The 143,576-nt window shown below is 35.6% G+C and overlaps 14 protein-coding genes, 1 long non-coding RNA gene and 1 pseudogene across 16 annotated transcripts; 6 read left to right on the top strand and 10 right to left on the bottom strand.

Annotated features, from left to right (window-relative positions):
• The first annotated feature begins 6,437 nt into the window (after positions 1–6,437).
• On the top strand, positions 6,438–28,308 carry LOC136800172 (interaptin-like). The gene is made up of 12 exons (XM_067056786.1): positions 6,438–6,699; positions 6,893–7,108; positions 9,021–9,233; positions 9,580–9,825; positions 10,150–10,398; positions 11,604–11,738; positions 12,322–12,726; positions 25,037–25,207; positions 25,797–26,143; positions 26,604–26,784; positions 27,088–27,303; positions 27,621–28,308. The coding sequence occupies exons 1-12, from the start codon at positions 6,463–6,465 to the stop codon at positions 28,101–28,103; spliced, it is 3,099 nt and encodes a 1,032-aa protein (XP_066912887.1). The 5' UTR covers positions 6,438–6,462; the 3' UTR covers positions 28,104–28,308.
• A 2,109-nt stretch (positions 28,309–30,417) lies between these two features.
• On the top strand, positions 30,418–43,946 carry LOC136800170 (serine/arginine-rich splicing factor 10-like). Its single transcript, XM_067056785.1, has 5 exons — positions 30,418–30,620; positions 38,632–38,736; positions 40,787–40,890; positions 41,156–41,207; positions 43,529–43,946. The coding sequence occupies exons 1-5, from the start codon at positions 30,559–30,561 to the stop codon at positions 43,806–43,808; spliced, it is 603 nt and encodes a 200-aa protein (XP_066912886.1). The 5' UTR covers positions 30,418–30,558; the 3' UTR covers positions 43,809–43,946.
• Positions 43,947–58,502: 14,556 nt separating this feature from the next.
• Positions 58,503–59,222, bottom strand: LOC136800095 (uncharacterized). Its single transcript, XM_067056706.1, has one exon. The coding sequence runs from the start codon at positions 59,220–59,222 to the stop codon at positions 58,503–58,505; it is 720 nt and encodes a 239-aa protein (XP_066912807.1).
• A 1,727-nt stretch (positions 59,223–60,949) lies between these two features.
• On the bottom strand, positions 60,950–62,366 carry LOC136800168 (uncharacterized). Its single transcript, XM_067056783.1, has 2 exons — positions 62,295–62,366; positions 60,950–62,144 (listed from the first exon to the last, which is right to left on the bottom strand). Exon 2 carries the CDS (start codon positions 62,125–62,127, stop codon positions 61,192–61,194), a length of 936 nt encoding a protein of 311 aa, XP_066912884.1. The 5' UTR covers positions 62,128–62,144; positions 62,295–62,366; the 3' UTR covers positions 60,950–61,191.
• Positions 62,367–68,238: 5,872 nt separating this feature from the next.
• Positions 68,239–70,323, top strand: LOC136800169 (uncharacterized MFS-type transporter C09D4.1-like). The gene has a single exon (XM_067056784.1). The coding sequence runs from the start codon at positions 68,670–68,672 to the stop codon at positions 70,206–70,208; it is 1,539 nt and encodes a 512-aa protein (XP_066912885.1). The 5' UTR covers positions 68,239–68,669; the 3' UTR covers positions 70,209–70,323.
• A 1,171-nt stretch (positions 70,324–71,494) lies between these two features.
• LOC136800171 (uncharacterized) lies at positions 71,495–74,849 on the top strand. Its single transcript, XR_010845678.1, has 2 exons — positions 71,495–72,551; positions 72,930–74,849. It is a non-coding gene; the product is annotated as an uncharacterized lncRNA (long non-coding RNA).
• Positions 74,850–77,749: 2,900 nt separating this feature from the next.
• On the bottom strand, positions 77,750–84,374 carry LOC136800167 (heme transporter FLVCR2-like). Of its 2 annotated transcripts, XM_067056780.1 has the most exons (3): positions 84,300–84,374; positions 82,446–82,505; positions 77,750–80,478 (listed from the first exon to the last, which is right to left on the bottom strand). In XM_067056780.1, the coding sequence occupies exon 3, from the start codon at positions 80,466–80,468 to the stop codon at positions 79,062–79,064; it is 1,407 nt and encodes a 468-aa protein (XP_066912881.1). In that variant the 5' UTR covers positions 80,469–80,478; positions 82,446–82,505; positions 84,300–84,374; the 3' UTR covers positions 77,750–79,061. The 2 variants fall into 2 exon arrangements, with proteins under 2 accessions (XP_066912881.1, XP_066912883.1); XM_067056782.1 differs by lacking the exons at positions 82,446–82,505; positions 84,300–84,374 and adding an exon at positions 81,205–81,237.
• A 543-nt stretch (positions 84,375–84,917) lies between these two features.
• Positions 84,918–86,772, bottom strand: LOC136800166 (heme transporter FLVCR2-like). The gene has a single exon (XM_067056779.1). The coding sequence runs from the start codon at positions 86,734–86,736 to the stop codon at positions 85,309–85,311; it is 1,428 nt and encodes a 475-aa protein (XP_066912880.1). The 5' UTR covers positions 86,737–86,772; the 3' UTR covers positions 84,918–85,308.
• A 579-nt stretch (positions 86,773–87,351) lies between these two features.
• Positions 87,352–89,124, bottom strand: LOC136800163 (heme transporter FLVCR2-like). The gene has a single exon (XM_067056777.1). The coding sequence runs from the start codon at positions 89,122–89,124 to the stop codon at positions 87,658–87,660; it is 1,467 nt and encodes a 488-aa protein (XP_066912878.1). The 3' UTR covers positions 87,352–87,657.
• Positions 89,125–89,474: 350 nt separating this feature from the next.
• Positions 89,475–91,265, bottom strand: LOC136800165 (uncharacterized MFS-type transporter C09D4.1-like). Its single transcript, XM_067056778.1, has one exon. The coding sequence runs from the start codon at positions 91,226–91,228 to the stop codon at positions 89,852–89,854; it is 1,377 nt and encodes a 458-aa protein (XP_066912879.1). The 5' UTR covers positions 91,229–91,265; the 3' UTR covers positions 89,475–89,851.
• Positions 91,266–92,352: 1,087 nt separating this feature from the next.
• Positions 92,353–94,184, bottom strand: LOC136800162 (heme transporter FLVCR2-like; annotated as a pseudogene).
• Positions 94,185–98,377: 4,193 nt separating this feature from the next.
• Positions 98,378–101,927, bottom strand: LOC136800160 (heme transporter FLVCR2-like). The gene has a single exon (XM_067056775.1). It carries the CDS (start codon positions 99,955–99,957, stop codon positions 98,584–98,586), a length of 1,374 nt encoding a protein of 457 aa, XP_066912876.1. The 5' UTR covers positions 99,958–101,927; the 3' UTR covers positions 98,378–98,583.
• LOC136800161 (heme transporter FLVCR2-like) lies at positions 98,378–102,112 on the bottom strand. Its single transcript, XM_067056776.1, has one exon. The coding sequence runs from the start codon at positions 101,992–101,994 to the stop codon at positions 100,639–100,641; it is 1,356 nt and encodes a 451-aa protein (XP_066912877.1). The 5' UTR covers positions 101,995–102,112; the 3' UTR covers positions 98,378–100,638.
• An 8,187-nt stretch (positions 102,113–110,299) lies between these two features.
• LOC136800094 (uncharacterized) lies at positions 110,300–123,242 on the top strand. The gene is made up of 22 exons (XM_067056705.1): positions 110,300–110,437; positions 112,881–113,115; positions 114,804–116,144; positions 116,443–116,501; positions 116,697–116,755; positions 117,020–117,477; positions 117,785–117,853; positions 118,112–118,159; positions 118,262–118,320; positions 118,628–118,700; positions 118,875–118,903; positions 119,018–119,052; positions 119,271–119,353; positions 119,653–119,810; positions 120,016–120,102; positions 120,365–120,427; positions 120,690–120,778; positions 121,210–121,321; positions 121,592–121,697; positions 121,862–121,962; positions 122,182–122,283; positions 122,796–123,242. Exons 1-22 carry the CDS (start codon positions 110,300–110,302, stop codon positions 123,141–123,143), a joined length of 3,852 nt encoding a protein of 1,283 aa, XP_066912806.1. The 3' UTR covers positions 123,144–123,242.
• A 4,507-nt stretch (positions 123,243–127,749) lies between these two features.
• Positions 127,750–135,493, top strand: LOC136800159 (putative neutral sphingomyelinase). The gene is made up of 7 exons (XM_067056774.1): positions 127,750–127,882; positions 131,944–132,040; positions 132,173–132,252; positions 132,385–132,568; positions 133,009–133,227; positions 133,435–133,633; positions 133,779–135,493. Exons 1-7 carry the CDS (start codon positions 127,848–127,850, stop codon positions 134,159–134,161), a joined length of 1,197 nt encoding a protein of 398 aa, XP_066912875.1. The 5' UTR covers positions 127,750–127,847; the 3' UTR covers positions 134,162–135,493.
• Positions 135,437–137,865, bottom strand: LOC136800158 (cyclic nucleotide-binding domain-containing protein 2-like). The gene is made up of 2 exons (XM_067056773.1): positions 136,926–137,865; positions 135,437–136,521 (listed from the first exon to the last, which is right to left on the bottom strand). Exons 1-2 carry the CDS (start codon positions 137,652–137,654, stop codon positions 135,709–135,711), a joined length of 1,542 nt encoding a protein of 513 aa, XP_066912874.1. The 5' UTR covers positions 137,655–137,865; the 3' UTR covers positions 135,437–135,708.
• Between the last annotated feature and the right edge of the window lie 5,711 nt (positions 137,866–143,576).

The raw sequence follows: 143,576 nt of genomic DNA, 5'->3' as shown, positions 1-143,576 counted from the left end.
TTTGATCCTGCGAAAAATTTTGAGAGTTGAAAACCGCGAAAATTAATTCCCGCGAAATACAATTTTTTCCAATTTTATCGAAAAATTTGAAAAATCCCTAGGAAAATGAAAGAAATTTGTCCAAAAAAGGACAAAACCGCGAAAATTAAAACCCGCGAAAATTCCAGAATGGAAAAAACCGCGAAAATTAAAACCCGCCAAATGCAATTTTTCGGATATTTTTTTTCGACCGCGAAAATTAGTTCCCGCGAAAATTAGTTCCAATAAGGTACGCACTGTTTTTGTTGTTAGGGGATTTTCCGTTGGCTCAGAAATTCCCATAAGACAGTTTAGCCTGGACATGAGGCTACGATTAAGTCTTAGGCTAAAAGGGTATTCCCAGAAATACAACCCGCAAAATTTTCTCAAAGAATGTGAAATGTTCAGTCGGGTTTATTTGAGAAACTAAAAGAATAGTTTAAAAATCGTATTATGCCATAATGTAATATTGAAAGAAAATTCTGTCCTTTTCTTTACTCGGATTCTATGGTATACTATGGTATGATATAATTTAGTAGTATAAGAGTATATCTCAAGGTGTATTTCAGCTCAACAGAAACCGACTGAATAACTAAAATTAAGGTGATCGAAGCGAAAGTTTCAGTTTCAGTAAGTTTTTTTTGGTTAATATTGTTTGATCACAGTATTTATTTTTATATCTTTTTCTGTCAACAGATCTACCAGGATCACTTGATGCTCTTTTTATCTTTCTTGATTATAAAATATTATCTAGTAGGTAAATAGTTATATTTAAAAATTTGGATGTGAGTGAAAGTAAAAGTGAGTGAAATTTTTCAATCTGCAGACCTAGAAGGGGGTTCAGTTATTATCAGTTAGGGTTAGGGTTGGAGGTTGAGAGTCGCAATATAAAGCAGAAGGCTTTCTTAGGGTAATTCGTACTTACTCCCAGACAATCTCAATCGAACGGAATCGACGATAGACCTTTTTTCAAAGAGGACGTCCTGTTGAATAATTATGTAGTCCAGCCATATAAACAATGATAAAGCCATGCATAATTACTGTATCATGCATATTGTAATAATTATGCATGGTTTTAGCATTGTTTTTCTGCTGGACTACATAATTATTCAACAGGGTGGCCTCTTTGAAAAAAGGTCTATATTGAACCAGTCGAACGCAATCGACCGATTGAAATTCGATTGTCGAACGCAATCGAATCTCAATCAAATAGTACCGCAATTTTCAGATTCGATTGATATTCGATTGCGTTCAATTGCGTTTGATTGATGTTCGATTGCGTTTGATTGCGTTCGATCATCGATTCATTGACCCCCGGCTTGTTCATCGCATAATTTCTACGGGGAATCGAAAGTAATTTCATTTGGCTTGTGACAGTTACATCAATATGCCTTCTTACCTGTCTTTAAAAATATAAATAAAAGTAATCACGGAAAAGGACGCGAAAAAAAAAGACATAAGTGTGAGAACAGAGTAATCAAACTCGTTAGAAAAAGTACCATTAGAAGTCATAAAAAATCAACCTGAATAAATGCAATCGAAATTCCAGAGAACTTCATAATTCCCCAAACAACATTACATTACTATGTCAAACCCCCATCACATAAATTTTACAATTACGTCAGAGTAGACTACGCTCGCCACCGAAGAGGTTTATTTGGAAAGGGTAATTATATTTTATTGTTGGCTTCTTTTTTAAAGATTTGCCGGGTTGGAAAAGTATGAATTTCTTTGTACATATTTTACCTACCCCAAATATTTAGGAGGCTGAGTTTTAAACGAATCGTCAAGTTGAAACGAACGATAAATGTATCAAGGTCTGTTTTATTTACCCCCTGGTGACTTAACAAAAGAGACTTAACTCGATGTCACAATCCAATTATTGAAAGTTTGTCTCAGCCTTTTTATAATGAGCGAGACATACGTTCTCTGATTACGCAATTTTCATATTGACATTTTTGAGGCATTTTGATGTAACTGTGTGATGTTTGAGAGTTTGGATATTGGGAAGCTGCAAGAATAAAGCCAGACGATCTCAATTGAACGGAATCGATGATCGAAGCAGTCGAACAACAATTGAACCAATCGAATATTACCCAGAATTTTGACGTTCGATTGAGATTCGATTGCGTTCGACAATCGAATGTCAATCGATCGATTGCGTTCGACTGGTTCGATCGTCGATTCCGTTCGATTGAGATCGTCTGGTTACTCTGAGACTCAACTTAGTTAGGGGGGTTTCAGGGGGTACCCGATTCCGCAATTCCGCCAATTTTTTCTCCAATTTCCGTCAAACCATCTTAAATTGAACCAAGATTCTGTCACCGAAAATTCCTTTGAAATTCAAAATTCCCCAAATTTTGAATATCTTTTACCAATTCCGAAATTCCGCAAATTTTTTTGCTAAATTGTCTAATTTTCCGTCTCCGTCAGAGAACCCAATTTCCGTAATTCCGTCTAAATTTTCGCCAAATTCCGCCACTCCGTCCGAAAAAGGGCCGATTCCGCTCCTCCGCCAACCATGAACCCCCCCCCAGTTAGGGTGGGATCCTTTGTAAGGGAACCTGTGTTGGGAGCTTTGTTAATTTTAAGGTCTGTAAATTACATGCTATAAGTATTTGTGAAAGACAGTATTCTGCCATGTCTCGTTGACGCAATCGGTTAGGCATTCATTGGATTTGTAATCCAAGGTTGGCTTGCAGAATAAAACAGCAAGTATTGCTCTTTTCGGCAATTAAATCCAGAAGTTACTAATCAAACGTTCGATTGTGATCAAAGTAAGGTGGTCATCGAAAAATTGTTCTATTCGCGTCACCCGCCCGCATCATATTTTGATGCGGAGATCCGGAAACAAATCCGGGAAAAGCAAATTTGTTCTTTCAAAGTATAGCTTTTTTCTCAATTGCTCTGACGGCCATCAAAAATTGTTTTGCTCGTGTCACCACCCGCCCCTGAATTACTGACGTGATTAAAAAAAAACTGGGAATTTTTTTGACCGCCCGTCCGCCCGCATGCATTTTTAACACCAGTTGCGACGCGAACAGAGCCTTTTTTACAATGACTGCCTAATCAATACCATAAGTTGGTCTAATATCAACATCCCTCGTCTAATTCCGACACCCTTTTTTAGAGACAGGAATAATATGAAAGTTTGAATCACTGATTGAAAAAGGATTATTCCTCTGTGACCACTAAGCTAAGAAAAAAGTTTCAACCTGTTCTTTCAATTTCAGCTGATAAAAAGGGTGTCGGAATTAGAGGAGGGATGTCGACATTAGACCAAGTTACGGTAATGATCGATAATAATCAAAGGTGGTCAGTGCTTTGGTTTTAGGTCAGTTTTTTTGGTTTTTCTTAAAGATATATCATAGTAATTGGTTATCAAAGTAATCAATTGGTTATCAAAGTTATTGAAAGTAATCAATAACAATCAAAGTATATACTTGAACGGTTATCAAGTCTTTGAAGGGTTGTTAAGAAAGTGATCAAATATTCCCAATTTTTTCGAAATTTTAGTACTCACCATTAGATTGTTAATCGATAAGTGGTTGTTCGATTACTTTGATTATTATCAATTACTTCAATAATGGAATTTATCGATTAGTACCGTCTGGTTAAATGCCAGGCAACAGCATAATGTCAAGGTCAGCATAATGAAATACAGTTGGGGAAGCATTCTATCAGCATGAAGAAGAAGAAGAAAGAGAAAACATGCACTGATTAATTTTGTTAAAGGGGAAGTTGGAAGGGGAAGTGATTTCTATGGTATGTATGTATTTTTCACCACACGCGTGTCTGATTTGAAAAAGCATGTGTCAATGTTTGATCAAAGAAATAAGTTTTCACCAATGCCTAAACTTTTGACTATTATCAAAAGGATTAGTAACCTTTTTAAGATCTGTAAAAAGCTCTTTACTCTCAAATAGTTTTAGAATAAACCCTGAATGATTGATAAAATATCCAATCTTTTTAATAAAGAAACCTTAAGCAAAGAAATTGCCTTATATATAGCTCATTTTTCCATGAAAAATAGAAAAACTTTCAAATATTTGAGTGTTCCCCAAACATTGTAGAATCTCTTAGAACAACATGGTAAAAGAAAAAGAAATAATTAAAAAACCTCCAAATCAACTGAATTCTTTCCATAACCCATATACATCGGAAAAAAACGTCTAATTGATTCGACTGAAAATGGCTGAAATTGGACCTTTAATTAAATATAATTTTTTTGGTAAAAGCTATATTGTAATTTTGTTTGGCTATATGAAAAGCTTATCTATTCCTTGTCAAGATACATTTTATTTGAGGTAGATTGCTTTACCAAATAAAAAGATATTAAAAAGTCTTGACATGCCATTTTGTCATTTTTGTGCCATTCTGGTCAGCTGAACGGATAGCCTGGAAGTTTTCCCTCAGCCAGACAAAGTTCTAAAATTATAGAGCTTTGTTCACCTAGAAATCAGGTGAACCCCTATTGACAGTTTTTCCTGCATGAATCACATGGCTGCAAATAAATGTATGCATAATTTCAAGATGGTACCAACAGTGACAGATCAATTTTAAATGACAGCCTTGACCATAAAATATAGACAGTGTGGTGGAAAGTCTGTTAGACAGAAATTGTGCAAAGTGAATTTTGGAAATAATTATAATTATTATAAATCCAAGGTTTTTAAAACAAAACTTCCAACCCAAAATAGCAATACAAAATTGGCAAACAGAAAAGAAGAATTGAAGTAAAATAAAGATATACATTTAGTTATTTACATGGTGCAACCATGCCATTAAAGAAAATTAAAACAAGATATCTAAGCAATTAATTGAAAAGAAAACAACCGGAACATCTAAAAATTCCCATGTTTTGATCTTCCCACTTCTTCCCTACCATTATTGTTTGGATGTGTGATCAAACACCCAAGGGAGGTAATTAGGGATTCTATTGTTATCAGCTTTGAAGAAGAAAAACCAGGGAGATTTGCAAAGTAGCGTACGCGCCTTGCTGATTGCCCGTGCGATCCATCCAAATACTTAGGTGAACACTTCAATGTTTTGACATAGTTTCTACCCCCCCTACATTTAGGGGGGGTCTTCAGTTTTGATGAACTAAAAGCAAGGGGGTGTTAAAAGTTTGACTTTCCTAAGGGGGGGTTGCCAGTTAATGGGGGGTCTTCTTAGATTAGGGGGATCTTCCTTGAATTATGACTCTTGTACAATCGTTTCATTTATACTGATTTTCTAAGGAGGGGTGTGAAATTTTAAATCAATTTCCTAAAGGGGGTTAGCACTTAAGGGGGGGTCCTCTTACCTAAGGGGGGGTCTTGACCCCTCTAGAAACTTTGTTTGATAGTAGGCCGTGGTTTCACTCATTCGCAAATGTAGGAACTAAATTTCTGGGATTTATCTGTAGTGCGCCTATCCACGTACAACTCGCATAATTTCTTGCTCCACCATTCAGATTTCTGATTTGCTTGAACCAATCAGAATATCAGCATAATCATCCTCAGATCAGAATGCAGACGATCTAGGTAAACCAGACCGTAAACATAAGAAATATCCAAATCAAAAAAAAAGTTTACGGGCTGGATATCCAGGCTATTGAACGGATTGACGCATTTCCATTGTTTTGCTTTTTGGAACACGCGTGACCAAATATCAAAGCTTATAAGTTTCAAAAAAGGGGGGAACGCCACTTAAGTTGTGTAGATCATTTTTCAAAAATGTCTATACATGAAAACCCGTGTTTAAAAGACCCCCTTTTATCTTCAAAACTCAAAAATTCAACTTTTTGTGTGATGTCATGTGCTCCAAAAGAAGAAGCTTTGTTAGATGAAAGTAGAGGGAAAAGGTTATATTAAAAGTTTTTTTATAAAACATGGTTGGTGGCTTGTGGAGCTCATGGAATCATCTGTGTTAATAGAACGGAAACACATCCACGTTTAAAATATCATCTGCTACCTTCAGAATCTAAGAAGGAATTGCGAGCAGGAAATGAAACTTAAACCAGATTTAATTCCAACAATTTTTTTCATATACGAAAACCGCTAAACCCGGATAACACTAAAAATTATCCTGATTTCGAACCAGAAAAGATTGAACAACAAGAGGACTTACCGAAATTTATTGTTTTTTGGACGTCTCTTGCAAGCCATCAATTTATGGTTCACAGAATTGGCTTACTTTTATGATTCGCTTTAGTGGATTATTAGTAGTCTTTTTTTTTAACTGCATATGGCAATAACCCGAAATTATTCACTTCTTTTAAATATTTTTTGAATATTAAATTTAGAAATTCAAAATTTTGACTTTTAAAGTTTGTCTCTCTAAGATTTTTCTCTAATATCATACCTAATATATTGTATATTATGCCCAATATCATACCATTTGAGAGATTTTAATTTTTTTTGTCTGATTTTTTAAAGAATAGTATCACAATGAAATAACAATATGAGTGCTAATTCAAAGCCACCAGAATCTTTCGACATGCTACCAGATCTGGAATCTATGAGAAAAGGTCCAAGCTCCACATTGCATAGTGATATCCATGAGCAACCTCACAGTACAATGGTGGGTGATAAAGTTTTAACTGCCAAAGAAAATATGGTTTACCGAACTGTGATGGAAGTTGTCAACCAGAAAGAAGCGCTCCGAAAATCTCTTCAAGAAAATTACGAGCAACTTTTGGTATGAGAATATAAAACATTCTTCATTAATACAAGATGAAAATTTTTCCAAACTTCCAAAATATTGAGCATAAAGTCAAAGTGTTCCTCTCGAAAAAGTGTTTTTTAAATATGTATTATAGATAGTGAAATACCAATATTCAATAGTGACAGTGATAGTCATTTTATTTTATAATGATTACTTTCTATCTTAGGTACGTGTCGAACAGGTCAAGAAGTTTAAAGAAATGAAAGAGGAAACAGAGAAACATTTGAGAGATGAATTGAAGAAGGAAAAGGAGAAAAATAACATTCTCGTGTCCAAACATAAGAAATCCCAAGAAACCAAATCCCTCGAATCGCTCAAACTGAAGAATCTAAAGCATGAAGTTATTGATAAGCTAGATTCACTCTCTGGCAAACTGAAAAGTGTAAGTGTCCACTTAATTGTATCCATGTTCTGATATGTTGGGACCCCAATGCCTGCCATTTACTTTGATTCACTCTCTTAGCTTTGCAAGGGGTATCAGGTATTATCACTCCTACCACAGATGCTAGACATGTCACAATGCTGATGCACTTACAAGGTTATACGTCTATGAGCTTTTACATCGATCTGAATGGCAGTTTTCGTGCGTAGTTCAAGTTTTATGGTGAACGGAGTCTGCTAAATGACGTACCCTACGTGCCCATGTGCCCTCATTTTTTGACGTGCCTTCGTGCCTTACGTGCCTTCGTGCTCGCGTGCCTTACGTGCCCAACGTGCCTACGTGCTCGCGTACCTTGACGCGTTCGCGTGCTTACGTGCCTACGTGCCCTCTGAAATTTTACGTGCCCGACGTGCCTGCGTGCTTGCGTGCCCAAAGTTTTGACGTGCCCTCGAATTTTGACGTGCCCTCAAATTTTGACGTGCCCTCAAGTTTTGACGTGCCCTCAAATTTTGACGTGTCCTCGAATTTTGACGTGCCCTCGAATTTTGATGCGCCCTCGAATTTTGACGCGCCCTCGAATTTCGACGTGCCCTCGAATTTTGACGTGCCCTACCTTGATGATTCACTATCAGAAGACATTTCGTTGATTTACTATTTTCTTTTTAATTAAAAGTGCAGACAATTTGTATAAGAAAATTTTTATCCCCTAACTTTAAATAAAAAGAGAGCCAGCTGATAAAAAGTAAATAGCATGCGTCTCACATGTTTTCTCTTTTTTTCAACCAATCAGAAAACTTTTCTTTTTGGTTAGCGGATTTAAGATTTTCAGCGTCACTGACTTTATGATGTTTTACTTAAAATGTTCTCCTTAAAGTGGAGACAATATACGATCTTGCCAAAATGGAAACACCATTTTTTAATACAAATTTCCAAAAAAATTGGCATTGAATTAAAAAAGTTTTTATATAGGGAAACAAAAAACTATGAGACTGTCTTTGTGCAAAATTTCAAGTTGTATTTCAATGTGATGCTTAAGATTTGAAGGGATTTCTAATGCCATACCTCTATTGAAATCTTAAAAAATTCCTTCCTATTTCAGAAAGTTCTTATAATTAACACTATATCCCCTTACTTTAAATAAAAAGAGAGCCAGCTGATAAAAAGTAAATAGCATGCGTCTCACATGTTTTCTCTTTTTTTTCAACCAATCAGAAAAGTTCTTTATTTAGTTTTGGTTGATTCGAAGTATTGCTTAACCATCTCCTTCAGTGTTTCTTGCTAATTTTTTTATAAGCAGACAAAACATCTTCTTCATATTTTTTTCTTCCAACTTTAAAACCTCAATCAAGTGTGTAGTGTATAATTTATCATAGTGAAAATACTGTTGTTAATTTTGACAATACGTCAAAATTTGATAGGGCACGTCGAAATTTGGGGGCACGCCGAAATTCGAGGGCACGTCAAAATTCGAGGGCACGTCAAAACTTGAGGGCACGTCATAATTCGAGGGCACGTCAAAATTTGAGGGCACGTCAAAACTTGAGGGCACGTCAAAACTTTGGGCACGCAAGCACGTAGGCACTTCGGGCACGTAAAATTTCGGAGGGCATGTAGGCACGTAAGCACGCGAGCACATAAAGGCACGCGAGCACGTAGGCACGTTGGGCACGTGAGTACGAAGGCACGTAGGGCACGAAGGCACGTCAAAAAATGAGGGCACGTGGGCACGTAGGGCACGTCATTTAGCGGACTCGTGGTGAACGCCAACTACCGTAATGTCTAGAAGCGCAGCGATTTTACACAACAATGAGTACCATTAGGAAAACTCTCTGGGGAAGTGTTTTCCGATTTTTCAACTTCAAAATGTTTGAAATAATTCCTTTATCAATTATCTTTTCCCTTCTTTCTTTAGATACCTCCGCACAGCTTGGAGGACGAAGACGGCAAGAAGTTGTGTGAAGTGATGAACGACCTGACAATAAAAGATGGAAACAGTGAATACGTCATTGCAACCGGCTTCAATGAAAGCCCTGACGATGGGGATATATTGGTGGGTTTTGATCAATCCAAACTCAAACGACAAATGTCGGAACTCAAATCATTGAAAAACAATGAATGTCCAGAGGTAATGATTGTTTTTGTTTCATTGTTGGCTACTCAGAGCAAGGTTTGAACATTCAGTGACCCTTGTCCATTGGAACTGGGTTTTATTGTAGTGGAAAATTCGAAGCAAATTCGATGAATGGCCTATCACAATTTAAATTTAGACCTTTTTGTATTCATAGAACGTGAGAAACTTCAGTCCAAATAAGTATGCACAACACTTTCATGTAAAACTTATCAAAATATCGTTGCATGAAAAAATGGCCTCTGAAACTAGTCTTTGTAGTATTAAAATCAAGTGATTAAAACCAGTCTTTTGGAAAATTTGAGAATCTAATGACAATTTTTTGTAACTCTTTATTGAACAGGTTGGCGATGTGGCATCAACGATGAGCGGAGTCATTGATATCTGTTTCAGTGTGGAAGAACAAATGAAAAGCCGAAACGAACGAGAAAAAGACGCTCCTCAGAATGTCATTGATTTGGAAGAGTTCGTGAATTTGAAGACTAGCTATGAGAATGTGGTGCGGGAAAATAATGACCTGTTGAGGATGAAGAATGATTATGAAAATGTCAAATATGAGAAAGACAAACTCCAGCATGAATACAAAGAGGTAAAAATACATTGAATTTTTTTTCTTCATTTCTTCCCTTCCTCTCCACATATTCACTACACGTTTTGCTTATTAGAACAAGGTAAATAATTGCTTTTAATTTGATGCACTGAAAGAAAAAAATAGCTCAATTCTTTAGCTAAGGCTAAAATCCGGTATGACTTTTGCACCTGAAAAGCCCTGGACTTGGATTTGATATGCTTCCTTCTTTTTCCAATAACACTCAAGCCTTTTGTAGAATAGCCTTACTCCCCCCAAAGCAAAACAGATATCGTACGCAGTATTTGGTGAAGTAGATCTTATCAACGTTACTTCGATTCAAAGGTTCAGAAAAAGTTGGACGAAACTCAAGGTCGATTGCGCTCCTTCGAAAATAAATCGTTCGAGATTCCGGTGAATACAAAGTTCGATCAAGAAAAAGAAGATTTGAAGAGCGAAGTAAAGAAATTGAAACAAGAATGCGAACGCCTGAATAAACGGATCAAGCAAGTGGAAAACGATCTGACAGATAGCGAACAATCTTTTGAGAAAGCTGACGAAAGAAATTGTGAACTCGAAGATCAGATTATGCAAGTAAGACTTTCCTGGATTCCTTTTACATATCTTTGTGTTTTCGGAATACAGGGTGCAGCAGGGGGGGGCACGCAGTTACTACAAGACATGATGTGTAGTAAGTGCTTTTTCAACACTTTTTTTCAGGACCACCACCCTTTGCAGTTCCTACACCTTGGTAGTAACTGTTTTCAGAAAAGATTTCCAGGTACCACTCCTGTTTTTGAGTGATATCATCAAAAACATGCTCGAAATTACCCTAAATTGCGATTATTTTTCAACCTAAAGCCATTTTTGTGCTAGATTTTCTTTTAATTTACTTGGTTAACAGCTGTTGAGAACATTTTAATGATAATTAGGGATTAAGCATAATTTCAAAGTTGGGTATGAGAAAAAAAATTTTTCAAATTTTTTTTCGTCCATTTATAACAAAAATATTTTTTTTACAAAGAATTTTTTCACAAAAAAATTCATTTTTTGTGAAAAATTTTGAAAGTTCTTTAAAAATAATTAAAATATAAGCACTTACTACACCAAAAGTGCTAGTTTTAGTGTTTGGCACCACCCCCAAACAGCAGTTACTACACTGTGTAGTAACTGTTTTCATAACTTCTGAATACAGTACCACCACGGTAGTAAGTGTCATACTGTCTTGTAGTAACTGCGTGCCCCCCCCTGGGTCCAGTAAAATTCTCTCCAAGACTTGTTGCTCAACTCTCGAAAAATAATGATATTTTCTCAGTGCATAGATAAAAATTTGTCGTAAAATTCCAGTCGATGAATTGACCTCTGGAGGATATAGTTTCTTTCTGGAAGAGCCTTAATTTAACAAAAAAATCTTGTAAATCTGGAAACCTTGGACGTTTAAAGGTTTGTGGCTTAGCTTCTCGTCGCATAGGCTGCGTAATATCTTCCTCGTTTCCAGCGTAGAACTCCTACTCTTCGAGTAAGGCCTCAATGTCTGGATCTGTCTATTACGTAGACCCGCTGGTGCATTGCCTACTTTTTATGATATATTTCCATTGATTGTAACTCTAATCTCTATTACGAGTCTTTAAAAGAATTCTCAGAAAAATGAAATCAAAACAAAAAGATAACACATAAAATTTTTGATGATCTCGACATTTTTTATGATCTCTCTTTTTAATGTTGACTTTAAAAATTGTTTAAGTAAGTTTTTTATGAATCGACCAAGAGAACTTTCATTTTGTTATGCACATGTTTAGATGACCGAAAATCTGAAACGTTTCCAAATGGAAAATCAGAGGCTGCATGAATTGAATAACCGAAATCAACAAAACACACCGATGATTGACTCGCTGACGTCACAACTCAAACTTAAAGATGACGAAATTCAAAAGGTAAACTAAAAGGTTTCAAATATTTTATCTGCAGACGCAACGGTGTCCTGAGCAAAAAAAGTCCAAATCTTTTTGCCTCATTCCGTTTAAATATGACAGTTTTAAATTTCTAAAAATCGGTTCTTATATGGCTTTTACGTCGAAATTCCAATGTATTCTTGCTCATAGTAAAAAACTTGTAACCTTAAAAAAATATCTTAATTTTGGATGAGAGTTAGCCCAAAAGATTTGGAAATTTTACTTAGGACAATGGAAGGAATCTGCAGGCTAACATGTTCAAACCATCTAATAACCCCTTCATCTTCTTTCGTCGTTCAAATTTTTATCAGTAACTTAACAGAAAAATGGATTTATGACCATTCGAGTCATAGCATATCAATTAAGTTGTACATGTGTTATTTTCCCCATAAAAGACAATTTGAAAAATGCATTCTCCATTAAGGATATATATGCCTCTTTTTATTAATTTAATTTTTTTTTGATTTTAGACTTAGATTAAGACTTAATAGCTTTAAAAAATACCTCATAAGATATGTAAGATTGGTCGTCTTTTACCCAACAGTGGAACTTCTTCTTTGTTTAGATGAGTGCTGCATTGGAAAGTATGAAGTTGGAAACACAGACTCCGTCCATTTCATCTGAAGAACTGACTGATTTGAGGTCGAAGCACGAGATAGTAAGCAAAGAAAAAGAAACACTGCAGGAGAAAAATGATAAGTTAGAGCATGACATCCGAGAAATTCAACGCAATTTGAATGAGGCGCAGGACCAACTAAAATCTTACGAAAATAAAACGTTCGAGGAGTCAGCCGTCATTGTGGTCAAAGACGACGAACAACCTTCCAAAGAGAACAAAGAAGAAGAGGAAAGCAAAACAAAAGATTTGCTGGCGAAAATTGAAACACTGGAAAGTGAAATTGAACAAGGAAAGACTTTAGAGGAAGATCTCAAGGAAAAGAATAAAGTTTTGGAAGACAAAATCAAATCGGTGAGTGTCGGCTTATAGTTCTTCAGTTAATTCTCCGTTACTGGACTGATGTGAATAGGCGGCTTTGTCGACCTTAAGGCAGAGTTTGCTGCAATTTTTTTCTTTTTCCGGGAAATTTTCAGATCAATGCTACAGGCATAAAGTTCTACAATAATAAAGCTGAACAAAATGCTGAAGCAGGCTGAAAGATAAAAGCTAGCAAGAATAAGTAAAATATAGAAACTCCTCTACATTTCAGTGCTTAGTCCTAACATATTCGCCTGAGATGAACTGAAAACAGAGAAATCATTTGGTGAAGTATTGTTTCTGGCTAGTAAATAACATGTCATTCAAAGCGCATATTAAACCAGGGGAAGTCCGTATTACACTTAAAATTTCCCTTTTGACAATAAGGGAAATCCCCGTTCTCGTAATTTTTGCTTATAATGATAAAGGCCCCATTACACCTAAGAATATAGGGGAAGAATAATGTGAAATTTATTGCACACCCGACACTTTTATTAAAATCTCCTATGTATTAGTGGCATACCGGATAAGTGGGATGGGGGAACCCGGGAACCTAAAGTGGGAACCTAAATGAACACCTGAAAAGTGGGATGGGGGAACCTAAAGTGGGAACCTAAATGAACACCTGAAAAGTTGGATGGGGGAACCTAAAGTGGGAACCTAAATGAACACCTGAAAAGTGGGATGGGGGAACCTAAGTGGGAACCTAAATGAAAACCTGAAAAGTGGGATGGGGGAACCCGGGAACCTAAAGTGGGAACCTAAATTTTTATTTTTATTATTATTTTTTTTTTTATTATTTTTTTTTTTTTTTTATAGCAATATATTTCGCAGGTCTATTGACCTCTATGAAACAGAACTTTTGATTTTACATTTTATAAAGTTTTTTCTCCCTTTCTTTTATCAAACGCTCTTTGAAGACTTGTAAGGATGGTGCTTCAACAATATCTTCTTCTAGATCATTCCAAGGTTTCACACTTCTGTGAAAAAGAGAGAGGCTACCTCTCATACCGTCATTAGCAAAGTTCCTTTGAAGCTCGTAATCATGCTGACGTCGTGGTCGTGTTCGAGGAGTAAATTTCTCTGATCTTATAGACTCGTCATAAATGTGGAGGTTCTTGAAAACTTCCACCATATCACCAACTTGCCGCCTGGTCTTTAGGCTAGGTAGATTGATGAGTCGTAGCCGATCTTCGTATGAGTAGTTTCTATAGCAACTAACTAGCCTTGTAGCTCTTCGTTGGACGCCCTCAATTGCTTTGATATGTTTGATTAGCCTTGGAGACCATACTACATGTGCATATTCCAAATGGGGTCTGACAAATGCAATGAAAAGCGTTCGAAACATATCTGGTGAGAGAAATTCGAAGCTCCTGCTAATCAAGCCAACGATAGAGTTAGCTTTCTTGAATTTACTGAATATATGGGCTTCAAAGGTCAGGTCACTATCGATTATCACTCCTAGATCTTTTTCTTGGTCAACATGTTCTAGAACAGATCCTGCTATGGTATAGGGATGGACATATTTGATGTTCCAAAATTTACCCAGTTTTAAAACATGACACTTGTTCGGATGAAATTCTAAAAGCCAGTCCTTTGACCAAATTTTAAACCCTTAGAGTGAACTTATTCTCATTTTTGCTCATTTCCACCCTTACAGTGTACTTTGGGAAGCTTGGAAAAAAGGGCCGCACGTACGGTAAGTCGTTTACCTTGAGTGCCCCCCCTCCCCCGTGGATCTATGCCTATGTGTATTGAAACATGGCAAGCCGTGCAATATGTTCTATTTTACTATCAAACATTTTTAATTAATGAAGTGTATTCACACGCTGTACTGGTACAGAAAAAAAAACGAGCTAGAATCCGTTAAATGCTAAGCGACCCCAGCCCTGACCCGAAAATTGGAGCTGCTAATAAAAAACAATGTGTATTGCATCAAGAGTGAACAAAAACTAGATCGTAAATAATGTTTTACTAGATTCTGTATTCAAGCAAATTAGATCCGTGCAAAAGAAAGAAGAGGCTCTAAGTTATCCATCGAGCTATGAACGAACTTCTAATTCCTTCTAAATTTGAAGATATGACGGTTTAAAGTTTAAAGTCAATTAAGTCAATTAAGTCAATTTACTAAAAAGAACCTTTCAAAAAGATGCACTATAAAACTGCTGATAAATAAACATGCTTTTTTGAGCTAATTGAATAAATAAATTCCCTTTGTTTTATTTTCAACATTATTGTTTGCGAACCGTAATGTAAAAAGTAAATAAACCAGCCGAGGCTGGAAGGTCAGCCAATAGAGCTTAGCTAGATAGCTTTAATAAGTGGGTTAACAGATGTAAGAGATGTACTGAAACAGAGTAGACTAAAAATGTTGAATACACGCTTTTTCTTTTATAAGAATAACTTCTATAAGAATATCAGGGTGAGATTTCGGGTTTAAAACAATAGGCCTATTGTTTAGAACAATAGAAAAATAAGAATAATGCTTACCCTCAACCAAAGTACACTATTCTTATAAAAAAAAGCGTGTAATGTATAAAATGTGAAACATTTGATAACAAGCCTGAGAGCTCCTTCACACCTCCCCCCCCCCACGAGAAACTCAAAGTATACTTCTCTTTAGCATTGTAGCACTGTTTTTATGACATCAAACAATTAAGCTATAGTTCATTACTATAAAATAAAAGAGAAACATAGTGTAATTAAACTTTTTGTTAATTTCATTCCAGTCAGTTATGATACATTTTTTCTGTTCGATGTAGACAATATCCATATCTGACCAAAGTGTTATACTAGAAATAAATAAGAAAATTGCCAAAACATCAGAAACTGTACTTTTTGTTTTACTTGATAAAACTCCAATCAAGATGTAGCTGCTTCTAAAAAGAAAAATATTTTCAACCGAATGACCGAACGACCCCCACTTTTTAAAGTAGAAATGACGGGAACCAAACAATTTTTTGCGATTCGCCTTTTAGTCCAAAAAAGCATAATTGCATCCAGTCTTTATCAAATTTAGACAGTAGCTGTACTTTTGTAAACTTTATCAAATTCCAATAACATTATAACACCATCAATCCCACCTAGAGGCAAACAAGAAAAATATGTTTTTATTGCAAAAACGGCAATAAAAAGTATCAGAAAATTCAACATAAAAAAAAACTTGAGCAAACGGCTTTAAAGCTTCAAAAGATATAGAAAAAGAGTCCCCTTGATGAAAATCATGTGTTTGATTTGCCGAGTTAAAAAATAAATGACAGAAATTGAAGCTTGCAACAGATTTATACTGGAAATACTTTGGTACAACACTGACTTTTATCACATCTGACTATCGCTTGAGCCGCCATCTTGAAACACCACATTATGATCTGTTAAAACAACGTACGCTAAAAGTACCCAAAAAGTTAACCCGATCGGAAGAAAGTTGAGAAATCAAAGTGAGCACATTATGATCTGTAAAAACAACGTACGCTAAAAGTACCCAAAAAGTTAACCCGATCGGAAGAAAGTTTAGAAATCAAAGTGAGATCGGAAAATCGGATTTTTTTTTTGCCGTCTTATGATGATGATGATGGAAGAAGAAATGAATTTTACGGATTTGAATGCTCAGCTTAGGCTGACCAATAACTGGTGTTCTTATTATGATAAAAGGTTTTTTCTTTCATTGCATATAATATCTTTCTTATCTTTATGTATTTGTTTTTAAAGAAAAATATTTCAATTCTATTAATTAAACAACTTAGGTTCCCACTTAGGTTCCCCCATCCCACTTTTCCGGTAGTCGTTTAGGTTCCCACTTAGGTTCCCCCATCCCACTTTTCAGGTGTTCATTTAGGTTCCCACTTTAGGTTCCCCCATCCCACTTTTCAGGTGTTCATTTAGGTTCCCACTTAGGTTCCCCCATCCCACTTTTCAGGTGTTCATTTAGGTTCCCACTTAGGTTCCCCCATCCAACTTTTCAGGTGTTCATTTAGGTTCCCACTTTAGGTTCCCCCATCCCACTTATCCGGTATGCCTGTATTAGTTTGAAGAATAACAGATAGAATTCTCGGATCAGGTCCGGTTAGCGTGGTACACGGGTACAAACTATACTTGTGAAAGCTACAACTATACTTTGTACCAGAAACTATTTTACTGACCAGATCGAATTCACTAGTATACTTTGTACCCATTACAAGTATACTTTACACCCGCGATCAACTATACTTTGTACCCTGATCAAATATACTTTACACCCGCGATCAAATATACTTTACACCCGCGATCAAGTATACTTTGCACCCGCGAGCAAATATTCTTTGTACCCTGATCAAATATACTTTGTACCCATGATCAACTATACTTTGCACCCATGATCAAATATACTTTACACCCGCGATCAAATATACTTTACACCCGCGATCAAGTATACTCTGCACCCGCGAGCAAGTATACTTTGTACCCTGATCAAATATACTTTGTACCCATGATCAACTATACTTTGTACCCTGATCAAATATACTTTACACCCGCGAGCAAGTATACTTTGTACCCATGATCAACTATACTTTACACCCATCACTAATATACTTTGTACCCCGATCAAGTATACTTTGTACCCCGATCAAGTATACTTTGTACCCTGATCAAGTACACTTTGTATCCACAGAATCCGCAATAAATCAGTTATGGTCAATAAAACTCGAGTGCACCACTTGACAATCGAATTTTTTCTCAAACCAGTCGAATCGGTTAAACTGATAGAGCGAAATGATGTTACAAGGTATGTGGCTTGAACCGCATATGCTATTAGCCAGACTTAAGGACGAAACATTGTTTAAGATTTCATTTCATGTCTCTGGTCTTTAATTACGAGTTTTTAAACTTTCATTAAAATGTTTATGAAAATATAAAATTCGAAGAGATAAGTTTTTAACCAATTTTGCTTGTAATTTTTGGTGTACTATTAGCCGACCGCTATGCTTTTGAATATCCTAATCGAACCTTTTTGCGCACGCCCTTCTCTTTTGGTGCAATAAGGATCGGCTTAAAAAAGGTAAAACTTAACGTCAATTTTTTAATTCCTGAACACACGTCCATTAGGTATACCCTACAAGTCCACTTGGTGCCCCCTACAAGTTCACATGGTACTCCCTACAAGTCTGCTTGAGACCCAAACACAAATAACTCGTTACCTGGACACAAGTCCACTTGGTATCCCCTAGATTTCCACTTGTAAATGCGTATGACTCGGACAATACAAGCGACTGTCCCCCCGCTTCGTGCCGAAATCAATTTTACGGACCGAAATATTCCCCTGAACTTTCAAATGTCCCGTTTCTAAATTAACAAACATCAAAAAATAAAGAAAATCATAAAGCAAAACAATGAATTACTTGGCATGTTTTCTTTGTTCTGTGAAAAAGATGTTCAAAAAATTCAAAAAGAATCCTTTAGTTACAACGTTGTCTCAACTCTATCATCATTGGGGATAGTCAATATTCATGCGATTGATGATGGGGTCAAATGGAGTATCCAATTCATATCAATCTCTTAAAACAACAAGAATACGTTTAAAATTAGTTTGAACAATTTTCTAGACAACTACTGAAGCGTCAACTCTCCTCTTTACCCCAAGGGTAAGATCTAACAAGATTGCTGTTTTTGAAATGATTCGAAACATTTTGACTTTATTTGATGAAATCTTAACAAAACTGCTTGATAGTTTAATGACTTTATGGTGAAACACAACGTAAAACCCAGCGAAAACCCGTTCAAGTTTTGCATAGAGAAGGATGTAACAAAAACGCATAAAACCTCGATTGTTAAATGCTAACAATTGTTTAATATTAAAATATGAGTTCCGAAAAAAGCTATGTCCAATAAATTCCTCCATGTAGCTAGTTAGGAATTGGAGCTGGATTCCCTTCATTGCCTTAAGCTTCAATTTAAATCTGTTCACAAAATGGTAGGTGTGGTTGACAATGTCGTGTTGTACACAATTTGGAACAAACTGTCGCAACCGATGGTAAGCCGGCAACCGGTCGCTGTTGACTACAGTGTTGTGGTTAAGAACATTATTTATAACATTCACTAAAGTGGGACGGTTTCGACGGTTGACAATCTCCATATAATCTCTGGCTGGGGTGAAACGCGTATCCACCAACCCAAATACCCAAACAGGTTGTCTTCTTCTTCCGACTCCTCCCTAGAAATTATGATTGGAAATCAAATCTAGCTAGAATTCAACAAATTCGGATTTCAGAGTATTATTTCCTCTCTCGGGTGGACTTTTTCATCAAATAATCGCTTGAAATTTCTACCTAGGAATAGCCCTCCCCTCAATAAAACATGCTTTGGGTTATACGTTTTGCAACCTGTCATATTTGTGTATTTTACAGATTAGTATATTGCTGTACTGGCGGTTATGGGTGAAATGTTTTGATAAATATGAAGCCGAGCCCTCAACTTCAAATTAGCTAGTACAATAGCCATTGGTCAATAAATTTTGTCAGGCCTTAGTAGTGGTCCAACCTCGCAAAAATGACTTCATATACATTCAACTATATCCAAAAGAAATTCACGAGGTTTCGTCTTAGAATAGATGTCACAGATCCTAAGGGTTTGGGACCCTTTACTAAATTTCATATAAAAAAGAATCTACAGCTGAAAGAAAATTTGTTTAGCCAAAGTTTTTCAACTGAATTGTTGAAAACAACAGAACAAAAACAAATTATTGAATTGATGGAGTGATCTTAAAATTGTCTACGTGTACAGATTATTCCCAAAATCATGTACTGAGAACACGAATTCTATGAAATAGGCTGATTAGGAACAGTTGAATTTCTGATTAAGCTGAACTGTGGGGTTCAAACTAGAGATTCCAAAATTAATCCCCCGAAAGAAAGCTTACCATTGAGCACCATTACTATTCAATACCAATATAACTAACATACCCTTTGAACGTATTGGAATTGACTTTCGTCAATTTGCACAACGAAGTTTGGCCCACCAACACGCACAGTTATCGGGTCGGCTTGCAGATTATTCGTACAGACCTGCCACAACAACTGGAACATTTTGATCGTGTGTTCCTTTCTGATGCCGACGATGTTGGTTGTTTTGGTCATTGAAACTTTGTTGGTCTGACCCTCGCAAAGATTGTGCCTTCTCTCAGCCTCATTGAATCTCTACAAGGACGGCTATTGCATCTCCTGCAAGAGAAATTTGTAATGTGAGGACCATGACTCATTCTAGAAGACCAGATACGCCAGGTCTCTTTTTGTAGAAAACTTTTATGATCTAATCTTTCTATATTTTAAGCTTCAATGTAAATCAAACAACAACCTTTTAGTAAAATTGCAAAGAAGGTACTAATTTTCACGCAATTTCGAAAATAGGCCCGAAAATACGTGAACTTTAATACCGAAATTATGTGCAGTTTACTAATTAATAATTAATAAATTAACTCAAAACCGTGAAAAATTGTACGTAAAAGTGTAATTTTTTGGGAAATAAATGCCTTGCACGCTAAATTGAATCCACGCGAAATTTTTCAAACTGCTGACTCGCGAAATTAAATCTAAAAAATTTCACGAATTTTTTTGGCTTGCTAAATTTAAGGGCTCTGACCATAGTCAGAAAATTGATTTTAGTATCTGAAACATAAAAGTTATGTTTTAGATTCTTTAACACTTTTAACAAAGAATTGCCTTTATAAATTGCTTTTTAATCAAATCCCTTAAGAGTAATTAAGAACTTGATTGCAAAAATGACGTTATGAACTTTAAAAAGACGTTAATAATATGTTGCATCACCTTCTTTTATAAAAAGTGCTAAGTTTTAATGGGTAATTAACCTTTTTGTTTCGAACTTTTTTCAAACTGTCCGCAAAGAATTGAACTATTTTAAATTTTGCGGAAAATTTTTCTAAAAAGATGTGTCAAAAGTTATGACTGTTTTTTTAAGCAAAATCCAGATGAAAAATTGATGAAAAACCACTATTTTGAAGATTTCGAGACAAAGAAGCATTTACAAAAATTTTCCGCAAAAATTGTTATTGTTCGGTAAAAGATACACCATTTACTGCGAAAAAATTTTCAAAATGTTTTTTCTTCGCCGAAACTAAGCTCTTTAAAGTTGAAATACTCTTCCTCGCAAAAGTCTTCATTTTCTTCTTCATCAAACTTTGTCAATGCAATTTTTGAATTTTCAGATTCAGGAATAGTTTGTCTAATAGAAAATGTATAACATGCCATAGTTTTGTTGGTTACATCAGTCAGAAAACACATTTTAAACACGGCAATTATGAAAAATTCACTATGGTCAGAGCCCTTAATCTTGCGAAATTTAATCCGATTAAAGTAGTACCACCACTGCAATGGAAAGCGACCATTCTTGATGGAAATGATGGTTAATATCTTTAGAAGTTTAGAAATCAAGCAGATGACTTCCCTCCTTCGTAGAGCTAAAAGTGAATTTTGAATATCAAACTGAATATCACACACACTAGATTATTTTTAATAACAAAAAAAGTGTAATATAAGTAGTATAACTCACCACCGATATCCATCACAACATTGGTCGTGTCGCTCCAAACGCATGTTAGAATTACATCCTGGACAGGCTTTCACGATACTCAGCAATCCTTGACCTTGCAAAAAGTGGACAATCGCGATTTTGTCATTTCCAAACAGTAGAGCTCCCCATCTTTGTAAAAATCTGCGTTGTACAGTAAAAAACTACCCCTAATTTCAGCTCCGTAAACCAATTATACCGTTCTCTACACTGCTCTAAAGTTTGCGAACAAACAAACAAACTCATAAACAAATATTCTGAGATTCTAGCTCAAACTGAACTAAAAAAGTTTGAAGTTAAAAACATATTCCAACGTCAGTACGATCAAGACAAGATTTGACGTCAAATCACAGTACTATAGAGCTGGCTGACAGGTCGCTGGTTTTAAAATGGCTGTATTTCTTTGTGTGGTTGAGTAAGAGATCAGTTGTAATACGTTTATTTGCTCAGAATTTCATGCTCTTCCAGAATATACCAATCAATTTCGTTTATTTTGACTTCTGAAACTCAGCTGTTTTCCTACCCCTCATTCATTTTCCCTTGCAGTTTTGCCTATTGCGTCACTATTTTGGTCATAAAAAGTTTTCCTGGGCCTTATCCGCATCCTCCCTCTCAAAAATATTTTACATAATACAATGTTCTTTGGGATAGACTAAAAATGGCTAGGTCCTAAAAATATGTCACGGAACTCCAAGCTTGCCCCCTACTATTATATGAAATTCCTTTTACTGCTCTATTTCTATTTCCTATGGGCGAACTGTATCCAATATCAGACACTATTTGTAGGCGATTGCTGCTCAAACCCTGCAAACAGAGTTGGTAACGGGTGATCATGTAAAGCATTTGAGAGAACAATGCCAAGCGTATTTGGTGAGACATCCTCCAATTATCAGAGGCCCTGGAATTCATGTAAAAGTTTCAACTCTAAAGAAATGCCAGAAGAATGAAAACCACGATATTTTGATACTAACGCAATCAAGCAAACGCACGGGATATCTTCTCCACAATAAAAATGACTGATACTCAAATGCTGATAAAGGGAGTATGGTAATTTTAATATTCAACCGAATATTGCGGTATCCAATACTGTTGATTTATACCAAGGCAACAGTCATCTAGCTGAACAGCATGCCAAAAGATGAATTTGTCAGAAAAAAGGAATCTGCTGCAATAAAGTGGGATGGTACTTGGCCGAGTACAATCTCCGTTTCTATGGGGAAATTGCAGAAGATTCTTTCGGGGACTGCTTTTTACAAGCTATGGTTGCAAATTATGCAAATGAACTATAAACACGCACATGTTTGATTATGTACAGAGGCGATTCTATAGCCTCTGTACTACGCCCAGAAACCACCTTCCACGCCCGTAACGCCCTCGTTACGGTTGAATGAACTTGAAAGTGTTTTACTCTGCTCAGATCGCCTGATCTGGGAGTCTAGTTTCGGATATGATCGGAGTAGGTGGTTTCTGGAAATGCGTCAGGTAAGATCTCTTTTAATTGTAAGATATAGCTAGCACAGAAATACGTACAGTTTCCCCTTCTCTGTTTGATGTCTGGACTAGTCCTCCACCCGTTAATAGTGAGGTGTCGACCTAGACGTGGGCCGGCATCACATTATTACAATTATATTGTTTTCTTGTAATATTCGAGAGCGTGCTTTCAGTGCAAGTTGTACTCGAATACTTCCTTGATCTTTCTTACATAAAGCCGATTCGCTTTAAATGTGCACTATTTTTATCACCATACTGAAACTACTCTCACAGGAATTATTCTAATTATTAGAGACTGACACATGATAGCAAAAAAGAGTGCACACATAAAGCAAAATGGAGTTCAGATTTTTCATAGGACTTCTTTGTAAAGTCTTTTTTTACTGGGACCAAGTACCATGCACATGTATATAGATCATTTCAAAAGAGTAGTGATATAAAGATTCAATTTTTAATTCGTATTATTCCTTAAATTGAACTGCAAATATTTTAGCCACTTGAATAAAATTAAACACGTTAAGCCTACTGGCATTTCGCATTCTCATAAAGGATTCGATTTTAATAGCTTTTCCATTGCATTTTCTGTCATGGTATTTCGAAAAATTAACATTTTAGAGTCATTGATTCCGTCAAGTTCAATTTTGACAGATTAAACAATAAATAGCCATGAAATCTCTCAAAAAGTGCACTCATTATGACTGAAACCTTTTTGCCGTAAGGCTAGGCTACGGCAAATCTTGCAAATTTTACAATATATAGAAAAGACTGAATAAAAAATGTGCACACATAAAAAATATTTTTTTCGTTGTTTTGGTTCTTTTGTTTGACTTGAAATGCCAAAAGGGAATTCCTTGGCTCAAAATGACATTTCAAATGGGAGCTAATGCCAGCACGATGGCATCATTAGGCGTTTGACAAAGTACACTTGATCATGGGTGCAAAGTATACTTGATCGCGGGTGTAAAGTAAACTTGATCAGAGTACAAAGTATACTTGATAGGGGTACAAAGTATACTAGTGATGGGTACAAAGTATACTAGTGATGGGTACAAAGTATATTTGATGATCTGGGTGCATTGACATTTTGCTACACCAAGGTAGGCTACGCTGGTTTGGCCATGTCCAACGTATGGATGAAGATTGTTGGCAAAAGAAAATCCTTTCCCATGTCGTGGAAGGTAAATATTTGGGCAGATCAAAAAAACGATGGATGGACAATATAAAAGACGACCTCAAATCTGCTAATGCAACTGTCGACATGACTAATGATCGTGCAGCCTGGCGTTCAATCATTAGAGGAAGGCGTCCAACCCCAGATGCTGGGAACCACGGACGTTAAATCGTGCAGTAAGTAAGTAAGTACAAAGTATACTTGATCATGGGTGTAAAGTATATTTGATCAGGGTACAAAGTATTCTTAATCGCGGGTGCAAAGTATATTTGATCGCGGGTGTAAAGTATATTAGATCAGGGTACAAGGTATACTTGCTCGCGGGTGCAAAGTATACTTGATCGCGGGTGTAAAGTATATTTGATCAGGGTACAAAGTATACTTGCTCGCGGGTGCAAAGTATAATTGATCGCGGGTGTAAAGTATATTTGATCAGGGTACAAAGTATAGTTGATCGCGGGTGTAAAGTATATTTGATCATGGGTACAAAGTATATTTGATCAGGGCACAAAGTATATTTGATCGCGGGTGTAAAGTATAGTTGATCATGGGTACAAAGTATATTTGATCAGGGTACAAAGTATACTTGATCAGGGTACAAAGTATAGTTGATCGCGGGTGTAAAGTATATTTGATCGCGGGTGTAAAGTATATTTGATCAGGGTACAAAGTATACTTGCAATGGGTACAAAGTATACTAGTGAATTCGATCTGGTCAGTAAAATAGTTTCGGGTACAAAGTATAGTTGTCGCTTTCACAAGTATAGTTTGTACCCGTGTACCACGCTAACCGGACCTGATCCGAATTCTCTAAGAATTTATCTCCCTAACCTCAGTTCTATTGTTTAAAATCAAACAATAGCAGCCTATTGAAAGTTGGTATTAGCGTGGAATGTGGCCGATGTGTAAATAAAATTTCAATAGAATGAAATACGCTTTCGCATATTTTTTCTCGAATATTTTTACGTGTATTTTCTATAAGAATATACAAGTAGTAACAGCTGCGAGGCTATATTCTTCCCCTATATTCTCAGGTGTAATGGGGCCTTAAAACTCTCTATTACTGACATTCTTTATGCTTTTCAGCTGAAAAATCAACACGAAGTTTTGCGTAAACGTGACGACAGAATTTCAAATAAGTACGAGGCTTTGAAAGATCAATTTGACTCTTTAAAAATGAAGCACGAAGAAATTACACAAAAGAAATACGAAGTCCCTCTACAAAAAAGTGTAGACTCACCTAAACCTCCATCCAGGGTAAGCGAATTATTTTCATGTTTTTTTATGTGCCAAAAATTAACGACCTGTCAAATCTTAACCTATTTAAAGAAAGAATCTGTCAGCTTTCATTTGTTGAAGTAAAAGGTCTTTTGATGTCTCAATCATAGTCAATCATAGAAACTGAGGACTCTTAATTTGCTTTTGGAGTAAGATACTTATGGTTAAATATAGCAGGACGCGACGGTTGAAGTAATGGTAGAATTGGTAGTTCTTGTGAATTTGTGGTGCTGAATGTGAACAATATTACATCGGTGGTTAACCAGTATCACAAATTCCTTATGAAAATTCACCAGAAAAACCAAGTCCCTGTTTTTGGGATATTCCTTGTGAACAAATTAAACTGAAATCATGTGTTTATGTCTTCTACGTTTACGGCGTTGGAGTAGATGGATAGTTTTTCCTGACTGATTGAGGACGGTGGTAAATCAATTTTGCAGGCTAAAATTGTAGGTTGTTCCGTCATTCCAATCAATCCTCTGGCCTAAAAATCGTAGATATATAAAATCGGAAATGGAGTTTATTATTTGAATTTTTAGTATTTAGTTTATTGTTCATTACTTTTTAGCCTGGATCCAGCTTCGGCAGTGAGTATGATATGTGTGAAACCATGACCAAAACAAAACCCATCCCGAAACCCAGAACTCTGAAACGTCTTTCCACCGGTGACCCCGGCAAATCCATTTCCGATGACGATAGGAATAGCAACAACAGCAGTATGTCAAATAGCCCTCAAAATTCTTTGAATACTGAGATCACGAATTTGAAGAACGAAATCGACCGTTTGGAGAAAAAAGTTAAAGAATTGACAGAAAAGAACGGAGAATTACAATCTGTGGTGGATTCTCTTCAACCAATGAAATCGAGGAATCAATCACTTGAACAAGAAATTGAAGAGCTGAATGGAAAATTGTCGTAAGTTAATTTAATTTTATTGGGCTCCTCCAGAAAATGTTCGTACATAGGGGGTGGAGGATACAGTGTCCGGGTGGTAGTGAAAAATCTACAAAATTTGCCTTGTCCGAGGGGTAAACTTGCTCTGTTTGGAGGTAATTTTGCTCTGTTTGAGGGCAATTTTGAATGTCCAGGGGGTCAACTGATGCTTGTCCGGGGGTTATACCTGCTGTCCGGGGGGGTCAAAAGTCGCAATGTCCGGGGGTAAATTTCCAAAAAATGTTATATCCTCCACCCCTTCAATTTTTTTTGGAAAAGCCCATTTAATGACGTAATTACAAGCATTAAGTGAATCTGATCTCCCTTCCATTGTGTTAGCTTATCTCTTGTTTCGGCTTCTGTATAAGCTAATCGTTTACTTATATCTCTGAATCTCAACCTACATTTTCCCAAAATATAACTCTAATTTATCATTTGACAGTGATAAAATGTTGGAAGTGGGTCAATTACGAAGCACGCTCCACCAGTCAGGCACAGAACTTCGAAGACACAAAGATCAAACATCAGAGATGGAGGGGCGACATGAAAAGCTACACAGAGAGAAAAATGAAAATTACAGCAAACTACAACAAATGACATTGAAATATAACAATAAAGAAAAGGTATCTTATGATAAGCACCAAACATTGTTTTTGGATTTTGATGAAGGATGGGGTGTAACTCTTCAAATGACAGATTGCTTGGAATCATTAAACCTTGAGTTTGTATTAAGTTGCGGGGACTGATTTTAACGTGAACTAATTTTTGCGGTGCAAGGTAATGAAATTGGTACACCAGAGCTTTGAATAGTTGCATTTCGCACTATGAAACATAAAGCTGATGAGATTCAAACTTTAAGCTGAGGAGATTCGAACTTTAAAGTTCCTTCTCAGTTGGAATTACCGTGCGTGTTTTTGGTTCCTTAGGAAAGCAATGATATGATAAACATGTTGAAAGCGGAGCGTGACAGTTATCACACGGAGCGCAATAATTATCGTGACGAGCACGGAAGGCTGAAGATGGCGTTGCAAAAAATTCAAGTAGAGTTTCAAGAGAATGAACGACAATTGAGATCGGAAAACAATCATCTTAAGATGGACGTGGATCGTCTGAAGGGCGATGTGGAAGCTCATAAAGTTCAGGTAGGATTCCTTCTAAGCCGGATTCTATCATTACTATACTCTCGGGTACCTAATAGCCGGGGGGTTGGAATAAGCGGGGGGATTGGAAAAAAATTCAAAACTTAATAAGCGGGGGGGGGGCTGGAATAAAAATGTCCTGGGTGGAAAATTTTTGAAAAATTAATTAGCGGGGGGGCGGCTATTAGGTACCCGAGAGTATGTGTTTAAAACTTTTCAGCTAATTTACGAATATGTACGTCTAGAATCAGGAATATTTGACTATAAAATTTTTTAACTCGTCTTCTTTTCGTTTACCTCATATTTTATTTTGATTTCAGATTCAAGTGTTCCAAACAGATTTTGAATATGAGCGCGAGACTAGAGAGAAAGAAGCTGTGAAGCATCAACAAATGCGTGAAGAGTACGAAAAAATGAAACAACAATACGAAGCCTACAAAAAACAAAATTTCGATCATATTAAAAATCGTCACCAACAAAACCCGACCGCATCTGGTTATAATCCAACGGGCTCGGCTTATGGAAATTATCAACAACACAACCCGCAATACGGCTCAGGTACGGGTGGTTACAACCAATACAACCCTTATAACCAATACGCCGGCGGCGGCGGTGGAGGTGGTGGTGGTAGACAACACCAACATAATCAATACCACGGCCAAGGTGGGGGTGCACAGCAGCAAGGTGGCGGCGGAAACAACCCACATTCTGAGCTAGCGCATCGCGTTTGTCCGAAATGTAATAAAAGATGTCCGGATATCGAAACATTGGAGATTCATTTGATGGATTGTCTCGACGATTGAAGTTCAATATTACAGTATTAACAACGTGGGAAAAACGCGCCACTTTCTTACATAAGCCTGCAAAATTCTTTGTCTTGTTTCTTATCACCGAAAAAAACATTAAAAAGGAAAATTGCAGTTTTGTTCTTTCGATGTAAATATGGAGAATTTTGGATCATATTATGCATTTTAAATGTGTTTAGGTAGCCATGAATTTTTAATGTCGGTCAAAATGTGGCAGCATCTCCGTTTGCAGAATTAAATCTGTTCAGTTGGGGATAGAATGTCATATTTGTCTTGTCATTAAGGACAGTGTTGGGTTATGCGACGGGTGCTCAAACTTTCATTTCTCCAATTAATCGGTCCCAAAAATTAGTTTGTGGGTAAAAGTTTATAAGAAGGGGATAATAAAACATGAGCAAAGGTTTCATTCATTAACTTTTAAGCGTCATTTACACCGCTGGGCGATGATCGTTTCCGCCACTGGTGGAAATTGAACGTGATAGAATATCAAATTTGATGAAAAAATCGCACGGTTGGAAATTTTCTCGACCAATTTGCGTTTCTTCAGGACCATCTGTCTATTACACGGTAAAAGTATAACTAACAATTTATGATGTATTGCTTTTAATTTGTCAACAGCATTTTAGATTTATGTTTAAAAGAAGATTTGCGGAATATTTTTATGATTCACCAACCAGCACTTGCCAATGTCAATGTTAGGTCTGAAACGGCCAAAATTGTTTCTTTTATAGACATTTAAATTTTTTCACCAAATTGGTTTTTGCCAAAGTTAAAAAAATTGCTGCATCGCCAAAATAAGTCAACAAATTTAAAAATTTTCAGAAGTTCTCTGTCCACTTAGCTTTTTTGGTTGCCCAACAACGCGCATGACTTGAGCTTTTTGGTAGCTGAGCGCTTTGTCCTTCCATTGAAAAATTAGAAAAAAGTTGTGCGTAAAAAAAATCAAAACAAAAACAATTGTACCTTTGTTTACCTTTTTGCTGATTGGCTACTTCAGAAAGAACAATAGAAGAGACGCACAAAAGCGCACGCCGTTCAAAGCGACAAGCCTTCAAATTTATGCAATAATCGAGCAGTACGCGTCGTTCAGCGATCAAAAATAGCTAAGTGGACAACGACCTCGGAAGTATTTTGTATTATCTATCTCACCATGTTTTATTTTGTAAAATTTACTCTCGTAGTCGTAGAAAAATTGTAAATAGTAAATTGATTTTAATATTTTTCATTTTCTAAATTAAATACTTTTACTACAACTTTGTTTAGTAGAGTGATGATTACTTTCTTTTATATTTTTTCTGTATCTTTAACTTTTATCACTTCCATCGCACTGTGTTAGTTATGTCAGTGTCCAAGGATAACGAAAAGATAACAAAAAAAAGTTATTTGTAATCCTCGTTTTTTCTTTTTCATTCCTGGAGATGATTCAAAGGATTACTCCGGGGGGGGGGCACTCGATTTGTAAACGATGGCTGATTGATGATCGATTTGATTGTTACAAGGGTACTTTTCGATTGTTATAGGGCTAGAACCGGGGGGAGGCTAAAGTTGCGAGCTGCCGGGGGTGTGCCGCCCCTCTTTAACCCTCGGACGCTTAGCGGGACTAAAAAGGAGGAAAAAGAGGAACATTTTGTGAATTCTACTACCCTTATTTGGACTAATTTGACCAAATTTCGATCTTTCTGCTGGGGGCGCAAAAAGGATTTCGATTGTTATAGGGCTAGAACCGGGGGGAGACTAAAGTTGCGAGCTGCCGGGGGTGTGCCGCCCCTCTTTAACCCTCGGACGCTTAGCGGGACTAAAAAGGAGGAAAAAGAGGAACATTTTGTGAATTCTACTACCCTTATTTGGACTAATTTGACCAAATTTCGATCTTTCTGCTGGGGGCGCAAAAAGCTGAAATTTTCCTATTTTTCCGACCCTTAGTGGGACTGAAATTTGACTTTGGCTGTAGGTCCAAAAAGGCACCCGCCGTACATGTACCACTCCATACCCCCCTGGATGGGGTAGGTAACGAGGTAAATACGGTAAAAAAAACTCTTCTTAAGGCCGGTGTCTCCACTTTTGCGCGAAATAGGCGACAGTTTTTTTTCTAACCTTTTTTGCCTGAAGAAAAGATTATATCATAAAAAAGTTTTGCGCTGACAAAAAAAAGTTGAAGAAAGTTTTTTATCTGTTACGTCAATTTCGACCAATGGAATTGCTTCATTTTTCAACCGACCAATGACCTTACAAAAAAAACGTTTTCGCTTAAAAAAAAAAGGTTTTCGCTCATGATGTCGCACGAAAGTGGAGACCGGCCTTTACTCCGGTCTTCCCGCTTTAAGGACGGACACGGACACGGACAAGTCGATGGCGCTCGCTTCAGATTTTCTTTCCTTTTACCAGTTTGCAAGTGAACAGGTGTCAGAGAACAGCAACAACCAGGACAAGAAAAGATACCAAAATACTGAAAATGTCAAGATACAGGAAATCAGTTACATCAGTCTACGTCAAAAACATTCATAATGAAGTCAGGTATAGACCTTTTTTCAAAGAGGACGTCCTGTTGAATAATTATGTAGTCCAGCCATAAAACACATGCATACTGTATCATGCATATTGTAATAATTATGCAAGGTTTTATCATTATTTTTCTGCTGGACTACATAATTATTCAAAAGGGTGGCCTCTTTGAAAAAAGGTCTATTGATATCATAAGTTACAGTTTTTACACCATCGCATCATAACCAGACGGTGTCAATCGAACAACTTCGAACAAAAATCGCAATCGAACCAATCGAAAGTAATCGAACACGATCGAATAATTGCGATTCGATTGTCGAACGTAATCGAATCTCAATCGAACAGCCGATTCCTGGGTAATATTCGATTGTGTTCGATTGCGTTCGAGTAACGTTAGATTGTTTCGATTAATAGTTGACTATGTTCCATTTGTTCGATTACGATTATGTTCGATGAGTTTGATTGCGATTTTAAATTAAATTGGATCACTCTGTTAGAGCTTTTTAGCACGGGCGGCCGAGCACTTATTAAGTATCGTACGAAAGCGAATAAAATCTAAATCAATCGAACGTACTCGAACATAATCGAATACAATCGAACGTAATTGAAGCAATCGAGCGGCAAATCCTGGGTAATATTCTATTGCGATTCGATTGCGTTCGACAATCGAAGTGCAATTATCCGATTGTGTTCAATTGCGTTCAATTGATTCAGCGTTCGATTCGTTCGATTGACACCGTCTGGTCATAAACTTTTAAGCACCAGTAGCGGCCTGGCTTAATTTTCTTGGTGGTACAAACTATGAAATTGGCGCCCCTGGTATTTTTGTCCTTATTTGCGCCCTATACCATTAAGTGAAACTATTAAACTGGTAAGAGCAGTGACTGGTTGAAAGTAACGCCCGGAATCTCTGAGTTAACAAAGTTTTATTTATACGAAGGTGGTGGTAATGATAATTTGATATATATTTCCTTGTTATTTCCTGATCTTGCTGTACTCTCCATTAAATATCAATGGCTGAAAGAAGCCCCAAAAATTCGAAAGTTGGCAAGAATAAGGGTTCTTTGCAATTGTGGCGCCGCAGGCAAAAAAATAATTTGGTGTAAGAAAGGTCAAACAGCTTATAAGATATTCTAAAAAGGAGAAAGTTAGTCCGCATAAGACCACACGAAGCGCCGCAGGCGAAAAAAAATTTACATTGCACTTATAGAACGCGCTAAAAATGTGTCAAAGGGCGCAAAATCGCCCAACCAAACATCAAAAAAAATTTTGGCGCCCCCTTAAAAAGCTTTTTTGGCGCCCTTCTCAGGTCTTTCTGGGTGGTGCACTGCACACCCTGCACCCCCTGCCAGGCCGCCACTTAAGCACAAGCTCAAGCAAGAAGGGCAGGGTCAGGGACAAAATTAGCCTGGGTGGTACCGTGAGCGTGAAGTCGGCTAACTTGCATCAGTGGAGGCTAACATACATAGCCCTCAAATGACTGACCAATCAAAACAGCAAAATTTCAAAACAAAAGAACTATGCAGCTTTGCGTCCCAGCTCACTCTTACACTTTGATATTTGAGTCTACACCTACTCTTGTGCTTTCCACATTTACCAGCGTCTTAGAACATCTTGCGCTAATGTTTTTAACTTTTTATTTTATTTTATCCTTTATGGTTAAAATCACGAAAATGTACCGTGAGAAAGGGTAACTTGCATCAGTGGAGGCTAACATGCATAGCCCTCAAATGAAAGGCCCGGCTGGTCATTAAAATACGAAAATAAATCGAAACAAAAATGGTAGAGTAGAGCTGCGAGCGGAGCTGCGTATGTGTATTTTAATGACCAGCCAGGTCACTCATTTGAGGGCTATGCATGTTAGCCTCCACTGATGCAAGTTACCCTTTTTCACGGTACGTAATGTATTATGTATGTGATAATTCAATAGAACATAGAACTAGAACTTCCCAACAACTTTTGTTTTTGCTTATGTAGGTTTTAAAATCCACAAGTAATGAATCTCTTATAGCTTTATCTGAATAAATCAGGTTGAAAATCTTTCGTCAGGTTTCATTCCGTACGTTTTTTATCCACGTGGTGAACCGGTTTCCCCGATTTCCCGATAATTAAAAATTGGAACTTTCCCGTGGGCGCGGTTGGGTGTACCCGCCATCGCGAAATATTTTTCGTGAAAATTTACCGTATTCTAACGCTAATATAATCTAAATAGGAAACAAATATTAAATTTGAATCTTTTTTTGTTCGTATTTCTAAATTTCACGATAAAAAGAACTATTTCTTTAACGGGCGTTGAATCGACATTGACATATTTAATGATGTCATAATCTATGCCGTGCATATTTTGTCAGCGCCGTGCATATTTTGTCAACATCTTTTTCATTGGATAAATACCACTAAAATATACAAGAGAAGTAAACATAAATTTATCGCCCGCGAGCACGGCTTAGCCTAAGCGCACCTCTCTTATTCATTATCTAAGAATTGGAACAGGCAAAGATTACCGTGCGGGCTGATAGCGGACAAAGGTTATTTGAACATATTTTCAGTTATAATCCAAGGTAGAACAAACTAAACATAGAAAGGGGGTATTTTTTAGTGCTCTATATACGATGATCGGTATTTTTTTTGTTTAGATTTTTCTACCCAGCCCCGTTGCTATATACGCGCGCCCTGTTGCTAAACCTTTGATTGAAATCGAAAGTGAAATGAGGTCCTGACTGGCTTGAACAGGTCATCCAACTCGTTGAGTCCGATGCTTCAACATTTCCTTGAGGCTGTTGGAGTCAGCTTGCCTAAGGTTGAAATAGTGGGCAAGCAGAGGTTCATCCGGAACAGTTGTCATGTGAGGAAGGTGTCTAAAGTGTTTTTTGAATACTTCTTTGGGGCAGTTTGTCAAATCTCTTATTGGTCTGGGAAGGGTGTTAATCGAGGGCCTTCTTGGGAAAGACTTCCCCTCCAGATATTTTTGTGTTTAATATTGACAGCTTTTAGATTGCAAATTCTCCCCAATCTCTGATTTATATGGCAGGAAATGCCTCCTTTACTTTTGTCATAATCAAAATTCGGGACGTTGCCTTCAATGTCGTTCCAGGTATAAATTATTTGATACCGCTCTCTCCGTCTTTCAAGGCTATACAGTTTTACTGATTTGAGTTTTTCCTAATAATCAAGATGTCTGAGGGATGGAATTCCATGTAAAAATGATTTCTGAACTTCTTCCAGTTGCTGGATAAGACCACGTTTCCAGGGAGACCAGAGTTGAGAACAGTAGTCCAAATGAGGGATGGCTAGTGCTTTCCATAAAGTTAACATGGTTTCAATTTTCCTTGATTTGAATGTGCGGTATATCCATGCACTTATATTTTTTAATTTGTTCTTGGATATGTTTCTCATAAGTCAACTGAGTGTTTAGGGTGACTCCAAGGTCTTTAACTTCGTCTTTATTTTCGATCAACGTTGTTGTGTCAGAAAAATAACGAGAACTTTGCTTCATTTTTTTTTCTTTTTTTTTTCCGACCTGCTGCATGAATTCAGGATTTAATTTTTTCTCAGATTTGAAAACCTCACAAAGTAATAAGCGAAGATGAATTTCATGGACCGTTTTACACTTGGTGCTCTGTAACAGAGATTCATAGTTTTCTTGGAAATCACAAAGTAATATTCTCAGAGCCCGCTTGTGGACTTTAGTGATTTCCTCATATATAGTCTTGTTACAGAACATCCAAATGATTGGCTTCAGAGCGTCGTTTTTCCCGTAGGCAAGGTGCTCAAATTTAAGACCATTCAGCTGCATGTTGTTGTCTTCTGTCCACTTATAGACAGTGTCTAGGTTTTGTAGATGATAAACATCCTCCAGTTTGGATATTTCTTTTATCAAACAGGTGTCGTCAGCAAACGATGCCTTATTATCAATATCTTGAATCATGATAAGGAACAATAGCAGTCCCAGCACAGATCCTTGTGGCACACCTGAAATATAATCTGTTTCTGAGGACAAGGCTGAGTTTACTGAAACTCTGTGTTCAATGAGTCAAAAAGGATCTGATCCATTCAAGGAGTTTACCGTTTATGCCATTTCTCTGAAGCTTGTGTAACAAAATGGTGTGGTCTACTCTATCGAAAGCTTTACTGAAGTCTAAATAGATAACGTCAATGTTGTTTCCATTCTCTAGGTAATGGATCAGTCTTTCAGTGTGTTGAAGCAATTGACTAAGACATGAGCGGTCTTTCCTAAAGCCATGTTGATTATTGTTATACAGATTGTTTTCTTCTAGATGATTCTGTATCTTGGCTCGTACAATCTTTTCAAAGACCTTTGAAATGTGGGATGTGAGTATGTTTCTCCAGATGATTGAAAGTGGTAAAGCAATGTTATCTTTAGTTTTTAGCAGAAGAATAGCTGGAAAACCATCAGGTCCAGGTGCTGAAGTTGGTGACAGTGTACCGATTTCTTTGACAAATTCCTCGATAGTCAGATTGATATCTTTAAGTGTTGGTATTTGTGACTCAAGCGGATGAAGTTCGTAGTTTTGAAGAGGTTGGGTGAAGACAGACTTGTATTGGTTTTGTAGGATATTGGCCATCAAAAGGGTATCATTAGTCAATTTGTTAGTGTCTGGATCGATTAATAAGGGTACAACTTTTGGTTTAGATTTCGAGAAGCGATTAGCGTACAAGTAAAAGAATTTTGGGTTGGATTTGATTTTAGAGGTTGCTTGAGCTTCTTTCTGTTCCCTCTCTTAAGCAAAGGATTTTTGAAGTAGCACTTCAATTTCAACAAGTTTTTCTGTAGTTTTAAGATTTTGAAATCTTTTTCTCAGTTTCTTTCTTTTTCGCATTAAAATCCGCCTGTCTCTTGTGAAGATTGAATCAGAGTTATTAGTCAAGAAGTCTAATATATTGCCATTAGAATGAGTAGGTTTATGGATCATCTGGTTCAAGTTTAAAATTGAAGTAAAATTGTTTAAACATCTAGAAGTTGTTTGTTGCAGCTAATTGATGGTATGTAAGAGTCATTTTTTTATGGTGTGGGGTATATTGAAATCACCACATAGATAAATATCTGGGGTATTTCCTTCCATTGTTTCGATGATGTCCTGCATTGCTGAGATAAGGTCCAAGAATTCCGGAGCTGCTGATTTGTGCAGAATGTTTGTTGGCTGTCTATAAATGACACCAAGAATAAGGGTAAGGTTTTTTGAATGAAGTAGTAGAGCTTTATTGACTCTTTCTGAAAATTTCAAGTATTGGCTCAAACATTGGAGATACGTCACTTCGAAGATAAAATGCGACACGTCCGCTATGTCTGCCGTATGTGGATTTGATGCGATTTCTATCCTTACGAAAAAGCTCATATCCCTCAATTTCAAGCTCTGCTTTCTTGTGCGAAGATGATAGCCATGTCTCGGTTAGGCCCATAAAAATGTGGTTCTCAGAATGAAGAATTGATGCCAGTAGAGGAACTGATGATTGAGTGGTCTGGGGACGTAAACCCTAAATATTCATAAAAGAAAAAGTATTCATTGATGTGGTATCCTTTGTTTGTTGTGGTGAAAATTGCTTTGGTTGAGTGGATAGTCCTGAAGACGGGGTATATTTCGTACATTCAGATTGGTAGTGATCATTGATATCATTTTTGTCCGAAAATTGTCTAAGATTTTCAGAAAATCCAATGATTGTTGTGTGTTTGTATGGTTCTTTAGTACTGGGTCCCTTTTAGTCCCCTTGACATGAGTAAAAGTGCAATTTGTGTTAAAACATCCACCTTTTCTGATCGATGAAGAACACATACGTGGATGAAACATGTTGTATTTTGTGCCAGCATTACAGCCATTTGGGGATTTATTACCATGTCTTAGTAACTTGGTACAGATTTTTGGATACTTGAATCGGCAATCTTTACCTGTGATGCCATATTTACATTTTCCTTTCTTGTAAAAGTTACAAACTGGAGTTTCTTCAGAGACTCTGTCCTTGGTTGTAATATTATTCGAAGATAAGGTTGTGTCGTTTTGTAAATCGCGTTGAAATTTAGATTTTAGGAAATTAGTCCTACCCAGGTCCTACCCATCAACAATCTTATTCGAGGGTCTGTCGATAATAATGTCTGGGGTGATTGGAATGTGAGGGAGTGTCCTTCTTGGAGTGGGTTGGGTTCCATTTAAGAAAGATTCAGTGGCTTCAACAGCTTCAGTGATCTGCGTATGTGAATTCGTTATTTGAGCTTGTTGTACTTAATCTGTTTCATTTTTGTGAGTAAAATTTATGTTTTCGTCTTGACATGCCGGGCATAGATAAAAGATGGGATTACATAATTTCTCATGTTCATTCAAAAGATTCATGCTTATCAGAAGTTTAAGATAGCATGGCCGGTGCACTTCCTGACCACGTGCACCACAGCTAATGAGTGGTTTGTCATTGAGTTTGCATGAATATGATTCTTGACAAATCTGGCATACATCTGGGAAAATTTTTTTGATCTTCAAACATAATAGGTGGATTGCATCATCCTTGCTAAGGTTGTTAGATGGCAACGATGATGAAAAGGTTGGGAGATAGTTAAGGGTTTCAATGATTGGAGATTTGCGGCATGATTTAAGTACTTTGATGCTGTCTTTTGTTGGAAGTTCAGGATTGTACATCCGTAAGCAATTTTTGATAACGTCAGTAGGAGCATCCTCCACAAGACCAGCAAGAGCTCTCTTCCAAGTTTCAACTAAAAGTCATCAATATTACAGAATTCAGAGGACAGGCTGTACTTTCATTTTTAGTGCTTTCATTTTAGATTTCAAGCCTACATCTTAGCAACAGGGTGCTCGCCCTTAGTTACAGGTGCTTTTAAGCAAAAAATCAAACAAAGAAAATTTTCAAATCCCTCATTTTGAAAAATACAATTAAAAATGAAACTTTTCCATCATTCACTTTTTCGCACAATTCTTTGAAATGAAAATATAAATTCTTCTTGTATTGGAGGATTTTTTGCTGCACTTTGTTGACAATCTAACTCTCGCATAAAACTCCTGCTTTCTTCAAAGAATTAAAAATAAGAAAAAGCCTAAGCCTTAGGATTACGGATTTGAAACAAATGAAAGATGTGTGACGTATAGTAGCAGAAAAGCTCATTGGTGAAAAATAGTCCAAGCCCCAGAGTAATCAGTACAGAAGGTCGCTTTTGTTTTTATAGCAGATTTTGATATAAAATTCTCACTTGAATTACTTGTCAATGTATTGTTTCAACTAAAATGTTGCTATTGTATTGTTGTAAAGGAAAAAAGAAAAGAGGTAAAGCTATCCTAGCCTCAAATCCTAATAGTTTTAGTCTTAAATATCTCAGCTACTCATTTTTTCAAGTTACATGTGTTTTCCTTGAGATAAAGAAAACTTCAAGGGAAATTATTCAGAAAAGTTTACATTTTGAGACTTACCGAGGTAGATTTAAAATGATTTGTTACTCTCAGGTGCCTAATAAACAGACCCCCCCCTTTATTAAAGTTTTAAGATTTTTCTAATCTGGCTCTCCGTTTATTAGGTACCTGAAAGTAGATGTTGTAGCAGTTGTGAGCAGTTCATCCCAATAATTACCTGGGGGGCTGGGTACTAGGGCAAAATGGGTTACGGGGATGTTCCGCTGGTCAGGTTACCCTTTTTAACCGCCACGAGTCCCAGGTAGGGTCGCAAAAATACCAAAATAGAAAAATCATTCCCTCGTAGGCAGTCGTAGGGTGCCTTTTTTGGAAAATTTGGGGAAAAGGTGGAAAATTTGAGAAACTTTTGGATTTTTTTCGCAACTTTCGGCAAAATTTTTGAAAAAGCGAGTCCCACGTAGGGTCCATTTTTCGAACCTCAGCGGAGCACCCTCGTCGGTCGGCAAGGGTAGTCCCCCAGAAAAATTATCTGTTTTGGATGCTAAAGACCTCCCTTTTTCAAAAACCTTCCTCGAAATGTTAGAGCCCCCCTTCCCAACATATACTCAGTCTCTAGTCTCTACGATAATAATGAATTATTCTACTTTTCGTTTTAGGCCGGATGATCTGCGAAAAATGTTTTTGAAGTATGGAGATATCAGTGATGTGTACGTTCCACTTGATTATTTCACTCGCGAACCTCGAGGATTCGCTTATGTACAATATCTTTTCAATTAATCTCGAGCACTTTTCTTCATGCTACTTTTAGTGTATTTTCAAGTTTTCCCCTTTCACAAACAATTGGCAAACTGGCTTCTTTCCTTACAATTCTGAAACTTTATTTCAATCAATTTTGTAGAATCTAACAAAGACAAAGACAAAGTAAAGATTTGTTTAATTTCAAAAGAAAGATTTCGAGACAACAAAAGCTAAAGTAAAGACAAAGATAAAGGCTTTTAAAGACAAACTTTCCTGAAAAAGACAAAGCAAAGACAAAAGAACCAAAAGTTTAATTTTTCAAAGACAAAGACAAAACCTTTAGCCAAAGCCAGCTCTCGAAAGAAAACACAATACAGACGAAGGAATGTTTTAAGGCAAAGACAAAGACAAAGCTAAAGCCAAAAATGGACACCAAATGTTCAAGTCAAAAAATCTTTGTAAGATTTACTTATGGCCATCCTTTAAATTGTTCTTTAGGTGTTTTAGTCCAGTTGCGAAATAACCTTTTTTGCTTGATCCTTTACAAGTAGTGTACACATTTTTTTTATTAGAACCTAGTTTATAAGAACATATAGGCTGAAATTCGTCGAAAAATTAAGAACATCTTAGGAACATGCCCAGCCTCAGTTTGGAAAAAAATGACACGAAACTACAATTTTTTAAGCAGTTTTAACCGAATTTAGGGGTGGATCTTCAAAAGTCGAGAGTCAAATATTGTCCAAATTTTGCCAAATTTAAGTGCTCTTTATTTTGTATCATATTGTCGATTTAAGAGTAGTAGGAAAAATTAAGAACGCATTTAAGAACATTTTAGGCTGAAAATTGCTAAAAAATAAGCACATCCAGGCTCAGCCAAATTTTAGGTGTTCTAGTAAAAAAAACGTGTATATGGGTTTTTATTTTTATTTTCTCATCATAATTGTCCCTTGGGAAACCTTCAAAAGCAGTTTTTGCCAAGCTTGCAAAGCTGGGAACATTTTCTATAAAGTATTGAAGGGGTAAGGTCACTTTAATCTAGTGAGCCCTTTGAAAGTCATTTTTTAAGTTTCTTAATGACCAAAACTGATAAAGCTTGAAGATTAGTTCTCCAAAATGGAATCATTTGCTCCATTTGGTTGATTAGTTCTCCGCAAATGGACTTCAATTTAAATGCAAATTTTTATGCTAAGGAGAAAATAAAAAAATGTAGTGTTTCCGGAATGCGGGTGAAGGAAAAAGCTTTCAAGCGGCCGGCCGGAAAAAAATTTTTTTTGCTATTTTTGATAACTTAAAATCATTGAAATAGAACTTTAAAGATAACTTTCATGTACACTACAAACAGTATGAAGTAAGCCCTGAATACTATTGTATCAACTACTAACGAACAAAACTTAATTTACAGCGGGAAATCTAACCCCATCTAACCAAACGACGTTTGATAGCTTGAACGGTCAACTTGATTTATTTATTCTTGATTTTCATAGTCTGCGGCCGGGTCAGAAAAAAAATTATATTTTTCACCCGGCCGGTTTCTGGAAACCCTACATTTTTTTATTTTCGCTTAACGTCAGCATTCTTAAGATAATTTAGTGCAGATAAAAATTTAGAGTCGCTTTGCAAAATTTGAGCAAAAAAAAAATTAAAGTGGAAAAAGTTTGGTCCTTTATTTGACTATTCAAAAAATGATGGCGTCATCAGGTAGCAATGTAGTTATCATAATGGGCTCCTTCCTGAAAATGTCTGCACATGGGGTTTAAGGATAGTGTCCGGGGGTAGTGAAAAATTTAAGATTTGCCTTGTCTGGAGGGGTAATTCTGCTCTGTTTGAGGGTAATTTTGAATGTCTCTTGCAAGATTTCAATTTAGTTTGATAAATATTTCAATCCGGTTTGTACAAAATTATGAATTATTGTACCGGGCAACTACTGCATTGGTCTAACTTAACCGAAATTTTTCGAGCAAGTAGTGTGTTGTTGTCTGATGTTATAATGATATTTGAAAAGTTTTTATTGTGACTTTGGTAAGTTTAATAACATATAGTGTTTCCTTAACGAACGATTGTGTTGCTATGCACGTTTGACAACCGTGACGATGCAGAAGATGCTATTCACTATCTGGATGGGACCAATTTCTTTGGTCGAAATCTTGAAGTCACTCTCGCTCAAGGAGACAGGAAAAGTAAGTTATCCTCGCGTTGGTCTTTAAAAAAATAATTTATAGAAAATATTTTTTTTGGTTCATAACTCCTGATACCCGCTAATTGATTGATAACTTCTGAGGGATACATGTGAATTTTCTTGAAATGCAGAAATACTCGAAAGCCTAATACCAAATTACAGGCACTCTAGAAACCCATCTGGGGTTTCCTTATACTTGGCCATAGAGGAATGTTTAAGTGTGAGTATACATTGTTAACATTTTCTCTTTACACTTGTTCTTTCAGCACCTGGTCAAATGAGATATAAAGATGGCGGCAGTGGTGGTGGTGGAAGGAGGTACTTATTGTTTTATTGTGATGTGAAAATAATAACCATAAATCACGCCTTTGTTAGGGGGTGGTGATTTCGAAGGGGAATAGATGTATATCCTACTGTTTTCTTTAGTCTGGGATCAGAATCGAGAAATAGCAATTTTGCTCAATCCAGAAGGTGAATGGGATTGTTATATATCGTTGGAACGAAAATTTTATGCTGATTATGGAAACCCGGGTCTTAAAAAGTCTATCCTGGACAAAATTGCATACGAGGCTGGAGTTTGCACTCCGTCGTGGTGTTTTTTCGATTTTACTTGTTTTAGAAAATTGCTTACTGTCACCAAAGTAAAGGGTTTTACAATTTCATTTTTTATGCAAAATGCTGTCAACAGAATAAGTTAATAGAAAAAAATTCAAAAATCTCAAAAGAAAAAATTTTTGCACTCCATCTTGGAAGATTTTGGCGAAAAAATCGATGTTTTTTCTTAAAATTCGTCAAAAACTAGTCTATAAACCACTGAAATTATTTTTTCCTGCTAAAAATACTATAAAAGATTAGGAAAGTATAATAAAATAACGAAAAATTGGCTCAAAACTTTATTTTGCACTCCCCCGTTGGTGTTTTTATTGAAAAAACGAGATTTTTGGTGTTTTTGAAGAAAATATAACATTTTCTGGCTTTTCCTTTGATCTACGACTGGAAATCCTATCTTTCTCTTAGAATCATTTTTATCCAACACAAAATGCTAAATATTCTGAAAAATGACCCTCCTTCACTGGGGTTTTAAGTCAAAATATAGTATTTTTACTTAAAATTCGTCAAAAACTAGTCTTTAAACCACTGAAATTGTGTCAAAATAAGTGCAAAAATATTTCCATATTTCCGCTAAATGTTAAGAATAAAGTATAGGAAATAGAAAAGTGGGCTCAAAACGCTATTTTGCACTCCTCCGTTGGCGTTTTCATTGAAAAAGAAGATTTTTGGTGTTTTCTTATTAGGTTTAAGTTTTGAAATAAGCGCCGCACGTCTCAATGCGGTGAAGAGTCTTATCTTCAATAGCAATTTCGTCCCAAAAACCCAGGCAAAGGAGACCATTTTTTTATATATTTTTAGCATTCTTGTGTTGGAAAAAAATTCTAGGAGAAAACACAGTATTTCCAGTCGTAAATCGAAGGAAAACCTAAATAGAAAACACCAAAAATCTTCTTTTTCAATAATGACTTAAAACCCCAGTGAAGGAGGGTCATTTTTCAGAATATTTAGCATTTTGTGTTGGATAAAAACGATTCTATAAGAAAGATAGGATTTCCAAATCGTAGATCAAAAGAAAATCTAGAAAATGTTATATCTTTTTCAAAAACACCAAAAATCTCGTTTTTTCAATAAAAACACCAACGGGGGAGTGCAAAATAAAGTTTTGAGCCAATTTTTCGTTATTTTGTTATACTTTCCTAATCTTTCATAGTATTTTTAGCAGGAAAAAATAATTTCAGTGGTTTATTGACTAGTTTTTGACGAATTTTAAGGAAAAACATCAATTTTTCGCCAAAATCTTCCAAGATGGAGTGCAAAAATTTTTTTCCGAGATTTTTGAATTATTTCTATTAGCCCATTCTGTTGACAGCATTTTGCATTAAAAATGAAATTCTAAAACCCTTTACTTTGCTGAAAGTAAGCAATTTTCTAAAACAGGTAAAATCGAAAAAACACCACGACGGAGTGCAAACTCCAGCCTCGTTTGCAATGATGTCAATTAGATAGACTTTTTAAGACCCCGGCTTCCGTAATCAGCATAAAACTTCTGTTCCAACGGTGTATAACAATCCCATTCACCTTCTGGGTTGAGCAAAGTCGTCTATAACTCGAGATTTTGAATTCTGCTCCCAGACTACTTGTGAAGAGTTTTAAAAAGGAAGAATTTTGCCCAATAAAATTATTTTCACCAATTTTAGTGATGCTTTTGAGTTCTATAAACTTTCGCGAATCGCCTCTTTAAGAATATTCAAATACATTTACTTTCGCGAAAAAGGCCAAAATTTGCGAAAATCGCGAAAGTTTCTGCTCGCGAAAGTTTGTACGTCTAAGTATTTAGAAGTCAAAAGACTGATCTTGGAAAGTGTGTAAACCTTTCGAATCAATATTATTCAAGGTTGGGGTTCCAAGAAAGAGAATAAATAATGACCTGTTCTTTGTGGATGTGCAACCAAGGAAATAACAGCTTCAAATATAACATTGGTTATTCTGTTCTAGCCCTTCGTAATTTTGCTCGTTTGTCACTATTGATAAAGCACTTATTACAAAGTTAATTGGTTTAAAATAGCTGTCTTCTTTTCTCTTTTTAGACGAAGAAGTTATTCACGAAGCCGTTCGCGATCTCGTTCACGAAGTCCTCGCCGAAGACGTCACTCACGTTCCAGAAGTCCTCCGCCACGCAGACGTTCACCGCCAAGACGAAGAAGTCGTTCCCAGTCACCGCCAAGGCGAAGAACGCGTACGCCAAGTCGGTCACGTAGTCGAAGCAGATCGAGATCAAGAAGTCGTAGTCCTAGCCACGATCGGCATCGAAGCAGATCCAGATCGAGGTCCAGATCGAGGAGTGTATCTCCACAACATCGTAATTAGAAGTTTAACACGTGACTTTTGTTTAGCGAAAGTTAAAGTTTTCTCGACTTTTATCTTTTATTTTTATGGCTTACCTATTTGTAAATAAATTCATCATATCGAAGATGCGTTGAAAGAAAACTTGAATAGCACTTAAAAGCGAACTTTTAGTCAACTATCATTGGTTTCTAATTGTATCCTCATAGTCTGGATTATGATCACCTTTACACTTAGATTAAATAATAAGACTTTGAGTTACTTTGAATGGCCGACTTTGAGGTTTTGAGAATTAAGTATACGTTACTCGTTTCCAGAGACTAGTTCTGCATAACTCAAGAATTTTCTCTTTTTTAATATCTTTGACAACGGTCGATATATAGTATAAATGGGTGAATAGACCTGATGCATGCAAGGAGCTGTAACTTAATCTAAAGTCTATTCACTTCAATTGTGTACTGATATTTATTGCGATTGCATGCCTGCCTTAAAAATAAAGAAGAAGAAAGTTAATTTTTATTATTTTGTGCTAAAACTTGTTTTTGGTACTTTGAAATCAGAAGCCTTTAAATTACCTCTTAGTCCAGGCAATATGGGGCATGAGGTACCACCTTGACGGTGAAAAAGGTTTAAAACTGATCTTGGGTTCAAACACATCTATATTTTGAGAGTCACAATCACAATGGTTTTCAGGCTAACCAGGTCGTAATAACTTTTCAGAGGGGGTGTTTCGTTTTTGTAGCCGATTTGCCTGGGGTAAGGTACTGTATTTGAAGATATCTCATGAACTACATATCAAAACCTATTAAAACCTATTATCTAATTAAAAATAATATATAACTTATGAATTTCACACAGGGCCAAATTCTTCCATGGAATAGATATTAATGCCTTCATTGCTCGTAGTCGGTATAGTTGTAACATTGTTGAAAGTTTTATGGATTTTAGACGACTATTTTGTGACTTACAGTCCATTTTGTTTGAAAAATTAGGTCAAAATGCAAGAAAATTTTTTAACGTTTTTCTTTATAGCTCAGCAAAAAAAACAAGTAAACCTCATTAATTAAGATTTCACAGATGTTAGTTTTTAAGGCCAGGAACATTTAAGTGAAGTTTCGAGATGGTGGGATAAAAGATGCATATTTTACAGACCAGAATATTTCGAATTTTTCATAAAAATTAAGATCTCTCTTTAGTTTTGAAAAACGTTGTCTGAGACTCATATTTTCAATCAATTGAAGCATTTTTTGGTGATTTTGAATATTTATAACTATATATACATTCTTAGTTTAAAGTGCCTTTGGTATTTTTACAGACCTTTTCTGGCTACTTTTGATTGAAAAAAAATTTACTCAATTTGAAACATCTCACTTGTCATAAAAGTCATGTAAATGAAAGTTGAAACGCTTTTAAAGTTGTCATGTGTCCAAATGCGTTTCTGCTTAATTTGAACTAGATGAACGTCGAAAAATGTAATTTACAGACCGGAAAATATAAGGCATTTTCCATCAATTAATAAATATTTAAATAGTGAACTGATAATCATAAGCATACAATTGCTTTTTTTTGTTTCATGGGATAAAAAGTGAGGGAAATACCCAAAAGACACGCTGATTTTGTCCCTGGAACTAATGTGAGGGATACACAAATGTTTTTGAGTGTTTTCGATTTCACTTGTGAAAAAAGAATGGCGTGGAGACACAAGCAAGCGTTTCAGGTTGGTGGGATGGAGCATGTTGCATTGCACCAACGCGAAAAAACTTCTCGTGTCCACAAGCCTTTACTGATAGCGTGCTTCATCAAAAAACGAGCTAAGGGGTTGGTATGAATTTCAAAACCATTGGGTTAAATTTCTGAATCTACATATAATTCATAACTAATGATCTGATGATTATTTAAACATTTACTTGTAGTTTCCATCAGGTGCAATTAACCCTATCTGCCCCGCGGGAAAGTATCATGGAGATTATTGGACTATCAAATTCCCGCCAAATTTAAATTGCTCTATTTATTCCCCCATATGTGTGCTTTTTTAATGGTGTTTTTTGGACAAAAATGTCGTTCATCCATCAAATTTAATTTTTCAAGTTAACTGCCAAATTAAATTCCCTCTGAAAAAGCTTTCTCGGCCATCCGCCAAATTAAATTCCCGCCAAAATTTCTTCCTTTAAGTAATTCAAGGAGTAACACAAAACCCTGGCACCCGAGGGTTAAATAGGGTTAAAAGAAAACGTACTAATTAGATAAGATCAACGAAAGCGCCTATGACACAATCGGGTCCACAGTTTTTAGGCTTACGGGTTCAAACCCAAAACTAATATAGAAAGATGAGTCTCACGCACTTCTTTTTAGATTAGCTTTTTCAGAAAAAATCGTATACCCCTGTTGAGGAGGTCCATTTCCGTTGCAGGGGTAAGGTTTGATATGTGGCGGAATTCCATAGGGAGATACAAAAATCCGTCAAAAATAACTGAAATTCCATGGGGTTAGCTTTTTAAATCATACTAAAATTTAGAATTCCAGAGGGGTTTAAACCTGAAATTGCCTGGAATTCCAGGGGGTTGTTACAGCATTTCCAGCCACAGGGATAGACCTTCTCAACAAGGGGTATACGTTCTTTTTCTGGAAAAGCCCAATAGACAAAATGATATCAATACTTCAATTATTCACCTTGAACGATTGGACGATGAGATCCAGCAGTTGCTTGTTATCAGGTGGTCGTTGATCGTCATTTGGTAAATGTTCTAGTATTGTTCGTAATCTGTTCGAAACATCATTAATTCGATACCGTACTAAAGAACAAGCAAGATAAGATGCTAATGTTTATGAGACTTAAGACTTACGACCTTAGTTTATCTAATTTACTCTATTTCACGTTTTTTATAAGAAAACACTTTATAAAGAACACGAGGCTTCGATGGCCAAAGAACCAAAACAAGTTAAGAACATTTTAAGGCTTTGCAGACTCTAAAACACCGAAATTCTTGAGAAAATGGACAAAAATAACCGCAAATAGGGGAAAATAAGAGCATATTTAGAACGGATTAATGTTCGCTAATAAGAGGTATCTGCCTTTAGTAAAGGAATTTTTTTCAAACGATAACCTGATTCTACTGGACTGTTATTTCATAGAGGCATAGAGGCAACTCTTCGATGCAAAACAAAGCCACTTAAGGGCTCTGACCATAGTGAATTTTTCATAATTGCCGTGTTTAAAATGTGTTTTCTGACTGATGTAACCAACAAAACTATGGCATGTTATACATTTTCTGTTAGACAAACTATTCCTGAATCTGAAAATTCAAAAATTGCATTGAAAAAATTTGATGAAGAAGAAAATGAAGACTTTTGCGAGGAAGAGTATTTCAACTTTGAAGAGCTTAGTTTCGGCGAAGAAAAAACATTTTGAAAAAATTTTCGCAGTAGATGGTGTATCTTTTACCAAACAATAAAAATTTTTGCGGAAAATTTTTGTAAATGCTTCTTTGTCTCGAAATCTTCATAATAGTGGTTTTTCATCAATTTTTCATCTGGATTTTGCTTAAAAAAACAGTCATAACTTTTGACACATCTTTTTAGAAAAATTTTCCGCAAAATTTAGAATAGTTCAATTCTTTGCGGACAGTGTTAAGAAATTTTGAAACAAAAAGGTTAATTACCCATTAAAACTTAGCACTTTTTATAAAAGAAGGTGATGTAACATATTATTAACGTCTTTTTAAGGTTCATAACGTCATTTCTGCAATTAAATTCTTAATTACTCTTTAAGGGATTTGATTAGAAGGCAATTTATAAAGGCAATTTTTTGTTGAAAGTGTTTAAGAACCTAAAACATAACTTTTATGATCAAATACTAAAATCAATTTTCCAACTATGGTCAGAGCCCTTAATTCCTATTTAAAGCATGTCACCCGCGTGGTTTAAAAAAAACACCATATTGAAAATAAAATCTATACTGTAACCGGTTTTCCAAAAAAAATGTGCCATGTGAAAACAAAGAAGACGCGAGATTCTAAAAAAAATAGATATAATGTGTAAAAAATATTACCAGACTACGATCTAATAAATACTTTTTTTTAATATTGCGAAATTTTTTGGAATATCATTCAAAATGCGACTTGCCTTACCAACAAATAATTTTTCTGATATATTAGTCTCGTATTTAGATTCAACTTCCTCAACATTACGAATATTACGTCCAGCGACTCTTAATTTAAAACCTTTTAAGTACGATGGAAACTCATCCTGATGTATCGATTTGTGTGCGAGTTTCAAAAGTTCAAAATGAATTTGCTGCTGGATCGGTAACCAACCAAGCTGTACTACATCCTCGATTGTAGAATATCTCAGCGTCGCGAAAGCTGCAATTCTGCATAGTAGTTTATCAAGTTTTTTTCAACTGGATTTGTGGCAGGTTCCAGAACAGCAGTAGTGTAATTTTGATAAAAGAAGGGCTTCTGCCAGCTTCTTCCGCAGACGAAAAGTTGCTGTACGACGAAGATAGCGTACCACGTATAATTTTGCGTAAACTGATTGACACAGTTTATCGATATGAGTTTCCCAGTTTAGATTTGGATCGAATTGGATGCCAAGAAGTTTATACACGGTAACTCGTTCTATCAGTTGGTCTGTGTGATAGATATGAAAGGTTGCGTGAACGGGGTTCATGAAATCGTGAAGGTTTGACATTCTCAGTGTTGACAGTAGCATGATTTTTTTTTTTTTGTTAAACGCCAGATTATTAGTGGTTGACCATTCTCTAAGTTGGTTTAAACGATGTGTTAAGTTGACGATTGAAGCTGGGAGGTTTACTGTCTTACAGTGTTCATAGATAGTAGTGCCGTCTGCATATTGGTTTGTACTCCCACCCTCGACGTTATCTTGTAGCTCGACGGTATATAGGTTGAATAGAATTTGTCCAAGTATAGAGCTTTGAGGTACCCCAAACATACAGTTCCGTAGTCAGATTTTTTGTCGTCAATCTGGACGAATTGGCGACGATTACATAAATACGAAAGCATAAGCATGGCAGCACTGTCCGAAAAGCCTATCTTTCGTAGTTTTACCAGTAGCGTTTTGTAATCGACGGTATCGAAGGCTTTAGAATAATCAAGAAAGGCGGCTAGTGTGACTTCGCTTTTGTTAATCACATCAATGATGTCGTCTCTTATCTTCATTAGGAGTGTCTCGGTAGAATAACGCTTGCGGAAACCAGACATATCTGGTTTCTTTCGATGTACTGAACGATCTGCTTTGCCATTAAACGTTCGTAAAGTTTTGATAAGATAGGCAAAACAGTGACGGGTCTGAAATGATCAGGAGTGACGGACTGTTCCGTTTTTGGAATCGGTGTTAGCTTACCGATTTTCCATTGCTGATGGAAAGTGGTTTGAGCGATCCCTGTGTTTATGATGTGAGTTAGTGGTGACGCTAGATGGTCGGCGATAGGTTTGATCAGTGATACTGGTAGATTGTCATACCCGGCAGAGCAGTCACTTCGAAGATTCTTTATCTCTTTGACGACTTGATCATAAGTGACAGGTTGAAACTCAAATTCCTGATCAACCTCAGTAACGAAATTTCAAAGAAGATGTTGAATTTCTTCAGTGGAAGTTGGTTGCGATCCAAGGATTCTTGGTGCCGTGGATAGGTAGTGTGCATTTAGTACGGATGGTTGGATATTTATCACACTTTTTGTTGGATTGAGAATTCGATGAATCAGCCTCCAGACTTCTTTTGGTTCTTTCGATGAAAGAAGTCTGCGGTAGAAAGTCTTTTTATTGTGTTTTATCTTTCTTTTTAATGCATTACGAGCGTCACGAAATTCGTTCCAGTCGGAGTCTGATTGAGTTGGGTGAGCAGCGGTGCGCTTCTCGTGGCAGCTTTGCTGTAGATCGTTGATTTGTAAGTCTTTCATCCAGGGTGCTTGCGGGTGAGTGACTTTCTTTTTAAGGGTGCGTGGCGTTCGATGCACTCAAAGAGTAGATGATTGAGTGTGCTTAGACTATCATCTGTACAATCGGTTGCATAAACGAGATTGAACGGTAGGGTGGAAGCATCAGCTACGTATGTAGGCAAGTTGAAGTTTATCATGTCACGTATTACTTTGTACCGTGGTTCGAATCGAGCGACACGAGTGTTCAATCAGGCAAACACGGCATCATGATCACTGATTTCTGGCGTCGGTAGAACTTCGCAGAATTTGACTTTGCATGACGAGTTGGTCGAGATGTGGTCAATGAGCGATACACCTTTACGTGATGGAGATTTGACATGCTGGATGAGGTCGAACGAACGAAGGGTTTCGAGATAGGAATCTTTTATTTGAGAGTTCGATAATAGATCGATATTAAAATTACCCGTTATTACCACGTTTCCTGTCCAGTCAAGAAAAGCTATTTCAACCATTCTGTAGAAGCTTTCAAGCCAATCCGCTTTTTCTTGGTTCGTGAAGTTCGGTTGATACGCAACATTGATGAGGAGTTTAGAATGTTTGTTTTTTCCTTCAATTTCAACCCATAGATGTTCGAGGGCTGATGTTGGTAATATCTTTGCGTATTTTGTGCTTGATGTCATTTTTGATGTATATGCCGACACCACCACCACGCCTGTTGTCTCGGTTATGATAGTAAAGTTTGTAACCTTCAATATTAAAATAATCAAGCAAGAAAGGATTGTCTTTTAGCCAGGTTTCGGTGAGTGTTGCCGCATCGAATACAAAGAGCACAAATTCATCGAGCGTGGATCTATGACATGCTGGGTTTGTGTACAACTTGTCTTCTTCGCCTTCTAAAGGCTTCATTTTCTCTTTGAATTCTCTCACAAACTGTTTGAAATATGGCAGATTTTCCATAGCAGTGTATTGATCCGAATTCGAAAGTCATTCTTGAAATTCCTTCATTTGGTGAACTGTTTTGTTTAGCTTGGTTTGACAAACTTCTAGCCGGAAGAAAAATACAAATAAATATTGAGAAGACATGCAGTGCTATATGGAGGAAAAAGAATTTCTTAAGTGTTGTCATAAAATTAATATCCCGAATAAGCTTGAGTTGAGACTTTTAGATTGGAAATAAAGCCACTTATTGCACATCTAAAACGAACACGCGTGTGGTTTTCACACAAACGTCAGATTAGGATATTAAAACCCATATCGCCGGTTTCGAAAAATTTGAGACGCAATCAATCATTCTTATCTATGTAATGTACAGTTTTATCATCTCAAACTAATGAAAACAAGCAACATGCTGAATGGACCTACCTGATGATGAGAATCAGATAAAAATAAGGACAAATAGCAAGAGAGTAAGAAAGTGTAGTGAGCAGTCCAAAAAGTTAGAAAAAACTGATGAAGCAATTTCACACATAGTCCTTTTCTTTTCTCGAACATACTCGTCAATACGGATACATATTAATTACTTACTAGCCATAACTTTCATTAAGGTGCCACCGCAGCAAAACGAACACATAGAGTTGAATTTGCGTTCAAAAGGAATGATTTTAGCCCTACAGTAATTTTTGTTAAGAGTGACCTCTCATCTGAGACAAAATTCTTTCAAATGCTAATAAATGTGTTAAGGGAGTGATTAACAGTCTACTTAGAGTGACATCCGTGCCTTGTCTTACACGTTTTTTATAAGAACAGTTTCATAAGAATACGAGGCTGAAATTTGGCCAAAAACCTAAGAACAAACCTCAGATTTCAGAAATTACTGAGAAGTACACGTTTCCATTTTAATTAATATTGACATTTAAGGCTGAAAAACTCAGAGCAGCCCAGCCGGAATCATATGACTTACTAGTTTTTTCTATGAATACCATCCTCGGAAGTTTTAGGCTTCCTCCGGTGGCAATTAGCGACCGCAGTGCAGTGGTAGAGCATCCAGCTACGGTGCGCAAGGTTGTGGGTTCAACCCCCAGCCGGGTCATACCAAAGATTCCCAAAATGGTACTTGATGCCTCCCTGCTGGATGCTCAGCAATTAAGAGAAGGGTCAAGGGTAATTGTGGCAATCCAGGGAGAAACAGTGGCACCGTCCCCTACCTTCGGGTCACCTCCGACTGCGGTCGCAGACTTACTATTAATTATTTCCACCCGAGGTCATTCTAACGGTAGAAATTTCCGTCATCGATATTCAAAGAAGGGAGAGGGGAAAAAACTACATACAATGAATTTAATTAGAAGATCGATTAAAAGAAATCTAGCTTTAAGCTGAAAAAATTCTACAAAATTGTTGAATAATTTGCTTTTTTTATGTATAAAAATTAGAAATTCTGTTAAAGATTATTTTAATACAAATCTTTCAATTCATTTTGAATTGTTTCAGGCTATTAAACATTTTTTGAATTCTAACTTTCAGGCATATTTCCAGGGTTTTTGGAATAATGAATCGAGTTCTTAAACCGGCTCAATCTTCAAGAAAAAAAACTGAAAAAAGGTAAAAAGGTAAAAAGGTAAAAAAAATTCTTCAAGTATTCAATAACTTTAGCACTCTACAACAAAAGTCAAATTTATAGGGGCTCCCTACTCCTAAGGTCCGGAGAGAAGGGAGGTGAAAATATTCAAAAATAACAAGTGGGAAGGGGGCATTTATAAGGCCCCTAAGAGTAGACTACACCGGAATGACACAACTATTACATTTCATCTGATAATCTCAGCTGTGGCTGGGGAATGTAAGGTGAACTCCAGAATGCAGTAAATATAAGAAGTCCTTATGAGGCCACCCCCCCCCCTCCAAGTGGCACCCCTAATCACGCGATCACGCAAAAAATTTTCTCCATCACGCATCACGAAAATCGCTAAAATTTGTCACCACGCAAAAAATAGCGAAAAATAGCCCAAATCACGCATCACGCCTCAAATTTTTGCCCTATCGCCACACATCACGCCAAAATCTTGATCACGCCATCACGCCAAAAGAAATCTCTAATCACGCCATCACGCAAGAAAAAAGGCCCAATCACGCCATCACGCAAACCGCTTGGGGGGGGGGGCTCCCTTATGACCTTTAATTTTGAAATAAAAATAAAACAGTGGATCCTTCACTGCGGAATTTCTTCTTCTTCACTCGATCAAGCTTATATTCAGTTAACAATAACTAAAGCTAACACGGTTGATACTACGAATTTTTTCGAGTTAAGAATAATTCGAGTTGTGGAGTAAGGTTTATAAAACATTGTCAACTGATGAAGGGACACTTGTCCGACTCAGGAAAATATTCAAGGTTTGATCTGCAAACAAATTACACGTTTTAGAGTGCGTTAAGCCATAGACATATGGTTAATCCTTAAATTGTTCTTAAACATTTTTCTTGCCTCAAAGTCTCATGTTCCCATATACATTTTTCGGATAAAAAACACGCAGTTAAAAATAAGGCAATTAAACACTTTTACATAGAACTTATTGCCTTATTGACTGATGGAAAAGTGTCTTGAAAAGAAATATTTCATTGTGTGATTTTTTTTACTGAAAGTTTTGTCTCAATAATTGCTTCTCTTAAGGCTGGGTGTAGCAGGGCAGGACCGCTAGGGGAGTTTGTAACATGATATTGAATTTTATATGTGATGTGAAGTGTTCAAACTGAAATGAATACAAAGAAAATAATTTAGAAAAATTGACAATTTGACTAAATAAATGAAAACTAGGAAAATGACTAATTAATGAAAAAATGACTAATTAATGAAAAAATGACTAATTAATGAAAAAATGACTAATTAATGAAAAAATGACTAATTAATGAAAAAATGACTAATTAATGAAAAAATGACTAATTAATGAAAAAATGACTAATTAATGAAAAATGTCTGATTAATGAAAAAATTACTAAAGATCAAACAAAAAAAGGCACGAAACGTGAACTAGGTGAGAACCAAAGCTGTGGCTGCCAAGAAGCCTGTGCACGAACGTGCGAATGAAAATAAGGGCGAAACGAGTGCACAGCTGAGAAGACCATGAAACCTGGGCACGAACGTGCAAATACAAATGAAAAATGAAGGCCAGAAAATGAACTACACTGAACCAAAATGAAAACAAGACAAGGCCAATGAAAAGGAAAAGGGCTAAACGAGACACCCCTGTCTCTGTGCCCCAGTGGGTGTTGATTACCCAGTGGGTGAGAATCAAAAAACCTGAAATTCACTGGGGTGAAATAATTCTTTCAAATATTGAGTGGGGTGGCGAAAATTTCCTTGACATTCACTGGGGTGAGAAAGAATTTTTTGCATGAGCTAAATTTTGGTTAGCCTGTGTGTTAGACTGTAGACCGCTTAATTTTATCGTGTTTTAACGATAGAAGGTGCTGGCTAACTTTTGGTTTAGTGCTAGTAAAAATCTGCTTCTTACATGCTACTAAATATCAATAGAAATATCATCTTGATCAGGTGGATCTACTCTTACACTGTAACAGGAAATGTAATGAGGTCTGGGGGAAGGGGGCTATAGAGGAGCAGTACGTTATATCAAATTTTATGAAATCTGGAACCTAGTAATGTTTAGTTAACATGATTTAAGTAGAGTCTTTCTTTCAGTATCTACGCAAATGAGAAAGCCTCTCGAAAATCTTTCAGGCTATAACCTAGCTTTAAAGAAAGAAAGATACAAGTAAAACTGCGTGGTTTGCGCTGACAGAGAAATTTTTGATTTTCAACCCCTCTCGTTTGGCATTTTCTACGTTTTAAAATGACCATGACAATGACCATAGAAGTCGGGTTAAATACAGTTAATATATTGAAGCGGAATATTTGATGGCAAGCGACCGAAGCGAGCAGATATTTTTGGCTTTTTCGGATATTTCACCTTTAAAGAAGGGGAAGGAGAAAATTCTAGTGGGGTGATTTTTTTGAAAGAAAAGTTCTACTGGGGTACGTTAAAATAAGGGCATTTCGAGTGGGGTATGTGTAAACTTTTTATCATTTTCAATGGGGTGTTTTTTTACTACAACATTCCAGTTGGGTGAGTGATTTGTCCAGTGGGGCTGAAAAATGAGCCATTTTTGGAAACAAATTTCACTGGGGTGGCCAGTGGGGTGGATTCCACTGGGTCACAGAGGCAGGGGTGTAACGAGCCAGAGAGTCTGAACACGAACGTGCGTGAGTGCGATGAAAGTCCAGTGAAAACTCTAAGTTTTGAATAAATATTTTTGTAAATTTTCTGAATTTATAAATGTCAAATAGCTAGAATAAATGCTTACCAGATTGCCCAAGTATAGTCACTGTGTAAACTCCCATGAAAAATGTACTTGAATTTAAAACAAATTCAAAGTAAAAAACGATATAAAAATAAAATTAAATGTATGTAGTAGTAGTAATCAGCGAACACACATGGTAACTTTTATCCACCCCTTTCTCGCAATTTGCGAGTAGGGTATGTCTTTCATCAAGTTCACAGCAATAAGTGATATGGACAACACGACAATGAATAACCCTAATATAATAGCAGGTGTTGGATAAAGGTTATCAAAAATAGCATCGTGTAAATAGGCCCATAAAAATTCAGTGTTCCGGAACAATAAAACTATACCAACGTTTAAGCATTTCAAGCTCACAACTTCCATTAAGAGCGCTATTAAGCATACCAGGGCTCCAGCAAGTACTAGATAACAATATTCCAAAGGCGATCTCGTAAGAACGAAATCAGCATCGAAAACGAGCGGCGAAAATGCGAAAATGATAACACCAACGAAATTAATAACGAACAACAACTGTCGGAAATCGGTTTTCCCGACCATTTTTCTCGTCAAAACATTACAAAACGTGTAAGAAAAAATGCTCATAAAACTGAACACTACACCAATGACATATAAATGCGGATTCGGTTTTACCGCAGACAATCGATTCCATACGATTAACACAACTCCGACGTATGAAGCCAAGCCAAGTATGATATCAGAAAGTCGGGTCTTCTCTTTTAGAAATATCCAAGACATGATAATGGAAAGGGCGGGCGATGTCGCAGCAATAACGGCTATCGTTCCCAAATCGACGTACCTCAAAGACAAATTAGTAAGCAACGCTCCTCCAATTCGAAACACTGCAGCTATCAGGAGAAAACAAATATCAGTTTTGTTCTTAGGTATAGGGCGTTTGCCATCTGTCAACAAATTGGATCCTACTGCCACAAGCCCAGTGATAAAACGCAACAACATAGCTTCTGACTGGCCCACTTGGCTGTTTTTGTAAACGTATTGATAAATCGCGTTACTGACCATATATAAAAAGCCATAACCAACAGAGCATACTAGACCAACCTTCAATTTTCTTTTATCATTTAAAGAATCCATATTAAAAGTCAATTTTCAGTACAAGTTCAGTAAAGTTAGATATAAAAACTCAATGAGTAGCTTCTGATGGGATTTTAGCTTGTATTGGTTGGCAAACGATATTTGATATCATACTCCAGGATGCAAGTGATATTTGATATCATAATCCAGGATGCAAGTGAAATTTTCCAATCCGTGGACCTAGACGGGGGTTCGGTTATTATCAGTTAGGGTTAGGGTTGGAGCTCGAGAGTCACAATATAAAGCCGAAGGCCTTCTTAGGGGCATTCGTACCCTGAGATTTTACTTTGGATCCCCGTAGGGATCCTTGTAGGGGCACCAGTAGGGTTGGGAGCTTTCTTATTATGGTCTGTAAATTACACGCTATAAGTATTTGTGAATGATATCTTCTGCAGTGTCTCGTTGACGCAAGCGGTTAGGCATTGAGTTTGCAAACCAAGGTTGCTTGCATTTTGTGGTTCGAGCCGGGGTCGGACACCTGTTTCACCGGGCAAATTTCAGAAAAATACTCAGAAATCAGTTAGAAACACTTGAGAAAGACAGAAAGACAGAAAATCAGGATAGAAGATAGGAAAGTAGAAAATAGGGGGAAAATAAGCGACGGTGCATCCTGGAGTATAATATCGTTTGCCAACCTTTTTGCTTATGTGATGTAAGTTTGAATAGAGAGTATGGATTCTTTCTTTTGTTGACGTAATCCACTCTAATTTGATTAAAATAGGCACATCGATTGTTGAGTGCAGGATAGGTTTTTGTTAATGCCATTTTGGCATTGATTTTATGTTTGTTCTTTTGTGTAACTAATTGATGTTCTTACAATTATTACTTCGTATTTAATTGGTCTTTTTGTAGGTAGATTTCTTGTAATTGTTTCCTTTATGTCATTTATTTTGTCTTGTGTGTATTAGGTTTAGTTTTTCTTGTGTGATGTTTATATATTATTGTACTATAAATGACCCTTATGGGAATTTATATGTTATCTGTGTAAGTTATAAATGTTCAGTCTTGAGGCTCAGATTCTTCTTAATTTGTTTTTAGGTTTTGGCCAAATTTCAGCCTCGTATTCTTATGAAATTGTTCTTCAGGCCCGGCGGAACAACCGTAAAAGTGGGGAGGCTGAAGACTCAAAATGAGACAAAATTCGCAACGAATTTGAGAAAAAATCTCATTTACTCAAAAGTGGGGACGCTGAAGTCTCCCCAGTCTCCCCGCTTCCGCCGGGCCTGGTTCTTATAAAAAACGTGTAAGACGTGTAAGGCACAGATGTCACTCTAAGTAGACTGAAAATCATTCCCTTGACACATTTGTTAGCATTTGAAAGAATTTTGTCTCAGATGAGAGGTCACTCTTAACAAAAATTTTTGTAGGGCTAAGATCATTCCTTTTGAACGCAAATTTAACTCTATGTGTTCGTTTTGCTGCGGTGGCACCTTAATGGAAGTTATGGCTAGTTTAATTGTTCGATGCTGCATACATACAAGATGTTTTAGAACTACCTTAAACTACCTACTTTGCATTATTAAAGGAGCAATAATCCTCTAAGTCTCTAAGTTAACGCGGTATCATTTTGTGTATTGTATTGTAGTAACAATATAAGTGACTATGGAGAGACGACCATTATTAAACGCTGACGGGGAAAATTTTCTCTAGACTATTTTGTTTTGGCTAAAGACGCTCTCGTTGGATGCAGTATTTGCATCACAAAAATTGTCATTAAAAATTAAAATGACAATAACTATGCGAGCAAAGCGAGCTAGAAATTTTTACAGATTTAGGTATCGAGGTCTTAGATATATTTTTAGAGTTTTATTGTGTTTTAGACAATGATTTGCTTTTCACGTTCACGCTAAAAATCTCAATTCACGTATTCACGTGCTAAAAAAGTCCAATTTACGTATTCACGTCACAAAAAAGGCTCATTCACGTGTCACGCCAGCCCCTGGGGGAGCCCCTTTTACGTTTAGATCATACCCAATCTCTTTAGTCATTTTGGTTGTCTCAATGTACCAGTTGTTTGTGTGTGTTTCTTCCATTTGACTTTTTGAAGGATCCTTTTGCCAAGCCTATCATGATCCTTTTGTGTAGAATTGTGTATTTCATTGGCCATATACCAGTCTCTGCATAGATTCCCCAGGTCGGTGTTGTCCGTGGTAAGCCGCAGATGGATTTGACATGTGTCGATTCAAGTTTCTGGGATTGTTCTTTAGTCGGCCCTGGCCACAGCTCTACATCACCAAATATTGTGTTGACGCCAGTTTCTTTGTATAGGAACAATTTTGTTCCTATTTCCATTGTCGTTGTCATTTGACCATATCTGGTGATGGCTCCCATTATATTTTTGGATTTCTCTTCGATTTCTTGTAGATGACTTGTGAAGTCTCCCTTGCTATTAAACCAATTATCAAGATATTTGTACTCGTCGCACTCAGTTAGCATTCCTTCCTTTAATGATAGTTAATCTCTTTTGAAGTCTTTTTCTTGCTGATGTGCATGATCTTTGTCTTTGATGTTGAAAACGTAAATTGTTTTAATTCTTCCATCTTCTTTAGTGATGCACAAGTGTTGAGTACCACGTTTTCTGAGCCTACTCCAGCTATGTCGTCAACATATGTGAGACCAGCTATTTGTAGGTTCGTTGATACTGTGGTCGAGATTGCTGGGCCTACTTCATTTATCTTCATGGTTGATGCACAGCAGAGTTGAGAGCCAAGCACAGTGCCTTGTTTAACTATTTCTCCCATTGTGATGCTTTGTGATGTTCTGGCCGGTGTCTCTATGATGATGTTGGATTGTTTGTTGAGATTGAATATCTCACTCAATTCTCTCTCTCTAACTCCAGATTCGTGCAGGTCTACGAGACAGTCTTTCAACCATAGTTTATCAAAGCACTTGTATGCATCAGCAAAGATGATGTACACGTCTTGGTTGAGGTATTTTGCTGATTGGATTATTGTTTGGCTAGCCATCAAATTGTCCAGTGTGCCTCTTCCTTTTTGTCCTCCATTTTGATGTATGTCCATATCAATATCATCATGCATCTCACCTAGGATTTGTTTCTCCCAGAATTTGCTTATAACGTTCGTGACAAATAGCCCTCGTCTGTTATCCATCTGTAGTATTGAGCCTTTCTTGTGGCGATGCTTGTGATCTTCACTCTCCCCCATAGGCCCCCATACTGATGGAATTTGTCCTTCGTCATTGGAGGTTGTGTCTCTGCTAACTTCATAATGTTATCAAACTTCTTGTTGATCTGTTCTTCCTGTTGGATTCCTATTGGGGTTTCGCTTTGTTGTGGTGTAAGTGTAAGGATGACCCTAGACTAGTAAACCACGTCGTTGTATTTCGCTGCAGATTAAACTTTCAATGGGATCTATTTTTTTTAATGTTTTCTGAATACAGTATTGCCACCACCAAAAATGTTATATAAATACCATACTTTCCATTATAATTTTTGAGGATTTCTGTAGCCATTTTGGAGTTACATTCTCTGGGATAAGGTTATCAGGTTTAACTTGTATATACCCATAGAAAAAAGCAGTGATCTGTTACCCAATGAATGTGAGCATATTAACATATTGAACATTCCCTGCAAAAAGTATCCTGCATATAGTCATGGAATCTCAGCTGTGTCATAATGTCATAAATATTGCACTTGTACTAGAGATTTACCAGTGTATCAAGCCAACAAAATTTAAAAGATCCCAGTGTTAAAACATGTCATGAATGTTTATAACCATACATAATCAAAAAATCTTTCAATCACAACAATCACATGAAAAAGTGAAATTATAATCCATATATGAGTTTGTTTGTTTTTGTGAATAAATCAACGTCCCAACCAAGCCAGAAACAATGTATGAATAAAGTATCTCAGATAGATATGCCAAGACAGTTTAACTCTGTGTTTATAAACATTTAAAAGCATTAAAAAACTTCTCTTCTCAGATTAGCAAAAAAGTTGGAGAAATCCTCGCCACGTTTTTCTGTTTTTGTGTTTATAATTTTTTTCTCATCCATAACTCCGAGAAACTCAAATATTGCGATGAGAATAGAAGAAAAAATAAGCCGTGTTCTTTCATTTTATCTTCCCTCTTTTTCGAGGGAACGTTGCCTGAGATTAGATTGAAGCAAAATCCCGTATTGCACCACTTGGAACTAGTCTGTCTTTCCAATCCACTCTCCCGCGGCAATTTCTATTTTTCATAAGAACTCTTTATTATAAACACTATTCCCGCGTTTCTGTGTCCAAGGAAAGACAGACGCTTGCTAGTCTAGGATGACCCCACCGATATATACAAACACTGGATCGCGGAATTCCGTGTTTGAAAGTGACGTCGGGTGAGAGCGAAAGTCTACCATCTTTGGGACCCCTTTTTGAGACCGCGCAAAATGTAAACATTGAGTTTTGGTAGGATTTTGCTTGGTATTTGTGATGTACTGGTTGCTTTTGTTATAGAATTCTGATGCTTTCAAACCTTATCATAAAGTTGTACAAAATATGATCTCTTGCTTACCAGACCCCTTTTTTAAACGCGGTCTTGTATTTGTACGGTACAATATAAAATACAGCATTAATGAGCTCTCATCAAAGCTCTCTGAGTGATGACTTTTTCCCCTTAAAGTTAAATGGGCTCTTCAGAAAAATATTGAATATGGGGGGGTGCAGCATATAATATTGCTTGGAAATTTACACTCCCCCCTGCCTGGACAAACATCAGTTGACCCCCTGGACATTCAAAATTACCCTCAAACAGAGCAAAATTACCCCCGGACAGTGCTAATTTTGATGATTTTTCACTACCCCCGGACACTATATCTGCCACCCCCATGTACGGACATTTTCTGGAAAAGCCCTATGTATAGAATATCAATTTTTATGGAAAAGACTTGATAATGTTTTTGACATATATTTTATTGAAATGTAAATCGGATAAAATATTTTTTATATAAATTAACAACTGGCTAGTAAAAGCTATTTACAGATAAACGATTATTGAAATGAGAATGTATAAAAACTTGATGCTATTTTCCGATCTGAATACAATTTCTACCTTTTACTAGCGTTTGTAAAGTTCTTCGCTTTTACAAATCTAATATTTGATAGTTGTAGATTTTGTTCCTCGAAAGTTTAAGTTAATAATTTTGGTAAAGGACTTTTGTGCTGTTGGTGGCATTATGTTCACGACCAGCGATGGTGTTTGATTGGCGTTTATGGCGGACAGCAATGATGATGATACGGACCACCAAGAAGATAGCAGACAGTATGATGAGGGCGAAGGAGAACCATTTGATGGTTTCATTACCGTCGTCTTTGTTGTTGGCTGCGTAGACGCCGATGTTTGCGATGATCAGAGTGATGTATGAACTGAATGTGTACTCTGTGTATTTTTGAAAAGCGAAGTTCTCAAGGAGGAACCAAACAATCGCAAGTGCTGCCAGGAGACTAATAGAGATGATGGACGCAGTCAAGGTGGAGGCGTTTCCACGGTATGCGGCGACAACAGCGACATTAATCAAAGAGGCGACGGTGGTCCAAGTGGCGTAAAAAATCAATCCGTTCTGCACCAAGATGCGTTGGCACCAAACATCAACTTTTGTCTTGTTCAAGATTTTCTGGTCATCTAAGAATGCTTTCAAGTCCATCAATGCAAAAGCGATGGCAGTGTCCACACAGATCTGACCCAAAACGATGACAACCAGCGAAGCGATTGCCATCTTGCGTGCCCACACGAATAACCAAGCCGAGATGAAGAGAATGTTCAAAATGAAAGCAATGTAGAAGCGTGTAGTCAAGATATTTGCTGACGGTGCATTACTTCGGCATACTGTAGCACATGTGTAGATGATCCAGATTAATTCCCATGTAAAGATGGCACCCCAGATTGAGAATGTTGCTCCGACTGGAGTTAGTTCCAAATGGAAAGCCCTGGAGATGTTACCAACAGTGTTTGGAAATAGTTTGCTGTCTGGTCCACCTGCTGCTGACAATCCATTGAGCACGAGATGGATGACGTAGATCACCAAGTTGACGAAGATTAACACTTTCTTGGACGTTGGAAAGTCACTCATTGTCGTTGATTCTTTTCCTGTAAATAAAAGCAAAACATTTGTAAAGTCTCTTGTATTTGAGCGGGGATAATGTTTTCTATGTGTTTAGATTCTAGCAAATTGTTTAGATGGCTAAAAGCCCTAGAAGGGATAGAAATAAAAAAATAAAAATGTTATTCTGTTCTTACCTGATTTCTTCTAAGATGTCTTTCTCTCAATATTTGTTTCAAATAATATCCCAAGGAGATTTTTCCATCTATAAAAACGATGTTTTTAAAGTTGCACAACATAGAACCCTCCTACATAATTGATATGTTTTTGACTTTCATTGAGGTTATTGAATAGATAAATCCCTGCGGTGGTGTGTGAATGAAATAATGACGTTATCGTTAATCGGATGTACTAATTCAACTCGCGTAATGTTATATAATTTTGCTGCTCATAAGGTGAAGTAACCTAACATGATAGCAGAGCTTCATCAAAAAATCACGTTTAACGACTTGCTCAAAAAATTCACTCTATATCCTTAAGAAAACAAACTTTGTTTATCTAATGGTCTTTTTAACTATTCTGGTACATTCTAACCCTGATCAAGTTTCAAATCCTTTGAAATTTCGGTACAACAAAGTTATGAAATTTAAAAACATATGATCACCTTGTTCCCACCTCGTTGTCATGCTAAAAACGTGACTTTAAACTAGGATAATAATGAGGTAGTCATTATCCGTAATTGCTCCTTTTGTAGCCTACTTCCTGTCATAAAGCCTATATGTCGCTTAGTTTTGACATCTTTTGAACACATTATACTCATAATACATTGCCTTATGATGAGGATGTCGCACATTCCAAATTTACCGCACCCGCTTAAAAACTATCGCTGTGTGCCGGTGACTTGAGCACCAGTTTCCCCAAACAACTAGTCTTTTTGTGTTGTGTTGTGTTTGTTTGAATTTTGAAGAGTTTCAAGGTTCGAGGTCAGTTGTATGTTTCCTAATTTCGAATGTTACTCCGATTACTCCTTTCTTAGTTCCCGTCTTCTCATCACTTTCAAAATGGGGCTGGTCACATAGTAGATGTTTTTGTATTTTGCGGAATGAGAAAGATGTTGCCTTTCCTTTGATATTGTGTCACTGACATTTGAGTCAAAGAGCCTTCATGGTCCTACGTTCAGCAAACACATAATTTGCACTTTTAATTTATGTAATAAATCCAACTTGCTGATGTCATCGGTATTAAATACTGACATAGTATTATCTACATCTTTTGTTGTATAATAATTTTCAAATACCCCTCTTTTTTCAGGATTAAGGGGAAACATGGACGGAAACTTTCTCATCGTAAGTAAGGTGAGATACATTGTTCAGGCCTGTTCACTGAAAATATACAGTTTGGTACATCCCTACTGGGAAAATATTGAAAATCATTACCGTCTTCTTAGCAACAGAATTTACAATCTCCACTCATCTAAAACGGGTGATTTTCCACCCCCCCCTGGAGTGTGAAGCATCTCTAATTTGTACCCTAATAACTCTGATGGTTAAGAAATTCTCACGTGTAACTGAGACAGGGGTGTTCTAAAAGATGACAGTCATATACTATCATAGACTATTATCTCGTCATTTTTGAGAGTTTGTTGGTGCTTAATTTCTTAAAGAAGGACCCCCGTCCGAGAAGAACTTTCTTTTGTTTTCAGAAAAACACTTTGTTTTCTCACCTTACTAAGCAAGTTTCTGCCGAGCTAGCCGGCGATTCAATAAGGCTGGAATAATATACAAACTAAATCCCTTAACAATAATCGTATTATCGTATAACGTCTTACTGTATTACACGCATTGTAAACGACTTTAGTCTAGGTATTTTACGGCAAGGAAAATATATTCCTTTCCTTTGATGATATTGTGTAACTGACATTTGAGTCAAAGAGCCTTCATCGTCCTACGTTCAGCAAACACATAATTTGCACTTATGATTTATGTAACAAATCCAACTTGCTGATATCATCAATATCAAATACTGAAATAGTATTACCTACATCAGTTTTTGTTGTGTAGGATTTCTAATTTCAAATATCCCTCTTTGTTCAGGGAAAACTACCTCTTGAATGGAAACCTTCTTATCTCAACACGTTGAGATACATCGGTAACTCTTAATCATTTCTACAATATATCAAGATAATGTGGTACACCCTTATACAGGGAAAAATCTGGAAAAATTTGAAAACTCTCTCACTGAACTTTCATCCCCATAGGGAATGTAATTCTAAAAATTCCCATTGGTCTTCTCAGCAACAGGAATTACAATCTCCACCCATCTAAAATAGGTGATTTTCAATCGCCCTGGTATGTGTAGCATCTCCAATTTGTACTCAATAACTCCAATGGTTAAAAGATTTCAGGGGTGTCACTGAGACAGGGGTGTTCTAACAGATGACAGTCATATACTATATTATCTCGTCATTTTTTAATACTCTTCTGTTAAGATTCATTTTTCAAGTAATTTTACCAAAAAGATCACATCAGTGTTCCATCGCCTAAGCTTCGGTGCTTTCATACCGATAGTGCATCCTTTACCTGTTTTATTTCAGCTTTACAAACACTGATGGAAGGGAAGAGTTTGACGTTTCACCTGGTTGACAATCACTAATACAACATCGTAAGTAAAAGATATCTTTGCGAGTTTCAAATCTTCTTTTCTGGACAACTGAGTAGATTTTGACAGATTTTTTCTTGGTACACGTTTTTAAAGCTTTTTACAATGCCGGACAAAAGGTTGTAGACAAATGAAATTTCAGTGAAAAATGATGAGGAATAGAGCAAAATGACTCTTCAATGTGTCTGAAAGGGGATGGAAGTTAAGAAAAACACTTTTGAAGTCGTTGCATTTCGTTTGAATTGCTTTTGAGGGAACCACAAGCAAAAAATCAGCGTTTTGATACTGGTGTAAGCCAGTTAATCAAGCCCTTGTGGTTTGCCCTTGCGGTTAGACTGCAGTGGGTGACTTTGAACAGCTTTGGATAGGTTTTGAAAGCACCCAGAGCCTCTTGGGAACTCGTTTTTGATCGATATTGAAGTACTTTGCAAATATTGCAGAAGTCTACAAACCTTTTGTCCCGGGGGGGGGGTACTACCCTTGTCGACCGACGGGGGTGCTCCGCCGAGGTTCGAAAAATGGACCCTACGTGGGACTCGAAATTTGCGAAAAAAGTGACCCTGAATGGGACTGAAATTCCAAAATTTTCTCAAATTTTCTACTTTTTCCCTAAATTTTCCAAAAATAGGCACCCTACGAGGGACTGATTTTTCTATTTTGGTGTTTTTGCGACCCTACCAGGGACTCGTGGAGGTTAAAAAAGGTACCCTGACCAGCGGAGCATCCCCGTAACCCATTTTGCCCTAGTACCCCCCCCCCCGGGCTTTTGTCCAGCATTGTCTGAGAATTCTGAGACTCAGTGTATTTTCCAGCTCAAGTTTTTGGGAATATCAATGGCAGTTTCAGATTGAAATTTTCTCTATTGTAGTTGAGGATCATTCCTGAGTCTCAAAATTTATTTTTGCTGATTCAGCATTTTCTATTGCTCCACATTTGAGTCTATTTGAGGGGGGGGGGGGGTCAATACTTCTGAAAATGGCTGATTTTTTGATTTTTTTGGTATAATTCCTGCTGTGCTGTGATGGTCGAAATAATTAGAAATTTCTTCTGGTTGTTCGATTTGAGATACTTTGATGGAAAATTGCCACTTCAGAGAAGACCCCTGTTCAATTTTTTCTTAAAAATTCAGACAATGCCGGACAAAAGGTTGTAGACAAATGAAATTTCAGTGAAAAATGATGAGAAATAGAGCAAAATGACTCTTCAATGTGTCTGAAAGGGGATGGAAGTTAAGAAAAACACTTTTGAAGTCGTTGCATTGCGTTTGAATTGCTTTTGAGGGAACCACAAGCAAAAAATCAGCGTTTTGATACTGGTGTAAATCAACCGCCAGTTAATCAAGCCCTTGTGGTCAGACTGCAGTGGGTGACTTTGAAACTTTGAAAGACTTTGAAAGACTTTGAAAGACTTTGAAAGACTTTGAAAGACTTTGAAAGACTCTGAAAGACTTTGAACAGCTTTGGATAGGTTTTGAAAGCACCCAGAGCCTCTTGGGAACTCGTTTTTGATAGATATTGAAGTATTTTGCAAATATTGCAGAAGTCTACAAACCTTTTGTCCAGCATTGTAGGCTTCGATGGTCAGAGAACAAAGAACATTTAAAAGCTTGTGAACTCTGAAACACCCAATTTTTCCGGAACTAAGAATTTTTTTAGGCTTAAAAGTTTGCATGTTCTTACAGAAGAATTGTGTGATGACGTCATCAATCTTATGTGAGGCCATTTAAAAAAAATCCTTACGACGAAATACAATCTGAGAAAGCATTTTTGACACCCCCTTCTCACAGACCCGGTGGGATTTTATCAGCCAGTGGGGGTAAAGATAACGGATCAAAACTCGATGGGGATTGTTATTGAATTCCATGGTTTTCGAGCAAGAAAATTCAGTGGGGATGGAAAAATAGTACAAAATATTTTGCAGTGAGGATTTACTTATCGGTTATTTTCAGTGGGGACAAATATTAGAGTTTATTATCCGACGCGCCTAAATAGCGACATTTGATTGGCTTCTTTGCTGTCCAATATTTTCGATTATTATCCGACGCGCGTAACTAGCGACATTTGATTGGCTTCTTTGCTGTCCAATATTTTCGAATATATAGCCTCAATGGAGGCTACATATTTCAAAAATTGACGTCACACATCGAGTTCAATGACAATTGAGCATCTTCTTTTTGACGTTACGTCACAAAATAAAAATAAGACTTTTGAATAAAAAACTACCAAGAAACCAGATTTACGAGCATATAAATTGGAATTATGTTTGAAAACGAGAAATATTTTAGCGATGAACGGATGATAATAAACCATTTATTTGGACGCAGTCTCATCCAATATGAAAAATATTGGGCTAGGAGAAAAGATATTGGACTCGGCGAAGCCTCGTCCAATATCTTTTCTCGCACGCCCAATATTTTTGCATATAGGATTCGACTTTGTCCAATAACTGCTTAATATATAGCTTCCATGGAGGCTATATATTTCAAAAATTGACGTCACACAACGGGTTCAATGACAATTGAGCATCTTCTTTTTGACGTTACGTCACAAAATAAAAATGAGACTTTTTAATAAAAAACTACCAAAAAACCAGATTAAAGAGCTTATAAATTGGAATTATGTTTGAAAACGAGAAATGTTTTAGCGATAAACGGATAATAAACCATTTATTTGGACGCAGTCTCATCCAATATGAAAAATATTGGGCTACGAGAAAAGATATTGGACTCGGCGAAGCCTCATCCAATATCTTTTCTCGCACGCCCAATATTTTTGCATATTGGATTCGACTTTGTCCAATAACTGCTTAATAATTTTCCACTGGGGACGATATTGTGGCCACTTTTTCCAGTGGGAAGGGATCCAGTAAGTCTGGGAGAAGGTGGTGTTTTTTGTTAAAAATAACTTGCAGGGGATCGATTTTTATTGAGAAATCTCTATGGAACCCAGCGTATTCATCAGTTGCAAAGGGGCATTCTCCCCTCCCATTTATTTAACAAAATTATGATTAGCTATCTTTTACTCATCAAAAAGTCTCCCGGGCTACCAGTCAGTACATTTTGAAAAAGATCGTCTTGGAATTTTTTTAACATTAAAACATTATATGGAAAGGCAAATATTTATAATGATAATAACGATTACATATACATATTATCAGCAAATTTAATTAATGTGAAATATTTGACTGGTGGCGCACTCCAGCCTAGTCTTTAGCATACACTACCATTGAGTTTAAAGGGCTAGATAGAGGCGAGACTCTTGGATGGGAAATGAAACCTCTTATTTCCCATCCAGAACGCCCGCGCATAGTTTTTACACAAACGCCGGATTAAAACTAAAATCTATCGCTAGATTTCAAAAAATGTAGTTCTCCAAAACAAAGGAACCGCTAGATTCTATGCGCGTTTTGGATGGGGAATAATTGGCTTCAAACTCTCTTGCCTGAGAAGGGTTAAAGTTTCGACTGCAAACATAGTAGAACTAATATTATCCCGTAACAATTTCGTATTATCATAAAACACCTATGTTACTGTATTACACGCATTAAACGACTTCAGCCTAAAGACATACTACTAATGTCGCAATATTGACTTTTAACGGGCTTTTAACAAGCTTAGGTGGTTATTTAAAGTTTGTGTTTTTTGAAGTGTAATTTTACATGACGACCTTATCCTGTTGCGAAGTCAAGTTATTGTTTGTTTTCTCTTCCAAAGTTTCACTAGTGAAAAATTTTCAACTTATAGCGCAAGGTTCATAATAATGTATTTGACTTTACATAGTATCGAACATTTACTTTCAATGTTTATAATCGAGGATTTCGAGCTAGAGTAAAAGTTTTGAATGATATAAATATCAAGTCGACTGATTAGAATTTAGTTTTCAACGGCATCTCAATCTTCACGCGAAAAAAATAGAATGAACAATAACGAAAATCGACAACCTCTTATCCAAGATAAAGATGTTAAATCCAATCCACCATATTATGAATCTCAAAGACTTATTCAAAACGAAAAGCTCACTCATGGTACATTTGAACACCAGATTAAGGATGAGAAGAAGGAGACAAATCAACCACCAGCATTGATGGTTTACAAATCAAGATGGTTGATGCTTCTCATATTCTGCTTAATCACAATGTTGAACGGTTCAATGTTCATGGGATTGAGTTCAGTAGTGGACACAGTAGCACCTTACTATGGAGTCAGTCAAGTTGACATCGAATGGCTTTCCAACATGTTTATGGTGGTTTATGTGTTAGTGGCAATGCCGTCAGCTTACTGTATGTCCAAGTATGGAGTCAGGACCATACTGACGGTAGCAGCTGGATGCGGAGCAGCGGCCGCCTCGCTACAGTATGGAGGTTACCGGAGAAAGAGCTACGTTTTTGTTGTAGTAGGACAGTTCTTTGCTGCAGTTGCTTACAGTAATATTTTACAAGTTCCTGGAAAGTTGTCAGCTGTTTGGTTTGCTCCTAAAGAACGAGGACTTTCCACTTCCATTGGTGTGTTCATGAATATTCTTGGTGTGGCTTCAGGCTTCGTCCAACCTACCCAAATGATCCCCAGTACCAACGACTTCACGAAAGTAGAATCTGGGTTAAGGATGTTTTTCCTTTCCAAAATGATCTTGGCTGTATTTGTGTTTGCTCTAACTGCGTTTGCTTTCCGCGAGCAGCCGCCAACTCCTCCTTCTCATTCACAAATTGACGGAGTTGAAGAGCCTGGTTTCAAGGATAGTTTGAAGATGCTTTTCATAGACAAAGACTTCTTATTGATGGCACAAGCTTACGGAATTTATTACGGTTTATACGTTGGTGTTTCTGTAGCAGTTTCACCCTTAGTTCTTTGGAAATTTGAGCACGTTCAAAAGGATGTGAACGAGCTGATTGGATGGATGGGTTTCTCTTGTAACTTGGCAGCTATCATCAGCTGTTATCTGATTGGCTCATTCCTCGATCGAACTTCCAGATATAAAGCAGTTGCTTTATTCTTAAATGCTGGCTCAGCACTAATGTGGACAGTTTTTGCATTGTTGTTGACCAAAACAAACTCTTTTGAAGGTGTTTTTACAGCGTATGTCGTTTTCGGGATTTTCGGTATCCCGTATTTTGCTTCGGGTGTGGAGCAAGCAGCGGAAATGACGTCACCCGTACCGGAAGGGACCTCGAGTACCGTTATTCTTCTACTTGGTAATATTTACGGATTTGCCCTCATATACGGGTTTGGGTATTTAACTCAACAAGGGTACTACTTGGTCACTGTATATCTCATCCTTGGGTTGTATGTTCTGTCAACCTTTTTCCTGGTTGTGGCAAAGACTGAATTGAAACGAAGTAAAGCGGAGAACTCTTTGTGGAAAGATGAAAAGGAACAGCAGAAGTCATATGTTAATTCTGCAAATCCAGATGAAAATTCGTTTACCCCGCAGCATGACGGACACCATCAACAAGCTTAGAATAAAATACAATTTTGAAAATAAAATTTATCGAAATTTTTTAAGTTATTTATAATTGTTAAATAATAATCAATCAACATCAACGACTATATAAAGGTCGTAGTAAAAACGAGCCAGAAGATCACAGTTGAACAAATCTTCTTTTTAATGGTTAGACCCCAAAGAAATCGTAAGGCCCTCACAGTTCTATTTTAAAGCTCATTTATGATAGTGGCCAATAAAATCTGAACATTGACTTTCTCAAAACATTGCATACCAAAATGTCACAAATTTAATGGAGATTTAGAAACATTAGTACCATACGTCAAAAATGAAGTCAATGAAGAGCAAGGGGTCAATGTACCAATCGTCCAATTGTAACATTAGTAACTTTGCAGTGAATCATTGTTCAAAATTTGAGAACAAAAGGTAAGCGGTAAATAGATAAAAGGACATTTTTTCAATTCCTCGTGAAAAACATCTTGTCAGCCTCAAATTCAACCTAAATTTTCAGATAGAGGGTACCTCTATTTTTTTGGGGGTTTAAAGGGCATCCACTGGTATACCATTTATAACAGGAGATCTTCCATAGTAGTAGCACCGTAGATTTTGAAAAAATTGATCCCTGAATGTCAAACCTCCTCAACAATCGCCTCACATACCCCAATTTGATGAGCCAAGTTACTTTAGACACCCCTATCTCATTGACGCAGTAGTATTGAGACTTGAGCTATGTTGTATGTTTACTTGAAGCTTTTAGACTACCTCACCTACCCAATCACAGTCAGATGAGCCAATCATAGTCAGATGAGCCAATCACAATCACATACCCAATCACAGTCAGATGAGCCAAGTTTCATTTAGATTAAACAATCAAAATGAGACTGGTTACTTTCAAACTCAAAGCGACCGTAGTACAGTGGTAGAGCATCCGGCTACGGTTCGCAAGGTTGTGGGTTCAACCCCCAGCCGGGTCATACTAAAGGTTCCCAAAATGGTACTTGATGCCTCTCTGCTTGATGCTCAGCAACTAAGAGAAGGATCAAGGGTAAGTAGAGAAATCCAGGGAGAAAGAGTGGCGCCCTCCCCTACCTTCGGGTAGATAGCTATCGAAAGAGGAGCCTTCGGGTCGCCTCCGACTGCGGTCGCAGACTTACTTATTTACTTTCAAACTATCCCTGTTTCACAGTCCAATTCTGGTTGACTGACTATGTTACTTTAAGAAAGTCTGAAAGTAACTTAGATACTTTTAACTGGGTCTGTGCAGTCAAACATAGTCTAAAAAAGACATAAGTTATTACTTTTTTTGGAATACCCTTCTTCCTGTTCTTCCTTCTTCTTCAGATTCCAAGAATCGATCAGCAAGGTCAAGTCCCTGAAAAATGAGTCATCTTTGTGAAGTTTGACCTGAACTACCAACAAAAACAAATTAGTCTGTGTCACTTTTCCACTTTTAATTAAAAGCCATTAAAATGATGTGTCCTTTTGATCATTGGAAAATCATCTCGACCCCCTGTGTGCGCATGATCAGTAAATGAAGAAGAAAAAACATCATCCAGAATTTTCTTCTTCTTTTTTCTTCGTACGATAAATATTTATAAATTTTCATGTTTTCTTTTATTCCGAATCGATCTTAGGAACCACAAGAGAATAAATATTTTAATGAATTTTATGAATGACTATTGTTAACAGTTATGACAAGTCAAAAGAAAAAAATGTTTGTTTACAAATTCAAAAGGGAAAATCTCACACACATTTCACCCTTGTGTGATATTCTAAAACCCAAAGCACTTCTCAATTTTCCGTTTATCTTACAGACCACCAAAATATTTTCAGTCATCAATTAAGTGTAGAGAAAATGTATCGCGACAAAGAGCACTTAGAGCTTTTACTGTGAATTAAAGCATTAGACAAAAGCAGGTTAATAAGCAGTAAACATGGAGTAGTCGGTCTACATTACTGGGCTGAACTGGGATGACTGCACTTTTGAAATAATACAACATTGTTCATTTTGAAAGATTGTTTTTTATGATCGTTTGAGGGTTGGACCACCTAATGGGTGTAGATGAGTACAGACGACTAGTTTTAGGATATGATATACTTGATGACGTCACTATCACGTGACAATTGACCATACATCTGACAAGTCTATAAAAAAGGCGCGAAACTTGTTCACACATTGATATTAAAAACCAAACGTCTTACGCAAAAACTGACAGCAAAGACATACAATATCAACGCTTGTTGACAACTTTTGTTACATTGCAAACGAAAAAAAGCTTTTGACTATGGAGCTGATGAATTTATTGATATTTATTACTCTTCCATTTTTGCACAATGCCCAAGGACGGCCGAGCAAGAAAGGTAGGCTCATGCGAAATGTAGCGATCAACTATTTAGCGAAACGTGTGAAATTTTAAGATCATCGAATCTTGTGGATCCTTGCCAAATCGGAACTAATGACATCATGATGATGGCAATCGACTTGGATAAGATTACTAAGGATTTGGTTTGAATTTAGATCGACTTTAATTGACGGTTCCTAGTTGGCACTTACTTGGATCAAAAGCGAAACGCATTGCCAAGAGGACTTCCTCTTTAGACTACTGGTATCCCTCTAACATGTTTGTTGATACAAAATCTATTTCAGGCATTTTGCGAGTGAAAATCTTTGCATAAAGCATATTTCTGGTTATTATTTGATAGAAAATTGAGAAATGATTTTTATGTTTCCTTTTTCAGGTACAATTATCGTTCTCAACCCAAACAAGCCAACACGAGGCTACACTGAGCCATCGGAAGGGAGCTGTTGCGAATTAGGTCATCGTATCGCAGACTTAGGATACAAACAATGCACCAATCAAAGACATAGCATCTCGACACTTGACGACTTGTATTCACCAGGATTGGCTCCAGCACGACTAGTCGAAAAGTGTCAATATTTATATTATGATGATTTATCAGATTGTTGTGTCGAGACTCGCACAAGGAAAGAAAAAGAATTCAAAAACCTCGTTTCCAAAACACGCCAAACGATCATGAGACTGAAAAAAACACTTGAAAAGTTTTAAGTGATGGGACTTGACTGCAACTTGACTGCGAATAGCATTTCATGAAGTGACAGAAAGACTGGCTGATTGAGAGCCTAATTAGTTCTCCTGGAGACAAGAATAACAAAACACCAAACGCTCTTAATCTGGTGGATTAATCTTGTAAGACAGGTTCGAGGCTAGCCTGGATTCCCAGCTTTAAGCCATTTTCATTATTTGAGTATTTTTGCTTTTTACCACCTGGTCTACCTAGATATTTGCAAACCCAAGGTTGACAGTGCGCAATCAGTGAGTCGATAAAATGCGCATGCGCTGCCTTCTGATTTCAGGCTTCAAATTGTCACAGAAAGACAAGGTAAAGGTTAACCAAAAACATCGAAATAAGAAAAAAGTAAAAAGGTTCGTGGAAGATAGTTTGTAGTATAGGATATTTAAGCTAGGTCAAGCCATTCAGAGCCTTATGGCTTATCAGTGGAAATTTGACACCAACAATGATACTTCTACATCATATTACATAAGAAATTCTTTCATTGTGTGAGTCACCGACATTCCGCTATATCAGCACCATTGTCCCCTTTAGAAGGGGCAAAAGGAAATGACATTGTCTTATTTAGGTGACAACCCTTTTTTTCTAATTTAAGCGTAACATTTGCATTTTATGACAACACAGTGATTTCACACCAACAATCTTCGCTACATCGATTTATTTTTTGATACGACTACATTGCCATTTTTAGGGCCAGTTTTTTTGAGTCTGGATACCCGGCAAATGTTATCGTAAAACGGTAATGGTTTTTTCGCTAAACCTTGGTAATAAGTTTTCGGGGAAACACCTGTGACTTTAAGTTTATTTCGACAAATCTCCCTCGGGTAACTTAATGCATGTCCCAAAAATGCATTATTTTTTGTAGAATACCGTATTCGGTGTAACTTAAATTCTTTCTCAGCAGAATTTGAGTTTTTTTAAGAAAACGTGATTATGACGTCATTATTTATGACGTCATAATTTTAAAAAGTTGAATATCTCAAGAACTAATACTCAAAGCTTTATGAAATTTGGACCAATGATAGAACTCATCAAGAGGAGGAGAAATCTTTTTAAAAAATTTGAAAATTTGCTGATGTCAGCATTTTATCGCAAAAATTCGAATTCTTGCAATCTCTGCTGACGTCATTAATTTTGGGAAATACTTTCAAAACTTTTTTAAACATCTCAATGTACTTTATCACTGGTCCAAATTTCATAAAGTTTTGATTTATATTTCTCGAGATATTCAACTTTTTGTATTTATGACGTCATCGATCATGACGTCATGATTAGGTTTTCTTAAGATATCTCTAATTATACTGAGAAGGAATTTAAGTTACACCGAATAAGGTATTCTACATCCAAATACGCTTCCAAAAATGTATAGTTTGTTATGGTTTAGAGACTGGAACTGGGGCGGAAAAATTAATGCAATTCTGGGACATGCATTAAGTCGCCCGAGCCGCCTTTTATTTATCACTTTGTAACGCCCGTTCAATAATATTATACATATCAACTCAACAATGTATCTGACTGTACCATATAATTTTATTTGGAAATATGCTAATTTAATTCAAATTTTAATTTTGTTTTTGAGTTTCGCATTCCTCCCTTTAAATTTGGTTTATGTAAAACCATTTCTGCAAATGCGGAAAATCTATTTTGAAAATCTATTTTGAAGCCAGCGGTAAAAAGGCCACTTTCAGTTTCAAACAATTCAACATTGTATGATATTGACAAAGAGATATCCAATCTAATACATTCATATTTATTTACAAAATAACTGACAATATAACGTTTTTTTGTTTATAGCCTTTTTTAAATTCCTCCTTTTAGATAAACAACGGAACTTTATTTTGTTTTGATTCATTATTTGTTATTCAACGCTGCTATAATTTAAAAAAGTTGAAAGAATTTTTACTAGGACCAAGTTGTTCTGCAGTCACTGGAATTAGTGAACGCTTCTTCAATTGAAAACTGAATTCACGTTGGCGACTACGGCAATAAAAACTAGAGGGGTCGAATTCCCTAGGAGCTTCAATTGACCATCATTTCGGATTTTAACTCAGGTAAGTTATGGCATGTCTCAAAAACCTGAAAATTACCATAATTTTTAAGGCCATTAGCCGGCAGAAAATGAGGAAACCAATGATTTGCAAAATACGGCCTATATATTAATCAAATACCAGAATACTTCTTTTTATAATCGCCGAAAAAAAAGATACTTACTAGGAATCGTCTTGCGATCGAAAGAACGTGCGTATAAAAGTTACACACAAACAAACTGTCAGACTTTCGGAGGCTCTTGTGGCTATGACGGACGTAAAATTCATTATTAGATTTCAAAAATGCATTTTTAAAAAGCAAGCAACAATTTCTTTCTCAGGTAAGTTATGGCATGTCTCAAAAACCTGAAAATTACCATAACTTTTTAAGGCCATTAGCCGGCAGAAAATGAGGAAACCAATGATTTGCAACGAAGGATACCATGATGAAGTTTCGCTGTAGGGGTGTTACCTAATTGTTTACGCCCTTATTTTCGCGAAAAACCGCAAAAACTAAAAAATGCTGACGTTAGCAAAACTTGTTTTTTAAATATCTCCAGTATGGCTGATGGTAGAAACATGAAATTTGGACCCACGTTGAATATCATTAAAAGGATCATTTTGCAAAAAAAGACTTTTCGAAATTTTGCTGTCGTCAGCAGAAATCAGCAAAATACGAAATTTTGAAAGAAAGTGCTAATGTCAGCAAAATTTCAAAATTATTTGTTTGCAAAATGATCATCTTCAGTCCAAATTTCATGTTTCTATCTTTAGCCAAACTGGAGTTATTTAGAAAACAAGTTTTGCTGACGTCAGCATTTTTTAGTTTTTTCGGTTTTTCGCGTAAATAAGAACGTAAACAATTAGGTAACACCCCTACAGCGAAACTTCATCATGGTATCCTTCGTTGCAAATCATTGGTTTCCTCATTTTCTGCCGGCTAATGGCCTTAAAAAGTTATGGTAATTTTCAGGTTTTTGAGACATGCCATAACTTACCTGAGAAAGAAATTGTTGCTTGCTTTTTAAAAATGCATTTTTGAAATCTAATAATGAATTTTACGTCCGTCATAGCCACAAGAGCCTCCGAAAGTCTGACAGTTTGTTTGTGTGTAACTTTTATACGCACGTTCTTTCGATCGCAAGACGATTCCTAGTAAGTATCTTTTTTTTCGGCGATTATAAAAAGAAGTATTCTGGTATTTGATTAATATATAGGCCGTATTTTGCATGAAAATGCCTCTGAGCTTCCATATTTTGCATGTTAAACTTCCTGAGATGATTTCTTCGTACACCCCTTTCTCACAACCCCGGTGGAAGTTTTTCCATCAGTGGGGTTGAAAAGTTTTATCGAAATCCCAATGGGATAAAAATTCTATTGTTCCCTTTTCAAAAATTGCAGTAAGGATGGGTTCGTCTAAAAAGCAGGGTAGCCAATTGGGGTAGCCAATTGGGCTAGGTTGTGGGGTACCTAAATATTTTACAGACCAGAATAGAAATACCGAAAATAAATGCATAGAACCACATTTTACTGACCAGGGAGCATGAATCTGATTGATACTTAGATTGATCATGTATGATTCCAAAGATAAACAAAGATATAAATTACCACGTGTTAATGCACGAGGAGTAAGAAATAGAGCTTCATTATAATAGAGCTATTTCAAAAGACCTTTTGTACCTATTATAAGCTGCCATATTTAAAAATTTTGAAAGGAATTAATTGTTTGAAACATCTAAACATGATTTAAATTAAACAATAGATTCAATAACAAAGGATTGTTAAGATATGACAAGATTAGAGATCATATGGCCTAAAGGCGATTCCAAAGCTATTATCATCGAATTACAGCTTCACGGAAATAACAATTAAAAACATAAATAAAATCTAAATCTAAAATATTGAAAACTGTTTTGTATATATTTTTTATTCGGGTCTGTAAATTTTCAATCGAAGCCAAGAAGGAAGACAAAATGGCGCCAGGTCTCTTGAGAAGTAACAAAGTTCAGTACATTTGGCAAAAAGGCTATTGTGGCTGAAGTTCGAAAGGAATCTTAAATTTTATTACATGGAATCATTAACAAGATGTTGTAATAGTTATTTCCACATTAAACAGGTTTCAGATTTCAAAAGTTTAGGCAAAAAGAGGTACCCCATAACCTAGCCCAATTGGCTACCCCATTGGCTACCCTGCTTTTTAGACCAACCCAGTAAGGATGGTTATAGAATGCGCAATTTTTTCCATTGAGTTTCAAGTGAGAATGAAATGAAAGTCAAGTCAAGAAGTTGTTGAGTATTTTTTCACTTGGGACGAAATTGGGGCAAATTTTCCAGTGGAGCTCAACCCCTGAAACTGGTACGACTTTGTGGGAATTGGGAACACTGACAACTGTGACAAAGGGTTGTGGGATTTAAATCAATAAAAAAGGTCAAGACGTATTTATTTTATCATTTAAGATCACAGTTTCTGAAAAGTGTAAAACAATTCTTGGGCCCTTTTTCAATTTCAAATATCTATTCAAAATCTTTCTTCCAACAATGTATTGATCGTGTCAAAATATAACGACTGACACTGCCACCAAAAACAAAGAAATTACATTAAGGCCAATGACGTAAAGTTGAATGCTAGAAGTGAATCTTCCAGGAAAATGATGGATTAGGATTTACGACGGTGGATTAAATCTATTAGTGCTTTCTTCTAGCAATTATGCCAACACTAGCCTGGATATCCAGGCTATGTCAACACTACCACAAAGATCACCCAACTTTTATGGAAATAAAGTGACTTCAAATCGTGCGCTATATAAATATTTCCTTCTAGACTTCAACTTAATTTCATTATATAATTTTAATGCCCCTTTTGAAAAGTAGGCTTTATTTTTTTGGATTTTTGCTTGAGCATGTGGTAACTATTGGACTAAACTTAAAAACTTATACGGTTGTAAGCTCGAGTTAAAGAGAGATTCAAATTATTTATAGATTACGAGTGTTTATAAATGACGGGAACTGAATCGAATTAGCGTAAGTCCAATGTACCACATAATCTAATTTAGACGTTCTTCTAAAAAATAGAACTAACTTTTGAGCTCAAAGGACGCCAAAAATTGCGAATTTTACTGTATGAAAGAATCCTTGTAGTTGTAACAGTAGGAAGGAACCTTCTGAAAGCTAGTCTGAATCGCAGACCTCTATAGATATACTTCCTATAAGAAATCTTTTCGTTAGAGGATGAGCAGAAGCCTAACTCAAAGCAGTTAAAGATTGTTTTATTATTGCATTAGCAATTTCATATCCCCCATTTTTAAACTTAACAAAAACATTACAATAATATTAGTGAATTCAAAAATTAATTTGCTAAAGAATATTTACAGAAACCGTCAGTCATGTGTCAGTCACCCAAAGGATATTTTAAACAACAACCCAATTGAGAATCAAGAATTCTAAATCTCAAATAGTAAAAAATAATTTGTCTTAGATTCTAAATTTTCAAATTCCATCTGAAATTTTTGCATTTTTGCAGGCTTAATAGCTTCTTCCTCGTGATATCAATATTTTTATAATCTCATTAAAGAATAACGAAAATTTGCCTGAAACACGTCGTAGATATCAGTACGGTCTAATGGTAACAGAAAATATCACAAATCTATGAGTAGGAAAGAAAACCCTATCATTAGTTGAGACTAACGTGTTCTCTAGTAGTAAGTGTCCTAACGGTTTAGTAGGTAAACATCAGTCCAACTCAAAACTCATCTTATCGAGAATCATTTAATTTAGGTTTTTCATCACTGTCTTCTTCATCATCACCGATGGAGATTGTGGAGGTGGTGCTCTCCGCTTCTGAACGTTTCAACTCCATCTTCGAAAAAGTCACAAAAGCAGTTGAGAGAACATACAATCCCAGAATGAGATATAAAGTAGTCAATGGGTAACCATCCTCAATCATTGCACCGAAAGTAAAAATCATCACAAATCCGTAAATATTACCAAGTAGAAGAATAACGGTACTCGAGGTCCCTTCTGGTACGGGTGACGTCATTTCCGCTGCTTGCTCCACACCCGAAGCAAAATACGGGATACCGACTGTTCCGTATACAACATATACGAAAAACAAGAGGTTAAAGTTTTTGGTTTGTGTCAAAATCAACGCGAAAAGAAGCCATAACAACATGGATCCGGCGTTGAGAAAAATTGCAACCGCTTTATGATGAGAATATCGATCAAGAAAGAATCCGATAGCAAGACAACTAATAATGGCGGCGATATCACATGTGAAACCCATCCAACCAATCAAGTGTTGAATATCTCCTTTGCTTCCGTATTGCCAACTGACCAATGGTGAAAAAACGACGGACACGGCCACAAAAAGACCGAAATAAATTCCGTAAGCTTGCGCCATCAAGTGAAAATGAAAATCCTTGTAAAGTACTTTTAAACTGTCGAAGAATTCCAGATGCTTCTTCCCTTCAATGACGGAGACAGGCGTGGGCGGTTTCTCCCTGTAAAACACCACCGTTAGAAAAAAGATAATAAAAGCCATTAACATTCGCGCTGTATAGAAATGTTTCAATCCAATGTAAACAACGGGTGGGTCGTAACTGACAGGGATCTGATATGAAGGTTGAACGAAACCAACAGCAACACCCAGAATATTCATAAACACACCGATGGAGGTCGACATCCCTCTCTCACGTGGTGGAAACCAGGTCGCAGAAAGTTTACCAGGGATTTGAATCATGTTTCCGTACGCAATCGCTGCAAAAAATTGACCAATCAACACAAATTGGAATTTATCTTGATGAGCACCCGCAAATTGTATAGCCGTCGCAGCTGCGGCTAACCCAGCGGCTAAGGTGAGAACTGTACGGACGCCGAATAATGACATGATGTAAGCGGATGGCATGGCAACGAAAATAAACACGACCATAAACATGTTGGACAACCACTCGATGTGTACCGCACTAACACCATAATACGGTGCAACCACTTCCACGACGGAACTTAACCCCATGAACATGGAACCGTTTAAGAGAGTAGTCATTGAAAAGATGAATAACATCAGCCATCGTTGAGGGTACACTTTCAGTTCAACCGTCTTTTGTTTGAGCGATGGTTCATCATCTTCGTTGGACAGGAGTGAGTCCTTTTCTTCTTCTACCATTCTTTGATTTCTGAAAAACAACAAGAGATTGTTTTTGGATTTTCAAGAGTTTTTGTCAAGTATTAAACATATTAGGCTAAATATCGAGTAGAGTTTTTCAACAGTAAGATCGATTCGAATCAAATCGAACAACAATCGATTCAAATCCACAACGTAAACCTAGAATCGCAAATCTCATCGTTATTGCACTCTTTCCTGTAGCAAATGTTTGACAACAAAACAAAAACCGTCTCTCTACAAAAATATTTGCATGTCGACAATGTTTTTAAATCCTCTTTTTAAATAATAGAAAAATGACGAGAATAGTATTTATTTTTGTAAGAGCTCCACGCAATAAATCTAATCCAATCAGACAAAGAAGAGAAAGGCACGCAGGGAGGTTAACTATACAAAATCTTTTCAACATATACAATTATGACGACTTGATGAAATGCAATGAATAAAAGAAATACGATAAATCACACCCAAGCAATAAAAAATTGTAATAATGCATATGCTCTCAGACAGTCTCAACGAGGAAGGCTAACAGGACTTTTGGGGGCCTCTAGACCGAGTTATGGTTACACGGTACTCTTAAAAACGGCATTTCCGGACTTTCCTGAGCCGGGAAATACCGGTATAATGCTCCACTATCACCACCGATAGTTTTATACAGGGTGTCCTTCAAAAACGAGTTGTTAGGTAGAAATATTTTGCGTAATAACAAAAGACGAAGAAAGAAACACGAGATTTCTACCTTCCATCTGTTTTGATTTCCTCTTTTTTCCACAAACACTGTAGAAGAAAGGTCAGGGTTCTAGTCAATATTTGGACAAATTGGTTAGTAAAATAGAGCAAATTTTGACCAAAAACGACATAAGATACATCTCACAGACCCACTGGGAACCCTTCGCACTGGAAAAATTGGCTAAAATATCGTCACAAATAGAAAATTATACTCTAACTTGTCCCCGCTGAAACAATCAGATAAGCAAATTCTTGTGCAAAATATTGTGCTATTTCTTCCATTCCCACTGATTTTTCTGGCTCGAAAGCAATGGAATTCAAATCCCCAGCCAGAAAAAACATGGGATTATCAATCCTCATCGAATTTTGGTCCTTTATTTTCACTGACCCCACTGACTGAAAAAATCCCACCAGGTCTGTGAGAAGGGGGTGTTAACTTGGCTAAAAGTAGAAAAAAAGTACAAATTTAAGTTTTTTCAAGCAAACTCCACAACACAAACATCGCCTGGTTTCATTTCTTATGGTCAAAATCGCGTTGAAGATAGTTTATAACGAAAGGTTTCTGCAAAGCTCACCATAGTTGGGCAACCAGGGAAAACTTTAAGATACGAAAAATGTTGTTTCAAGTTATTATTTTATGAATCTGGAGAGAATTTAAATTTAAGTTGCTGAAATATTAGGACACATAGGACGCCTGAAAGCCCTGCAAAGTGTAATTTTTTTTCGCTCTAAAGGTGTAAAATTAGCTTGTTCATCAAAACCTCGCTAAAGTATTTTTTTCAACCAAATTACAACTACAACCAAACGCTGATTAATTAGTTAGAAAAATAACTCGAAAGGAGGTATTTCACATTTACGTTAGACAAAATCATTTTATCAGTCTTATAGGTTACTTCCTAAAAAGTTGATAATGAGATCTTAAAACCGTTATTGATGATCAAAAAATAATATCATTACTTGTTCTAAGCAAAGTCATGTATCTTCGTATTCATTATGTAATGTTTTCGACGGAAACACCACAGTTTTTGTTAGAGGTTGCAAATTTAAATTAGAGAAAAATAGCTCAAAATTAGTCACTTGTACTGGCAATAATCTGGGTGTTTCCGTGAAAAATACTGCGTCAAAAATATCATGAATTACTGAAAGAACAAACAATACATGGCTATCTTCCAACATCTACAGATCTAAGCGCCGAAAAAGTAAATGTAATAAGATGAATGTAAAAAAATATTATCTCATTTGAAATCTTACCTAAAATGAAGGAATGTTGACCACCAAAACCTCTTTCCATCATCAAGAAAAAATTTTCATCTAGAAAAAGGAGAGAAATTTTTGAGAGAGATTTCTGTGATGACATGCAAAATACAAAAAGCCATCTTTGGTTTTCATGGTAAAATATTTGATCATGCTTTGTGAATTTCGTTGCTATGGTGACAAAATTATGGTGGTTTAATCTGAAAAAGCTAATTAAAATTCAGAAAACGCGTGTCAAACTAAAAATCAAAAACATTCAAACAGAGCGAGAAATCATTTTCACCAACTTAACGCAACAAGGACAAAAGTTGAAAACCAACAAAACAAAACAGCGACAAACCTTAAAACCAACAACAATAACAAAATAAAAACAAAGAACCAAAAAGAAACAACCCACAAAAAAACAATCTTACAATAGACAAACAATCAATATAAATCTACAAATTTAGCGGAGAGAAAACCGGTAAGTGAATTTAAAGAAAGTTGAGAAATAAATGGAAAGCGGATAGATGAAGACCAAAGTCTGGCATCAGGTGTGGCCATGAGTAAGCTTGCCCTGCTACTCTAGAGTCACCCGTCATCTAACGAAAGGTTAGAAAGTGTTGCAATCACAATCTAGAAAAGAAAAGATTTAGAAAGAAAGACGCATAATCGAAAAGTTTGAAAAGTTTGCCCAGAGCCCGGTTCGGCGTGCCGTATCCGAGTGGCCGTACGAAAGGAAAAGAAGAAGGAAATGAGGACTTCAAACAAAAAACACACAAATTTATATCAATACGCGTGAACTTCTTTAACCAATTTTTTACTAATGTGAGTTGCTAATTCACATATCCTGCAAACAAGTGGAGCGCTACCAACCACTAGACTTTCTAATAAGTTCAAACGAGACATTCACAATTTTCAAACTAAAAATGTTAAAATAAAACGACAAATCCGATAAATGTTTTAGATGATGATGATAATTGAATAAAACTAGAGAAGACTTTCTAAGAATAGTGTTATATTGCTAGCAAGGGGATGGAATACCTGCTGGCGTCCATATATTTTTTTCAATGTCTTTTGTAAACGAAAGACTTTTCCGCCTTGTTTCAAAGCACGGTCCATTAAAACTCTACCCGCCAAGCTAAAATTTTCCAAAGATGAACTAACCCGTGCTATCCGGATGATTTCAGCACCAAAACAAGAGTAAAACATGGTTGAAGGCAAATTACTAGTGCAAAAAGGAAGACGTACAATCTCAAAGGAAAAACTGTCCCTTTTATCAAAAAGTCTAACATCTAGACGACCGTTGATGTTTCTCAATTCAATGTCTAAAAAAGTAATTCGATCACCAGAACTTTCAAGATTTAATTTTAATTCTGGAGGATAAATTGACTCAAAATTTTCCAAGAAGAGATTGTTATCGTTGATGGTAAGAAGGTCATCTATAAAACGAAATGTGTTGCTAAATCGTCTGGCTTTTTGAAGATTTTCTTTTTTCAAGCTCTTGATCCACTTCGACTCAAAATGATAAAGGAAAAGATGCTTGCGTCGAAACAAAAATTATATCTTATTTACGAGAAAGACCTTAATTTCAAAATATTTGATGAAATTGAAAACAGTTCAATTTAGAGATAAATGACTCAAACCGCCAATACCGAAATAGTCTAAAGCTTGGTATAAAATTGCTACAAAATTCAGTACAGGGAGACCTCGGTAGAATAAAAAACAGATTTCAAAATAATTTCAAAAAAAATTCTTATTACTAAAAAAACAAGAAAAAGTATTAGAAGCAAACATATTATACTTTTTATAAATACAAAAAATGCGAATAAAATCCTTTAGAACTACTGAATTATAAAAAAAACTCCCTACCCTTTCCAAAAATACAGCTTTTCACTGTCATAGAGACGCCGTTTAGAGTTATTTGCTTTTTCTGATAAATTTTTCAATATTTTTGATCGAAATGTAAACACATAAGTGAAGAGACAGATGAAAATAAAAAATAAAGAAAAATCTGTCGAAGTTTAAAAAGAAATTAAAAAGCAAACGATAAAAAGTTGGTTGTGAAATAGTTGTGGACAGGCTGTGAAAAAATATTCCTCTATTCATCTTCGATTTCACAAAGCGAGAAAAAGAAGATAAGTTGTCAATCAATATATTAACGTGCAAAAAATAAGTGCAAAATCGAAAGCACTGCAGTAATAATACATGCCACCATCTTTGAAATCCTTTTTCGTCTACAAGTCGCTTTCATTTTCGTTCAAAACACTTACAACTTTTCATGTTCGCTCGTTTGTTTACATTTTTCACTTCATACAGAAGAACAGGACTTGATTATTTTCCTTTCAGTCCAAAAAACTCTTTTTCTCTGTTTGGCTTATCGAGAAAAAGGGAATTCTCCGAAAACGAGAAAAATTCTGTTGAAATGCATTTCAAAATATATTTCGAATGCTCCTCAAAGGAACTAGTCAAAGAGCAAGCCTATCGAGATTAAGTCTAGAAATAACTATATTTAGTTTCAGCTTTTTACGAGCCAAGAAAAATATAACCTAGTCATAACGTACCAAAAATTGAGTAAAAAAGCTGTCGGTTTTATAAAATTATAACAAGTAATAAAAATTTCATGCTTGGCATGAAAAGTCCTTTACATAGCGGATCAGTTAGCATTATATTGAATAATTAGCATGATATATGTACGGGTAGGCCATGTGCGCTTACAAACGTGATGCTAATCGAAAAAAATGTAAAAAGTATGCAATAAATTTACTTTAGGCGACGTCTGCATATCAAAATTATTGTTATAAAAATATATTAATTTGAAAATGAAATTTCAAAGTCAACCTTTGATAAGAAAAGGCGTAAATGTAAAGTCTCAACCTTTCTAGATAAGAAGAGGATCGTTTTCTTCTCCGTTGGTAGTTTGAGGTCTCTTATGATGTCTCTCGGCGTCGTGACGGTTTAACGTTTGCCGTAAGAAGCAGACCAAAATGAAACAAACCGCATATACACCGATTACAAAATACGTCGCGAATCCCAAATGTCCCTTCTCAATCCATGAGCCAAAAAAGAGTACCATAAGAAACCCATATAAGTTACCTAGCAACAAGATAATAGCACTGGATAGTCCTTCAGATATGGGATAAGTGACTTCCGCAGTATACTCGATCCCAACAACGAAGAAAGGTGCGCCAAACAAGGAAACCATTGCATAAGTCACAAATAACGCGATAGTGGATTTCCAACGGACCACCGATAGAGCGAATAACGTCCACGAAACCAGAACACCAAATGTCAAAACCAATGAACAGATCTGGTAAGCTTGGAATTTATCAATGATGACACTACAAACCAGAATGCCAATGATGGCTGCCACATCTGCAGAAAAGCCCATCCATCCGATATAAATTTCTTCCACTAAGTGACTGACCATGTCATTTAAACATGTCACGTAGAAAAGATATAACCCAAAATACAAAGCGTAAGCTTGAGTAAGGATCAGGAAATTCTTGTTGACGGTCAGCACTTTGATAGATTGGATCATGGTGGGTGATTCCCCTTCTTTCTCTACACTGTCATCATCCTCCGTTCGAAACTTGCTGACAGCCGCTGCAAAAGAGGGCGGTAAGGGCGGCTTCTCTTTGAAAAATGAATAAACCAAACCCAAACAGACGATCAAGAATATCAAATGTGTGAGGTACAAGTCGTATAAACCGGCATAAATATCCTCTTTGGTTTCCACATCGGGCACCATGTAGGATGGCTGTAGAAAACCGATGCCCAGACCGAAAACGTTAGCCACCATAGCAATACTGGTAGCTTTAGCGTGTTCATACTCCGGGAACCATACTGTTGAAAGGCGGACGGGAACTTGTAAGATGGTAGGAAAAGAGAGGGCGGCCGCCACTTGTCCGCCCATGATGAAGCGATAACCATTCCCGAAAACACCAGCGAAATGTAAACATGTACCAATCGCGTTTAAGCTAGAACCAATGATGACGAGAGTTCGTAGTCCTAATGACGTCATCATGTAAGCTGAAGGTAGTGCCATAAAAATGTACATGAAAGGAAAGATATTTCCTGCCCAGTCCACCCGGTCTTCTTTCACTCGGTAATATCTGGCGATGATGTCGTTGATGGAAACTATACACGTGTAGAGGACACCGTTAGCAAAGGATACACAGGAGAAGATAAACAAAATGAACCAGCGTTGTTTGTAGACTTTCAATTTCATTGGTTTTTCACCAAGCGGCTCCGCATCCTCACCTTCCACCACATTGTGGAGTGGCTCTTCTGAATCGTCAGAATCCATTTCGTTTGTTATTCTTTTCTTGTTTATTTTTTTTGTTTTTTTCACTGAAACGAGAAGAAAATCGGTGGTTAGAATCGGTGGTTAGAATCGGTGCTGATAGAATTCTCATGAGAATATAAAGGAACATATTTCAAATTCCAAATTCCTATTTCAGTCTGAAAAGCCCTTTTTATTGCAATAAAGTTTTGTCAAAATTAGTTCAAAACAAAAACAGAAATTGAATATGTTAACAGAGACGGAGATCTGTGTTACAGGCTGAAGAGCCAGGATGGATGAAGGTAAAATCGATGCATAAAATCTCCTCCCAAACATAAGCTTAAAAGAAAAATGAAGAAATGAAAATTTCCGAATTTTAAAACTAATACTATAAAAATTAATTCGATACTTTATCGTTAACCCTTTTTACATCAGCCATAAATTGATTTTAAATTCTTTAGCTGTATATAGCTAAAACCTAAAACTTAGTTACGAATTTTAGTAAATGTTTCAAACAGATCATAAAATTGGCTTGTAAGATAATAACTATTTCTGAATTAAAGATACGTTATCTCATCCTAAAATTTTATCAAAAATACTAAATTCAATATTGTTAATTCCATTGTTATAGATACAATATTTTAAATATAATGCAAATTTATTATCATTTAAAAAAAGATTCTGACAGAATTTCCCAAGAAGACTAGCCTTTATAAAAGGTAAAAATTTGAAGTTACAAAATCCAATACAATTTGATAAATTATACATACAAAATATAAAGTCATTAAAAATATTTCAAATATATCAAGAAATTTACTCGACTAAGAATGCTTAGCATCAAAATAATTATATAAAATTTAAACAAAAATATCCCGAAAAAGATTTATACTAAAGGACAATCATATTCCAAATAGTCCATAGTCCAAATTATAATTTCAAACTAAACTAAGCTTCTTTTGAAACTTGAGGAAGGGGTTTGACATTGTGTTGACCTTCAAGTTTGGATCTCTTCAAATCCTCGTTGACGAAGAACGTCAAAATGAAAGCCACCACATACATTCCAGTAACAATGCTACACATCAAAAACACATATCCATCATCGACAAGCCTTCCAAAAATAAGAATATTGATGAAACCGAGAGTGTTGGTAATCATAAGAACAATAGCGGTCGACATTCCTTCCGTCACTGGGTAAGAAACCTCAGTAGCAAAAGATAATCCAACAGCGTTAAAAGAGGTATTGAAGAAACACAAGAAAGAATACGTCACAAATAGTGACGTGGCTGTTTTCCAATACAGTATAGTAGAACTAAATGCTATCCAGCAAAGAATTTGTACAAAGAACAAGCGAGTGGTGATCTTCTTGTAACATTTGTATTTATCAGCTATGGAAGCCAATAACATTAAGCCAACGATACTGACAAGGTTGCCCAAGAAACCTATCCAACCGATTTGCGAAGAGCTTACGATGGTGTTGGCCATCTCATTGAGACAGGTGACAAACATACTATACAGACCAGATTGCAAACCATATACCAAGGCTAGAAGCATGAAGTTTCTGTCAGTAAAAAGCAATTTCAAGGATAGTTTGAAGCCAGGTGTCTCACCATGTTCATCAACGCTTGAACTATCGAGAACAGCTTTTGCATACGAGGGTGGCAATGGAGGTTTTTCATCGAAAAATAAATAAGCAGATATCAGACACACTGCTAAGAGAACAACATGTGAGATATTCATCCTCAATAATCCATCGTAAATTTCATCCATATTTTCACTATCTGGAACCATGTAAGAGGGCTGCAAAAAACCAATAGCCAATCCAGACACATTGAATACAAAGGCTAAACTCAGTGCTTTTGCTTGTTCGTGCTCTGGGAACCAAACTGTAGCAAGTCGAGCTGGAACCTGAAGAATGGCTCCCATTGAAAGACCGGCCATAAGTTGACCACTCAATACATACACTATACCATGCTCTCTTGGTGTACCAGCCAGATGTAAACAAACACCAATGGCATTCAAGCTTGAACCCAATATAACCAAGGTTCGCACACCAAAGGAATCCATGAAATAAGCGGATGGCAGTGCTATGAAGACATAAACAATGTTGAAACCATTCCCTGCCCAATCTGTCAGCGCTGGTGAAATATTGTAGTATCTGCAAGCAATATTATTAATGGATGTGATTGATACAAACAAAACAGCGTTTGCCAAAGAATTTATTGCGAATATCAACAGTATGAGCCATCTTTTCTTGTAAACTTTCACTTTTAAAGGTTTCTGATCATCTTCCGTTGTTGGTATCTTTTCGTAGCTTTTCATTTTCTTTGTTTCTGGAAAGAAAAAGAAAAGTCTCGAAAATTCACATCCATTGAAATATACGGTACCGAACAGAATAAAGATACTTAAAAGCATTTGAAGATCTTCCAAAGTATAAAGTCAATAATTCATATCTTAAATGTTAAGGACTAAAGATAATTTCTAAAAATATAATTTTTTTATAAAAATACAATGATCAATAAACAATATTCTAATGCAATTAAAAAACAGTCGTTAAATTAAGAAATAATATTGAAATCAAAACATACAAAAATCATCAAAATTATCTTTCTTTTAAATATATAACAATCAAAAGTAAGAATTTTAATGTACAGATTTCTACAGCGTCTTAGATTGAGCCATTCCATTTGATATCCATACAGGGGGTGGGCGAACATTTCCAGAGGGTAATGTAAGAAAAATTTCAAGGGGTTAAAAGACTGAATTTAGTTCTCCCACTCTCACTTTAATGTATGAAAATAATTTTTCCAAGGGCATTGTTGCAAACATTACCATTTCCCAGGGGGTATCCACACATTTTCAATAATTTTTTTTTTGACTTGAAATGCTCGCAACCCCCCTTCCCTTTCAATGGAACAGCCCAATAAGCTTCATCTTAGTTGATAAACATTATCAATGTATCTAAATGTAAAACTAAATTATCATTTCCTTTATAATGAGGAGTCAGGAAAAAGATCACTTTGGAAAAAAAAAAGATCAATTATTCTCTAGGCCTCTTTTGTCTGTTTCGAGAAGGATAAAAATCGGAAAAGATTGGTGTCATGCTAAAGAATCACTAGAAGAAAAAAATAAATCGACACGATCAAGTATCTTTAGAAATTGGATAAATGGAATCACTGTTGTGTTGCGATTCTTGGTCAGATCTCTTTAAATTCTCCTTGATGAAGAAGGTCAAGATAAAGGCGACCACATACATTCCAGTGACAATGCTACACATCAAAAACATATATCCATTATCAATCAATTTCCCAAACGCAAAAACACTTGAAGATCCAATCAAATTTCCAATTATTAGTACAATGGCACTGGACATCCCTTCAGTCACAGGATACGTAAGCTCTGTAGCATATGACAAACCAACAGCTATGAAAGGTACGTTGAAGAATGACACTAAACAGTAGGTGATAAAAAGTGTGGCTGTCGTTTTCCAATAAAGAGTAGCAGCACTGAATCCTACCCAACAAAGAATTTGTACAAAGAACAGAAAATGAGTTATCTTTTTATAAAATCTGTATTTATCGGCCAGAGCAGCAAATGATAAGATTCCCACAATACTGATGACATTACTGATGAATCCAAGCCAACCAATGTTTGCTGAGCTGGTGATATTGCTGGACATTTCATTGAGGCAAGTCACAAACATATTATATAATCCAAACTGTATACCGTAAACAAACGCCAAAATCATAAAATCTTTGTCAGTGAAAAGCATTTTTAAGGAAAGTTTAAAGCCAGGTGTATCAACATGTTCATCTACGCTTGAACTATCGAGAACAGCTTTCGCGTACGAGGGTGGTAATGGAGGTTTTTCATCAAAAAATAAATAAGCAGATATCAAACACACTGCTAAGAGAGCAACATGTGAAATATTCATCTTCAATAATCCATCATAAATTTCATCCATATTTTCACTATCTGGAACCATGTAAGATGACTGTAAAAAACCAATTGCCAATCCCAACACATTGAATCCAGTAGCCATGCTTACAGCTCTAGCTTGTTCGTGTTCTGGGAACCAAACTGAAGCAAGACGTGGGGGAACCTGGAGGATTGCACCAACTGAAAAGCCAGCAATGAATTGACCACTCAACACATACCATATGCCATTTTCTCTAGCTGTACCTGCCAGATGTAAACAAACACAGATGGCATTTAAGCTTGAGCCTATCAGTACCAAAGTCCTTACACCAAATGAATCCATACAGTAAGCAGAAGGTAATGCAATCAACACAAACACAACAGCAAAGCTATTCCCAGACCAATCTGTCAGCGATGGTGAAATATTGTAATATCTGCAGATAATACTGTTGATGGATGTGGTTGACACAAATAATAGAGCGTTTGCCAAAGAATTTATTGCAAATATGAACAGTATGATCCATCGTTTCTTGTAAACTTTCACTTTTAAAGGTTTCTGAATATTTTCACCAGAAGATGTGATTCTTTTGTTTTCTTCCATTATCTAAACAAAAGTGGGAATAATCAAATTAAGCTTGGAATGTGTATTTTTAAAGGGTATGGAATTTTTGTATAAGAATGATTGGAATGAGTCAAAAATTAAAGGAAAATAACCCTCAGCGTTGAATGATTGGACCCGAGCAAAAGAGGGATTAATTCATTGATGTTCCTTAAGATTTGAAGACACATATGTTATTAATATGTTTGAATTTACTTGTTCTTTGAAGAATTTAATCTTTATTACAGTTACTTAGGGAAAAACTTTCAGAAACATTGGAAAGAAATTTGTAGCTACTGATTTAAAATTGTTAGCACCATACCACCGTGCTTAAATATTAAGATGATTAATTTAAATCCAACCTCGTAAAAAAAGGACAAAGGAAAAAGATCAGTAGAGACAATTTAATATATATTGAGAATTCAATTTAAAAAAATACAATACAAAAATTTTAATCAAAATAAAGAATCCAAGAAATAATTATAAAACATAATTTAATAAATGTGATAAAATGCGTTATAAAATAGGTTTACTTGAACGATAGTGTATCGAATGTTGCTAAAAATGTGAATGCGTGAATGTATGATGAAAATAAAAAAGGTGCATCAATGCATATCTAAATTACATAACAAAACGAATGGATGTTATTTACATCAAAATAAAGTAACCTGCCCAAAATTTTTACAACAGTAAAAAACATAGCAAAATTGACAAAAATCTGTTTAAATTAAAAAAATAACCCTTACATAATTTCAGTTTGAAGCAGCGAACTTGAAAATACACATGATCCAATAATTTGGAAGGTAGGATTATGAATGCAAATAAAAATAAAATTACGGAGCAAAAATAAGGGCATCTTCAAGTGTGCTGTAGGATTTTGTCCATTAACATTGAATTAAAAAAAGACCCAAAATACTAAAATCAACCATTGATGGTTGCAATGGGTTATTTATCATGATTTCACTTATAAAAACTGGGCAAAGTTTCTTCTCGTGTTTACAACTAATAAAGGCCACAAATTAATAAAATAATACACAGAACTTGAAATCAAATCAAATCTTGCTAAATAAGTTGAATGTTCTTTGAATTTAAAAACTGATGGAAAAAAAGAACAACTTTTGAAGGAGATAATTAGTTAAACGCATTCTCTGACAAGTTCCATTATTCTTTCCTAGATTGAACACATTTTAAACTGACATTACTACAACAAAAAAAGACTCTATTTGATTGAACAGAATTATAAACAGATTCAATTTAAGTATTTTCAGCCCCAATGATAACAGGATCAGGTTGTTCTGATTCGATATTCATTTTTTTCAAATCTTCTTTGATGAAAAAACATAAGAGAAATCCAATAACATAAAATCCAGCAACAATTGCACACATCAAAAATGCATGATTATTATCGATCAACTTGCCCAGTGTAATTATCATAATAAAACCAAAGGTATTTCCAAACACCAAACAAATAGCACTTGAAAGTCCTTCTGATATTGGGTAAGTTAGTTCAGCGGAATAAGATAAGCCAATTGACAAGAAGGGGACACCGAAAAGACACAGCACGATGTAAGATACAAACAATGCTAATGTTGTTTTCCAATACAATATCACAGAACTAAATGCTATCCAGCAAAGAATCTGCATAAAAAAGAGGAAAAACATCATTTTCTTGTAACATTTGTATTTGTCAACAATAGAAGCAAAGCCAAGAATTCCAATTATACTTGCAATGTTGCCTGAGAAGCCTAACCAGCCAATATTTTTAGAACTTGTTAAGTGATTTGTCATTTCGTCAAGGCATGTGAGAAAGAGATTGTAAATACCAAATTGTACGCCATAAGCACAACAAAGTAACATAACATTTTTGTTTGTGAAAAGCGTTTTCAAGGATTCTTTGAAGCCAGGCGAACCAGCATCTCCATTAATGCTTGAACTATCACGAACAGCTTTGGCATACGAGGGTGGCAATGGAGGTTTTTCATCGAAAAATAAATAAGCTGAAATCAAACAAACTGCTAAGAGAGCAACGTGTGAGATATTCACTTTCAATAATCCATCATAAATTTCATTCATATTTTCACTATCCGGAACCATAATGGAAGGCTGCAAAAAACCAATTGCCAATCCCAAAACATTAAATCCCAATGATATACTTGTAGCTTTTGCATACTCATGTTCTGGAAACCATACCATTGATAATTGTGTTGGAATTTGAAGAGCTGCTGTTACTGAAAAGCCAGCGGCAAGTTGACCCACCAAAACAAACCAAATCCCTTGCTGTGTTGTACCAGCTAGATGAAGACACACACAAACTCCATTTAAACTGGATCCAATTATTAAAAAAGTGTTTTGATTCCAAAATTGTCCATGCAGTAAGCTGATGGGAGGGCAATCAGGATGTAAACTACGTCAAAAATATTTCCGGCCCAGTCAGTCAACTCAGGTGAGATGTGGTAATACTTGCAAACAATTTTGTTAATAGCAGTAATACATGTGAACAAAATTGCATTGGCCATCGAGTTTATAGAGAATATTAACAATATGAGCCATCGTTTCTTATAAACTTTAACAGTCAAAGGTGTCTGTATGTCATTATTAGAGTCTGTAACCTTTTGATTGTTCAGTGTCATTATTGTATCTAAAATCATTAAGGTGTTAAACTACATTAATACAGCAAGAAATCAGGTGTTAAAAATACTTCTTCAAAAGAGTGGTTTACCAAGAATTTGTAAAAGAACAAGAACTCTAAAACTTAAAAGACTTCAATGTCACCTAAATAGTAAATTTGACACCCTCTTTCAAGAAATCCTTGCTCAATCTAATAAGAATGTTAAAATTGTATGGGATTTATACCTCCTTCTTGCAGACACACTAGGACCCCTTCCCACAGGGAAAATTAGCCAAAAATTCGTCCCCAGTGGAGAATTGTACTCTAATTTTTGTCCCGCTGAGTGAAAAAATCCTATGGTTTTATCAGCCAGACATGTAACAAACTTTGGTAAATTCTAAGTGGTCATTCAGAATGTTTGAAAGCTATACCATAAAAAGCTATCCCATAACACGTCTAATTTTCAGGTAAAATAAAATTGCTTGGAATATCACAAGTTAGTTACGAAATAATTTATTCTCTTAAGAAAAAACATCATTATAAATACAAAATCTCTGTCTGTTACTTTACAAAGATTATTGAAATCACAGGCCCAGAAAATGTGGAAATTGACTAATTGACTAATTGACACATTCAGCAGAAGCACCTTAGATTATAGTGAAAGCAGAAAACTACGAGGTAATAAAAGCGATAATAGTGTTCTCTCATTCACATTTGAATGTTATTTTGAAACTGAGGCTGTAGGTGTCAAATACAATTATAATAAAGCAAATTACGAAGCGATGAAAGGAGATCTTGAAAATTCTGAATGGGTTACTGATTTCATTAGCAGGACAGACGACACACATGTTGATGAGTGCTGGAATATGTTACGAGATAAACTTCTTGACCTTAGAAACCAATACGTACCATGCACAAAAGAAGAAAACTCTTATAAAAGAAAGAGGGAATTTGCGATTTCTACAGAACTACCATCAAAGAAAAGCGTCGTCTCCGCCGAAAATGGATAAGGTCGATAGACCTGGGAAATATATTACTGTAAATAAATAAATAAAAATGAAACTCCTAGATTAACTATTTTCCTTAGCATCCCCATAATATTTATTACATTTTTTCCTTGAAAGTTAACTAAAGAGCACTGCATCTAAAGGTGGTGCTTATTAGAATCACACAGAGACTTACTTGCAACAATATGACTTACTCTTGATAGATCTCTCGTTGCCTTTTGAGAAAACTTAAGAATAGAGAGTTCTAAGTAAAAAAAAAGCTATTGCAGTAAAATTTGTGTTTTTTACTTGAACCCAGAAGTCTTTTAGAATAGAGATTTAAAATTTGAGTTATGAGCATGAATCTGGTAATGTCACCCAAATAGGCGAACAAATTTGGAAAAAATAAAGTTTTGAATTTCACTTTTATTCCTGGATAATCTTTTTATTAACGACTTCAATTTTCAGAAAGCATAAATATCAGGGCTTAATCAAACTGGCTTGGTTCAGAAATACGACCTAGACTAGTTATAACTGGTTATAATCAAACAAATTTTGCAAAAAACTCTTTGTAGTTTTCATTTGATATAAAATAAAAAAATAAAAAATAAAATGCATAGATCTAATACTTGTCTTAGATTTCAGTCCATGGCTAATATATTAAGCTGCATCGAAAAGCAATTTTTACAGTCCAGTATGACATATTTTTCAAATTCTGACACTTTTTCCAGAAGAAAATCTAAAATACTAAAAAATATTCCCATAAAGTTTGACTTCATGAAAAGAAAACTGGCTATGATCAGGTAACTTCATTCTAGATTTGAAGGACTCATTATAAGCTTTCAAAAAAAACAAAAGTTTGCTATATTTCAGTTGATCAATAAAAAATTAGAAAACGAAACCTTGTTGGTTGCGGACATAACTTTTTGTCAAAATTTACTTTAAAATCAGCAATAAACATTAAACTGAGTAATTATTTGGCTTTTATTACTTTGTTGTCTTGAAAGGTCTTTGTAACTATGATTTCCTTAAAATTGAAGATTTATCTGTAAAATAGAATCTAATCATATATCATTTTTTGTTATAATCTAATTTTAAAAGTTACATTTTGAGCTTGACATTAACTGTTGTACACCTTCATAATTAGTAAATATGATTTTTCCTTGAAAAGCCACTCAACTTTTTCAATAGAAAGGATTAAATGGGTAATAATGCTATGTTGCAGACATAACTTTTTTTCTATCAGGGTAGAACCATAGAACATTTACATCATTTATTTAAAATTTTGGAGTGTCTTTTTCTGTTGCCAAAATTTAAGGAATATTCGAGACTAAATCAATATAAAACCAAAAGATTTGGTCTGGTTTGATTTCAGTTATTACATGTTTTTCTTTGAAAAGAACAAAAGAAGAATCAACAATAATATTAAAACTTTCTAATATTTCTAATAGAAGAACGACCCTAGAGGACACAAAAAATTTAAAAAAGCAAGGAAATGCATGGTACTTACAAATGTAACTCTTTAGTATTGTCAAGGTGTTAGCATAACTGCTTCAGAGGGTTAAAAATCTGATAAATACTTTAAATAGTTATATCCGCAACATACAATTTGCTACAGAATATCACTCTGTTTTGAACTATTGGAGCAATTCTAACTAGTCTGTAAGTGAATGTGTAGTAGATTATGTTGTGTGAACACTACACAATGAATTCAATATGCAAATTAATGCATGATTTAGCCTGTATTCAAGTTCACAGGTTCAGAACCATCATTTTCAAAGAAACAAAAAGTTTATTTTTCTGCTAAAATTTTCATTCTGGACCTTAACTTGTCATCAGAGTATTTGTTTTCTATTTCTAAAAGCCTAAGAATTACTTCCATATAATAAAACATCATGCCAGCTTGCAAATACACTTTATCAGCAACATTTTAGACGAAATAGTTATGTCTGCAACATGAAATACATATAAAAGAGGTAAATAAACTGGAAATCTTGCCAATGGACCATTCAAAAAGTACGTACGCTCTGAGGGGGAGGGGGAGGGTACTACCAAAAGCGTACGAAAGCGTACGAGGGGGAGGGGGAGGTCAGGTAGAAAGGTACGTACGCTTTGACATTTTTCAATACAACGAAATTTCAGTCAAAGTTTGGTTAGATCTTCGGATTATATCATCAACAAAGACAAACTAATTTACCTTTGTATAGACTGTTTAATACGATCTAAATTTTTTTTAAGGGAGGGGTAATGCCAAAGCGTACGAGAGCGTACAAGGGGAGGGGGTGGTCAATTTTCACCGATTTTGAGCGTACGTACTTTTTGAATGGTTCAGCTGAGTAAGGATAAATCCATGAAAAATTTAAAGGATTAAATAATGTGCAGACATAATTCAAAAATGTGAACAGAAACAAGACGCTGTTCACTAAAATTAATTAATAAATAATTTTTTGCGTTGGCCAGGATAACTGGCGTTTTTTTTGCAACTTGCTCTAGTTTCCCATTATCTAGGAAGGATTTAAAATGTAAAAACCAGTGAGCTAAAGCTTTTCAATTTTTTTCTGTGTCAAATCTGTGCGGACATAAATTTGTGAACGGAAAAAGTTATGTCCGCAACATTTTTGATTTTATATGCCAAAAAAACTTTTTTTGGCGGTTCTCACTGTGTTTTCATTTTTCATATCCTCTGGCTGCGAGAACAACAAAAACCAAACTGGAAAAAGCATGATGTTGATGAATTATTATACAATGATATTGATCATTTTTTTAAAAACCTTATTTCCGTTCACATTTTGAAAGAAAGCCCCCTCTAGGAAAATTTGAGTACCTGTTATATCAGAAACAAGTGATACTTTTATGGACCTACCTGGTTATGCATTTTTTAACAAATATAATTGATATCTACGTGAGCATGACCGTTAAACAATCATTCAGAACACAAATAGTAACGATCTATTAAAATTAGTCGTTTGTTTCTTATAAAAAAAACGTTAAGAAACCAAAATTTCATGCTCTTGAAATATTCTTTCATTTTCAAGACTTCGTGAGCAAAAAAAACATCTTTCATATTAAAAAATTGAGTAATTTGGCTAAGAACATTGATGTATGCTTATTAATAGTGATTCTTATAATTAAAGATGCGTTTTTTGAGCTGAAAAATTCTTTTTTTACAAAAATCTGCTTTAGCCATCTTTTACCTACTTTCATGTAAAAATCTGAAAAAAACAATGATCCAAAAAACTCTTTTTTAGCCGTTTTTTGGCCCGAATTTGCCAAAAAACATTTTTTTTCTCAAAAATTGGGCTCCGTCACATTTTGGCCACTACCATTTTGCACCTTTGTACCAAAAATCAAAAGATTCCTATGATTTAATCCTGAGAAAAGTTGGTAACAGACGAACGGACGAACAAACACAGGTTAATTTATAGGACCTCCACCGGGGTAGGTCCAAAAATGACTGTTTAAGCTTGCCCATATCAAGATTGACCAGAAACAATAAGATTTAATATGATTTTACCAAAGCCTCAAAGTAGGAAAATATTAATAAATCGAAAAGTGGGCTACATTACCAGATTCATGCTCTTATTTATACACTTTAACATCTACACAGTAGGAAATGTTGAAAATTTTATGATGGCATGATAAAAAGTTACATTGAACACTCTATGTGTGCTACTTCATTTAATCAAACTATTGTTATAAATAAATTATAAATAAATTATAAAGTAAGTCAAGTCATTGTTATAAAATGTCACAACACGATTCATTCATGTATTTTCTGGAGTAAGAGGAACTCTTTCTTTCTGCAATTCAATATTTGATCTTTTCAGGTTTTCTTTGATGAAGAAACATAAGAGAAAACCAGTGGTATAGAACCCAGTAACAATGGCACATGTCAAAAACAAATAGTTAGCATCAATCAATCTTCCCATGGTAATGATAACAAGAAACCCAAAACCATTTCCAAACATCAAAGAAACACCACTTGAAAGTCCTTCTGATATTGGGTATGTCAGCTCAGCAGAATAAGACATACCAATAGCCATAAAAGGGATGCTGAAAATACAAAGTGCAGCATATGTAAGGAATAGTAACAATTTGACTTTCCAATACAATATCACAGAACTAAATGCTATCCAGCTTAGAATTTGCATAAAAAACAGGAAAAACATCATTTTCTTGTAACATTTGTATTTGTCAACAATGGAAGCAAAGACAATGACACCAATTATAGTTGCAGTGTTGCCTGTGAACCCTATCCAACCAATGTCTTTGGAGTTCGCTATGTGACTTGCCATTTGGTTCAAACAAATGATAAAAAAGTTGAATAAGCCTGCCTGTATACCAAAAGCAAGACAAAATATCATGAAATTTTTGTCATGTAGAAGCATTCTTAAGGATTGTTTAAAGCAAGGTGTTGCAACTCTTTCGTCGATAGTAATGCTTGAACTATCGAGAACAGCTTTTGCATAAGAGGGTGGTAATGGAGGTTTTTCATCAAAAAACAAATAAGCTGAAATCAAACACACAGCTAAGAGAGCAACATGCGAGATATTCATCCTCAATAATCCATCATAAATTTCATCCATATCGTCACTATCTGGAACCATGTAAGAGGGCTGTAAAAAACCAATAGCTTGTCCAATGAGATTGAATATGCCTGATAAACCTATAGCTTTTGCATACTCTTGTTCAGAAAACCATACCATAGATAAGCGTGATGGTATTTGTGCTACTGCTCCAACCGAAAAAGCAGAAAAAATCTGACCCGTCATAACAAACGAAATCCCTTGCTGTGTTGTACCAGCTAGATGAAGACACACACAAACTCCATTTAAACTGGATCCAATTATCAAAAGTGTTTTGATTCCAAAATTGTCCATGCAGTAAGCTGATGGAAGGGCAATCAAGACATAAACCAAGCTAAAAATATTTCCGGCCCAGTTAGTCAACTCAGGTGATATATGGTAATACTTGCAAACAATTTTGTTAATAGCAGTAATACATGTGAACAAAGTTGTGTTAGCCATCGAATTAATAGAGAATATTAACAATATGAGCCATCGTTTCTTATAAACTTTAACAGTCGAAGGTGTCTGTATGTCATCATTTGAATTAATAAGTTTTTCAGTGTCTGTCATTATGGTATCTAAAAAAAATTGTATCTACTCAATGTTAGAAGAGTTATTAGTTGTATGAAAAACATGATTGGATGCATAACGTGCAACCAGGGCGAAATCATACGATTCTAAGAAAAGTAGACGTCAGTACTAAATTGATTCTAGTATACTTTTCTTAAAATCGTTGTATGAAATAATACCAGTTGTGTTATGATTATGTGATAGTCAGTGTGGAGAAAATGAACACCATTAAAAGATATGAAACGAACAGTATATTCTGTGGTATGATACATATCAAGTTGCATTAGAAATAAACTAGCCTGGTCAGATTGGAAATTTTGATAAGTACTACTACTAAAGAAAAATAGATCAGAGATAGATAGGAATAAATCATAGAGTTTAAACGAGAAAATTGATACAAAACATTAAAAATAGATATATAATAGATAGATATATACATTATAAAATAGACTTTAGCTTAAATGCCTGTGTGCAGCATAGATTGCAAAGTCCAAATATGCGTTTCCCATAATTTTTGTATGAAGAGTTTGTTCTATACTGTCCTATCTCTCTAGATATATAATTAAGACATATGCCTAAGGGTTGAATAGTATTCTGTTTGTAGCATGTTTGAAAACTGGAATTTCCATGTTAGGTTCTTTCATTACATGTTTATTTTCAGTCAGATTGTTATAATTGCCATCAAACTCCTTTTGGGCTGGTTGATGGTATTGATGACTTCTGAGATTCAATTTGGGATCTTTTCAAGTTTTCTTTGATAAAAAAAGTCAATAAGAAACCAACGGCATACAACCCTCCAACAATAGTGCACATCAAAAACAAGAGTTGCTCATCAATCAATTTTCCAAATACAAGTACAAACACAACTTCACACAAACTTCCAAATATCATAATAAGTGCGGTTGAGAAAATTTCAGGTATAGGATAAGTCAGTTCAGTGACATACGTTAATCCAACTGTCATGAACGGAACATTGCAAAAGGATAATAATATGTAGGTCAAGAACAATGAAACTGTCGTTTTCAGATAAAGTAAAACTATAGAAAATAATACCCAGCACACAATCTGCAAAGAAAATAACAAAATGGTCATTTTCCTGTAACATTTGTACTTATCCAGAATAGCTGCAAACATTAAAATTCCAAAGAAACTTGAAATATTTCCAAAGAATCCGATCCAACCAATAAAGGTTGAATTAGTTATGTGTGTGGACATCTGATTGAGACAAATCAGAAACATATTGTTTAATCCAAATGATATGCCAAAAACAAATGAAAAAATAACAAAGTTTTTATCAGTGATGAGTGTTTTAAGTGATGTTTTGAATCCAGGAGTTTCCACACATTGTTCAGGATGATTTGTATTATCTACAATTGCTTTGGCATATGAGGGTGGTAATATGGGCTTTTCTTCAAAAAACAAATATGTAGATATCAAACACATCCCAAGAAAAGCAACATGAGATATATTCATTTCAAAAAGTCCTTTATAAATTTTGTCCATGTTTTCACTGTCTGGGACCATGTATGAAGGTTGTAAATATCCCATGGAATTCCCAATTATATTACAGGCCAGTGCTATACTAGTAGCTATGGCCTGTTCAGACTCTGGAAACCAAACTGATGCTACTGTCGTAACTTGAAGGTAAGCACCAACCGAAAAAGCAGCAACAAATTGGCCAGCTAATACAAACCATATGCCTTGTTGTCTAAATGTACCAGCAAGATGTAAACAAACACATATTGCATTCAAACTTGATCCAACTAGTAGTAATGTTCTGACACCAAATGAATCCATGAAATATGCAAAGGGTAGAGCAATGAAAACAAATACAAATGGAAAACTATTTGAAGCCCAATCAGTAAGTTCAGGGGATATTCCATAATACTTCGATATAATTAAATTGATTGAGGTTATACAGGTAAATAACATTGAATTGGCCAATGAATTTATGGAGAAAACCAGCAATATCAACCATCGTTTTTTGTAAACTCTTACATTCAGAGACAAGTGAGTAAGATTATCATAATCTTTCATTATGCTGTCTAGAAATATATTAAACAAATCCTTGTTAAAACTTTATGTATCCTGAATCTCTTAAACTAAAATCAGCTATTTAGCTGTCTTAATATCTCATGTTACAACAAAAACAATAATTTCAAAAGAAAATAATGTACTTATGAACAAGAAAAAACATGCAACCCATTATATTAGACCAAGAATATTTTCAGGTCATGTGATGATAATGAAATACTTAAGAAGACCAAACTTAAAACTTAAGTAGGGAAAATCTAAAATCAGTCAGGTTATTTGCTACCTGGGAAGTAAAAAAAACTTTACCCAACAGGAAGCTTATAATATCTTCAGACCTTGGCATGGAAAAAATATATTGAAAAATACCATATATTGAATTTTTAAAAATCTTTCAATTCGCGAAAATTTGCAAAATATAATTTTCAAATTTCCCTCATATTCCAAATCTTTCTCATATAATATGAATCATTGAAACAGTTATTTTCAGATATTTTAAGGGTTGTCAACATATTTGTTATTCTTTAGAAAAACTACAAATTTGAAAACTATAAGGATAAGTAAGAAAATGTTGGACAAAAGTTAGTTCAAAATGACACAGTCGGGTTTATTTAATTGTGTCCTGGGTGTTCTTGCTGATATTCTGATTCTCTTTTCCTACGTTGAAGCTTTTTCTGTGGTTTAGAATAAATCTTTATCGTAATGTCGATTTGTTTAGGAGGTATCAAAAAATATGAACCAGAATTGTTTCTAAGCAATCCCAAGCAAAACAAGTTTTTTAAATCTTTATATTTGCAAATTCGCAAAATTCAATCGTGGCAAAAATTTTCATTTTAGAAGTTTAGACTTCACAATTAAAATTGCTGGATAGCACGCTTTATCACACATCTAACTAAATTAGCAAATCTCAAATTTTAAGATTGTGACCTCAAGTTTGGAATTTTTAAATGACAATGCCTTAAAATCCAAGTATTTAGTAACACATATTTAAAATGTGGGTCTGAGTCTGGTGTTACATCATTTGACCTTCCCTCTGCCAATCGAACCACCTAACTGGCTAGAAATATTGTTAGCTAAGGAAACCAGCGGTTGAATCTATTGACTCTAAGATCATTTTTGAAGAATAAATTTTTTTTTAAATGTTCCAATTTTATACTGACAGACACACTCTTTCATGCTTCAATGACACAAACCAAACAAGCAATGGGTCTGGCCTTGTCCCATTTCAAAGTAAAAAGATGAAGAAAAGGTATGATGGCATACTGTAAATTGGTCTCAGGGTCTAATGTCTACATCCCTCATCTAATTCTGACACCCTTTTTTAAAGATAATAGGAAGGTCTTAAAATCACTGCTTAAAAAATAATTTCCTCTCTGACTTTTTTTAAGCAAAAAAAATTAAGTTTCAATCAACATTTTTTCCCAACTCAACTGAAGGGTGTCAATAGACGTGAGAAAATTAGACCAACTTATAGTAAGCCTTTAGGAGAATTCTTAGTCCATAAATCATAATTGAATAACAAATTATTACAGCATGACATGAGTTTGGCAATAACACAAGTCATGAGTCATGAGTCAGAAAGGTTGGGTCTGAAATATCAAATCAAGAGTCAGATTCTTGAGTTTGAAAATGCTGACACACGAAGCGTCTTTATGTCACATAGAACAAAAAAAAAGAACAAAGGAATTACCCACAGCCACCAACCATTTCGCAACCATGGGGAATTGTGATTTTACGGAAATGGGAATCCTCATACTGAATAAAGCATTGCCATTATCTGAAAATTTCATTCTTCCCCATAAATGTGAAAATGAAAAACGAAGAAGCTTTCGTTTTCTGATCGTCTAAATCTGCCATGAAGTGTTTATAAAATTCCTTACAGAAAGACACATACATATCCTCCTACGAAGAGACTTCAAAGAATGGCGTACTGTAGAAAAAAGTTCTTAAAAAGTATGTAATTTTATCTTAACAATTTTGTAAACTACGTCACAACCACGGAGCGCTGACTTTTAGTTTAATGACTTGTTCTCACTCGTTTGGTTTCCGTAATAAAAAGAAAGTTGTTATTGTGAACTTTGAACATGCTTAAAATCAAGGTACTTCCACTAACTGTATAATATCGTAACATAATGCATACCGTGAGTGGTCCTAAATCCGACAGCCCTGCCTAAATCCGATGGGGTCTTTCAAAGATACAAACTAAAATAAAAACAAAAGGTTTGCTGTGACGCGATGAAGATACCAAAGTGTCAACTAAACTGAGAGATTTAATACATTGAACCAATTGAACAAAATTGCAATAATTGCTTCTTATACAAAACATAATTTTTCATTACATAAATTGTTAACGTTTTAAACACGAGCAACGGATTCAGAATAAAAGAGGTAATTATTTTTACAACTCACACTTTTTTGATCACATTAATTGACATCTTGACATTATAGTTAATCTTGTTAGATGTTTTATTTCGAGAGTCCTTGTGGCAATAGTTAGTTTATTGTTCAACTTGGAGAGGGAATGTTTGTAAACATAGAATTTTTTTTCATAGCAGTTATTTGGGGGGTCGGATTTAGGCAAGGCTGTCGGATTTAGGACCATTCACGGTATTTAACAGTATAATACATAATAGACCTTTTGCTAGATGCAATGTCATAACTCCAAGTTTTCTTTAATGGATACAAAGAAACAAAAACAATAAGTTTCCCTTGCATCAACTGGGTTGGCAAACGATATCATACTCCAGGATGCAAGTGAAATTTTTCAATCCGCGGACCTAGACGGGGGTTCGGTTATTATCAGTTAGGGTTAGGGTTGGAGCTCGAGAGTCACAATATAAGGCAGAAGGCCTTCTTAGGGGCATTCGTACCCTGTGACTTAACTTAGGATCCCATAGGGATCCTTGTAGCGGCACTGGTAGGGTCGGGAGCTTTCTTAATTAAGGTCTGTAAATTACACGCTATAAGTATTTGTGAATGACAGTTCTCTGTTGTGTCTCGTTGGCGTAAGCGGTTAGGCATTGGGTTAGTAAATCAAATCTCTGCTGAAATTGCTGAGTTTACCACTACTTACAACTCTGAATCCCCTGTAATGACATGTGGAAAGCCCTCAAAGCTCTCTTATCGAAAAGGCCATGCTATCCGTCCCTTCAAAATACACATCAAGTCGTTATTCTCAACCTTGGATAACACAGAAATGTAAAAGGTTATCTCGGCGAAAGAAGAGGGCCTACAAGCGAGCCAAAAAATCATCAAAACGTGCAGACTGGGATCGCATCAAAAAGCTAACAAACAAATGCAGGAAAGCTTGCAAATCAGCATTCAATAACTTTGTCAAAAACTGTGTACAGTAAGCCCAGATGGGGTAAATAATCCTAAGAAACTGTTTCGATTCATTAAATCCCGTAAATGTGAAAATGATGGAGTAGCACTAAATGCCACTTGTAAAGTTTCTTTCTATTTTCCATCAAAAACAACCAAAAACATTGCTACTTCCCAAAGCTGGAGACCAAAACAAATTATCTTCCAAGATTATGGCGCCCTTTTGGATCTATTGTTATGACCGTCTAAAATGGTGGAAAGAGTTGCAGAAAGACAGGGGCGCCCGCTAGCTTCGAAGGTGGTAACGCCAAAACGCCCAATATGATCTTCCAATAAAAGGCGAGTTAGTTACTGCGCGAGTTACGTCATACACTCCACCGCAGCGCACAACGAACGGTGTTTTAGTGAATATTGATAATTATAAGAATATCTAATGTGCTTAAATTCGGTAAACTTTGAGTGCTTCATTGAAGATTAAGAAGATAAGAAGATAAAAAATGTGCTGGATAATTTTCATTGCAACTGTTTGGTCAATTATTGCTGAGAGTTTGAAAAAGTTTTTCCGACGCAAAAAAAAATTTCAGCCAATTAAAAGCACAGAGTGCTTATATTTACTATGTTTGCTATATCGTCTCTAGGCTATAAAAAGTGCGAAAAGACACGAACGTCATTTTTTAATGAGTGTTGTTATGATTTTTTAGATCGCGGTCGCGTACAGGAACTCGCCAAATGTTCCTAACTGGTGGTGGTGTCTTTCAGCTTCAGTCATATCTCGCTACTTCGCTATCTCACTACTTCTTCTTGCAGCCACTTTTAGCTTTAGTTGTTTTCATTTTATTAGGTATTTTTAATAACTTTTTATTTTCAATATCATGATAATGTACGTTAGCGTATTATGTGATCACTTAATAGAACTAGCAAAGGTTGCTTGCATTCGGTGGTTCGAGCCGGGGTCGGAGACCTGTTTCACCGGCACGGCCACGGAAAAGTATAATTACAAGGTCTCAAAAGAAGGTTGTCTACTGCTCATTCCGACATTTTAAATTTTCCGGGGGTTTTGTTGTTTGGAATTGATTAGGTAACAGTTAGGTAGGGTCAGGGTTGCTAGTAACGGCTTGTCACTGTGCCGGGTGCATACTCGGCGCCTTGGGCCCCGCAGGGTTGCTAGTAACGGCTCGAATTTCAGTCAGGTTAATAGTCGATGTCGGAATGAGCAATAGACAACCTTCTTTTGAGACCTTGTAATTATCGTCTCCCCCCTAGCACGGGCAAATTTCAGAAAAATACTTAGAAAACAGTTAGAAACACTTGAGAAAGACAGAAAATCAGAATAGAAGATAAGAAAGTAGAAAATAGGGGGAAAATAAGAGACGATGCATCCTCTGGAGTATGATATCGTTTGCCAACGCATTGAAATGCATGTGGAATTATTGCGATTTATGCTGGAGTTTTTAATATAATACAGTACATAACACAATACAACCGGTTTTGCTTGTCTTTTATTTCTAATTTTTGTGCCTTTAATTTTCAAGCACCTTGTAAAAAGAGATATTATTCACACACCCTTTTAATCTTTGTCCGACCCAAAAATCAGAGTTTTCTAAAGCTAAAGCAACCCTGATCGGACATTTTGTCCGACTCACTTGAAATTATATACTCGTCGATATACTACGAGATATAAATAAGAACGCTATCGACCAGAAACTTGAAGAGATAAATTCGCTACATCCGTCGCTGAAGTTTACCGTAGAAAGGGAAACAAACTGTTGTACAATCCCATTTCTTGATATGAAGATTACCCGCTCAGAGAATAAGTTAGAGTCGTCTTGGTATACAAAAGACACAGATACTGGTTTACTAATGAATTTTCACGCTCTTGCTCCATTAAAGTATAAAAAGTCTGTTGTTATTGGAATGATTCATCGTATTTTCAGAGCATGTAGCTCTTACAAAACATTCCATGAGGGTTTAGAGCGTGCTAAAGTAATCCTTAACAGAAATCAATATCCTGAACCGCTAGTTGATTCTATCATACGAGATACTTTAAAAAAAATTGTTTGAAAAAGAAGAACCTCCTGTGGTGGAAGAAAATGAAGATGAAGAAGATGACCCGAAAATGTTTTTTTGTTGAATACAGGGGAAAATTATCTGAGGAATTGAAATATAACCTTGGAAAGTTGAAAGCCCCTTGTCGTGTCATATTTACTTTGAAAAAGTTAAAAACAGTGCTACCATCATTGAAGTCCTCCGTGGAAAAATCCTTAAAAAGTGGTGTAGTAGTTATAAAATTACCTGTCCACGATGTAATTCGTGCTATGTCGGCCAAACACGGCGACATCTTATCACCCGAATTAAGGAGCACGGTAGGAAAAACGCACCCGTTACCATTCACATGACGTCATGCCAGCACTCCTTAACAATGGATGACGTAGCCATTTTGAAAGGTAGTTCTCGTTCGGCAAGCCATTTAATGACACTAGAGGCACTTTTTATTAATCAATTAAAGCCTCAACTGAACACACAAAGACGAGTATGAAAGCCGTACATTAGTAGTCAAGTTTTAATTGTAGTTTTTTATTCTTTTATTGTTTGTTGTCACATGGGATTTTCCTTAGTAGCAACAATTTTATTACATATTATATTTTTTTTTTTTGCAGTAGCATTTTCATTTCTCACTTTTTTCTGTAAGCTTATGGTTGTTTTTACTGTAGATATGTGAACATATACATTTTTTATCGGAGATTTTTATAATCTTGTTTTTATTGAATTTTAGACCTGAAGATGATCAATAGATCGAAATATATTGTCAAAAAATAAAATAATTGCTCGTTGTTGGTTAATTGAAAAATATATTGCTCATGCCACAATGTTTTTGCCATATCACTTGAAATTGTTATTTCGTTTCGAGCCTTGTTAAATGTTATCGGAATCAATCGATATCCAATCCATCGAGTTTGTCATTGATTAAAAAAAGTTATTGATCGAGTGGGGAGACCGTCTGACAGGTTCTGACATCTGGATCTTTATCTATTATCTAACAGTAGTCTCTGGCTGAATGAATGATCTGGAGACAATTAAATTACAAACTGACTGACAAAGCATAAAAAATCATCAAAAATATACTCTTTAACTGGTTTGGTGATCTTTACTGAATCCTGTAAGCATTGTTGTGATTTAATGACTTGGTCTGTAGTTGTGGTTGTAGTTGGCTGGTTGGGTCTCCTGGTTTTGGTGGCTGATCTTTTTGTGTACGAAGTGGATACTACCACGGAACTTTATTTTTAGCCTACCGTGACTTTAACCGTTCTATATAGCTGTTGATAGGCTCACGGTAGAATGTATTATAAATATTAAAAGATTTGCATACGATCCCAGTTGCCGTGGTCGAGTGGATAAAGTGATGGCCTTGAGATTATGCGACTTTTTCATAAGTGAGTTCGAGCCTCACTGAAGTCCAAAGTTTTAAAAAAACTAGAATCAGACCTCAAACTTTATGATCAGAAATCAGCATGCATCGACGGAAATTGGTGGAGCTCTGACTACTACCATCCATACATACCCTAAATAATAGACATCAGGGGCCAGATTACAGGTTGGTGTTGACTTGTTTATACTTGTAATGAGTATGGTATGAACTGCCGAAACTGTATGAACAATGCATTTCTTTCTTTAACCACGAAACATTTTTTTAATTTTAATTTTAATTTATAGAAGTGTATTTCTCAGGTCTATTGTAACTTTTAATGGTCTCCATCGTTCATTTGTATACATTTCATCTTTACGAGCACCTATGCGTTCTACCTTGATTATCGTCACATCGAAACCCATTTGTGCTTTCAGTATTCTTTCTATAAAATCTTTGTCGCCAACTCGTTGCTGTTCTTCGTTTTCGTGCTTGTTTTCACCTAAATCATGCACCATGATGTTCAATGTTGCACTTGGTTGATTTGAGCCAACGCTCCACTTCATTCACTGATTTTATGGTCACCTCTTGTTTTTGTAGATCTTCTTTGGTGACTTCTGCATATGATTGTTTTTTTGTTTCTGTATTGTTGAGCTGTGCTTCAGATCGTTTGTTGTTCCGTTCTTTGTTGACGTCTTTTTTATCCATTAGCTTCTCGACTTTCCTTTCTAGAGAGGTTATTCTCTCGTTGAAACCTAATTTCGATCCTTGATGTTCATCTTTATCTGCTTCTTTTGTTGTGATGTGACTGCGAGCTTTTTGTCTGCTTGTTTTAATCCTCTCAAGTAAGAGTGGCGTTATTTTAACACAATTTACACTTTCGAAGCGCCGGCTTTTATATTGCAGACAAATCTGAATCTGATAAGCCGGTAGCTCAGAGCAGGCATAATGGACAAGTCTATCACATCTCCTACATTGTAAGGTGTCATTATCTGCTATGATGGTGTTTGTTAAACAGTTATTGGGTGTGCAATATCCATAATTTTGTTGAATTTCCTTGTTAGAATTTTCGTTGATTTCCGCCATATTGTTGCATTTTCAGGATCGTGGCAGCACAGAAAAAATTTGACGTGTGCATTCTTCTACTCATAGTTCGGAAAAAAAGGTGAAGGGGTCAATTGGGTCTTTCTTTTATCACCAATCTCCCCTTCTTAAATGATATAGCTCCTGGAAAAATACCATTTAAAGTAAAGTATTTAGCTTTAGCTTTACGTTTATATACACCGTTATAAATTGGGTTTGTAAAACTGAATTTTGTAAGCAAAAGTGCTTCTTGGAAATTTCACGGTGATGTATTTGTAACGGCCGGCTGACCGGTACTTATATTGAAGGTAGGTTTAAACTTTGTGTTTGTATATACCAAACCTAGGTGTTGGTCCTCACTCAATACACTTCACACACGTCTTTCACACTTTCTGTTGTAAAATGTATTATATATATCAACCCAGCCATGCCAGCCAACGCTTTTTGTAGTTTCTTGTTTCAATTTTCCTTTGTGTCTTCTCTTTTCAGAATGAATCAATAAAAATGTCTAATGAGAAATGTTCGTTTACAGTTGGTGAAAAGTTTTCTTCGTTTGAAGACCTTTTGAATAAAATTGAAAAATTCAAAGAAGACCACTCAACAGAATTGTCCATTGCTGCCTCAAGAAAATTGGAAAGTGCAGTAAATACTAAGCGTCTTTCCAAAGACAAGAACATTAATAAATCTTTAATTTACTTTGAGATCAAGTATATTTGTATAGAAGGGGGAAAGTGCAAGTCTCGAAGCAAAGGTGCAAGGAAAACAAGGTGAATCTCAGATTTCAAATTGAATTTTCAATTTATAAGATAGTCAAGATTTATTCACGTATTCATTTGCACTTTTAATTCATTATTTATTTAAAAAATTTCCACCCAGACGGCTGCAAATTTTTCTTTTGTAAAATAAATTTCAGTCTAAAGCGGGTCATTTACAAGAATTTTGCCCAAATTTTCAAAAAAGGTGTCCCCTGCCTGTTTGTAGTTTTTTATTCAATTGCCAACCCTAATACTAATGAAATAAACCTTTTTACAAATTTTTACAAACTATTACTTTGTTTTTGAGGATCCATTTGAGTTTTCGTTTGAAAGATCACCAGACGATGTCAGTCAAACAAATCGAACGCAGAATCAATTGAACGCAATCGATTGCCAAACGCAATCGAACATCAATCAAATATTACCACAACTTAATTGATTCGATTAATTCGATTGATTCGATCACGTTCGATTGGCTCATGAATTCGATTGATTCGACTAATTCGATTGATTCGACTTATTCGATTGATTTGACTACCTTTAATTGGCCCCTCGTTCAACATTTGGTTAATTCGAGTTTGATTGGATCATCATATGACATCAATTAGCGAGGTAACATTAATCGCGCAATAAATCGGGGAACGACGGTGAGATGTAACAGCCAATCTAGCGTCCAAGATTTTACAAGGCAATGGTCGCGGTTGTTNGTGCCTTTTGAAAAAAATTTGTGCCTTTGAAAAAAAAGTTTGCCCCTTTGAAAAAAAAGCTTGTGCCTAGTTCGAAAAAAAGTTTGTGCCTTTTGAAAAAAAGTTTATGCCTTTCGAAAAAAGGTTTGTGTCTTTTGAAAAAGAGTTGGTGCCTTACGGAAATTACTGTATAGTTCAGAAACTTGCCGGTGTTGTTCAGGCTCTCTGCATCGGAAAATTGGCGGAAAATATGAGGTGGGCAGGTGATACAAACAGAACAATATTCTTTGATGGCTACCATTAAGCCTGGATGGCCAGGCTCTATAATTGGACCAAGCAATGACCTGAAGCAAGCCTACAAAGACAACAAATTAATAGACGTTGTTTAGGAGAACATATATATACATAGACACGCTGCACGGTCATCTAATTGTACTGTGCGATTACCTTCACACGCCACGCTGCACACGGCCGGTATGACATGCTGCATGGCCAGTATTATGACATATCACATTGCCAGTATAGCATGTTTCTCTATCTTTTCACATGCGTAGTGCGAACAATGCACCAAGTCCAGGGCGTCCCAGGCGCACTAAGTTTCAAAATAGATGTTAAAATCCCTGGACATTTAACAAGAAAATCCTCAGCAGAGGCAGAGTCCGAGGAATCGGCAGGGTCGTCTTTTGAATAACTAATTACTGCACAGCAGTTATACCTAGAGAGAGACAAGATAATTTATCATATTTTTCTATTTTTCTTCGCTGAGGGAAAGTAATGTAATGTGAGGTCATTTGTTATGCAATAGACAGCCGTGTTCTCTAAACAACTATTTTTTGCGTTTACTTCATTCAGGCATGGCATTAGAATGTCATTGTCTGTTACCCTAAGCAAAAAATAATTTAGTCAGCACATTGTGGGTTGTGTCCTAGAGACAGTGTCTCCCTCCAGTGTTGTCTTAAATATAGTAAAGTCAAGACTGCAGGTAGTGATTCCCTTCACCTTCCAATGTCCAATGACTTGTGTGTATCCATCCACATAGTGCTCTGGATCAGACGTATCCTATGTTCTTTTGATGTAGCAGCAACATAACTCCATTCAATTTGTAAGTATCATATTATTTTATACAAATTAGATAAATGATTCATATCAAAAAACTTTAAAAGTATAAGAGATCATTTAATATTCACAATAATTCAACAACTACACAAGTTCCCCAACTCTCCAATAAGCCATTTTATTTTGTTTCTTTCGCGCCGCTTACTTTCCAATGTAATGTTTAGAAGCAATGCATTGTGGGTAGGAGTAGGAAAACTAACCGAAAATGTAGAACTATCCAATAATGTAGCAATTCACGGCAAAAATGGTAGCTTAACTATCGTGAAAAAGTAGTACTTCGACGGCAAGTCGGAAAACTATCCGCCCCGGTAGCAAAACTTGCTGCAATGTTGCAAAATTATTGGGTTTATTGTAGCAAAACTAGAACTCAACATTCTTATTATAATATTGACATCAATGTGGCAGTCTTTGACAAAAAATATAGAAATTTTTTAACATACACTTTTGCCAATCAGGCTGAATCAAGCAGAAAAAGAATTGTAATATAATAAAGATTCACAGCTGATAATGAAACTTTTCTTCATCTAGAATCTATTCAGACATTATGCTCCTCAGCGGAAACTATCTGGCAAAATCAAAGAGGACGCTATTGGTTTATTGAAAGCAAAGGCTAACAAAAAGCTTGTAAGATTAGAACTGGCAAAGAAAACAGGAAAAATTGTAACAATGCGAGATGTCCACAATCTTAACAAGCTGAGTAAGGATGTGGATAAGACTCGAAATGATTTACAAAGTGTTGTAAACATATTAAAAAATGAGTTTGGTAAGTGTTAACCATTGATCTATTATAACTTTAGACTAGGATTCAGTCTGATTTTATTTCAACTCGATCTTTTATAGATCGATACAAAAAAGTTGTGATGAATAGTAACATGGAAAGGCACTGGGCTATCTTTTCAATTGTTTGTTTAGACTTTAGGTTTGGATAATAACGTTAAAGAAAAGCTGATGTAACTGAGGGAAAACCCTTTTTCTGGCGACATGTATCCATATTACTTCCATAATAACAAGAGTTAATAAAAACTTGCTCCCTTTTATTTATTAACCTTGATTTTCTTTTGTCGTTTGCCGTGTTTTTTCCCGCATTATGATATTAATGATATATTTGCTTCATTTAAATCGTAACATTTTCATGTGTGACTAGCTGCATTAAAAAGATCTTCACGATTTCTTTAAACTTTAGTCACTCATGAGAAAGCTAATTTTTTTTTAAGAGTAAATACATCATAACCCTTTATGAAAACGTTGAAATTTTAAATTGGAACCAAAACAATACTAAGAATTAGTACAAAGAATTAGATCCATTTTCCTTGGAAAATACAAAGAATTTTAAATCCATTTTCCTTGAAAAATACAAAGAATTTGATCCATTTCCCAAAAATGTAGAGAAACTTTTTTGATGTTTCGAAATTTTGTCATTTATATTTTCGTAGAGCTAAATACACCTGAAATCTGTTTGGGCATTTTTTTTTTGCCTTAAAACAAACATAATATTGAAGAATTAATTGTGAAATAACTAATTAATGACTTGCCTACTATACTATAAACACAATTTGTATTGGAAAGATGCTGGTTAAGTCCAGCCTACCTATATTTATTTATGATCAATTTGATTATAACACTCATTTGGACAAGGAGTAGCTTAAGTCAAAGGCCCCAATACATTATGTTAAACATTATTTTTGCAATCAGTCTCTGCAGCATACAGCATTTAAACAAATCTTCATAGTTGAAGCCAATCTAACTTTTATTTATAAAATTATTTCACTGAGAGCTATTTTAAAATATTTTGCAGGGATATATTTTTGCGGATCAGGTCGAAATCATCCGCAAAATTTTATCCATTAAAGTAATGATAAAATCCAATATAATAAAATCAAAGCAAGAGCTATCTCTCTAAAAATTTTCACTTTTTCTCTCTATTTTGAAGATTCTTTCACAAATTTTTCTTTGCCCCCCCCCACATATTTTATTTATAATATTTCCCCCTTTTCATCCCCCCCCCTTAAGCTTCAAAAAGCACTCTCCTCTTGACAATTTTCTCCATAAGACCCCTTTATAAAGGGGGGTACGGCACTATGAGTAATGCTAATGAATTGATATTTTTTATCGATGAAACTTTGAAAAAAAAAATTCATCAAACTAATGAAACTAATTTCATCAGAAGATATTATGAGAATAATAACCTGCAGTATCTTAAAGACTTAAAGTGCGAAATTTATAGGATCGATAATTATATGTAACAAAAGAGACTTTCAGTTCACATCAGGCTTTTCTTCTTTTTTAATTGCAGTCTAGTGACTTTTTAATCATAACGTTATGCAAAAAAGAGCAGCTTTAAAAAACATTGTAATAAACCAGAACGGCAAAATTGGACAAACTGATTTAACTTAAATCTCTAGTTAATTGATGATGAAGATGTTTAAAAGACCATCTTCTTGATTTTTTAAGGTTGTTCAGTTAACTTGCACAAAGACAACGAAGATAACTTCCTCGGTCTTTTCTTTCAAGACGAGTCAATGAAAGTGAACTTTGATCGATTTCCTGAAATTTTATTTGTTGATGCCACCTACAAGGTTAACGAGCTTCGGATCCCAGCCTACATTTTCCTTGTAGAAGACTCACTGGGACAAAGTGAAGTTGTTGGTGTTGCTCTAATGGTGAACGAAACAAAGGAAAACCTCGCTTGGCTGATTGGCACCTTTGCCGAGGAAAACCCAACCAAAAAACTACGAGTTGTAATGGCCGATAAGGATATCAACGAAAGAAATAGAATCTCAGAGCTGCTCGGAGTGCCCATTTTAATTTGTCTCTATCATGCATTGAAGATTTTCAAACGTGAACTATCCACCCTTTCGCTGACCCCTAACATCAAAGATGCAGCGAAAGGTCTCTTCGAAAGTATGTGTTACGCATACACAAAATCTGATTTTGAAAGGTTTGAAAAAGAATTCCAAACGCTAGAATCGTCAGCCCTGCTTGAATACTACGATAAAAATTGGAAACCTATTTCTAAAGAATGGGTAAAATGTTTTAAGGCAGAAGCTGGAGACTTTCTTAACTCGACAAACAATCGGCTTGAAAGTTTCAATAGCAAACTGAAAACTGTTGTTGACAACCATTGTAGTCTTGAGGAGTTCGTACGTGGGTTTTTCGTTGTACTTGACGCCTTACGCACTGAAAGAGACGCAAATGTTGCAAAAGAGTTCCAAAAGCTGAAGCTTTCGCTGCCTCACGATCCGTGTGTTAAAAGTATTTACGATCATTTAACTTCGTATTCTGCTAACTTTGTATGTGAGCAGCTAGCAGCAATCGAAAAAACAACAGTACGTAACAGTACAATTAACTCGTGCGACTGTTGTTTTTATCTTTCAATGGATCTCCCATGCAGGCACATCTTTCTCTCGAGATCATTGTCAGGGTGGTGTGTGCCTCTTTTCGATCCCGTTCTTTGCGCCGTTCGATGGTCGAAAACTTATTATCGTCAAAGCCAACGGCTGTTTACACAAACAATCAATAAATTTGACAAGTTAACGACCACTTCGTCTTCATTCCGCCCTCTAAAAGCCCTTAACTTTAACGAAAGATATAGAAAGGCAGACGCTGTATGCAAAAATATTTCGATGTTGGCTTCAGAGCCTGGAGGCACAGAATTTGTCGAGCGAATGACCCTTCTTAGAACACTTGAAGACATGTGGCGAAATGGTCAAGAGGTTCATTTACTTTCGCTACCATTGAAATCAACGGAGAACGAAAATCCTTTTTCATCTTTCTCTCAAGATCATTGTCAGGGTGCGTGCCTCATTTTTATTCTGTTCTTTTGCGCCGTTCACTGGTTGAAGACTTATTTCCATCAAAGTCAACGGCTGTTTACTTTTTCTAAATTATATGATTTGAAAATATCTCCAGTGCGATTATCTTTTCAACAAACACACAAATAACAGGTTTTAAGTTGTGCTTTTTAAAGTTTAACTGGCATCTCTTTTGAAATGGACTAATTTGATAGAGCTTAAGATTGTATTAATTACAGCATTATGTGTTAAGGGGTAAAGTTAATACATTTAAAACAAAATTTTCTATCAATGTTCAGGTCACATAGGCAATACCAGTGACAAAAATTTGCCCAAAGTCACGAAGATTCAACCCGAGGTAAGTCATAATCTATAGACAAAATGAATTTTCTTTAAAGGAGTAAACCGATGCAATTTATATTGAGAGTTGTTTATTCTAAATTGAAGAACATTCTCCAGATACAAAGCTGATGGTGACAGTAAAGCCAAAGCCTGATGTTTCTCTGAATATCATTAAATGCTGCATAAACTGACCCTCGACTTTCTTTTTCAGAACCCAAATGTTGCAGATGTCACCAACAATCATCCTGACAGATTGGTGGATCATCTATCGTAAATTTATCCTTCTTTCTCGGACTGAACGTTTCCAAATGTTTTTTCTATCAAATATATTCCAGATCTTTTTTATCAAATTTCTGTCTCATTTTATCGTTTTTTTCTATTGCGAGGCATTACTAAAAACGCATTTTCAGATATGGATTAAGATATAGATTTTGCTTTTTCCAAGGCTCTGGTCATTGAGATTGCTCATTGGTCATTTGAACTCTTTTTAACTTGTATAATATAAGTTTGCCAATTTTTTTGCTTTATTTTCAGGTTTATTTGTGACCCCAGTCAACGAGCGGTAATCGAGGTTCCGGGTGATGGTCATTGCTTGCTATACGCTTGGGAAATATGTCTCAATTTTTCTGAGAACTCTTCCTTGAAGCCTTCCTATGTTGCATTAAGTTCAATGGTTATGCAGCAATATTTATTAAGGAAAAAAGAATATAAGAAATTTCTGTGTGATAACGAGTTGAACGTCGATATGGATAATGAGATAAGGAAATACCTGAATGAAAAAAGTTACGGCCGTCAGATTGGCGATGAGCCGATTTTTGACTCTCTAACAAATGCCACAAATGTCAAAGTTTTTACATGGGAAAGTGCAGAAAATGGATCCTTGATACAGATTGGCCACCGCGTTCCTTCAGACAACAACTGGTCTAATGGTACGATCCACCTTCACAAAATGGGTCAGCATTACGAGCCAATCGTTGCCAAAAAGTTTCAAGGTTTGTTGGGTAGACTATTTTCTTTTTATAAGCAACCCATTGAGCTTAGGGCTGGAATTATTGCTAAGCATTTTTCGAAATCCAGGGCTAAAGTTGCTTATAAGGTCGCTTAAAAAATTTCTAATTTTAGAAGGACAGTAAAGGACTTTTTTGTATCAAAGATATTTTTTATTTGCTGTAAAAAAGGTTGCTATGGGGATTTCAGGGCTTTGTCGACAGAGGTCAAGAATTTACCTCTGAAACTCAGTGTAGGATCTCTAGGGGGCCTTTAACCAATCAAATCATTTTGGTATGTTTCTATATATAGAAATGGCAAAGTCCTTATCACGTTCACATGGAATTTCAATGCAAGAGACTCAGCGCATGTCAGAAGCCTGTAAGATGAAAATTAGATTCTACGAATCGCCTTTTTCGTTCAAATTTCTCATTAGTGTGGAAATATGATTGTACAATGGAAAACGATTTCAACCATTTCGCCCCCCCCCATATGTTAAATTCCGCTCAGAAACTATATGGACCAATTCCTGCCACCATGTGGAAACCAAGACATCCTAGTTACACTAATTTCTTTGAGCCACATTTTGGTAGCCGGAGCTAGTGCAAAAGACTTTAACTTTACATTATTATATCATAGATATCCTCAAAATGGTCGATAATGAAATTCCAAGCACCTCTGGGCATTGTAAGTTTGTTGCTTAAAATTATTAGTATCAACCAGTTTAAAGTTTCTCTTTTCATCACTTCGGAGTGAAGTGAACTTAATGCTTAATTCTACCTTTTTTAGGTTCTATTGAAGGGAAGGATTCTCAAATTCAGACTGAAAAAAGACAAAAGACTACCTCGGTTTGTCACTAAATAATATTTTGATTTTAGTTAATTTTTAATGGAACCATAAATAACAATGCAAGTGAAGGGAACTGAACTCGATTTTGGTTCTAATTTGTTTAGTGAAAGCTTTGATTAAAACTAAACCTTAAAGCAAGATAATGTTTTATTTCAATAAATCATTATATCTCAAAGTAGCGCGCCCAATCCTAAGAAGTTAAGACGAAATTGTACCATAAAACACGTGCTTAGCAAAGTTGCCTCGTGCGTTGTGGTATATATCCTTCTGTATGAGATTAAACAAAATCTTTTGTTCTCTTTTTAGAATGCAGAGTCAGATTATTTCAATCAATCATATAACAGTTTAGATGATCAGACACTGTTACAACACGTCGAAGGTACTTCTTCTTTTCTTTTTTATCAAATAGAACAGGTAAATCCTTGAAGTACGAAAACTAATTATCGTGGAGTTTAGGCTTCTTTACCCTATGATGTCGAGGTAATTTCTTGGAATTACTTGAAACTTTAATAATATGTAGCTTACTCATTATTTATCTCGAATCCCTTTTTAGGCATTGACGAGGTTGTGGCCGCATTGGAGGTAAACAATTTCTTATTACTTTGCCACTTTGTTCAAAGTTTCTTTGTAGTATAATCTTCAAAAACGAATAATGTATTACTTGAATTATATTATTTGACTTTCTTTATTTTTTAGACTTCTGTTTTAAAATCTTCCGATCTTATCGATTTGTAAGTTTTCTTTGTCATTATGTTTTTATTATTTCTTCTGATAAGAATAAGGACATCTAGGATAAAATGAACAAATTTTGTGTTTCTGGAATACAGGTGATAGGAATAAATGTTCACCGGCCCGCAGCAAAAAAAGTTTCGGGAAAGAAAAAAGGCTTACGTATATCACAAACGCTTTAAGTTTACTGACTAGTTTCTTTAATTTCCCTATTTTACAGGAGAGATGACGTTAATTGCGAAGATGTTAATATTGATGAGTTGGACCCTCTAACGATCAATGTAACTCCACAGAAATGCTCGCGTGAGTAGAGAAATATGTACATTTCAAGTGTTATTATAACTTAGAACGCCGAAGATTTGTCCTTAAAATCCTAAAAAGGAGAGCAAAATTAGCGATTTTTAAGAAAGGATTTTTTTAATTTCCTCATGTCGGTTGGGGCCTCTTAGGTATATTGGGTACTTATACATTTTTAAACTTTCTAGATCTGAATTGGTATAAATTTATTTTCCTTAGGGTGTATTTACATGTCTCCCATATCCTCTAACGTCCGAACATTATTTTTGACATTCCTCCATTATCAAATATTTTTTACCTTTAAGTTCTTCAAAAGACTTTGAGTTTCATATTTACAAAAAAAGATATCGTGCTATCTAAACCGTACGGTCATGCGTTGTTTGCCAGTGACATCAAGAATATCATCAATCATTGGTTGAACGATACTGTAATTGATTCCTACATTAAGTACCTGCTCGAAAATGTAAGACATTATTATTTTTTAATTTTGTTTTTTTATTTTCAAATTTTATTTTTAATAATTATGTTCATCGACCATATCTTTGCAGTGTTTCTGGAAAAACTTAATCCCCGTAATGGCAAATGATTTTTATTGTTTGTTGAAAAAAAAAGGAGAATGTTATTTTCTTTTGGATAAATTCCACAGTATATCTGCGATGCTATTTTAGATTTCATCCACTGCCTACATAGAATCAGCTATTATGCACGAATTGATTAATGGAAGTAAACAATATGTTATGCCCCCTACAGTGCAGGTGATAATTGAATACATTATATTTACCATGAAAAAGACACTTTGTATCCAATTTTCTCAACTTCTACGAATGTTAAAGAATGAAATCAATTATCAATTTATTGGTGCACCCGGGGTGCACCCGGTGTTTCATTCTTTCATTTGTTCGTTCGCTTTGAGATAAGGCTTTGGACATTTCTCTTTTTTGAAGTCGTTTTCAAGCGATATGTTGTTTAATTTTGTACTTTCTTTATTTGATCAATTTTACTATTTTTCCATTGTAGGACCTATTCTTAACCGACCAGTTGATTGGATTGTATAGTGTTGGAAAACATTGGCGCTTATTGGTGAGACGCTTTTTGGTAACTAACTCCTATCTTGGGAGATGAAACACTTGCATATTTCAACGCCACGAATTTCAGTACTTCTCGGTTATATAACGAAAAACTTTGACATTTTTCAAGAAATAAGAGTAAGAAATATTACGGGTATTTCTTTCTTACGAGTCTTAGACATCGATCAAAGTGCCTGAAAAAGGTCTTGCATGCGAAGCGTTACCAATAAAATTTTGAAACTTAATTTCAATTTTTTATTTCAAAATTATCATAGGTTGTATATCCCAAAAAACAAATTATTTGGTTAATCGACCCTTTTGGAGAATCCAGCAATATCATGGAGGAAACCAAGCGAGCTTGGGAGTAAGTTGTATATTGTTTCTCCTTTAATTTATTCATTAATTTTAATTTTTTTGAAGTTGAATTGTAACAGTAGCAACCAGGCTAATAAAGTTCAACTCTTTATTTACAATAAGCAACTATTCAATGGGTTAACATTGGTTTTTGAGATTTATTAAACCGGGATGCCGCGATATTCTCTATTCTCAGTATTTCTCAACTGTAAAATATGTTCATTTGTAGTTGTAAACTAACTTTATCCGTCAGTTGGTAGATAGAGGTTTGAAAATGTTTTTTGTCAATTACACTCGACGGTCGTCATTTCGACCTTTCAAGCGACCAAAAGGAAGGTTAGAGATGGAAAGAGTGAAAGTTCGAGATGACGAAGGTTTTGAAGAAAAGATAGTCGATCACGCAATGTATGGCTTAATACGAATTTTAATACAACTTTTTAGAGCAAGCATGTTGAGAAGTTTCCCTTCAAACAAGAATAAAGCGTGGGATATCATCCAGGTCGAGCATGCAAAACAATCTGACGCTATTTCATGTGGTGTCATTTGCATAAAGGTGAAGGGAGATTTTCGTTTTGTGGAAAAACCAATAACTCAAAAATTTCTCAAGGAATTATTTCCGCAAAAACGGCCAAAATTAACCCTTGAAGGTAATTTTGGCTGACCTGGATTTTGTGAGCGTCAAATATTCATTTTGTGGGAATGAATTTGCCATTTTTTGGTCAATCTCTTGTGTTTTCATAGGACTTTTTCAAGCGTGAATTTTTCTTTAGATTCAGTAATGCTGAAAATTATGTCTTACTAGAAATTCACTCTTATCTTCTAGTTTGCGGAGTGTGTTTTAAGGCACGAAAACCTTCCAAGTCATTTTCATTCGGATGAATTGATGAACCACCGTCAAAAGATCGCTGTAAAATTGATTGAATTAGGAAGTAAGTTTATCAGTATTATCAGACCGTTTTATTAGTATTTTTACATTGCTGACTTGTGAATGATAAATATTGTAATCAAATTGTTGGTCAAACAATATTTCTGTCAAGAGAATCGCCTTAATTAGATAAGTATTTAAATTTTTATTTGACTTCTTTTTACGCAGGCAACGGTGACTGGTGCACAAAGATTTGCCGAATATGCGATCGGTGCGATTCCCCTCCATTGTCAAAACAGACTGGAATAAAACCAAAGAAATGGCCATGGGTAATTATCGTGTTAATTAGCTAAAACAATTCTCTATTTACTGTGATGAACTTTAAGAACTAAAACTTAATATAATTTGATGGTTATATGAAAATGGAAGATTTTCTGCATTGAAACAGTTGAAAGTGTTCTATTAAAATGAGAAGAGGTTCTTGTCAAATGCTTTCGTATTGTACTTTCTATTGTGCTTTGTATTGTGTTCGTATCGTTTCTTTGTAGGTTTGTTGTGACATTTGCTCACCGGTAATGTGGTACCATGGTCATTGCGTCGGGGTAACAAAAACACAAAATATGAAAAACATATCATTTTATTGCAATAAAGTAAGTTTAAAATAAAAAATCCGACAATTTTGAAAATTGCCAATATAAAACATAAATTTTTTCGTCGCTGAAATTGATTTGTAATTTTTAATTTTTTCATGTAGTAAAAGCAAAGTTTACCTTATTTTTTGCCAAGTTATTTTAGAACTGGCTTACTCGCTAAATGAAATCTCCACCAAAAACGCACTTCCGTTATTCGCCAAATATAATACACGCAAAAATTAATTTTCTTATAAGCTATCGATCGAATTCACCAATTTTGCCCGAACTTCTCTTTAGGAAATTTTGTTCTGTAGAAGATTCTTCTTTCTAACCATCTTCAAGAATATATCTGATTGGAAAAGACTCTTCCTACTGTGAAAAAATTGTAAATGCACGGTTAAATTTAATTTTGGTAATTTTGGTTCAAAAATAGGATTCATTATCTCCAATTTCACACGATAGGTCAGCTAAAAAAATGCAGTACAAACTTGCAGTACACTAATAATTTTTACAATGTTTTCGTATTTCAGACAATTATACAGGACGAAATTGTTTCTTTGCAAATCGGTGAGACACTTATTCGCCAAAGAAAAAATCGCAGAATAAAAAGATGCTACGGATGCTCAGACGAGATTAGCGAGTCGCCCCTTGATCCGCCTCACGATATGGTGCTCCTCCAATTAATGAGACGTCCCAAGCAAAAGTGCACCTGGGATTCCGTTAAGGAAAAGGACTTTGCGATTTTTCGTTTGCATTATCATGCGAAAAAATATTGCATAAGAAATTTGTCGTTGGATAAAGTCAAACTGTCTCGTGATTTCCAACTTACTGAGGTTCACCGTCATCAACTCAAATATTTGGGTATTTCATATACATGATTGTATATGCTCTTGTGTGCCTAATTGTATGGGGGTCAAAAATTGCACCCCATAATCACTTAATTATGACACCACCCATATTATGGTTTTTTCTGAAAAAGTGCAAAACCTTCATTTTCCTAGGGCTCTTTAGGAAAATCACTTTATTAAGACCGGCCCCCCATTTTATTAAGACCGGGGAGTACCCACTCCTCCCGCTTATTACAACCCCTCCCCCTACAATTAGGCACAAAAGAGTACTTGATTACTTTAATCAGATTAATTTTTGCGAGATTAGATTCGCGATTTCGCGATTGTTCGCCTTTTTCGCAAAGTTTTGTCAACAATTAAAAACAATTAAAACATTTTAAAATGCTAAGTGAAAATATCCTTCACGCAAAACATGAGCTTTTTTCGGCTCATTCGAAATTAAATAGAAAGAAATTGTGCAAATTGTTTACCTCGCAAAATTTCATCTCGCGAAAAATTCATAATGTTCTTATACGAGTAACACGTTTGCTCTTAAAATCTTATATTTTTATATTTCATATCTTATATTTTTGTTCCTTTTTTTACCTAGAGTCCATTTTATAAACTTAGATTTTGAGCATCTTGGCTATATTTTTTTTCATTTTTAACCTCTAGTCTATTTTACTTACTTAGTTTTTGAACATCTTGGCTATATATTTTTTCATTTTTAACCTCTAGTCTATTTTACTTACTTAGTTTTTGAACATTTTCAAGAAGAGTTTAGTACTTTTGTACCAAACAAAAATGAAGTTTCTAGCACCATTTTTTCTTTTTCCTTTTTGGACCTATCTCTGGCCGGTCATTAGTTTTTTCTATTTTTTTGCAAAACGGTGCAAAATGGTATAAAAATTCATCCCAATTCGTTCCAAATCGTTAAATAAAATGTGGTTGATTTCTTATTTCTTTTTACGTCGCTGTCTAATTTCGGGCTTCCGCCAATTAATTAGGACCGTTAACAACACCAAAGCTAAAACACAATAATAAATATGAACTAGAATTGGTAGATTGTATCACTTGTTTTCGTGATATGAAGTTAAAAGTTGATAATGTTCATTTTTTAATTATGCTTTAACGCCCTTTTTACCGAGAGGTGTAAATCACTCAAAAAAGTCTCGTAAACCTTTCTCCAGAAAAAAATAAAACAATATGACCTAAAAATTGGCAAAATTAAAAAATTAAAAAATTAAAAAAATCATACCAAAAATTAAAAAGCTCGTTCACCTTTTGGGAGTGGTTTACCCGCCCATCGGAAATATTTTATCCGCATTTTGCGGCTCTTGTTATTATACACCACCAGCACAGAAATAACGCCGATAAGGTAGTCTATTTGGGATGGCATTAGGCCCTTCTTGAAGGGGAATACCGATGAGGGTATATACTGGAATACCTGTAATTTCATAGTTCCATACTAATCTCATAACAGATCTTCCATTTCTGCCAGTACAACGCTCTACTCTAGCGTTACTCTAATCTAAAGGGTAGGGCAAAATTGAAGATCTGACATAAGCTTAGCTGTTGAGCGCTGTAAAGTAAAAGAATCATCGGATTTAATTTATTTTGGGCAGATCCTTTCTTACGAAGCTATGGCCTTTAGAGCGCATGCGTGCCAAACTTGTACTTGTACTTGAGTCATCCCGGAGAGGTGTGAAGAGACATAATCCTCTTTCCATTTCTTTTGATTCAACATTGCATTTATTAAATGCTTGACCTCTAGACCAGTATCGTCCTCAAAGATCATTTTGAGGCTGAGGGTTGTATTCGGACGACCAACACGTCTAGACTCTTCAGGGCACCAAATCAATAATTTACCAGCTGGCTCGTCATGTCTATAGCTATATTTCATGCGAGCATTAGCCTTCGTTGTCGCACAGCGGTAGTTAAGGCGAAGGAGCTTAGTTTCCCAAAAGTTTGATGAATTGGTAGAGTGATCCCGTCAGGAAATGTTATAGGCACTACGGAGCAGTCTGGTGTAGCAAGTCATTTTCTAAGTGCATTATGGTCACTGTAGTCTTAGATTCACGGCATATTGGCCATTTTTCAATCTACCGTGACTTTAGCTTTTCTACCGGGTGCGCCACAAAAAAGTTTCTCTCTTCAAAACTAATTTTCTCAAAATCTAAAAGTTTTAAAAAAACTGTTTCTATTTCATTGGAAAGAAGATAGATAAACTTAAATTTTGATGGGTCATTTATTAGATTCGATTCACTAGATCAAAAGTTATGCTCAATTAAATAAAAAAGTTACTTTCTGAAAGTGCTCAAAAACGTTAAAAATCGACCTATCAAGTTAAACAGAAGCATAACTACACGATACATCATTATCTTCGTTTCAGTCATTAAATATGATAATTAGCTGTCTAAATGACCTTTTCTTGTATAAAGGAAGGTTGAATTTCAATAAAAGGCAGAAAGTTTGTCGAAAAAAGCCAAAAAATCTTGTAAAATTCATAAAAATACATCAAATTGGGGTTTCGACGTACATCCAGCCTTAAATAGACTTTATTCTGTCTACAACCAAAAATCTGAGGGAAATATCGGTAAAAGTAAATTAAAATGATTTTGATGAAGATTTTAAACCCTTCCGACCCATCAGCTTCAAAATTCATGTGTTTAATTACTGAGAAATGCTTTTAATCATGTAAAGGCTATTGCGATTGCCAGTTTAAAAATAAAAATTTGATAGGTCGATTTTTAACGTTTTCGGGCACTTTCTGAAAGTAGCTTTTTTATTCAATTGAGCATAACTTTTGATCTAATGAACCGAATTTAATAAATGACCCATCCAAATTTAAGTTTATCTTTCTTCTTTCCAATGAAATAGGAATGGTTCTTTTAAAATTTTTAGATTTCTAGAAAGTTAGTTTTAAAGAGAGAAACTTTTTTGTGGCGCACCCGGTATATAGCTGTTGTTAGGTTCACGGTAGATTGATAGCAAGTCATTTTCTAAGTGCATTATGGTCACTGTAGTCTTAGATTCACGGTAGATTGGCCATTTTTCAATCTACCGTGACTTTAGCTTTTCCATATAGCTGTTGTTAGGTTCACGGTAGATTTGTTACGTTCACGGTAGGCTTAGATTCACGGCAGATTGGTCATTTTTCAATCTACCGTGACTTTAGCTTTTCTATATAACTGTTGTTAGGTTCACGGTAGATTTGTTACGTTCACGGTAGGCTTAGATTCACGGCAGATTGGTCATTTTTCAATCTACCGTGACTTTAGCTTTTCTATATAACTGTTGTTAGGTTCACGGTAGATTTGTTACGTTCACGGTAGGCTTAGATTCACGGCAGATTGGCCATTTTTCAATCTACCGTGACTTTAGCTTTTCTATATAGCTGTTGTTAGGTTCACGGTAGATTGACAGCAAGTCATTTTCTAAGTGCATTATGGTCACTGTAGTCTTAGATTCACGGCATATTGGCCATTTTTCAATCTACCGTGACTTTAGCTTTTCTATATAGCTGTTGTTAGGTTCACGGTAGATTTGTTACGTTCACGGTAGGCTTAGATTCACGGCATATTGGCATTTCTTAATCTACCGTGACTTTAGCTTTTCTATATAGCTGTTGTTAGGTTCACGGTAGATTGACAGCAAGTCATTTTCTAAGTGCATTATGGTCACTGTAGTCTTAGATTCACGGCATATTGGCCATTTTTCAATCTACCGTGACTTTAGCTTTTCTATATAGCTGTTGTTAGGTTCACGGTAGATTTTTTACGTTCACGGTAGGCTTAGGTTAGATTCTCGGCAGATTGATCATTTATCAATCTACCGTGACTTTAGCTTTTCTATATAGCTGTTGTTAGGTTCACGGTAGATTTTTTACGTTCACGGTAGGCTTAGGTTAGATTCACGGCAGATTGATCATTTATCAATCTACCGTGACTTTAGCTTTTCTATATAGCTGTTGTTAGGTTCACGGTAGATTTTTTACGTTCACGGTAGGCTTAGGTTAGATTCACGGCAGATTGATCATTTATCAATCTACCGTGACTTTAGCTTTTCTATATAGCTGTTGTTAGGTTCACGGTAGATTGACAGCAAGTCATTTTCTAAGTGCATTATGGTCACTGTAGTCTTAGATTCACGGCAGATTGGCCATTTTTCAATCTACCGTGACTTTAGCTTTTCTATATAGCTGTTGTTAGGTTCACGGTAAATTTGTTACGTTCACGGTAGGCTTAAATTCACGGCAGATTGGTCATTTTTCAATCTACCGTGACTTTAGCTGTATATAGGCATCTGGTTAAACTCACGGTAGATTGGTTTCCATTTTTTAATCTACCGTGTAATTTGGTTAAAGTACACGGTAGATTATGAATTTTTCCAGGGAAATTTACAACCTTCCGTTGATATATCATCAGCTATATAGAACGGTTAAATACACGGTAGATTAAAAATAACCTTCCGTGACCGTATCAACGCTGTTTTGTGTAACTCTTTCCCTTTTTGTGTCAGTCCGTGCAATGTTGGTCTTTGATATTTCCTTTGCTTCTTTCAAAAACCGGTAATTTTTCCGCAGATGAAATAGCCCGCTTAATGGAATTGTAAACAAACAAAGCCACACACATTGCACAGACATCAAATTTATAACCTGACGACCTGACTGACAGTCGACGCTGGAGGGAGACAAAAACACATAAAGACCCACAACAACCACATATCCACTGCTCAGAGGAAATATCACATCTAATGGAGAAATTGAAAGTGCTTAGTCTTAACTGTTGGTAAGTTTTTTAATATTTTTCAAATATCTAATTTGTGAGGGGAAAGGACGACAAACCAGAAATGCCAAAGCAAAGAAAAAAAGAGAGCTAGTCGCCACGCCATCATCAGGAACTAGCTAGCTCACCTGGCTATGGGTGGTATGGCAGTGGTCAAAATAAGCTTTTTCAATGTGATCGGTTGTTTTATTGAATTGCTCTTGTTTTTTAGCGTTACCTCTATTTCACCGCAAATACCCTAAAAGGTTGACCATATGGTTCCGGCTTGCTGAATGAGGAGGGGCAGAAAATTAAAAAAATTTGCCCATCATGGCATAACCTAACCATCATAATTAAAACTGTCTTGTTTTAGCGACATCAATTATTTTTTATATAAATTTGAATCTTTTGAACAAAAAGCAGATCACTGCACCACCAAGGCCGATGAAATTTATATATGAGTTTACCGTCGGCCGCCCGCATCTTTAAAAAGCACCTCTATCTTTGTTAAAATCGTCTCTACGCATATTTACATGGGTAAACAAAGAAGATTTATTACAGAAAATGCTGCCACCCTCAATCCTACAACTGCAGTGGGCGTCCCGCCCATCTGCCAAACCGCCCTGACCGCCATTTTAGTTTTTTGCAAAATCTAGCGCCACTGTAGCAATCAATCTTTATTTTTCGTTCGCAAAAGATGCGAAGGGTTGAAGCGAAGCAAAATTTTTTATTTTGAGAGAGCATGATTGGCAGAAATGGTGGATAAGGTGCTGTTGGGAAAATAATGAATAATGAATAATGAAATCATGCCGCATCTATTTTTGGGTAAGTTCACGACGGTAAACTCATATGTAAATTTCATCGGCCCAAGTGTTACGCGTAAGCCAAATTCGCGTATTATGAACAACCTCTAAATTGCCGAGTACAGGAGAAAAAAAATTGAAATTCAAAATGGCGGCCAAGCCCATGATGATAACTATCAAAAATCTTCGTTTTTCAATCAGCTATTGCAGCTCAATAAATCAATGAAATAATTTGAAATAAAAAGTATAAAACAAACCTTGAACCTTTCATAAATCCAAATAAATAAAAGTATTCATCTAAAGTGAAGATTAAATTTCAAAATAAAATGATTTCCAAACCAACCTAATGTCAGTGTCTGCCAACTAAAAATTTCTCTGCGGGGTCACTGGCAAGGAGTTACAACTTCAGACTTTAGATTCCAATTCTTGTATATATAGGCTGCAATTACACTGCCAAATGATCTGTATTACAAAGACTTCCAAATGGGTCCATAAGTTAAGAAAATGAGATTATCATCGAGCATGGGGGTTTTGTTTTTATAAAAAAAACTTCAAAATAAAATTGTTAATGAACTTTACTTAAAATATCACTTACTTACATAATTTATTTATGATATAACACCCCTTTCTTAAATAAATGGCCTCTTATTAAAGTCTTTTATGTTTGCCGCAAGAAGGGAGAAAAATTTAATTTGACCACCGGTTTTTTCTCTTTTTCTAGCCTTTCCCGCGTGTTAGTGTAGACACAACTTTAATCCGGGGAAATGAAGCATTTTCATTGGTCTAAAATCACGTGACCAGAATTTTTATCCAGGGAAATGCCGTCGCCGCAATGTTTGCTTTAGTGAGATTGACCATTTTGTTGTTTTGATTTGAGCGGGCGAAATTTCTATACAAACCAAAATATGGCTTCGTTGGAATACCGGTTGAAACACTTGTGGCACACTGCATATAGCAGAGAGAAAAGATGACTTTTTCTAAGATGTTTTGGAAAAGATACCAATCTAAAATTCTTTTGAGAAATTATGCCTTGAAAATGTTTAGTTTGTTACAAATACAAGCTATCGGGTGTTTCAAAAAAAAGTGTCTGAATTAATGTTACAAATTGTGACAAAACTAAGAATACTAATTACTATAAATCCAAACTTTTCACCATCTATTTGTGAGCATGTAAATCTTGCTAGAAACATTCACGGCCACTAGACTAAATTAGCTGCTCAGAATAATTTAGCCGTATATATGGCAAAACAGAAACAGATTTGAAGCAAAAACCTTCGCAAGCTCTACAATCCCTATTTGGAATAATCTACCAGGGAATGCCGCCATGATGCTGAATCGATAGTGTCTTTCAAGAGTAGCTCCAGAAAACACTTTTTCAGCTGATTCTCCAATCATTTATCCAATTATTTATCCAATCTTCCTGTTCCTTTTTGTTACTGTTCTTGTTCTGGTCGTAGTGGCCCTTTGTGGAAACAATTCTTGAGCTGTCTAAAAGCTAAAGGATTTTTCGGAGCCAGCTACTTAAAACATTTGTTATTATTTTTATTATTAGAAAGAGAAAAGGCTAAGTTAAATTTTGAGCTATCATACTTTGGATTTGCTTCACATGTTCATAATTTATGAAGCAAAGTCAAAAAAACTCTTTTGTGGCTAAATCTTTTTCTCTCTTTCTCTTTTGTACAAGAAAAAAAAAACGACGCACAAACAGGTCTTGCACTCTTTATTCTAAATACAGAAGTGCCTACCTACAAAAAGGTAGCGCTGACTACACAGAATTGCAAGAAAAGAGTGCGTTTATGTGATGCAAGACAGTCAGTTTTAAGTGTTTTAATTGCTGTAATGTAATTAACTTTTTCGATTTTATATATACAATTTTTTTTATTCTTTCGATAATCAAAAGATTTCAAAAGAACCTGGAATCTAAAAGTATTGAAATTAAGCTTTTTTTCAGTATTTTATAAGCTTGATTTTGATCCTCTCTTTTTTCTCAAAAATGACCCATTTTCAAATTTTCAAAGTTTTTTCAAATTTTCTTTATAGTGTTTGAACATGTGAAGCAAATTTAAAATATGATAGCTAAAAATTTAAGTTAAGCCTTTCCTTTTTCTGATGGTGAAAAGTTTAAATTTTTTACAATTTTCTTTTTTTGAAAAACTCGGTACATGAAAGTTTTAGATAGGAGATGATTGCTCCAAAAGATACTGGTACAAATTTTTCCTTTTACCACCAATTATTATGTTCAAATTTTCCACAATTTTCAAATGCTCCCAATTTTTCCGAAATCAAATCAAATTTTCCGGAAAAAACAATGACAAGGAAAAATTTAGTTCATAAAACCCATCTGTAAAACCTAATCTAATTATAATATCAGGTGCACCAGAAAAAGGTTTACAGGTTTATGAAGATATTGTAGGCTTACGGTTAAAGATTTTTTGTTTATATTTTTTATATTAGCTATATATAGAAAAAAATTTGGTGTATAAAACTTTTTAAAATCGGTTCAGTCAATCAAAATTTATAAAAGAACTTACAATTCTGACCTACCCAAAAGTTTGACATACAAACTTTAAACTAGGTTTTTTTCTATAGGAAATAAAAAGAATTAACAAAAAATCTTTAACCATAAGCCTACAATGTTTTGACAAACCTGTAAAAAAGATTTCTGATGCACCCAGTACACCTAACATAGTGTGGCACAGTCAGCTGCTAAAAAAATTTGCCCTGCACCTCCAGATTGCTTTTTAAATTTGGTTCAGTGGTTCTCAAGTTATAGACTTTTGAAGTCAAAATTTGCGTTTGAAAAAATCCAAAAACACGTCAAAAATGGGGTATCAAATTAATGCAATTCTTTGCCAAAAACCTCATATTTCCACTATTTTAATGACTTTGATGACTCAATTAATATTCTCAGCTGATTTATATCAATTATCTTAACAAAAGTTATGGCGAAAAATAGGAAAACAGTATTTCTGAGCGATTTTTCTAACAAAATTTATTGAAAAATGTTGAGAAATGCTCAATGACTGTTTTTTTGGATTTTTTGAAAAGTTTATTTTGACTTTAAAAGCTTATATATAACTTGAAAAACACTTTACCAATTCTAAAAAGCTATATGCAAAATTCTAAAAGTTGGCTTTTCTTCTTGACAATTAAAAAAGAATATATAGTAAAAATCCACATTATTTTGGACACAGTTAACCATCAAACTTTATACATTTTTCTGGGTCAGTATTTAATTTTCTCTGATTTTGTTTTATTCTAAAAGGTATCTTGATTTTATAGGGGCTTGAGATTTCTCTCAAAGGATCTCGATCAACGAATGGCTGCACTTGGTGATTTGTTGGCTAAAAGTGATTATGATATTATTGGCTTGCAAGAGGTATGAATTCTGATGTCATTTCACGTTCTAAAACATAAATTTAAAACATAAGGCTAGAATTTATATTATACACTTATTTGGTTGATTTGTTTTTAATAAAAATGATCATGAATATCAGAATTTTATTTTCAGGTTTGGGTAGAAGAACATTATCTAAGTATCAAAGAGAAAATCAAAAATATTCTCCCATATTCACACAGATTCATCAGCAAGTAAGTGCTAAACAGCCTTCAAAAAATTTATGACATTATAATTTTATAGTAACAATTATTGAATCTTATTTATTTTACAAAACAATCAACTAGAGACTTTAGTGTATATTTATGTTTTTTTTTCTCTTTTAGTGGATTCATAAGTACAGGCTGTGTAACGTTTTCCAAATATCCAATCATTGACACTTTATTCCAAAGATATTTATTTAACGGATATTTCTATGATTACAATCACGGCGATTGGTATGCTGGGAAAGGGATCACTGGTGTTATCATCAAGCACCCTAAGAAAGATATCTATTTCTTTAATACACATGTAAGTAGAATACTCTTAGGAAACAAATCTTAGGAAACTAAATTTTTGCGGTAGCTTTTGTTTTGTGGAACTGAAGAATTTCAGTGGGGGTAAACACAGAGTATTAGTTATGACCAAACTTTTTACAAAAACTCTTGTTATCAATTGAGAACAAGGGAGACCCCTCATTCAATTGAAAAAGAAGTCTCAGATGAAAAATGCTGTATTTCATCCTCTCTGTATATACAGAAATAACAAACTCATTCCCAAAAGATTTAAAAAATTCCCACTAGATTTTTCTTCAGAAACAATAGAATCCCCACCCAATAGAATCTAGAGAATTTCTAAAGTAGCATTTTGCTCTGTTAATGTAACTCATTCGGTTGGAAAATTATGGTGTCACAGTGTCAAAGAAACAGAGATGTGAAGGGGAATAATTCTGATTTTATTACACTTTTTAGATGCATGCAAATTACGATTATCAGAATGCAAAGTTCCATTTCAACGAATGCCGTACCCTTCAGGCTTACCAAGCAACCCAGTTTGTGAAGCATGTCACCCGACCCAGTGATCCCATCATCTTCTCTGGAGACTTTAATCACGAATCTCATGAACTTGGGATGCGAGGATTAAAAGAATTGATCTCTTTAAGAGACACTCACGATATCTGCGAGAAAAAGGTGAGCCTTTTTTTACAGTATAAGACCTCAATTTATACCATCATACAGATGGCCTTGATTAGCTCTCAAGTTTGTTTTCATTGCCATTATTTCTTTGCCCAGAATACAGTATCTGGCCACTAATCAAATACAGCTTCATATTAGAAGTTACGGGTGGCAGAGCGGTTGTTCTTATTTCGTAATAAAGTGATCAATTTTCATTTTTAGTGTGGAGATTTAGCAACGGTAGACTGCGAAAGTAATCATTACCTAGAACCAACGGAGGCTGCAAAACGAATTGATTTTATCTTTTGTAATGATTTTTTCACTTGTGATGGATCAAAGCTGGCATGTCGACAAATCCCAAACTCTAAAATGCATTACTCTGACCACGAAGGTTATGAAGTGGAATTAACTTTTCATCATGGTGAGTTACGAATTTGTAATTTGCAAAAAAGCCCTTTTCATAGTATGAATGATTTCAACTGATAATTAAGGCTAACCCAAGTTTAAAGGAATTACAGTAGGCTGGTTTATACTGAAATGAAACTATACAATGTTTTATTTCTTAGACAAGGAGAGTGTGGACCATAGCAAAATGGAAGATTATAAATCACTGGGACTACTTTCCAAGATCCACGACTGTATGAAAGAAGGAGAACGAATATCTAGTGAATTATCCTGGGTATTAATCATTACTCTCGCCATTGCTTTTTCTCTGGTAGTTGGATTACCAGCTTGTTATGCAGGGTTGGATATGTTTGCTCACCCTTCAACTATATGGGCAAGTGTTGTGTTTTTCTGCCAACTGATTATTGTAGTATTCTGTGCCATTTATCTTTGGGTTGTTTTGAGTTTACGGAAATGTGAAATGCATACTTTCAAAGGGATTGCTCAAGAAATTGAAATCAAAATGAAACAACTTGTATCTTCAAATGGAAAGAAATCTGACTGATTTTGTATGGTTTGTTAGATAACTTGTGTTGTGTTGTGTTTCTAGTATTTTTTTGGATAATTGCTTGCCATTAGAAAGATAATTAGCATTCCAAGTTGATTACACCCTTAGTTACTGGCAGTACATGAGGACAGGAAAATTCCACTTTAATGTTTTTGTTAATGATGTTTTTTCGATGAGGTATCAGCAGTTATCTCTCTATGAGTGATTCCCTACATGATTATTCGACATTAAAAACAGTTTTGTCTTGTAATAAGACCTATTTATTGGGAAAAACAATTACTGCACAGTGTGGAAGCAATGAAACGACTGAGTTATAATTTAACGCTCCTTTTAACTCGATATCCCTCTTGTCTTAAACGAAAGCCGGTTTGTAACTTCTATGTTTCTATGCACAGAGAGACTGATAATCAGGCCGTTTGTTGAAGGGATTCTTCTGATTGCTCCACTCTGTTGGAAAAAGGGGATGTCAGCTATGGCTCGACTTCGCTTTTACGTTTTACATGCAGTGCGTCGAAATATAAATTGGAATTTGCGATACAAAAAGTCCTTTTATTTATAACTGAAGTCGCAATATAATTAGAAAGATTAAAGTGGATGGTTATTCAATACAAATCCTCATTAATAAGCATGCCTGGCAAAAAAATAGGGGAAAAGAGACCATTTTATACATCTGCACTGTTATGAAATTCAATTCTAATCCCTTTTCAAACATGCATATTTGTAACCACGAATTAAAAATATATTATGAATATAATTATACAAGAAAGAAAATAATTATTATGGTTTATTATTGTGATTTTTTAATTAAGTTTGAAGATTTATAATTGACTCCTAGATACTTAGAATTTAAGAATTAGCTAGGTCATCCATTGAAATTTGGTTCATTGATTAGTACCTCATACTCTAAATTTATTTTTTCGTTGTTTTAATGCATTTTTATATACTTTATTATAATTTCTTTTGTTCTGTTTCCACACAAATTATACACGGATTATTCAAAAAGATTCTCATTCACAAGGATGATTATTTGAAGTTTTATCAGAGTTGATTACGATCTATACTCTTTTTCGCACTTCTTTGTTATTAACACCTGTCTCAGGTGCCCCGGTGGAACTTTTTTCCTCGGTGGGAATGAGGTAGAGCCTTATCTCAGCGCTGAGTTTTTCAATTTATTACATTGCTACAATAAAACAATAAATTTATATTATTACAATTTATTATTGATCCTTTCACCACATAATTTGTAGAAATTTCATAGAATTTTTGTAAATACAGTTAATTGTTATTTCCAAGGAAGAGTATTCATAGTCGTTTAGTTGACAACGAAAATTTCTATTAATAATCTTTCCATTTTTCAAACTCTGATTAAAGCACCAAGCAAAGGAAAATGAGCTCGAAGTTAGAAATAAATGGGACAACTTTCCTAGAAGTTTAGCACAAGGGTCTTATCATAGATAAAATTTCTTTTTTTCGACCAATTAAAAATTGGGAAAATATTTGTTTTTTTTAGGCACTGTCTCTGCCTAAATTTCTTTACATTCGAGTCATGCATCCTTGAAAGTTTTGGTGAACCGCTGTGTCATTTGCTGTCTATACTCCATCCACTGAACAGCTTTCTTCCTCTCCTTCTCATAAGCACCAGGTGACAGATAATCAAATTCATCCTTGAAGTCAAAAGTTGTCAAGAAGTTCTTTGGAGCAACTTCTTCGAATCTGCTTCGAGGGATATATAACACTGTTGCTTCATTGCTAATCAGTAGCACCTTGATTGAATGATTTTTGAGTGCGTCATTCTGTATGGCAACCCACTTGATATTACATGAGTTAGGAGCGAAAATCCGATTACCACCTAAGATTCCGACATGTCGGTTCAACTTTTCGCTGTGCAGCCATTCATGTTCATCTTCAGAATTCTTATAAAGAACATCAACAGATCCCTTAGTTACGAAATAAACATACTTCGAATTTAACAGATCGTAATCGATCACTTTCTTAGCTCGAAAATATTGACTTTTAACATCGTAAGATAAAAGTTTCATACGACGCTCTGACCATGATCGAAAGACTTCATGTGAATTGAGAAACATTTTCTGTTTCTCGTGCTCCTGCATTAAAAATGACGAACAATACTCTCGGAAAGTATCCGAGTCAATCAGTAATACCTCCACATACGAATCACATACTACAGAAGCAGTTCGTTTGGTGTTATACATCAATCCAGTTGCTCCGAAAGAGCATTGATTCTTTAGCTCGTCCACTGTTTTGGTGACTTCAACTCCAGTGTTTGCATCGCGATGTGAAATGTTGACGTACACATTACCAGATATCATGATGTAGAAATATTCCGCATTGTCGCCCTGAAAGACAATTGGTTATGGAAATCATCATAGCTTCATTAACTAAACAACACACAGTGAAGGGGGGCTTCCGAGGGTACAAAATATCGGAATGCTGGTGATCTTTTCGTGAAAGCCGGCAAACATTTTTCTAATATGAGACGAAAATACTCCAACGATAACCAGGACACCGGAAATTCGGCCTTTCGGAATACGGGTTATTTTTCCCTCAAATATCGGAATACCGGATTCTCCCCCACAGGAGGTGTAGACTTATCACAACTCAAGTTTTTGTTGAACTACAGCAAAGGAGAATCGGTTGTTTTATGCAATCTCGTAATCAGAGCAACTTTCCCCACTTTTTGATTTTACTGATCATAGAGATGCGAATTTAAAGAAGAGTTCCAGAAAGAAGAAAAGCATACCTGATTCAAAATGATCCGTTTTCGATCATAACGATGATATAATACATTCTTCACCAATTCTTTCTGAATATTTTCGTTGAACTTGGAGAAGGAAGGATGACCTCTCAAATAACGTTTCAATTTATCCAAGGATGCTTCTGGTCTGTTTTCAGGTGCAAGTTCACAAAGTCTTCGCGCCCAAGAAGGAAAGGTACGATTGCTATCCATGCTAAAGACGTGTTTGTTGAAATACATATTTCCGCGGTCTTTCTCTTTGTTCCAATCTGGAAGATTGTATCTTGAAGGCGGTTTGACGTAATCTTGAAAATCGACCAAAACACGGGTATCGTTCTTATTGACAGCATAACGACGTATCGCTAACGCAACACGGCATAACGTCCTCACAAGCCTTAACGTCCGGCGAAACATTTCGATTAAATGGTCATTAGATAAAGTTGGGACGACCAAACTGAATTTTGCTTTATTACTTGACTGTTGTTTTATATTCACCATGGATACATTAACTTGTACAGTATGTCTACGTAATCTTGGCTTTACGTACACACCTTCGATTGGGCGTGCCACATATAATGAACGCTTACGGTTTTCATTTGAACTACTATTATTTATTCTCAAACGTCGGTCGATATCCGTAATGACTGGTAACCTATCTGTGATGCTCTTTCGCTGGCCTTGGTAACAGTGATCGTACGAAGGGGTGTAGCTTGATATTTTTCTGGTGCGCAGCATTTTTGGTCCACAAAAAATACCTTGATCGAAACGAATTATGCTTTGAAATTATTTGGATGTCCTTAGAAATTACTGTGTTTATCACCTCTCAAAGAAGTTCCATTTATCAATCAACAATCTCCTTCTTTAGCCACACCCAAATGATTTATCGTCTAAATGGTTATAGCAAAAAGCTTGTTGGGGAAAAACAAACAGATTTAGTTGAGTTGCTATAAACAAGATTAGATTAGCATATGAACTTAGTGAAACAGAAGATAATGACCACTGTATTTATTTCTTCCCTCTCAACAATTACCATGTTTCAACAGTGCTATCTTGTTGACATGGAAACCAAGAAAAAACGAACTTATAAACAAGCTCAAAAGCCAACATTTACTCAGTAAGACAGGAAATGATTTCCTTCGAAAGCTAAATTTGATCGCAGTTTAGTGAAAGCTTTTTCCCAGCATGCACTCTGCTTTTCTTCTTCTCTTACTTTTTTGAGGTGAAGATCTCAATATCTGAAAAATCAATCAAACATTAAATTTTTCTAATTGACTTACAATACAGTACCTCAAATTAAAACAAATCACGTGACTAGACGGCGCTAAGAATCAATTCAATCAATTCTGACGCTACTAATTTATTTCTGCAAAGTATCTTTGAGCCTCATTTCGAATCTCACAGACGCCTCAAAGACCAACTCGCTACAGTACTTTAATGTTCGCTTTTTTAGTTTCCTGATATCTAGGTTTCTTGAGGTCGTGAAGAACCATCAAACTACCTTTCTTGTAAACAGAGAAGCAGTAACAAAGCTCCTACAGTACCTTGTGTTCTTGTTATGTCACTGGGCTTTCATGCTTTCATTTATAAAAGCAGGGCGAATTATCATAAATGTCTACATCATTGCAAAGATACACACTCGAGAATTAAAAGCCAAATAAACTATGAGAATATGCTACAAATTCACTGTCAATCTTTGCGGAGAATGTTTACTCTTCCATGTTCCAACTGACTCAGTTTACTTTCTTTGTAATACTATCCATCTTTTAAGACATCAAGGATCTTATATTCTCCAATCTATTTGGTCTGACAGACACAATGACCAAAATATCGACCTTACTCGAATATCCATCAACTATCCACAAAAAATTTGGCCTGCTCTGCTTGTTATGCAAGATCTCGTTATGTTGTGAAAAATTAACAACTAAAAAAATCATTTTTGGAATCGTTTTATTGGAAATGGTGTAAAATAGTAAATTAGTTAAAATGGAACTCTTCCAATAAAAAGTATTCAAGTATTCAAACTGAAAAATCCGATTTTTCGTTTTGTTCTTCATAAAGAAACAAGGCGCCCAAGGGCGTGAAGGCCCAGCTTAAAAAATCTGTAATAGAGACAAAATACAAGGATACTTGCTAAAGTAGATTGATTAAAACGAATTGATTTATTAATCTTAAAACGAATTTTTCAGTTATTCGAAGTAAATTCTTATCCCCTTGGAGCTTCGAATAACCGGGAGTCTACTGTTTTTTTTTTCACATTGTAGGGATCGATGATCAAACAACTGGACGAGCAAGAGTTCCTGAATATGTAAATATCAATATCAGTTTTTAACATGTAATATATCTAGACATTGTCACTTTTTAATGGTACTAAAAAAATCTCCCTTCACTATTTCACCCCACCCCCCCCCCACCTTTTTTTGAAGGAAAAATTGTACCCTTCGTTTGCAAAATTGATTGTCACTTTGTAAAGATAGTAAAAAATCTCCCGTCACTATTTCACAAGTTGTCTGATATGGAGAGTTCTACCATGACCACAGACAAAGACAGTTTTGAAGTTTTGCTTGAAATAGAAGAGTTGACTACTAAATGACGATAAATTGAGCGGAGATCATATTGCCTTGTCCCGTTAAAGTTGCCGATTGAACTATGGGATGCTTCAATTGATATCATGTTTTGAAAAGGGGAATGTAAAAAAATGATAAATACGTCAGTTTCAAATATAATGTATATTTATTTTAATAGCCTATTGTTTTTAAATATTTCCCTACTATAGGGGAATATTTGTTAAAACGGCCTTTTTCCTTTTCCATTTTCGATGTTAATGTTTTCTTTATTCGTGCTGCACATTATGTAAAGGCTCTTCAGTCACGTGACTAAAAATCGTCGCTAAGATTTAGCGGGGAAAAAACTAAATATAACAAATGATTGTGTGTAAAGCTCAGAGGACTGCCTGAGTTTCTCTCGTGTGTGCTGAATTTATTGTTTTTCCCATAAGGAGAAGAAGAGAAAGAAGCTGAAACACATGGAAATCCAACCCATTCCTATCTTGAGAAGAAGGTGAGCATAAATTTCTTTCTGGTTTCCATCATGTATATATTGTCTAGATATTAATGGTCAAAACTTGGAAAAGCTTGCACTCTTCTCAGTGCCCCATTTTTAGCCTTGATGCCAGATGCTCAAAAGAAAGCTAGATCATAATAGATGCTCTTTTACTCCCTGTTTACCTTTTTGTATGCTCCCCTCCCTTGTATCTTTTGTGCGCTCTCTGGGATCCTTTGGTACGTTTTGTGTGGTGGTCCTTTTTGTACACTACCCATGGTCCTTTTTGAATGCTTTCAGGGTACCTTTTGTACGCTCTCTGTTGGTCCTTTTTGTGTGTTCCTGGGTACCTTTTTGTACGCTCCCCTTGTACCTTATTGTACGTTCCAGTGTATCTTATTGTGCCGTTCCCCGTATACATTATTGTACGTACCCCATGTACCTTATTGTACGTTCCCCAGTACCTTATTGTATGTTCCCCGTGTATATACCTTATTGTACGTTCCCTGTGTACCTTATTGTACGTTCCCCTTGTACCTTATTGTACGTCCCCCTTGTACCTTATTGTACGTTCCCCTTGTACCTTATTGTACGTTCCCCGTGAACCTTATTTTATGTTCCTGTGTACCTTATTGTATGTTCCCAGTGTACCTTATTGTACGTTCCCAGTGTACCTTATTGTATGTTCCCAGTGTACCTTATTGTATGTTCCCCGTGAACCTTATTGTACGGTCCCAGTGTACCTTATTGTACGGTCCCAGTGTACCTTATTGTACGTTCCTCGTGTACCTTATTGTATGTTCCCCGTGAACCTTATTGTATTTTCCCCGTGAACCTTATTGTATGTTCCCAGTGTACCTTATTGTACGTACCCTGTGGTCCTTTTTGTACGTTCCCGTAAACTTCTTTAATGGCTCAGTATATATGCATGGCAAACATAGTTCAAGCCATCAAGCAGAGTCTCACTTTCTTAAAGTCTTTTTTTTGGGAGATTTCAGCGAATAACCACACATTTGGCATTGATTACTGTAAAGAGATTTTTTCTCATTATGAAATTTTGGATTTTTCTTTCCTTTCACATTCAGGTGCCAGGATTACAAATTCAACAAAGTTTGACGACCTCTAAAGCTGACAATACAATGTAACTTGCTGGCAATGATGTAATGATAATGTTGCACATAATGAGAATATGAACAAAGAGGAACTCTATTGTTCCAAGATGTGATTTAACGATTAAAGATCAATGATACAATTTCATAGAGTTTAGTTTATCAAGACACAAATTTCACAAAAAAGTTTGCTGGAAAGTGTTGTAAATATTTAACAATACTGTAACTAAATGTGACAATTTCAAGGTTGACAATTTGGTATATTATCACATGAATACTAATGTAACAGATGTTATGCACTGGAAATCTAAATCTGTAAAGAAGGAGATCCATTTTTAAGCAACTTTTTATTTGTGAATGTATAATATGGTGGTTTAAAATATTGATGACAAGGAAGTTTTTCATTTGAAACTAATGTGTACAACATATTTCGATATCTCCCAAATTCATATTGCCATATTTCCATATTAGTCCCTTAGTAGACAGTCTCAAGATATTTTGGCACTTTCTTAATCAGATGAGTCTTAGAATAATATCAACTTGTAAATCTAAGATTTTATTTCCTTAATGAAGGTAAAAACCAATATTAGTTGAATAAAATACATTTATTTTTGTGTTAAAATGGTTATCATTTGCATGCAATTTTTTAACAAGTTTTTAGACTTATATCATCTGTGAGCATGTCTATGAAATAACGACAAATTTTAGCAGGAATATGGTTATATTTTGTTTTGCATCGGATATTGCTTAATATAAAGGCTTTAATAAAGTTGGGGCTTTAAGATAATCTGTGGGGTTCGACTGCGACTACAATCTATGCTCTGAGCTATTGGAGGAAATATTTAACCACATCTTTGTGGCTCTTGTTTAATAAGTTAAAAAAGCTGAGCAAGTAAGTGGTAAACAATGAAATGTCAAAAAAAATCATAAATTCCGGGTTAGCCTCGGGAATCTGAGTTACCCAAATGAAACACAAGTTAATAGCACACCGTTATGCAAACGTCATAATTATTACTTTTAACACTTGACCGAAAATCAATCCCACAATCCTTTTCGTCTTGATTAAAAAGTCGTGAAAGTCATTACTTTTTCTTTGTAGTTGAGTGTAATTTGCATGCAGGCGTAGTTAACGCGAAGGGTGATGGGATTGAATTTCGGTCAAACAGAAAAATCAATGTCTATTTTTAGATTCACTGCGGTATGCTATTGAATCAAGTGAGCCGAGTACTATCAAGTTAGTCGAGTAATATCAAGTTAGCTGAGTAGTGTCAAGTTAGCTGAGTAATATCAAGTTAGCCGAGTAATATCAAGTTAGCCGAATAATATCAAGTTAGCTGAGTAGTATCAAGTGAGCTGAGTAGTATCAAGTGAGCCGAGTATTATCAAGTTAGCCGAGTAATATCAAGTGAGCCGAGTAATATCAAGTGAGCTGAGTAATATCAAGTGAGCCGAGTAATATCAAGTGGGCCGAGTAGTATCAATTGAGCCGTGTAAAAACAAATAAACTGAGTAAAACAAAGTATTCCAAGTGTATTCTGGTGAGCCAAGTGAATCGAGGGGAATCCTTTAAATCTGAGTTAACTGTGTAAATCCAAGTTAGCTTTGTATAACCAAGCTATTTAATGTAAATCCAGATTGACCAGAGTAGCCATACACTGAATGATGAACCCTGAAAAATAAAAACAAAAACGAAATTACGCAAACAGTCGCGTTCAACTGGAGTATACTACCATGTTCATAAATCGTAAAGCTCAAGTGCAGCGTAAGCTTGTTCCAAGTTGTTTTGGAAGACTTTCATAATTATGTCCACCCGTTAGGAAGACACTTGCTTTTTGTTGAAAATTGAGGCGTGCAAGCATTTGTAGGTCACAATTTTTTCGCACAACATAAAGAACCCGAGATGAAATCTGATCATGATGTTTTACAAATGCAAGTGAAAATCTCATTTCCAGGGCAGCTACCTTAAAGGGATAACCAGATAAAAAATAAAATTCAGCCCAAAGATTCCTTCCATAATCCTTAGCAAAACCTCCAAATTTTACAGGCTAATTGGGTTTTCAAAGTCGAAATATTTAGGTTTTTAATTTTTAATTTCTGCTGGAAAAACAATAGAATTTTCAACGTGAGGTACGTGTGAGGTACGAAAAACTGAGATTTCTAATTGTCATATCTTGAATCTGGAATGTTATTTCTCAAAAATATTTGGAGGGCTTACTAAGGACCGTGGAAAGAATCTTTTAGCCAATTTTCATATTTTATCTGGTTATCCCTTTAAAAGTTTCAAACAAAAAGGACAAAAAATTACGAATCAAAAAAAGAAATCCTTCTCTAGACTATAACCAACAATGGGCTTCTCTTTACCACACTTCCCCCAACCTCACAAAGATTTTGCAGTAAATGGTAATACACAACTTGATTTTCACTTAGGTCATTAGGTTCTTAAGCCTTTCAATGATAAATCCTGAAGAAAATCAAATTCAAACTCACCTTAAGATTTGGGTATCAATCA

This window comes from Clytia hemisphaerica, unplaced genomic scaffold (assembly GCF_902728285.1).
Source record: "Clytia hemisphaerica strain Z4C2 unplaced genomic scaffold, Clytia hemisphaerica genome assembly, whole genome shotgun sequence".
Taxonomy (NCBI): Eukaryota; Metazoa; Cnidaria; class Hydrozoa; order Leptothecata; family Clytiidae; genus Clytia; species Clytia hemisphaerica.
This window is presented reverse-complemented; position numbering and strand designations above follow the sequence as displayed.

Coding starts and splice junctions, on each gene's coding strand:
- LOC136800159 (XM_067056774.1), top strand. CDS start 127,848: ATGGAGAAATTGAAAGTGCTTAGTCTTAACTGTTG. Junction 132,253..132,384: donor TCACACAGATTCATCAGCAA/GTAAGTGCTAAA, acceptor TTTCTCTTTTAG/TGGATTCATAAGTACAGGCT. Junction 133,228..133,434: donor ACGATATCTGCGAGAAAAAG/GTGAGCCTTTTT, acceptor TTTCATTTTTAG/TGTGGAGATTTAGCAACGGT.
- LOC136800160 (XM_067056775.1), bottom strand. CDS start 99,957: ATGACAGACACTGAAAAACTTATTAATTCAAATGATGACATACAGACA.
- LOC136800168 (XM_067056783.1), bottom strand. CDS start 62,127: ATGAGTGACTTTCCAACGTCCAAGAAAGTGTTAATCTTCGTCAACTTG.
- LOC136800172 (XM_067056786.1), top strand. CDS start 6,463: ATGAGTGCTAATTCAAAGCCACCAGAATCTTTCGACATGCTACCAGAT. Junction 9,826..10,149: donor TCCAGCATGAATACAAAGAG/GTAAAAATACAT, acceptor TTCGATTCAAAG/GTTCAGAAAAAGTTGGACGA. Junction 26,144..26,603: donor GAGCTGAATGGAAAATTGTC/GTAAGTTAATTT, acceptor ATCATTTGACAG/TGATAAAATGTTGGAAGTGG.
- LOC136800165 (XM_067056778.1), bottom strand. CDS start 91,228: ATGGAAGAAAACAAAAGAATCACATCTTCTGGTGAAAATATTCAGAAA.
- LOC136800163 (XM_067056777.1), bottom strand. CDS start 89,124: ATGCTTTTAAGTATCTTTATTCTGTTCGGTACCGTATATTTCAATGGA.
- LOC136800167 (XM_067056780.1), bottom strand. CDS start 80,468: ATGGTAGAAGAAGAAAAGGACTCACTCCTGTCCAACGAAGATGATGAA.
- LOC136800169 (XM_067056784.1), top strand. CDS start 68,670: ATGAACAATAACGAAAATCGACAACCTCTTATCCAAGATAAAGATGTT.
- LOC136800166 (XM_067056779.1), bottom strand. CDS start 86,736: ATGGATTCTGACGATTCAGAAGAGCCACTCCACAATGTGGTGGAAGGT.
- LOC136800158 (XM_067056773.1), bottom strand. CDS start 137,654: ATGCTGCGCACCAGAAAAATATCAAGCTACACCCCTTCGTACGATCAC. Junction 136,522..136,925: donor AACGGATCATTTTGAATCAG/GTATGCTTTTCT, acceptor ATTGTCTTTCAG/GGCGACAATGCGGAATATTT.
- LOC136800095 (XM_067056706.1), bottom strand. CDS start 59,222: ATGGGGGAGAGTGAAGATCACAAGCATCGCCACAAGAAAGGCTCAATA.
- LOC136800161 (XM_067056776.1), bottom strand. CDS start 101,994: ATGAAAGATTATGATAATCTTACTCACTTGTCTCTGAATGTAAGAGTT.
- LOC136800170 (XM_067056785.1), top strand. CDS start 30,559: ATGTCAAGATACAGGAAATCAGTTACATCAGTCTACGTCAAAAACATT. Junction 30,621..38,631: donor AACATTCATAATGAAGTCAG/GTATAGACCTTT, acceptor TTTTCGTTTTAG/GCCGGATGATCTGCGAAAAA. Junction 38,737..40,786: donor CGAGGATTCGCTTATGTACA/ATATCTTTTCAA, acceptor GTTGCTATGCAC/GTTTGACAACCGTGACGATG.
- LOC136800094 (XM_067056705.1), top strand. CDS start 110,300: ATGTCTAATGAGAAATGTTCGTTTACAGTTGGTGAAAAGTTTTCTTCG. Junction 119,811..120,015: donor TTAAGTACCTGCTCGAAAAT/GTAAGACATTAT, acceptor ATGCTATTTTAG/ATTTCATCCACTGCCTACAT. Junction 121,698..121,861: donor AAAATTGATTGAATTAGGAA/GTAAGTTTATCA, acceptor CTTTTTACGCAG/GCAACGGTGACTGGTGCACA.